The sequence below is a fragment of the Myripristis murdjan genome, chromosome 21 (assembly GCF_902150065.1).
Source record: "Myripristis murdjan chromosome 21, fMyrMur1.1, whole genome shotgun sequence".
In the NCBI taxonomy this organism is placed as follows: Eukaryota; Metazoa; Chordata; class Actinopteri; order Holocentriformes; family Holocentridae; genus Myripristis; species Myripristis murdjan.
Window position 1 is genome coordinate 14273076 of NC_044000.1, and position 101925 is coordinate 14375000.

Genomic DNA, 101925 nt, shown 5'->3' on the forward strand with positions numbered 1-101925 from the left:
GGCTGTGGGAGCTACATCTTGGTGATATAGCCAGAAATTAATGTGCAGCAAAGGGGCTGCAAGTGAGACTACTGCTTTTTAGCAGAATCTTATTTTGGACATGTTGGCCTGAGCAATTACCCAAACTGACTGATTTGTGAATATGACTGCATTTACAAACATTCAGCACATCAACATTTTGAAGTCTAGATGGTATTACTGAGAAAAGAAGAAAGAACTTTTTTCTGTAATCATCACATGGTGTTGGCAGAAATCTCCACAAAAAAAGCTTAATGATTCTGTATGTGTGCCGAGAAGAACTATTTTCCAACCAATTATGCAAATAAAACAGTTTCCACTTTTATTCAATCCATGTAAGGACATCAGAGATGCATTTGAAACAAACAAGAACATTGTATTAATCCAGTGCAGTTAGGGTACGACCTTTTTCAACTGTCAGCTAGTTTATAAATCGTCCACCCCCCACGCAAGATAAGGCCTCAACTGAATCCTCAGACTGTTGTGACTCTCATGACCAGCTCACGTGTGCTATTGCTGGGTTGGCTGCGGGCCTCCGGCTGCCTCAGGTGGCTGAGGAGGTGGAGGATGTTGTAGGGACAGTGTTGGTCTGGCACCGTGTTGCCGTTACTGGGGTCGTCGTGCGTTCCCAGTCCTCCTGTGGCCGCCACCATGGTTGTAGTGGTGGAGCCGGGGGTTGTGGAGGTTACCATCATCAGGGAGGAGGTGGAGGTCGATACTCCGACCCCAGTCTGATAGCCCTGGCCGGGCTGAGAGAGAGTCCTCTCCATGGTGGCGTCCTTCAGGTCGTCACTGTCCATTGTCTTATCATAGTTCAGGACCTTCCACTGCTGGTTAACGGCCTGCCAGCGGTGGAAGATGCGAAACACTGATGGTCCCTCGTGGACAATTAGTGCTGTGGAGATCAGAACATCAATTAGACAATGTCACTGTCTGGCAGCAGTCTTAATGATACCACAGAGTGATATATCTCTGCGGTGGTACATTCACTGTGCGCTCTGCAACTGTGCAAAGGCAGACGGTGAAGGTGAAGCCCATAGAAAGCATTTGCTGCAGGAGCAGCAGAACAAAACAACTAATCTTGAACGTATCCCGCCATAACCACAAAGAGAAGATCTCTATTTCATGAAAAAAAAAAAAAAAAAAAAAAACAGTAGACATGGTACAATGTATGACGGAGTAATACACACCAATTTTAGGTTTTGGGGTAGCAAAGATGATGTATTCGTTCTGTGGGTTTGTTCGATAATATCTTTTCACAGTTCAAAATTGCTTATTGATTCGTCCTCATTGAACTCAGCATGCTGGAAAATTGAAATCAATCTGTAACAAGAGATACTTGGACCCTCAGATATTACTACCTCTTTTTGTCAGAGTGAATTCATGTGAAGGGAAATAGTTGTGTGCTCTATTCTATTCTGCTTAAAAAATACATACCTAGTCTGTAATCCCTATAATTATCACAGCCACTATACAACATGGTGCGGTTGTACTCATCATACAGCTCAATAACTACACATTGTAATGGCTTATTGATACATTTCTTACAATCCTGCTACATTTCTTGGCATCTCACAGGTTAAGAAGTTACATAAGGTTTAAAAAGTGCAGCAACCACACTGCCAGGAGTTTGCCAAGTAGGGACAGTTAATAATTCCACCCTCTGCTATTTACTGAATTTAATGATAAGAAATCCTGTCTCTCCTCCTCAGGTTTGCTTCTCCCCCACTCTCTCTTTATGTGCTGATAAGAGAAAGTCAAGTCTTTTCTCTTTAATGTCTGCCAGGTGACAAGTTAATCTCTGTAAAGTGCAGAGTTAATGACTCCACAGTCAATCCCTGCTACCAAACCGGAGAAGACAATCAATCTCCTGTTCCTCTCATCCTGCTGTCTATTGCAGTGGCAGTTAGGGGTGTTCTCAATGTGAGATGCCATCACACAGTCATGCAAGCACGCAGGCGCCCAGGCTCAAGAGGAGTGATGCTACAAGATTTTCGGCGGTTTAAAGCTTCAATTAAGACAGTCATGCAAATTCGTGAAATGGTTGAAAATGCAAAACCACAGTTGTTGTTTTTTTCTTTGAGGTTATGTCAGTGTACCTCGATCTTCAGAGTTTGCCGCGGATGGCTACTGTAGTATTTAATGTTGTGCTGAAAGACTTTTAATGTGCACAGTAAAAAACACTTCATTTGCACAGAGACATTTAAACCTTCAACATCCCTGTTTAATTTATCAACCAGTGTTTTGACCCTGCATTTCATCATTGCTCCACTGTCACACACTGCAAACATAGTCATAAAGGTGGACCAACAAGCGTAATTCTTATCTGGGATAATGTGATAAGGCTCCACACACTCCAATTCAACTATACTCCACCTCTTTTGAGCAAAGCTATTCCAAAACAACCCCAACCACTGCTTAAATCTGAAGTGTAGTATCTCACCGATGCAGACTACATCCATGAAGCCGTACATGCCATAGCATATCTGGAAAAGCAGGTCTTGGCGCTGCCAGCGGGCTGACGGGCTGAAGGATGACCACACCAGCCACGAAATACTGGCCATCAGGAAGAGGGAGCCCAAGATAGCTGCTGCTATCTGCACCTTTTCTATCACTGTCAGGGAGATGGCCTGCCACTGTGTGGAGAGACAAGTATGATACGTTTACCTTCATCCATGGCATTTCTGTTTTAAACTTTTATTAAGTACTTAGAAAACACTTTTTAACTGTCCTCTTTTTCAAGAGTTCACACTGTATTTAAAGACAAGCAATCATCAGTTAAAACATTCACAAAACATGAATTAAAGCATTCACATTTAATCAGGCTCTTCATCACAAACTCAAGATATTCCATTGCATCCAAACCATGAAGCCTCAGGTATGCATCAGCTGGCTCCAGGTATATGAAACACAAAATCTAAAGACAGCGTTTCTCAGGTCAGTGCAAACTGGAGCAAACTGGAGCATCAACCGGTCCTGAGAGCATTTCTATTTCCATTCCAATTCCAACTCTCCTGTCAATAAGCAATGTCAGATATTACAGTAATTTTTGGAGAAACGTTTTTTTCAAAAAGACAATTCTGATCTCTTTTCATAGACGGCCAGCCCACTTTTTGCTATAAAAAGCAGTGATATGTACCATATTTCCAGGCATAAAAGAAAGAGCTGAATGGTAGGCAGCCTCTGCCTCTACCTCTGCCTAAGAGTGGAGACCACAGAATGTCTACAGATTATATCACCAAAGTCTAAAAAGGAAAGAAAGATTGCCTCCACATTCTGTTTACAGAAACACAGAGAAACAAACCTTGTTTCTGTGCAAAACACAAAGTTCCTCCCTCATCTTTTTTTTTTTTTTTTTTGCAATTTAAGATCAGAGCAAAACTAGAGTTGCCGGTAAAGATGGGATAATTACTGAAAATGATGTTTTAGGTGTTTCCTCATTCCAACCAAGAACAAATTATGATCTGAATAACAAAAATGTGTCTAAATGAGTCTCATGGGAGAAGGGCCTGGGGCTATCTACCCCCATCCCAGTATACTCAAATGAGACGGTTTGATATTGTTGGCATGAAGAGATTTTGGTACTCTGTGTTTTGGGTTTTTGACTGGATATTAACTTTTGCAATCAAGAGCCTAGAGGATCCTAATTATAAACTCTGTATCTGTGGATAGCTAAAATTTCCACTATTAAAAATTTGTCCATTAAATAATGCACCAGCACTGCCCTTTCCTCTAATAACTCACCTGCAGTGGGTTCTTGGTGCTGATGGCAATGACCTGATATTTGTAGTAGCATAGCTCACAGGCCCAAGAGCCTCTCTCGCTGATCCATTTGATGAGGCAGGGCTGGTGGGTGCAGCGCACTGACCCGCTGCACCGGCACGGACTCAGTAGCTCCCCCTGTAGGAAACAGACAGGGTCAGTCAGCACCAGCACACAGCAGCCAAGGACCGCAAAGTTCATTATAATTTAATTATACACAAGTATGTAATATTATAAGTTAATTTAAGTTGATAAACAACCTTCACAGCCGACTTGAAGATAATCTAGTTATCTTCAAGTTCTGCAGGCGATTTGTTTTTCAATAAATGTACATCAGCAATTCATCATTGCAGGCTTAATTATTTTAGGGTGTAATTACTTTGGGTGGATGTCACGTCTGAGCAAATTGTTCTGCAGGGCAAACAGAAATGTGGTGTAATACCTACATCAAACTGATATATAAATTAAGGGGAAATAATCCACATGCTGATACATTCCATTAATATGTCACATTTCTCAGGTGTAGCATGCAGAATGCAGTGCAATACTGGAAACTACAAGCGTTTTCTGCTTCAAAAGACTGGATTGGAGCCTCTGAGTATGTAATGCACATATTTCGTATTAAGAGGCAATATCAAGCATACGAGTCACTGACCAATTGATGCTTAGTTTCCTCACCCTATTTAACCTCTGCTGAAAATCCTCTTACAGGCAGTATAACTTACAGCATACAAACACATATGTTTGCAGTTCCTCGCAAAGTCTTATTGATTTTCTCAGAGGTCTGAGGATTACACACAAGCAGGCAGGTATGAAAGCCTGCACACACACACACACACACACACACACACACACACACACACACACACACAGCACTGCACAACCATACTGCAGTAGAGTACCTGCTCAGACATGACATGAAGGCCTTGTTTCCTCATAACTATTACATCGAGTTGACAGTCAAAATGCTTGATTGTAACATTTAGAAGTGGAGTCATAAGCCAAAGAACCATCTGTCATGGAGCAAAGCTCCAAGGAAGTGGCCAATAAATGAGCAACTGAGTTTGTTTCTTTAAAATATTTTTTTACTGCAGCCCCTCAAAGTGATATGATGGGAATTAGTCATATTCCTTTACAGTGGCAAATATGGTGAACTCATATTTACCATTCAAGAATATGGTGCCATACATTTACATATAGACAAAAAAAGACCCTAAAAAGAAGTAAGAAATTTCCTGTGCCCTCTCTTCCTCTCCTCTTTAACTCACATCCCACTCTTCTTGCATTTTCTCTCTACTTGCACCTGACCTTGATTCAGTCTCGTTAAAGTAAAAATGTAACAACTAACCTCTTCTGTCTGGTTCATACGTCTTTATTTAGATTTTCTGTGTCACATTTGAACAGGATCCAATAAATTTTACAGCTGTCTGGGCTGCTGCACTCTTCAGTTTTGAATGCCAGTTATGTCGGTCATCTAGGAGTGTAAGCTCATTCTAGTCCTGCACTCATTTGTCATTCACTGCACCAGCTAAATGCTCACAATATGAATGTTAATATAAATAAGGGTCTTTCAGCTCCCCTCAGTGTCTCCAGCTGAGTGCTGTGATTGATTTTTGCAACAAGCAGAATTAATGACAACTGTTGTTAGTGCTGTGTTTCTGCCTCTAGGCGGTGGTAGGCTAGATGTTGGAGAGGCAGGTTTGTGACCAGAGGGTAGCCGGCTAAAATCCTAACCCTGCTGGGGAGATCTGAGTGGGGAGGATGAATGACAGTCGTGCTTTACTCAAACACTTGCTGTTCAGATGCACTTCAGCGAGCCATTCACCCCTCACTCGCTTCAGGCCAGCTCCTGAGAGGTCAGCAGATGACTGTGGATGCACCGGGCAGCTCCCCAGTGTGAATTTGTGTAACTGCATGAGGCGTGACTGAAAAAGAGCACGTCGTCACTGTCAAGTGGAAACCTTGCATCTCTGAAATGTCAGCTTTTTTTAGAAGCTGAGAAAAAAGGCCTTGTTTTTTAGCCTGACCACCATGCATTTAGAGCTTATCAGATGGGGGTTGAAAGCATTTCTGTGAACCAAAGATTGGTAGAATTTTCTCAGTCCATAGTAGACTGTGTAATTTCAGAGAAAACACAAATATCACCAAAATAGGAGTTACAAGGTTCTCAGGTAATAGCAACCTGCTCAGTCAACCTCCTGTGAATACATAAAGGTAAAAAATAAACTAAAATAATAAATAATCAGTGGCATAGTACACAAAAGACTTTGCAATTAATTTCACCATCCTAGGCAGGGACCCTAACATACTGTACAAAAGAGAAATTTATTCTCTCACCCTGGGCTCCAAGCTCATTAAAATAGATTATTAGTCTTGTCATATGGTAATGGGGACCTAAAAATTGTAGGCCTGCCGCCCATTTTGGGTTCTGACCTATACACGCTTGGATCTATGAAATTCAAAGCAGGCCCTCCTTGTAAAAATGTCTCTTAGTCTAAATGGGACTGATCAAAAGCCTATACTGAATGAAAAAATAAAGTAGCCCTAGCCTTCTGTTGCCAGAAAGCACACTACCTCTCTCAGCCAAGCAATGTTTCTATTGTTGAATCAGTGTTCACTTTTCCTGTCCTTCAGCCTTTACTATAAAAACAGCATAGTAGAGACTGTGAAGAGAAACACAAAGAAGTGAGGCTCCAAATGATGTCTCCATGCCATCATTGTCCTGACATCTCTGACAGACGGAGCAGCACCCTGGTTGCAGAGCAGGGAGGGAAAAAGGGGGGCGATAGAGGAGAAAAGGCCCATCTACAGATGGCCATGGTGGGAGTGTATTGGCAGGAGCTGCAGAACAGTTCGGCTGTGTCCAGTGGGACTCGGACTACTCACTGTGAGAGGCCTGATCACAGCCAAGAGCTGAAACCTAGATCCACTCCCATGGAACAGAGGCCGGAGAGTGAGCAAAAGAGTCTGGTAACAAATGTGGCATAACAGCCCACACACACTGACTCGTACTACAGCTAAATGTCCTTTTGCTGATCAAACAACAACACATTTTCAAAAACAACAATCTAAAACAATGCACTGTATTAATAACACGAGTTTGGTAGATTGAGCCATATTATTACATTTCTCTGTGCCACATTATTTCTATCCCCAAAACAACTCAGTGCACTTAACATTCTCTCTATAAAACCTGAACCACATCTGGCTGGTACTGTATAATGACATGAAATTGAATTACCGACTGGGATTCACATTTTTTAAGGGTGTGAAATCAGGGCAAGTGAACTCTATTAAATGTAAGCGAGGGGACACTGTCAGATAATAAAGTAGCTCACCCAGAAACACAACAGGAGAGATTTTTATAGTGGCCAATAAAGACGTTCGAGCCAAAAACAATTCTTTTCTGAGAAACTGCTATACTGCACACTGAACTGCAGCCATCTAAAATTCTGATAAAATGCAGGTATTTTAACCATATCCAACAAACTAGAGAGAAAGATATACAATCTCTGAATAATGGAATTGAGGAGCCCGGGTCAGGGCATATAATCTCTGATTTATTTACCTATAATGACCCTTCATAAAACATATGCCAGGGGATGTTCCACTCATCGCTTATACTGTGCCAACCATTACAGCAGTAGTTAATGGCCCCAATAAAGAGTAATTGAATAGAAGAGCAATAACTAGGGTTTTTGATCTAATGTTTATGACTTCATAGTTCCTGCCAAAAGACTACAGCAAGGGCCAAATATTTCATTTGCTTATGTAACTTGTTTATATCCCACTCCCAAGAAATGGCTGAGGAGCCATCATACATGTGACGGAATACAGAAAGCATCCTGCCTCAGCACTGTGGGGCCTTATAGAAAGAATGATGTTAACTCGACCCCTTAAGGGTTCTCATTGTCCCGCCAAACCAATGAACTGTGCAAGTGCATTATCAGTGTTATGATTTAGGAGTGAAAGCCAGCATCTTTTCTAAGCAGCAGGGAGTCACACATTCTTAACATGCAGCTCAAGTGAGGACAGGATAGTACAAGCATCTGCCCCAGGGGGCACTTCAATGTAATAGTGCATGACACTTCAGGAAAGGATCCCTCAAACATGGAAATATTCCATGGATTTCCTTTGATATCATTTCACTCTAAGGGCATGCGACACAGTGTTCCTTCCCGCTGATCTGTGTGATCTGAAGAAGATGTGGCAGAGAAATTGTTCACAAGGTCTAGACCAGGTTTATGAGCACATGCTTCAGTAAAACAAATGCTCCATGCAAGTGATCCAAAGCATTTTTCCAAAGCTTCTTGCTCAGCTTTTGTTGACTAGAACTGAGGGAAAATGGAGATGGGTCTCAAGGTAGCTATAAAAGAAAACCAGATGAATAACCTCAAGTATTGTAGTAAAAGACATTTAAAATAGGCCTTACCTTGGAATGACAAAGTGCCGCTTTGTCTGATATTGGCTCAAACTTAAATCATTCATTGTGTGTCTGAGGCTATAATTTAACTCCACCAATAGTAGTTTGACATGAGACAACAGGGTGACTTAAGTTCTGAATTGCTCAAGATTACAGTGGCACCAAAAACACCAAGATCAATTTGACTCAGCTATCTAGACTACTTTGCAAAGATCAGACTGCTTAGTGGTGTTGGTATATTTAATCAGAACAGAGTTATTTTTTTTCAAAAATTCAGCTTGAGGCTCTTCTCTGGTGGGATACTTAAGGAAAACTGTCCCTCACTCCCGTCCTCACACTATCTTCAGTCTCACAGCCCCAGGGATGGAAGTGCTTTGGAGGTGGATTGTCAGATCAGATATGAGCTGCCTTGGTCTATGTGACATTCTGGAGGCTAAGGGAGAACAGAGGATAACTAATGTCCCCACTGCCTGTATCACACACCGACACACAGACAGTCCACTCATCTCTCCTTTCTAATGGAGCTGCTTGCTCCCGTACCCATTTACACCTCAGCAGATCTATATCTGGACTTCACCCAAGCCAACAGCGGAGACGAAAGGAGAGGGAAGGATGGTGATAGATAAGAACTTGCATAATGAAAAGATGGCACAAAATCAAGTGCTATTGAGTAGCTGCAATGTCTCAAGGAAGCATCGATAGGGTGAGATAGAGAAGGCCATGGGAAATACTGCAAATTCCTAAGGCTGTGTTTTGTATGCATTGCAGTGCCTGCTGCCTATCTGTGCAGCTTTTGAAATAACAAGGATCTGAGGCCTCGTCTTCCAATCTCATAACTAGATCCCATGGCAGTAATGATTTGAATATGTGAGTTCAGAGGTGGGATGATACACAAATTTGCTGTTGGTGTAATTAGTTGATGAAATACAAAGAGATTAGGCTATACAAAGTGTAATACTATGACCATGAAATAATAAACGTGAACAATTAGGCTATTAAAAACTTGCTGATGCAAAGGCAGCACAACTACAAGTACATCGTAGGCTGTTGAAAAAAATGAAAAAGTATGTTCATTGTGTTACACCTTAGTTGTCGTCCTTTATATTTTTCAGCACAACACACACACACACACACACACACACACACACACACACACCACACTTCCCCATTCCCAACTGGTGAGGTGTGACGTATTTGTCAATGTGGTCCTAAAGGCTCTGTCAAACAGTGCAACTAATGTGGCTGCAAATCACAAAGTGACTGCTCCTCTGTTATTATTTAATCTTATTTATTGCAGCCCACCTTAGCCATCTTCTTTCAGATTTTTCCTCTCCTGATTGATGAAGTGTGACTTATTCATCAATATAGCCTCAAAGGCAGAGACAAACAGTGTGACTAATGTGACTGCCGTTCTATTCTGTATCCACCACTCTGCTCACATTAATTTCTACTGTTTCAGATGGCGTATGAGCAACAGAGTGAAAAGGCATTATTTGATTTTTCATGCATATAATGTTTCAATATGAATTCACAGTAAGTATTGGGCTCTAATGAGTTGTTATGGCATGTCTGTGTTTCCTCCACACTCGTCAACCAGGGGGACAGGGTCTTTCATTATCCTCCCACTGGTAGCTGGCTTTTCATGCCTCACAAAGTGATAAGGCAAGGATGCAGTGGGAGCCGTGCAGAGAGAGCTCTCCAGCAGCGGTGTGATTATCCTAACAAGACACTGGGAGTGGGCTTTCTCAGAAGAAAAGAAACTTGACCAGTGAATCCTCGTGTAAAAGCACGCCCAACACGCGGGCTTGAAGAAGAACAGCTGATATATGGGCTTGAGTATGTAATGCACACAACAAACATAGTTAATCCTGCAGAGTATGCATGTTCATTCCAACCTAACACCATCACATTTCACTAATTTGAAAACCTTAGGGTTAGTATGTGTAGGGCAATTGCTGAAACGAGCTGTTGTAATGTTTAGATGGGATGAAAACCTGCATAGCCTACTCTTAGTCCTTGACAGAACATGATCACAGACTACTGACTGAGATGGTAACACATGCACCTCTCATTTCAGCAAATCTGCCTATCGAAAAGACCCCCTTGAAGCTCAGCAGCATCATGGGAAGTATTATTAACTTACATGCTCTGGTCCCTGGAAGCAGATCCTGCACACGGGCGTCCTGAAGCCACTTTCAGTGTAGCTGGTGAGGGAGAATCTCTCCTCCAGTTTGCCCTTAGAGCAGTCATCCGAGGAGCTGCTGCAGCCGCGGAGGGCCGCCGACAGCTCTGCCGCATCCACCCAGCCCGCCACTTGTCGGTCTCCCCCCGGTGGCCCGCTGGCTCCTCCTGCAGGTGGGGTAGTCCAGTCCCCTGCATGCTGGTGGCCCCGCACTAACGTGTTGTTGTTGTCGGGGACGGGGACGCCTGTCTCATGACTTTCCGTGGGTTGTCCGCTCATTGGGGTCAGGGGAGGCAGCGGTGTCGGCGGTGCCGGTGGCCCGAGCAGGAGCACCCTCAGGTCACCGAGCAAGACGCAACAGCGGCTCTTCAGCATGCCCTGGCTGCGCAACATCAGGCTGTCTCCGGCTAGAAATTCACAGTACCATACAATGATACTGAAAGCAAACAGCATGTGCCCCAGTCATGAGCAGGCACTTCTTCATATGTCGTGGGATGGAGTGGTGGGGGCAAGGGGGGCGTTATCCAGCGGTGTTTGTTAGGATTTTAATGTAGCTTTTACTTCCCTATGTAGATACAGGCTACGTGTGTTATCAGTTATTGTCTTTTGTTTTTTCCCCAAGAGAGTAAATCCAGAGAGAAAATAAATCCCATTGATGCAAACAAGTGTCTGAAGCCATTAAGTTCAATAAACAGAATAGCTAGAGGGGGAAAGTCAAACGCTAGATTGATAGGAATATGCATTCAAATAATTAGACAGTGCCCCCGTTCACTCAAATGTCCACGGTCATTTCATGGCATCAGTTATATTAGTCTGCATGGTCTGCACAGAATAAACTATCTGGACAGTCTTTTCCCTCCAGCCTCATGTCCAGTGCAGAAACCTGGAATCACTGCCTCAACGGCTCGCAATTTAAGCAGCAACCTAATAGAAAACACAATTGCAACGCTCAAGCTTTCTAAAAAAAAATGTGTTATTTCAATAATATGCAACGAGAGCTCAATTTTAAATCAGCAGACTTCAGGTTGCAGTCGACGTCTTGCCCCTTCAAAGCAAATCAAATCAATGGATGGCGTGCCATGTTAGGAAGCAAATCTGTCTTACCTGGCGAGCTACACCGATTTCCATATGACTCACAATTTCAAGCTTTCTTGATAGATTCCGAGCCAGTGTGCAGATCGTGGACAAGTCTTTCTGCGGCTTTCATCCCCAGATATCGCATTTCCATATTCAAGGAACGGGTCGATGCGTTTAAATCCAGCCATTAAATTCCAGCACGATTCTCGGACTGTCCTGCTAGGTGAATGCATCCGTAGCCCGGGAATCATCAGTGATCATTGGCTGCTGAATTGGTGCTGCAGCTTCAGCACCATGATTCCTGGGACAGCTCCCAGGCGCCGCACGTCACCGCCTCACAGTGATGCAAACAGCCAGCCCATCACTTGGAAACTATACATCGAGACAACTTCCACAGAAAATGCTAATGAAAAATATATATATACATATATATTTAGTTATAAGGCAATGATTTGGATACGGGCTGGGCAAGATATAGAGTTACTGAGTCGATGTGAGTGACAAATGTTTTCCCCCGTTTGAATATGGAGCTCAAGTGTCGCTTTCTCTATAAAACGACACAAACAGAAAGCTGATTACATCAACAGAACCCAGTAGTATCACTTCCTTAATAAATAATTCAACAGAAAACTCATACCAATCTAAATTAGTTGCTCAACACAAATCTCACGTGTGATCAGGCAAATAAATTAGACAAAAGAACCGACTTTACACAATTCACAAATAAAAAAAAAAAAAAAAACAGGTATTTCTCCAGATTAATTAATTTTGCGAAAGAACAATGACTCATAACAAGGATTAAACCAAGTGCTCACTTGATAAAAAGAACAAATGAAAGCTGTTAAAGACAACAAAAAAAAGTTGTCTGGAGAGAGAGAGAGAGAGAGAGAGAGAGAGAGAGAGAGAGAGAGAGAGAGAGAGAGAGAGAGAGAGAGAGAGAGAAAACAGAACAAAGGAGAACAATGACCATCAACTCGCTGGTCAGGGGGTCTGTGAAGCTTGATTGAGTGTCTGAACCTTTAGTTAGTGGAAGTGCCCTTGATTTCTTTGCCAGAGCTGAAACAGTGGTCACTGAGTGGGCACTTAATGGCCTGTCAACTACAGTGCTATGAGGAAAAGGGCAAAGTGGTTCTCAGCGCTGGCCCACTGGTTTACACTGGTTTTCTAAGTCAGCAGGTGGGAAATTGCATTAACCTTGCGTCTCAGGTGTAAAACAGTCTCATTAAGTGACTAGAGAGAGAAGACAGCTGAACGAAACAATGGTGAAAACAGCTGCCACATTTCAAAGAGTAACATCAAAAAGTAGATCTAATTCAGAATTAAGCTAAAGACTATAGGGAGGCTTTGACAGAGCTCAGACATTTAAAATAGCTATTTACAGAGCAACATATCAAATTCAAAATAAAAGGCCTACAATATTAAAGTTGTGGACAAGTGGGCCTGAGGTGTCATGATGTGAGGGTGAACTTTGTTTTACACAAGTCCTGCAGCTGTCAAGCCCTAGAATACCTGGGGATGATTTGGTTTGTTTGAAGAATTAAATTGTTTAGGTGCCAGATATATATTTGAACAAATTTCGATTCAAAGTGGTGAGAATAAACCACAGTGTTAAAAACAATAACTTATGCATAGGCTTATTTGTTTCACAATTTCTAGTGGATTAAAGCACAGTTAAATTAAACCTGGGGGAAATAAATCCAGGTAAACTGAAGAATACAAGGATAGGATAATACAACAGTTTAGTTAATTTCCCTCTTTCACGAGCAGCAGGGTGTCGGGACTGCAGCCTGATCAGCACCTCCACCAGTCCACGTGCCCTTTTTGTTTTGCTACGTCACTTCCTGCGCGGCAGAAAGGCGCTCACCAGCCTGCAGCTAAACTTACCAACTTCATGCGTCTTCGTCACTGACAAATTCATCCGCCCTGGGGTCAGATTGATTCGCTGATTCACGGATGCGCATTGCCTGTGTTTGGCTGACCCCACGCTGAGACAGTACACTTGACAGGGCAAGTTTTGATGAAGTAGTTTGCTTTCCTGGCTAATTTCGCTAGCCGCTATCGTTAGCAGGGGAGGTGCAGCACTAGAAGTGTACGCGTCCAAACTTATGCCACTTTTGTAACGTAAATGATCAGCTGCAAGCCTGCCTGAGTCAGGTGATTAGATGTTGCTGGCTGTCTGAATTAGTGGGTGACTGTGAAGTGGATTAGCCGTCATGTCCCAGCAGCTGACCGTGGAGCAGCAGCGCAAGATTGAGGAGAACAGGCAGAGGGCTTTAGAGAGGAGAGCCCAGAGGCTTGGCCAGACTGTCGCCAACAGTAAGCAAAACCCAGCAGGCAACCACTGCCAGTCAAAAAACTCTAACCAAAATGAGCCTGCTGGCCTCACTCATCACAGAGGGACGACCACCGGCTCAGCTGGTCCACCTGGACGTTTTGTACCACCCTTTAAAAAAGTCCTGGAGAACCATGCCAGTCAAAACCAAGACACAAAGCCTCAGCATTCACCTGGCTTTGGGAAACAAACCGGGCACGGCATTCAGAAACAGGTGAGATCTGAGGTTGAGGGATGTTACATTTCCTCTGTCACTTGTTTGGGAAAAGAAATGAGTGTTTCTCGATGCTTTGTGTTCATCCTCAGGTACAGCTTATAGACCCCCTCCCTCAGTCAAAGAGTCAACAGGTGAGCGGCTCTGGTTTGTCAGGTGGAGGCAGCTCCAGTGTGAAACCGCCTGAGCACAGGCCTGACTCTGCCGGTGCGCTTGGCTCATTCCACAAGCAGAGTACTAAACGTGCCCAAAGTCCTGTGGCACAGCCTTCCTCCAGCTCGTCAACGGTGAACAGCATACCTGCGAAAAAGCCTGCCATCTCTGTCAGAGGAAAATGTGTGCTTCACTCAGAGGATCGCTTCCGAGTAGAAGTGAGCTACCATGCAGAGCTAATTGCTGTTTTCAAAACCATCCCCTCCAAGAGCTACGGTAAGTTCCTGCCAGAGCGTCTATTGAGTTGTTGGGAAATTAGAATTAATTGCTGAATCAGAATGCCGTAGTATAAAAAATGTGCCTCACACCAGTGGTTCAAGTTGGAATCTGTTTTCACTTTTTGCAACTTTTTGTCCCTGTTTTCAACTTAGACCCTGCAACAAAGATGTGGATGTTCAGTCTTGAGGACTATCGACTGCTAAGTATGTAACATGTTCTGACATATTACCAGGATAGGATCAACTTTTGTGGATATCAAGCATGTGTTCACATACAGCGTAATATCAAAGCTATGAGGAAGGTTAGTCATCACGGTGCTGTTCCACTGCTGTGTGTGTCACCTCCCTTGACCTTGTGTTGCAGTGGAGGAAGCAGCTGCTATCCCCTCTGTGTCCTTGAAGCCTCTGGAGGGCATGGAGGCCGTGGATGTGTCAGCGGCCTCTAGTCGCGCTCGTGATAGTGCAGCATTGGGGCCATTGCTGAAGCTGTGCAGTGGCTGGCAGAAACCAGGAGCCACCGTCCAGGGCCAGTGCATTATGGTGTCTCCATCGAGATTTGAGGTAGACATCGGGTACCATGTGGACGTCATTGCCGCATTCAAGCAAATGCCAACAAAGAACTACGGTAGTGGTTGCTTAATTTGAATCATATGATTAAATTGCATTTTAGAATTTTGTCAATTGCTGCTGTTTTGTCAGATCTTATTCTTTTTTGTTTGTTTTCCGTGTGGCGGTGCCGGCGGCGCAGACATGAAAACAAGGAAGTGGAGTTTCTCACTGGAGGATTTCAAAAGACTCAGTGAGTAAATCTCCTTTCTGTTATGCAAATAGTTTATCTGCATGTTCCTGTTTGTCTCCGTTACATTTGCCATCTTGTCTGACTGCGCTGTGTTCCATACCCAGTGGATGGCCTCAGTGGGATAGCAGCAGTGGAGGTGGAGCCACTGCCCAGGGCAATAATCCAGGCCTTCGCTGCCAGGTTTGACGGGACTCAGGCCAGGTCTTTAGAGGTCCCTGAGGCAGACCTCTCCAGCATCGAGCCTTCGCTCACCCGCAGCCTCATGCCCTTCCAGAGGGAGGGAGTCAAGTAGGTGGTTTTGGACAGCCTATAGCACCGGTGTTCTGTCTGTGGTTTGGAGCCACAGCTGCTTATCTAAATTTTACTCATTATTGTGTGAAGTGATCTTGAGTGCACACAGAGACACAGACAGGTGACAAATCAAACTAACATGAGTTGTTTTAGGGAGGTGTTTGGCCACCATGAACTACCAGAACAGCTTCAGTGTGCCTTGGCTTAGATTCGACTCCAGTAAATAGAGAGGGATATTCTAGGCGTTGCAGTGCATAAACCCCTCATTACAAAGACAAATGCATATTTGAGAGTTGAGTGGCACTGGTCTACAGACATGTGGACAAATTATGAGTCATTCCTCACCGTATTCTGGACAAGTGGACAAGTGCATGTGTGGCGTCCACCAAGAGAACATTACAGGCCTGAATGCCGGACCCCCACAGTGAGGGGGTCTGCTGGATCTCTTAGGCTGTGGGGGAATTTTCCATTTGTCCCCTCACAGTGAGGCCTCACTGCAAATCAATACAAAGTTAATCTGAGTGATCACCTTTATCCTGTGATGAAGCATTTCTATCCTGATGGCAGTGGTCTCATCCAGGATGACGTCGCCCCCATCATAGCTCACTGAATGTAAATTATATGCTATGGTCTTTAGAGTCACCACATCTCAAAACCCTTGATCACCTGTGGGAAATTTATAGCACCTATGCTAAGGTGCACTGAAGCTGTTCTGGCAGCTCTTGGTTGCCCAACACCTGACTAAGACACTTGATGTTTGTTTGTTTGTTTTTACCTTTAATTTGTCATCTCTCTATTTCCTCTACATTTGCTCATCCTCATATAAAGGATGTGATCTTCCTCAGGCTACAGTTGTTATTCCTCTGTCATAAGAAAGTTGTGACTTATACTGTGCTGCTGTGCTTTAAAATAAGAATTTTCTGTGGCTGTCCCCCCCTAGCTTTGCGGTGTTTAAAGAAGGCCGTCTCCTCCTGGCTGATGACATGGGCCTGGGGAAGACGGTGCAGGCCATCTGTATAGCCGCCTACTACAGAAAGGAGTGGCCCTTGCTGGTGGTAGCTCCCTCCTCTGTACGATTCACCTGGGCCGAGGTAAAAACACTCAGCGGCTAATCACTGTTATGTGCCCAGAGGAATTAGGTAATTGTTATGTGGGTATTAGACTATCACTTTCCATTTAGGACAATCTGGCTGAATGTCATTATCGGTGTGCATCAGTAGACACCTTCGTAACTATATCCTTAAAATCCAGCTCTCTAGTCCTGTTTGACAAAAGCTATCCCCTGCTCATTATAATGCTGGTTTCTGCTTAAAAGTCTCTGCATTTGAGGAATGTTAATCTTGTCCCCCAAGGGCTGGTAGCACTCTGGTAGGTAATTTATCTTCAGGAGGGAAGATGGCAGTATTGAATTTCATGCATCTATTTCTTTGTCTCACGGGTACAGTTGTTAATTTGAACGATGAATCATTGTTTTGGCATGGAATGCTGACACTGTTTGTTTGTTTATTTATTTATTAGGCTACTTTGTTGATTCTGTCTTTCACCTAAGATTTGCTTTACCTGACATGAAAGCTTGAAAGTTTGGAATATATTGTTTGCATCATCAAAATATCCTGTGCCTCGGGCCTTTGGCCTTGTTTCTCCTCATACGGTTTCAATGCTGGCTAGTCTGAGAGTTCATCTCAGGTTTTCTTTCACTTTTCAGAGTGTATCCCTGGTGTTCTATTTATTCTCCGCTTAATTAGCAGCTGCACTAGGAGGATACAGTAGTGGTACATTTTCAAACAAGCGTTCTTGGCTTTCTGTCTATTGACAAGACAAGACAGTCTGCCTGTTGTCTAGGCAGATATCGTGCATCAAACACAATCCTTGCATCAGGAGTTTGAATCATGACTCCGAGAACAGTCTAGTCTGAGAATGTTCTCCCATGGAAGGACATTTACTTCTCTGGCTGTCCTCTTATCTGCACTATTAGTCTTCTCTGCATTCAGCCAGATCTGCTCTAACAGGAGCTGTAACTCTGTGAGTCAAAGCCAGGTTGACAGCAAATGGAAAGCAAGTAAGTGAATTGTCAGAAACATTTGGGCCACTGTGGATATTGTCCCACATGGCATGATTGGAAATGGAAACGCTGTGATATTAGTTTGGCTCAATTAATAGTGATTAGTAATGTTTGGATTAACTGGCACCTACACAATAATTTTTGTTATTATTTTTCTTCATTTGGATTCTATGATGTTCATTACGCTGGGAAGGGTAAGGCCTGAAAGCCATTGATTATAAAGTCAACTGGTGTGTTTTGGTTCTCTACACATTTCTGACTTGAATCAGTATCTCTGTCTTGTAGGCTTTCAGACGCTGGCTTCCATCAGTGAGTCCTGACAGCATCAATGTGGTGGTGAAAGCCAAAGACAACATGCGCTCTGGATTGGTCAACATCATCAGCTATGACCTCCTGGGCAGGATGGACAAGCAGCAGCTGGCCAGTCCCTTTAATGTTCTCATCATGGTTGGTTTCACAAATTTTTAATATTGTAGACATGCTTGAAGCTTTTATTCAAGCTTTAGCTCTCAGATTATTTGCAAAAAAGAAAAGGAAAATGGTGCATGTAATTCATTTGACCTATTACTTGTTCTTGGAAAACATTTTGTTTTTTAAAAGCCATGGTGTTACAGAAATGTTTCTTTCTATGCAAGGCTGATAGATGTTTCTGCCACTCTGTGCAGGATGAGTCTCACTTCCTGAAGAACATAAAGACTGCCCGCTGTAAAGCTGCTCTGCCCCTGCTGAAGGTACTTTTCTCTCTCTGATACATCATTTCAGTTTGTACTCAGCAGTTTTATTGCATGTGCCAAAGAAGTTATGTTTTCAACCCTGTCAGAAGTTTGTTTGTGTCTCAAAATCCCACTGAGGGATTTCCATAAAATTTGATGGATCAAGGAACAGTTGTTAAGATTTTGGAGACAATCTGGATCTAAAGTTTTTTTTTTTTTATTCATAACTATGAAATAAATAGAGATAAAGAGTAGATTCCAAATTCTAAGGGGATGTTTGAGGGAGAAATCAAGCAGCCAATTCAAAGAATGTGTTCAGAATGTGTTAAGAATGATTTCTTTGGGTATAACGCTAAGTTGGATATTTATTGAGCTTTTGCAGAGGTTTGCGCTTTCCAAGTACTTTGTGGTTTGTAGAGGGAAACCCCGGTGTGAAAAGAATTTCAATCCCTGGTCTCATACGGCCTAAATCTAAAAGTGCGTCGTAAGGCGGTTGTTGCACTTCACTTGATCTCACTTCTGTCAAGCTGTCAAATCGGGGACAAGGAGAAATCTCCTGTAATGTCTATTAATTTTGCACCCAGCAGGCCTTTTTTTTGCACACCTGCCACAGCGGCTGATGTTATCCCAGAATGTATTCACTGTTTTCATTGTCGGCGTGTAAGAGCGAAATGATTGTCTGTGTGAGAAGTGGCTGCTAAAATAGATAAAGGAGCCAGCCTCAGCCAAAATACACCAGCTTTTACCTCACGGATGGGTTTAATTTCTTGCCCCGTTACCTAGACTTGCCCTGTTCTGCTCTGATCAGAGTTGTTTTCGCCCTCAGGCGGCGAGGAGAGTGATCCTCCTGTCTGGGACCCCTGCCATGTCCAGACCCTCGGAGCTCTACACCCAGATTCTGGCTGTCAGACCTACCCTCTTCCCACGGTTCCACGAGTTTGGGCTGCGCTACTGCGATGCCAAACAGGTAGCTTAAGTCCTCAGAGCCCACGTGTATCTGAGTGTAATACTTAATGCCTGGGTCCCGCTGGCATTTGAGCGGTAATTGGCTCGAGTTCCAGGAGACCTGAAGCGTATGCAGAAGACATTAGATGTGGGATTATCTCGTATTTTGTATCTGTCTGACTTACATTGTGTTGTCTGCAGTGTCTTGAAGGAGGTGTATGTGCACCAGAGGGAAGGTTTTACAGGATTGCTGACACCGTAGGAATATCAAGGTTGTTATTGTTAGGTTTAATGCTGTATCAGACTGATGCTTATGGGTGAACAGTTCATACATTTAGTGTGCCCTGATTCGTTTTGCTTTTTTCTTCTTTTCTCATGTGTAAAATTGCATACAAAGGATATCTGTACAGTGGTTTTCTCTCCATTAATTTCACCTCCTTTGTTGTACTCCTCTTGTCATTTACATCTACACTTTGATTCTTAATCAGCTTAGTTGTACTTACACTTATCCAGGTTTTGGTGAGAGGGAACCTTGATGTTTTTATTGAGTCCTTTCTTTTCATATGAGCAAGTGCCCACTACCTAGCAGCCCACCCCATGTCTTTCTCTGTTTGTCACCTTTATCTGCCTTCTTCCTTTTCTCTAATCCTCCCTCCCACCATCCTCCAATCCTTTCAATTCCTCTCCTCTGCCTCCTCCATCTGTTCTTTTCTCCGTTCCCTCCTCCGTAGCTGACTTGGGGCTGGGACTACTCAGGCTCATCTAATCTTGGGGAGTTAAAGCTGTTGCTGGAGGAGTGTCTGATGCTGCGCCGCCTCAAGTCTGACGTCCTCTCCCAGCTGCCGTCTAAACAGCGCAAGGTCGTCACAGTGACCATAGATGGGGTCAACGCCCGCATCAAGGCCGCGCTCTCAGTTGCAGCCAAAGAGCTGGCCAAGGGACATAACAATGTAAGTTAAAAAGGGAATCCCTAAGAAAAAGCTTGAAAAGATATGGGATTTGAATATCATGTTTTCCAAGCCTGGAAACAGGACATAACATTATTGAATCAAGCTTTGCTGAAACTTTCTCATTAAATATAATCTAAAATGTAGCTGTAGCTAGCAGATACATTCAAATCAGATGTAGAGAAGGGAAAAAATAACAGTTGAACACAGTTCATGTTCATTGTTCATTGTACACTGTGAGAGGGTTCAGCCAGTGGTAATAGGCAGACCTCGGAAGATCTATGACACACACAGAGTGACCCGAATAATTTCAGAGAGCATCATTTTATAATTATCGTACATTCTAGATGGGAGCGAGTACTTGACCTTGACTGTGCATTATCACGCCGCTCCTCACAGTAATGGCAATCATACAAAATCACCAAATAAAATCTGCGCTGAGGTCTTATCTGATGTTGTTCTTTATCTCTCTTATAGAAGATGAGGGAGAAGGAAGTCCTGCTCATCTATTACAGCCACACGGCCGAGGCCAAGACACAAGCCATTATGTACGTACGCTCCCTCTAATGGGGGGAACAGTAAGTCATATCAGCTTAGATTTGATAAATACTTAAGATAAAATAAGCCATGTAATGATGGTGAGACGGAGGCTTTTATTTTGCCGGACCTCTTTGATTCCCCAGGCTTTGGAGATAATTGAAAGTCTAAAGCAATCTAAAATCTTAAAGAGACTATCTTGGCATACCTCAATCTGAAATCAATTCAGTGCCATGTTGTTTTTGTTGTTTTCCAGGGAATACATCACAGACATGTTGGAGTGTGGACGAGAAAAGTTTCTGGTTTTTGCCCATCATAAGTTAGTCCTGGATCACATCACCAACGAACTGGGGAACAAGGTCAATATGATTTTATTTGCAAAATCAAATTGCCACATCAGACAGAGTCAGGTTAATTATTAGGAGTACTGATTTGTCTGTTATAGTGTTGTAGGTCAGTCGTGCATGACTCTGGGATTCCTGGAAGCTACTCTGACATCTGTAAAGCAAGTCAAATAAATCACTTGTGTAAAAGCTAGATTTGCATGGAAATGTAATTGTAGCATCATAACATTTCAATAAATCATCTCCAGGTCAGACGCCAGTAATGCACTCCTGCTCTTGTGTGGGAATTAAAAATCAAACTCCTTGGTTTAACTTTGTTCACTAGCTGCAGAGGATAGGCACCTAGGAAGACTGACCTCACATTTGAGCTCAAACATCATACCAATAATGAGATACTTGATCCCTGTAGGGAAATTGTCTTTTCCTGCTCTTAACTGAAACTGATTCTTTGCAGTTTTTCATAGTCCACCTTTTAAGTCAGGTTGCTGGTTTGTCCGGTTCAGGCAGAGTGAGCACCAACTATGGCATCTGTGAAGAGCCTCTAGGACGTGCCACTTTCCGTACCATCCCTGTTCGTTTTGTTGTCGGTGGTTCTTGCTTGTTTTGTTATCAGTTCAGTTTTGTAGGAAATGGAATGGCAAGTAAAATGGCACCCCACTCTCTTCTCTACAGAACATCAGTTACATCCGTATTGATGGGGCCACCCCGTCAGCCGAGCGGCAGCAGCTGTGTGACAAGTTCCAGCATTCGACCAGGAGCTGCGTTGCCGTGCTGTCTATCACCGCGGCCAACATGGGCCTCACCCTGCACTCCGCTGACCTGGTGGTCTTCGCCGAGCTCTTCTGGAACCCCGGGGTAAGGCACCGGATGAGGATGAGATGTATGCAGAATACTTTCACTGTCATTTTTAGCCCGTACACCCCTTCCCCTCCAGAATAGCCTGGGTTCTCGTAGGCACAGGTTCAGCAAGGTGTTCGAAATCTCAGAGATCTCGGTGCATGCTGGCACAACAGCATCACAGTTCCTACAACGCTGCAAACGTCCTGTTTCTCCTCATCCCAAATTGGCTCTACTGGGTCGAGATATGTCGACTGCACAGGCCGCTGGACAAAACCAAAGTCGCTGTCTTATTCGTAGAACCATGTTGAGACAGTGGTGCATCATCCTGCTTAAAGTCTCCATTTGAGAATGGGTACACTGCTGTCATGAAGGGAGCCACCTGGCCGGCAACAACATTCAGGGATGCTGTGGCGTTCAAATGATGTTCAGTTTGGCCAGATGTGTGCCAGAAAAAAAAAAAAAGGGAAACCGGGACTTGTTGGACAACACGTTGTTCACCATTCAGTCAGCATGTTTCTTTGCTCTTCATGTGCCCGCTGTAGTCTTGTTGTCTTGTTCTCTGCTGACAGTCGATCCCAGCCTGGGTCCGCTGCTGCTATAAGCCATCGATTTCAAGGTTTGACAAGTCGTGTGTTCTCTTGTGCTGAGCTGTGATTTGCATACTTGTTGTCCACCTGTTGGTTTGAATGAGCCTCGCTGTTCTTCTCTGACACCTCTGCAGCGAGGTGTTTTCCCTCACAGGGCCGCCACTCACTTGTTTATGGCATCATTTCTCTGTGAACTCCAGTCACTGTAGTGCATTAAAATTCCAAGGGGGCGGCTGTTTCTGAAATGCTAACATCAGCATGTTTGAAGTCGGATCACACTGGCCTTGTTCATTCTAGCGTTTAGCTAAACAATAAGTGAACCTCTTGACTCTGTCTGCCTGCTTCATACACTGAGCCACAGCCATGTGACTCACTGTCTGGAGGAGAGAGCTGCAAATGGAAGATGTATCGAATAAAGTGGACACTGAGTGCATACTACATTATGTTCTACTGACTCTTGTACTCACCCCGAGTTCCTTCTGTGTCCGTATCGACTCTGTTGATCTTGGAAGAGGTAGTTTCATTTCATTTTGTTGTTGTTATATAGGAAAAGATCAAAAGTAACATAACAGATGTTAAACCGTGTTACACAAACTGGCCTGACTCTAAAAGACACAGTCACATTATAATGCAAAATAAAAGCAGAAACAATCACAGAAACACAAAAAAACAACATACATAAACAAGATGGTCCATGTGAGTTGAATCAGTGGTTTCAAGTGTGTCCTGCCATTAGGTAGTGTCGATATACCTGTTTGAAGTGTGTAATAGAGGTTATTGCTCTGATGTGATGTGGTACCTCATTCCAGGTTTTAGTGTAGGAGTGAAAAAATGAGGTCTGTCCAAAGTTTTTGTAAGCCTGTACCGGGATAAGTTCATGTGAAATTGATCTAGTGATGCAATTCCTGTCTTCGATGTAGAGCAGTAAATGTAAGAGGGGAGTAAATGTTTCACAGCCGTGTTCCTTGAGGGTTGTAGCTGTTTATTTTGTAGCTCTGGGAAACGGTTATGAGGTGAGGCCAGATGATGAATTTTAACCGAACAGTATTAACTTTTTTTTTTTTTTACATTTATTACAGCCAAATGAATGGAAGACGCATTGTGTTACATTAAGAAACCTCTTAGTGCATTCCTTGACACCGCTTACAGAAAACTTATGTTCCACTACAGGTCCTCATCCAAGCAGAGGACAGGGTGCACCGCATCGGCCAAACCAGCAATGTGGACATTCACTACCTGGTTGCCAAAGGAACTGCTGATGATTACCTGTGGTATGTGTCTGCTGGTGGGTGGTGTGGCTCCACTGTGCGTCCTGTGGCTGCCAGTGCTATTAAAAATAAAGATGTCTGTTTGTTTATTGAGAGAATATGTCTTCCAAAGTTTTTTTGTTTTGTTTTGTTTTTGCTGGTGGTACTAAACCAAAAAATATAATTCTTCACCAGTGTCCAAAAGGCAGAAGGTAGCGTGTATGCACATCTTCAGTGCACGATGAAATAGACAGATCTCACTAATTTTGTCTGTGTGAATCATGGTAACATTTTAGTCTAAGATCCTTGATCAAAGATTTTTTTTTTTTACCGTCTTCATTCACTGAGTTTGTGCACATGCTCATTATCAGCAAAGCCCGGCCTCACATTCATAAATGTATACATGTTGAGACCCGCAGCCTGCCAGTATAGCCAGTCTTGTTCAAGTTAACAGGGGAGGCTGGGGTTCAAATATGTATGTTATCTCAAATATTGAACTGAGTAGGCTGTAACATAACATATTTGTTGATCCAGGCCCATGATCCAGGATAAAATGAATGTGTTGGAGCAGGTGGGCCTGTCCGAGTCAAACCTCTCAGACAAAGCAGTGAACGCCAGTTTCCACTCTAAGGTGAACTCTGCAGTGCATAATTTGTGTATAACCATTTGAAAGGTGCACTCATGACACCTTCATGACTTCATTAAACACATAGTATTCATCTTTTCCAAATAAATTGAACTGATTCCTTGTTGAGCTTGACAGTCTGACGGGGCTGCTGTTTGAATTTGTCCAGGACCCTCAGCAGAGGACTATCACAGAGATGTTCCAGAGGTCTTTCACGGAGGACGATGACATGGATGAGGCCATCTTACTGGAGGCTGTGAACGACTGGGAGGACAGCCACACCGGCCGACAAGACGCCCCAGTCAAAGAAAGCCCCAGCAAACAGAGATGCATTAAAGACTATTTCACGAAATGAATCAGGAAATCGCTCTTCCCACACTGAACTTTGTTTTGCTCCTTTTAACAGGTTCAGGTTGTGTGGAGTCATCGCCCATGATCTGTTATTATGGCATGGACTTATTTTGTCTTGTATATGCTAACAGTTTCTTCATTTATTTTATGTAAATAATGCTATAATAAACCTGTATTTTTGTCAGCTGAGATAAATAAATGTATTGACTGAGAAGTGATTCAGTGGAACACATGAGAACTTGACCTTGGCTCCCTTTATGACAGAAGATTGATGCTTTTGCAAAACATTTTAGGGTCAATTCAGTTTTCTCTGACTGACTCACCTCTGCCCTAATTAATTTATACAACCTGATTGGTATGGGGGTAGCACATAAATAAGAATAAAGAATAAGATTAAAATAATAAAGAAAATAATTAAAATAATAAGAATTGTAAGTTTTGCAGCATAGATCACATTACTAACTTGTATTGTTGCTTTTATGCCTGTGAACAGCTTTGACAAGTATCAGCCAGTTCATACTATTTAAAAAGAAAGAAAGAAAGAAATTCATCCAGACATAATTCAAATACAGACAGCTGCTGTAGCTGCGGACTAATTGTTTACTTTCCGCTGTTTTTTCACCAATCGTCATCATTTAAAACATGTACAGGCTAATAAAAGTTTGACAAGCAGACAGATTTAACACTATTTTTATTTCGTGATTCATCCATTTCAAGATATTAATTTCTTGCACCGAGTGGAAGGGGCTTGGAGATGATGAGTTAATCTAGTCTCTCTCTGGATCTTCGTTCTCTGTCGTCTGTGGGCTGCAAGGATTTGATTCAAGCGTCGGATCACCTGTAATGTGGGGAGAAGGAGGAGTAACTCATCTTAATGTAGTCACTGACAGCTATGACCAATAATAAATACTTCACTCAAGCAATAGGATCATAGTACTAATAAAAAGAGGATTAGATGATTTTTTTTTCCTTTCTAAACTTGTTTTGTATCAGGGAAATAAAGATTAAGCCGATTTGAAACATATAGGCCTGGCTACACCCACAGGAAGACGATGGCAGCAATTTACTTTTGTCATTGTGGCTGCTGCTCACAATATGAAGATCAGTGGCATCAATTTTCTGTGAGTCAGGGGAGACCACCTCTTCCTGCCAGTGGTGGGTATCTGAATTGTCAGTGTTCAGAGAGGCAGTTATTGCAGTCTGCTCACATCGCTCAGGATATAGTAAAACAAACTGGTGAAATCTCTGCTTCTTATCCCCTGCATACCTTCATTTCCTGGGTGAACATTATCAGAAATGTCAGCTGGAGATCCTGACATCTCTGACTTTGTAGCATCCGCAAAACTGTCTTGCTCCTTCGCTGAAAGAAACGGATCTCGATTTAACCGAAGTAAGACGGTGCCGTATTTGATCTGACATAAGTGCACACGTCGTGTGGTTACCTAAGAGGGTTGTGCCAGTGGCCCCGTCACTAGTGAGCTCTGTGTCGGAGCAGATGTCGCCGAAGATGAAGTGGATCTTCTCCTCCGCGTGCTGCTGCGTGGAGGAGCCGTGGACTGAGTTGTGGAGAATGTCGGAGGCAAAGCGTGCCCTCAGGGAGCTCGGGGATGTCTCCTTAGCCTGGCTTGGGTCTGTGGGGCCCATCATGGCCCTCCACTCCTCCACTGCATTTTCCTTGGTCAGGACCAGCATCATACATGGTCCCCTGCAACAAAGAAAATGAAAAGATATCCATGTGTGCTTGAACAGCAAAAATACCCCTTCAAGATTTGTGTCTATAGAAGATTTTGATGAATTAAAGCAATGCTGTACCTAGGCCTGGCTGATATGTTGACATATCAGTATGAAACTGCATATTGTCTGAGATTTTAGATATCATTATGATATGATATAAGTATCTTTTCTTGGGTTTAAAGATTGCATTACAGTAAAGAGATGCGATTTTCCTAACTTAATAGACTGCTGTAGCTGTTCTTTTAATTGCCTCTACTTGATCGGTCATATCCACGTTACGAATGATTGTTTATCAGAAATTTGATACGTGTGTAAATATTTTATGATAGCACCAATAGACATCCCTCCCATTTCATCATGAAGAGGTGTCATTATCAGCTTAGGACTGTTTGTGAAATAAAAACTCTCCTCTCATTCAGTGATTTAGAAAAAGTTTTCCATGTGTTCATCTCCTCGTGGCTTGATTACTGTAATTCTCTGTATGCTGGGATCAGCCAGTCGTCCTTGTCCTGCCTGAAACTCGCCCAAAATGCTGTGGCCAGGCCTCTGGCTGGTTCCAGGAAGCGGATTCATATTAGTCCTATTCTAGCCTCCATTCACTGGCTTCTAGTATGCTTTAGGATTGACTGTAAGGTCCTACTGTTTGTTTTTAAAGCTCTGAATGGACTATTGTGTATGTGTTTTCCATTTTGTTTTGTTTTTTCATTAATACTTCTCCAGTACAAGGTGGATATAATCATCAGTGCAGAATAATGCAATCAGCTTGTGAACAGCCACTTATCACCTGCTATTATTATAATAACATCTTTAGCTAGACCTTATGTTTTATATACATTCTAAGAAGTAAACTATTATCTTGGCTATAAGAATATTTTTCTGACTAGTCCTAAGATGGTCTGAGCTATAATTAAGACTAAACCTGATCTGGACTAGAGGTTGTATGACAGCCAAGGTAGTTTCTCATGCTGAGGCGCCCGGCTGCACCCATCCCAGCCCATTGTGTCTGTATTGTTGTGTAACAACCCCAGTGAAGGGGCTAATCGGAGCGGAAGATACGTCTAAAATCTAGATGTGCAATGGAATAAGAATGAAATCGAGATGGACTTTCTAGCCACTTGCCTGAGGCTGCCTTGATTCTAAGCTGCGAAGATTACTGTTAAAAGGTCGGCTGCAACTCGCAGTGGCAACGGGAATTGGGGCAGCTTCTGCTATGGTCACTTTGCACAGCTCTTGTGACTGTGTCCTGGGACAAGACTAACCGACACATGAACTCCACCAGCTGGCCGAAGAAGGGTTTGTCCCTGTGCTCCTTGTAGAACTCCTCTGCCATCTCCCTGGACAGAACCAGCTCCTTCAGCCGCGTCACAGAGAAGCCGCCGCGATGGATTTCCTCCAAAATCTCCTCTGTCAGAATGAACACAGACGGGAGGTGGAATATAGTTCATCTGTCATGAAGCTGCAAGGCGCTTTATCTACACCAAGACAAGTCAGCGATGTTTCTACATTGTTTGAAATGACCTTAAACAACCTTTGTGTTCTTCCATGGCATCGGGTTTGATCAAAGCCAGTGTCTGCTGCTTGGGAAAGAAGAAGTCGATCTCTCGCTCTGCCTCTTCACTGCTTGCGCTGCCATGGAGCTGGTTGATGGGTTCGTTCTCCACAGCAAACTGGGCTCTCAGACTGAGTTGTGAGGGATGCAGAAGATGGCATCAAAGGAAAACATCTTTCTTTGAACATTTTTAGACCTTTCAGTATCACAAATATCGAGGTTCAGTGCATTCCAGGGGTTATTTGTGATTAAGTGTTGTGTATATGCACCTTCTGACCACCTGCCTTGTCTGCTCCTTTTTCAGTTTGTGATTTGCTACATTTCCCAGAATGACAACCTAGAGAACAGGCCTGAGTGTGTTGCATTCAGCTGTGGGTTACATGGTTATTCGTGTTGGTGCAGAGCATAACAGCAATTTCAGAACGAGAGTTTTTTCAGTCAAGAAAAAGTAAAAGTTGCACTCTTTACTCAAAAGTCAAAACACAGCATGTCTTGTGATTGCGTTGCATTATGATCTATAGAGGCTACTGTCAGTGGAGAATCTAGTATTTCTGTCTCTTGTACGTCGGATGCCTTCAGAATCAAAAAGTGTTTTAGGTGAATGTTTCACGCTGAACAATACATTTGCGTATAAAAGTCAGTGCAAGTATTACAACCTCTCAGCAGAGGTCACAGGAGGAGCCCTGTGTTCGCTCTAACAAGCTGATAAAAGTGCTGGCGCTGAGGAAAGGTGCAGAAAATGTATTAAAACTCCACTGCTTTTCAGACCACAATGGCTTCTTCTGACTGATTTCACTATTATCTGAATCATGCACTGACTCACCAAGCAGGCTGTTCCTCTTTGGCTTTATTGACGTCAGCGGGGCCGACAATGTTCTTCCAATGATCGACAGCTCCTGTCCTGGCTAGGGCCAGAGCTAGCACCGGACCACTGTGAACACACACTCTGATGACGAACGTCTGCTGCGTTATACCATTGTCATGATTGTTTAATGCATGATATGTAAGTCACCTGGTCATGTTTCGCAGGAGCGCAGGGAAGTAGTCCTCTTCAACATGTTGGACATAAAACTGTCTCACCTGCTTCTCTGTCAACATCACCTCTCTTTGAAGAGCTACTGTGAAGCCGGACTCATGGATTTTAGACAAGATCTCCTCTGCAAAGCCATACATATTAAATAGGTAATCAACATACTCAGTTGTGATAGTTGCCATGTTCTGATTTGACAATATGATCAACTGTTTTAGTTCATAAAGTGATCAGTTGAACAAAAAATATGTGTGTCTTTGTCGTTGAGGTAGCATGTTCACACAAGCAATCAGACCATGTCCACCAAATTAATATGAACCATCTTGTGTTTGTGTGAGTGTGTGTGTACTCGTGCTTGTGTATTTGGCACAGGCACTACCTCTGTTCTCTCTGGCAATGTCAGGCCGGATGAGAGCCAGTGTCCTCTCCACACGCTCTTCCTCCCCATCCTGCTCTGTTATCGAGGCGGTTCTAAAGTTGGGGAAGAAGAAGGCGAGCTCCCTGCTGGCCTGGTCGCTGTCCTCACTACCGTGCACGGCGTTGAGCAGTGTCTGTGTGCCGTATTGCGCCCGCAAGCTGCAGGAGGCCAGGGGGGAGAAAGGAGAGGAGAGCAGATGGTTGCTCGGCTGGTGCTCAACCAGAGAGGAGCATAATGTTTGGGCGTGTCTGATGGAGCAGGCCAGAATGCGCTGCTCATTTGCTTGTCCAGACTTTATCATGGTAAGGAATGTTCCATACTGTTGTCTAACAATTAATGAACTTAAAATGCACTGAAACCCTACGGTGTACAAATTAACATCTGTGCTGAAATGAATTAGAATAAACAAATGCTCATTTTCATAAATCAGACACACTGGTTGATAATTTCATTGTATCTAGTAACTGTTGAGTACTGATTTTTCAGCAGAGCTGGATTTATACTCTCTCTGTGTGAGCAGGCCACAAAGTGTAATTTGGACCTAACTGACCTTTCTGGCTTGTCCCTCTTGGCTTCTTCTGTGTCTGCTGGGCCAATAAACTCACGCCACGCTGGTACAACATTGGCTGAGCCTTCCACCCGAGACAGAACCAGAATGTGGGAGGGGCCACTGGACATAAACTGCACCAACTCCTCAAAACAGGCCTGCAAACCATCATCATATATGCACTTAAGCACACACATACATGCAGACACAGGTACACATAGGCACATAAGTGGATGTAAACAAACACATTGCAACACATTACATTAAAAAAGAGAGAAAACTGAACTGTCCATGAACCCCCTCTCCAAAAGGCAGATACAGTAAATATACTTGCATTCTTGTGCATTTTTTTCCTCAATTCATGAATTTTACCGCAGAAACTTTACCTTGCCACCTTTTCTCCCATATTTTGTATTTCTGAATCTCTAATCATTCGCTCTCATCACAAACAGCATGATAAGCAGAAAAGCTGCTTACACAGCAGCTCTATTTTGAGCCTCATGCAGAAGTGCATATGGATGCGTGATGTATTGCCGACTAATTGAAATGGTTTTGCACTGGCGTTGAGCGCGGTAGAGCTCTCCCACTAGGAGCTTTGACTGAGAATGCCAATTGCCAGGACTAACATTTACAAATATTCATTCCGTCTCAGCCATTTTTTCTTCAACTTGTGCGGCAGTTTGTGCAATAAACTGCACATATGATTGACTCATAACCCTTGTCTGTGTACGTCTGCTCTGTATAAGACACAGCTTCTAATGTATTGCATTCTATTGTTATTCTATTCTGTTTAATGCTTCACATCACGCCATACCTCTGCTGCTTTGTGCTGGTAAAAATCACGAGCTTCAAACTCTGTCAACACTCGTTCCTCATGGGCCAGGATCTCAAACCCAGCATCTTGTATCTAGCCAGAGGAATGAAGGAAGCACAATGTATTAAACCTCACATGAGCACTGAACAAGCAGTTGGAAAGGCACAGCGTGAACACTGTTCCTTTTTCTGTACCTTCATTATAATCTCATTTGCCTTGCCATGAGCGACAGCATCTGGTTTGATGATGGCTACAGTGTAGGATTTACTAGCAGGAACTGCAGGAGAAGGAGAATAAGAGAGAGAGAGAGAACGTCTCAAGTGATGATCAATAGCAATGACAGAACAAAATGCTAAATATCTCACAAAATGATGATGATAATGATGCTGCTGATGATGATAATAACTGTAATGAGAACAACAGCAACACCACCACCAGCAGCAACAAAAATGACTACAGGAAAAAACAAACAAACAAACAAACAGAGTTGACAGCCAATCAGAAGACAATAAGGACATAATTTCTACAGCACCAAGTACGCCTTCATCATTCTCGTGCTGCTCGGGCACCTGCTCTTCTTCCCTCTCATCATCTACCAGACCTTCATCTTTAACCTGCCGCACACAACACAACAACAAGCACTGAGTCCCATGCAAAAACACTGTGCCTGCATGCCTTCTTGTATGTCTGTGCATGTGTGTGCTGTGCTGCTCACCACTTTGCGCTCGCCTCCTTGTTCCACAATCAATTTCTCCTTGGTGAGTTCCTCTAAAATCAACTTCTGTAGGAGTGGAGCGTTGGCCCCTCGCAGCACAGCCACCAGCTCTCCCCCCTGTTCGCTCAAAACACAGAGGAATAGGTTATTAACTCGCGCTGCTGCAGAGTGAAAAAATGTCTTATTTTATACCAGGCACATAACACCAACTCACCCCATAAAACAGGAAGGTGGGCTCACATTTCCCTCGGTATCTCTCAAGAGCTTCAACACTGTCTGCCTCGGCCTGCATGGTCCACACACACACACACAAACACACACACAGGTTAAGGTTTGCTCCTTCACATACTGTTATTCCGCATTAAACTGATAGTATATCTTGGGCTTACTGTGGCAAAATGTAACAGGTCATCGCCCAGTTCGTTCTTTATTTTCCGCAGGAGGCCTACAACAGCTCGGCAGGGGCCGCACCACTGTTGGTAAACATCAACAACTAGAGGGAGAGGGGGGTGGAGGGGTTTGTGGTGGTGGGATGGGATGGGAGGGAGGGTGCACATCTATAAATGAATTCATGCTCATAGACTGGTGCAAGCATTCATCCTGCAGTTCCTCTAGTGAACACAGTGGGGCAGCAGCAGACAATATATTATGATCACAAAGGCACAGCTCACTCTGAGAGGCTGGGTTATTATTGCTGTGATGATGCTTAAGATAGCAGCTCTGGTGTTAATTAATTTCACAGTTATTTTCCTTTTGAAGTTCTTACCCGTTAAACCTTTTGTTGCGAGCATTTCATCCCATTGTTCCTGGCTTGTGACAGATGCCTGGACATAATGAATGAAGAGTTAAATTAATGTCCGGGCTAATTAAAACCAACACATGCTCTTGCTCAGCTGTTTCTAGAAATATAATCTGGAATCTGTGTTGTTTTTGACCAACCTGCAGGCTCACTTCCTTCTTCTTGCCTGCCATTTGCATATACAAAATAATAGGCAGATTTAAAAAAAAAAAAAAAAAAATCAATCTCCCAAGTGCTCAGCAGTGTTACCAAACAATGGCTGAATTAGATGAGATGGTAGTCAGTTTGTTGAAATATCAAACTCTTCACACTCTCTAGTGCCGCACGAGCTTGTTTTGCCACGCGGGTTGCCAAGCAACGGTGCTTACCCTTTCCGGGGTACAGTCTCCATTCTCTGGCTGAGCTCCATCAAAGATCGCATATTAAGAAGATTAATCACTCACTTGCGAAAAGCTGGGCCCCGTTTCAGGTTGAAAAAAAGTAAAAAAAAAAAAAAAAAAAAAAAAAAAAAACACAGACACACACTATTGTCATCACACACAGATGCACATTATATCCTAACCACAGCAACCCAGCTTGAAGGCCATTTTGTTTTTTTCTGAAAAACTAGTGATGGAAAAAAAACGACTTTCAGTGTCTGGATATTTGGCCCAAATGAACTTACATTTTAAATGTTTTTGATGGATGATATCTGCAACACAGGGCCTTATCTCGCCAAAGTGCAGGGATAGCAGAGCCACGGTTGCTAGATTTTTTCTATCGCCCATCACGGTGGCGAGAAATTAGGGCCAGAGTGAGAGCTCTGCACTTTGTGTGCTCTCTGTCTCCATCCGCCCCTGCGGGTCGCTGTTGAACAAGGCAGAGTCTAGAAAAGTCTACAAAAGTAAGTTCCTCTGTGTCACCTGTGTCCCTGTTCAACCCAACGGTATCTCTGCACGGCTTCCACTTTAGAAAGTTGGCTGGAGGTAATATAAGTTTTTCACCGCCATGAGCCACCGACAAATCTTAAAGCAATATATTCTCTGAAGATTATGCTACCCTCTGTGTGTGTGTATGTGTGTTATCAAAACAACAGATGGTGTAGAAAACACCTAGGTCTGATACTGAGTTTATTCAACAAGTAGCAGAGAGTGCCTAATCTTGACGAATCGATTGGATATGGAGACAAATGGGCCCGAGCAGCAGGGTTCAGTTTGTGAAACATGTGGTACAGTAATGGAATTTAGGCCTTGAATAATTAATATGATGTGTCATGGCTGTGCCAAAACCCCCTGCTGTGATGCAGAGAGGGACACAATCATAAGGAAGAGAGGGACTCCATGGCTAATGTGTCAGGCCTATCTAAGGCAGCAGGGTTAGGTGCCTTGCTCAAGGACACTTGAGCCAAAGACAGATCTTTAGAGGGGAGAGAAATTAACAAGCATCTGCATCTTCCATGTGGAGACAAATGCATATTCTATATCATCTTTTGTGACATTGGGTTTTGAATTCAGACACAAAGTAATTTGAGGTATTATAAAGACCTGCAAACAAGAGTCAGCTCTTTTGTGGCATTTATTGTGTGTTTTTGAACTCCTCAATATGGTGGTGATTTGTTACAAATATTCTGCCTCTTGTAAACCCTCGAGTCTTTGAAATCAAGTGTTTACAATCAAGGTTTTTTCTATATGCACATTGTCTCCTCGCTATATAGAGTGTCTGAAAGGGCTTTGTAGAGAATAAGCCAGCCTAGCTCTAACTAATCAGTCACAGAACAAATCATGCAGCACAGTATGCAAAGCAAAGCACATGGAAACAAAACAATGCACAAGACGCAGATCAGCACGTTGAAAAGATAAGAGGCCCACCTGACCTGGCAGCGCTAACCTCAGACCCTCAGTGAAGACAAGGAAAACCTCCCAGGAAAACATTATTAGGGAAAAGAAAAGGAGAAACCTTGGGTGGGACAGCTCAAGCGGAGACCCCCTCCAGGACGGCTGAGCAGGCAGTAGCTGCCCGAGACAAATTCAGTAAAATGAACAATAACAATGACAACGAAATGGGAGACATTCCCTCCGTGAAGCCACACCGTAGTTGCCCACATTTTCTCTTTAGTCTCGAAAATCCTCACGCACTCTTACTCAGTATTATCCTGACACCTCAGAGAGCGGCCCTTTCGACTGTAACATTTTATTTTAATAGTGAAATAGCTCCACTAAACAGATCAAGCTTCTCTTTATGCATGCTATTTCCACATGAATTTCAATGAGCTGCGGTTCAACTCCAGAACCTTGTCCCTGGCGGTGTGGGTCCCCGTAAAACAAATTGCACAATTAGAGTAATTTTGGAGAAGGACAAATGAAAATCAGTGTGCTGTGACAGTAAGAGAGATAGAGGGAGGGAGAGAGAAAGAGAGCGAGAATTATAAAACGAGGGAGGAGACTGGGTACTTAGAGGGATGGCAGGGTCCCTTGTGCCATCAGAGCAGCTGCACAATTTGTTTTGCAGCCCCTGTGTGACCTGCTGCTATGTCTGTCCGCCTTGTAGCTCATTATGCAGCCAGCTGGCAACAATGGTCACCTCCTCTCCATCATGGATGTTGTGACAAGGTCTTGACACAGTCTGCACAGTGTGCACATAAGACTCATAAAGCATGGAAAATATGTCTTGTGTGCCAATTATTATCAGTAGGACTGCGAGGAAATACTGATTGCACAGTAATTATTTTGGTTGTAACAAGTCAATGAGAAACGTCGGTTTGACACATGCTTGATTCAGATATTAGCCCTCTTGTCACCCAGTGCCACCGGTAATGATTCTTTGTCCTTGCCTCTAGTCGATTGTATGCTTAACAGCTGTGCTCTTGCAAATTATAGAGTGTAATTGTGCTGCCGGTGGGCAATGGACTGAGAGAGGAGTCTTAGAATGTAAAAATTCACTATTGCATTCAAATCTATGTGGCTGAACCGATCAATAAGTCAATTTGTAGTGCATGTTGAGACGAGAAATGGGTGTACTCATTTGAAATCGGTATGTTATACACTCTCTCTCACCAGCCGCGTGTCACATGGGTGGTTGCTTTTTTTTCCCCCTAGTGGGTGATGACACCGTCTGAGTTATTTTAAGAATGTTGTCAAACATCTGGATGGATCAACAAAATTGAGTCGAAAATGGCTTTTTTCCTCTTGATTTATACGTTCATAATTGTCTGAGTAATTTATTCTTTTCACATTAGGCTTGTCTTGCAGTAGCTAATGATTTTCCTTATATCTGTCCACTCAAATTATGTCTCAAAGCAAGGGCTAATTTATTGTGGCCTCAAAGCGTCATGTCTCCTACATATCAAAGGCATAACTTCAGTTAATGAGGTATCGACAAAAATAATCATGACAGAAATCTTGTAAATCATACTGCGGATCAGCACCGACCTTCCTTTGCAGAATTCAGAGGAACTCGTTCTGCAGGATGTCAAGAGTCTTAGTCATGGGCCATTTGTTTAACGGAGTTTGAAGGTCTTTGCTTAAGTTAGTTACCATGCTAATGCCAGAGGTTTCCATGGCAGCGTCCACCAGGCTCCCAGCAGGCCCCCGGTCCCCGTGGGGACTTGAGGAACCACTTATCATCTTCCCTGGTGGATTGCTGGTAATCTCTCACTTGTGCTGAGGACAGCCCTCAGACAGGGAGGATTTGCAATTATGGCAGTGCTGCAGATTAATTGCCATTAGCAAGTCTTAGCACTCATTAAAGAATAATTCCAATTGTTGTGTGTTTATTTGTAGCGCAAGAGGCTTCAGCCCAGCATGCTCAAAGCTGAGACCCCCAAAGACTTGAGTTTAAGTGTTACAGGCTTTCCCCTATGCTCTGTTTTACAAGGAATAGACCAAATTGCTTGCTGCAGTGGTGTTAAAGCAAGATGTAAAAGGAGAGGAAGAGGATGCAGAATAAACGTACGACAGAGGAACTTGTATGACAGATAAAACTGTAACTGTCAAAAATTTAAGTGTGCATTGTAGCTCTCTTTTAGGGCCCAATTGATACAAGATTTATGGAAGCAATATCAATAATTTAGGAGGGAAATTTTCACATTACCCATGCATTTGTCTGTACAGTTTTACACAGGAGTATTCCCTTGCGGTGGTGACTCCCGTTTGTGTTTGTGAGAGAAAATATGATGTCATAAAATTAAAATTGACACATTTGCATTCATGATTTGCAAACACAAGAAATATCCATGTGAATTTTCCAATGCTGATATTTTTATGCACAAACATCCAGACTGTGCTGCATCCAAAGAAAGAAAAAAAACACCATTATAATATTAATATTAACCGTAATAGTAATATTGATGCTTGATATTTTCTAGTGTTTTTTGGAATGAGTTCTAGGGAAGGTAGCAGTGGCTAGTTCTTTTTTCCAAGAGGGCACTGTTGCCTCAACATTGACAGACCCCACCACACACACACACACACACACACACACACACACACACACACACACACACACACACACACATAAACTGCTCTATGAGTTTCTGTAATAAGGCAAAAGCCCTGTGCTCTAAGGATGCAGGTTGCGTGCTTATCAGCTCTTGCAGACCTTAAACTTATCCCTGAAGCATTACAACATTTGAGTACAGAATAGCTTAATTTGCTGGGAGATTTGTCAAAAGTCACAGTGTGAAACGATGACAACTGTCTAACCAAAAACAATTAGAGACACTATTTCATGACATTGATTCAGTAGGCCTATGTGTTCTTCAGTGATATGATGCTATACATTGTGAAGTGGATGAAACTGCCATCATGACAACCATCTCCATGTGTTTTTTTTTTTTTTTGTTTGTTTTTTTGCCTCCATTAAACCTAGCGCTGTCATTCAAAGAGGAGCTGATTTGTTCACCTTTTGCAGCGTTAATGGAGAAGGGAATTCTGTAAAAGAGACGGGGGAAATAGGTTTAGACAAAAGGGGAGGAGGGGTAGGGGTAGCGAGAGAGGGTGAGAGACAGCGACGTAACATGAAGACAGCCAGTCAGTCAGTCGCACACACAGGCAGACAGTGATAGTGATTGACTGCTTGACTGTCTCTGGAAACAGGAGGGAGCTTTCTTTCCTTTACCCTGACAGGCAGTCGCACCAGTGACAGAGGAAGCCAGTATGGAGGAAGTCATCTGCATCTAAATAAAGACCGCCGCTGGCTTTGTCAGAGTCCATTAAGCAAATTGCCATATTTGATAAATGCATCTACCATCTCTTTTTTTTTTCCTCCCATTCAGTCGTACAAATAGGCCCGAAGCGAAAATGGCTTTTATTTGCTTTCCTAAACAAGAAGAACATGCAGCGAGACGTGACAAAAGATTCCACTCAGATATTATTTTGATGCAAATTATGATTGATTTGTGCATTGTGTGATGCAGTTAGATGGGTTGGTTCATATCAGGTAGATAATGAAAGAAAATAACTCCAGGGTGTATGGACCCATTTTGATTAAAATTTGGAAAATCATGATTACTTTAGCATGAATGGTACAGAAAAAAAAATGCTGATGAGTTAGCTGTTTTTTTTTTATTTGTATGCACAGTAAATGTTCAGTTGATTGCTCCACATTGTAATTTGCTAAGTGGTCTTCTCTAAACAAAAGAACCTTTTTTGTTGTTGTTGTTGTTGTCTCTCTGCTCCAGTAATGGACTGGCTTGTTGCTGTGACCCTGCTGCATCATTAGAGGTGGAGATCTGTTACCTGTCAAGGCCGAGGCAGCTCCCGGTGAATGGTAGGCTATGGTCAGTCAGTCTACTTATTCAGCTCTGGTGCTTCCAGAAATTCTCATTTCCCAGGTCTTCAACTCTCTGCCTGTCTCTCTCCTCCACACTATTTAGACCGGACTGAAAAGCTGACCTAACAAGGCTTCGCATGGTTATCTATCAGGGAAGGGCTATGTTTTCTGTGCTGTGACAGTTGACTACATGACATGAATTTTATCATGTGTCAATATCTGTGATACTATGAGAGACAATACATACTACAGCTGTGAATTCATGGTAAAACTTTAACTCGTTTAACAGTGTTCACTAAAATAAACACAGGAAATCCAGACATGTATGGAAGGTGTGATGCTGAGCTGTGAAGCCAGTGTTAGCACCTGAGGCAACTGATGAAACCTCGGCTTGCTGTTCTCACCTCTAAAGCTGTAATCAACACCCCTTACATAGACATAAAAAAAACACTATCAGGACCTCCAGGAGATTGGCCCTCGTGCTTTCTCAGATGTGCCTTCGCTCCTGATAATTCAAACTGATACCTGGTCCTGCATGGAGAACAGAAAAGCCCTGGGGCAGTGGTGGTCGAAGGAGCAAAGAAAAAAGGAGAAGTCAAATCAGACCTATTAAGTGGATTACGACTTATCTGCAACACAGCGTGTAATTGGTTTTTGTGTTATCGTTGTAACGTTGTCAGATAGGTGCTAATTGAAAAGCCAGTTTATTAGTGGGTAGACAGTCTTCAGAGGGTTGGGCTGTGGTTTAAAGGTCTTGTTTCGGATAGCCTCCCAAATGATTATAGATAATGGACTGCTTCTGCTCAAGCTTGCAGCTCTCTCAGATCTAATTCCCTTGCCAGTTTTCTGCTGATTTTGTTCTAGTTTTCCTGAAAGTCTAATGGGAGCAGAACTCTGTGTGGCAGTGATGTGCCTCGTTTTGAAGTTTGGTTTTTATATGCAGTATCATAGACTCGACTAAGTACTCCTTCTTCCTCTGCAGTACAACTCGGTGAGAGCTGTGTACTTGTGTACTTGACGAAACAATCTGTCTTTGTCTGGGGCCGGCATGAATCATGCAGCAAAACGGCCCTCAGACCCTCCAGTTTATTTTTTATAGTTTTTTTTTTTTTTTTTTTCAGAGGCTGATGATAAAGCTCTGTCACACAAAGACTACCTGTATATTGTCTTTCACGTATATTATCTGTTTTCAGAAATGTGTCTCAACTAAAGCTGTGCCATGTACTTAATGAAAGAGTGTTTCGGACATTTTGCCCAACACATCTGTAGTGTTTGAAACGTCTTAATAACCATAAGTAACTGTTCAGAGAGCCAGTTCTCCAGACACTGTTATTTCTCTGCCAAGTCCTATGAATTTTGGCATACAAGTTTGGCATAGTGACAGTGGATGAGTTAATTTGCTTGTGCCAAACACATTTTGCCATGACCAGCACAGCAGAATAAACGACGTAAAATGGGTTTGGCATTAAACTTAAAGCACATAATCTTGAAATCCCAGACAAAGCTGTAACACTTTGCTATTGTTGAAACAGACACTCCACAAAAACAGCTCTCTGGAGGTTGAAAGCCGTTCTTTAATATTTTGACGCCATATGGGACTGGGACTGCATCTCACATTGTCAAACCTTAGCAACAGCAGCTCTCTGATCCTTTTGATAAGGCCTGATAGCATACAGTCGGAGGCACGCAAAGAAAAACTGTAGGGATTTGGCAGAGGTCACATAACCTTGTGGCAAAGCTGTTATTGCTTCTCACATGAACTATAGGTCCTCCGAGACATGAAAGTGCTGCAGAATGACACGAATGAGCGATGAAAATGGAAAACTGAGCGGTGACGCTTGTCGTCCCATCACAGACAAGTGAGAGGTGAGCGGAGGCGAGTCCAACAATAGCCCAACTCTCAGCTCTGCCTCACCCTTCCATCACTTACATTTGCACATTTCTCTGTTCACTGTTCAGCCTTGAACGGTGAGGGAGTGGTTTGTAGTGGCACAGGGAATCTTTATACCAAATTCTGTCAAAACTTTCCTCGTAAAGGCATTGTTAACCCAGTTAAAAATGGAATTTTCTTTTTCAGTAATCATATCATATTGTCATACTCTGAGATTTAAGAGTTGCAGCTGAAGTCACTAACTGTTTTAGGGGCTGCGTTTTCTACAGTAACATATTCCAACACGGCTGGATGAGGTTCAGCGCCCTTTGTAGGGTAATAATGTTGTCTGGACCCTTGTTAACACTAACCAACTGTCCAACTAAGAGTAAACACCTTGCTTGTTGGAAATGAAATAGCTACGTGAGAAAGTCCACATTTGATGCCATCGCTAGCTAAAGCTTAGAATGAAATGCTTTGATAGCTCTTAATTCTTCTGTATAATAATAATCCTAGAAAGCCCTGGAGAGGCCTTGGGTTTTTTTTTTTTTCTTTTACATATGCACAATGTACTAAATTATGTCCACAAAATCCTACATCGAAATCACAAAAGAGAAATTCACACCCACAATTTACTTATTCCGAGCTCTCAATTTACTATCTCAAGCTCTCAAATCAATGAAACAGTGCCCACATTTTGTATAATTTGTGCTCTGGTCTAAAGAAAATGTGTCCTAAATGCCAGAGACTGGAGCCCTGCAGTAGTATGTGGAGGCTACTGCGTCCAGGCTACACAAAAATTCATAATAAATTATTTGAGTTTTAATAATGATGATAATTCATAATACAGTCAAAATTAAGATAACCTCCTGTGGAGTGTGCGTGCATCCATCTGTTACCATACAATCTGCCATTGTCTTAAAAAGCAGTTGTTCAGCAACTCATAGATCATCTTTCTCCCAATAATCTGTATGAATCATCAGTCCAACTTCAGAAAAACTGAAAGTGCTCTGACAAAAGTGGTAAATGATTTGCTGCTTGCTTTGGACTCTGGGTCAGTTTCAAGATTGGTGCTCCTATACCTTTGTCTGAAATCATTCGACAAAATTGATCACATTCTATTACATTGTATAGAAAGCCATGTTGGTTTCATTATCTCACTTTGTTTTACACAGCCGTTCATCAGATCACATTAAGGTTGGTTATGGTGTCCCACAGGGATCTGTGCTCGAACCTATCCTCAAAAATCCTCGCCTTTACATTTCCATTAAGCCTGCCGGTCTTCAAGCTGGTGAAGGTAAATGCTGAGAAGACTGAGATTCTTGTTTTAGGTCCAAAGCAGATTAGAAACAAATTCAGTGATCTCACAGCCTATTATGTACAAATTTTGTATTGTTGTACTTTACTTCACATTGTTTATATATTCAATTTTTTTTATAATGTTTTATGTTTATGTTTTATATGTAGTTCATCTCACTTTTGTACATTTATATTTTATTAATGTTTCTCATTATTATTTTATTATGTGTAGGCTACAGCCCTTTGAGACATACTTTGTGATATTAATGAACATCATAAAGTAAAATTAATCATCAATAAATATTATGATAATAGCAAATACATTTTGACTTGACTTGTCTTGCATTTGGTTTACACTGAATTCAATGACTTGATCCAAATAAGCGTATTCATGCACTTTGAGGATCCTCGTCCTGTCATGAGAGGCTTTTGGTATGTCTCTGTGACACATCCCCATGTCAAAATACTACTAAAACATGGGCACACTTTAATGAATTTCAGAGCTCAAAAGGTCAAACTGAGAGCACAAAAAAGTAAATCCTGCGCACAAATTAGGATTTTGTGACCTTGATTTAGTATTCGTGGACATGATTTAGGATTTTGTGCCCACAACAAAATAATAATAATAACAACAGAAAGAAAACTCCATGGCCTCTTGGGCTTCATATAATTCTCTGTAAAATGCTGGACTTATATTGAGGAACCGCACAAAGTCTGGGTGCTGTGCTAAAAGCTAACAGTTACTGTTCCTCACTGTTTGTTGAGGCTGGCAGAGGATGACAGGTGCAGCTGAAGAGTCAATCACACGAGGGCGGGAGGAATGAAAACTGAGGCTGTGCTGTGATTGGATCACTCCACTCTTAAGTATAACAGTCACTTTTAATCCTCAGCTGAACTGGATTGTTTGACTCAGGAGAAATCAGCTGATAGACCTCTCTCTGCCTGGAAAAAGACTTCAGATTCCCACAGTTTCACTATGTTTTCTACACAGAATGACAATGATAAAATCTTTTTAATGAAAAATTACATTTGAATTCACCACCCCTTTAAATAGTTCTTTGTGGTAGGTGGCACAATTGCAGTGTATACTTTTTGCAAGCGGGTTATTCCAGTGTCAGCTTCCTTCAGCACCACAGCACTCAGTGCCTTTGGCTGCTCTTTCAGTTTTGATGGGTGTGCATGAGGTGCCTGCAGTCTGGCTGTGAGAATAAGAGATGCCACAGAGGCTTGTGCATCTGCTGCTGATCCATGCGGCTAGCTAGCATGCATTATTCAAAGGCTGGATGCAGTAAAGATAATGTGCTTGACTCACACTCAAGGATTTACAGCTACCATGAGCTGACATAGTCCGCCGTTTCCCTCATAGTTCCTTAGATACCTTCCTTCATCAGTGAAAGAGGCTGCTGGCATTTAATGTATTAATGATAACAGCCTCTCTAAACCGCGCTTTCACCACCTGACACTTCATTCCCCTCAAAGCCACCCTGTGTATCGAAATTAAAGGGTGTTTTAAAAGCTTTTTTTTGTTTCATATATACACTGAAAAACTATGGGGAGAAATGCAACTTTAATCATTTCAGCTACAAAAACCTTTCATCTGGCTAAATGCACAGCACAACAATCTCCTTGATGCTGTTATTTCGGCTCATAGATATTGGAATGCTGTCACAGCTGGGTTTCTGTTTACCTCGGGACAGAAGAGATTATCTACTGAGACTCTCAGCAGTAGATGCCAGTTACTATTCGGTGGAGGCTATATGTGCAAGGAATAAAGGTTAATTGAATTAGCCTTGTCTGTAAAGTGAATTGGAACTGATTACCACATTCTTTTTCTTTTTTTTCCTGTTTGATATGCTTTCATCGCCAAATAGTGTTACCAGCACAATGAGCATCCGTAGGCTGGGCTAATCTTCTTTGCTTCAATGCTGAGAGGTATCCCCAGTCCCATAGCATTATAGTCACAATGCATGATTATTTAAAAGGTGACACTCTCAAATGGTGGAATCGGTTTGGTCTGTAGAACGTGGCTGAAGCTATTTGTTAAGCTGTCAGAGGATTCCTGGTTCGCTCTGCGATTCCCTTTTAAGGTGGCAAGCGACTCCAAACAGTTTCTAATGGAACCTGTCTCCCAACTGTGGACTCTGCTTGTACTGGATCATAGGCTATACACTTTGCCAAGCCATTTATGTTTTAGGTAAATATGCCAGGTTGGCTGACAGGCACCCCAGATATTCAAATACAGAAAATGTCAAGTGCCTGCCAGGCTGCCGCTGTGTGTTGTCTCACACTGTGTACTTATTGGTTTGGAGATGATACACCACAGCCTGACAAAGAGCCACTGGGAACGAACACACTGTTTGGCTTCAGATATCAAATGTCTGATGTCTCGGATTGCATAGATAAGGTGACACTGACACCGGGAACTGAAATATCACCGAAGTCACAACAAAATGAAAAATGACTTTTTCACTTTGTCAACTTACTTTTTATGTATTGCAGCTGCAGTAAGTGAGTTCTGATGACAAGAGGGTGCTGAGAGCTCCAACTCTGTTTGTAAACTAACTGAGTCAGTCCAGCTTCCAGCTTCAGGGTGCATTGTTTCCACAAAACCGAAAGTTGAGTCACAGAAAAAAATTGAGGGCTTCATTTCACTCTCACCGGGCTCTTGTTGGATCACTTGGGTTATTTTGTCTCTGACCTCCAATTTGAAAGTGTGGTGAAGCTGTAGACTTTCAGCTACATGGTAAGCTGCTTTGAGTGAACTTCTTCTGTCACTGCAGAGCTGATTGCAGCAACAGAGGCACTCACACGACAGAACTGAAATTTGGACGTTTATCTGCAGAATGAGCGGTTTCAGAGATGATTTGATTGAAGCTGAAGTGGTGAGGGGGTGAAGAGGAGGGCAGAGGAGGAGTCTGCTCACTGGCTGTAAATTTTATTATAGTAGAAAGAAGACCCACAGTGATGACTCTTGCAAGGGGGTATTTTACTGTAAAAAAAAAAAAAAAAAAAAAAAATTAAAAAATGCATGTAATATTGTTTAATTTGCAGGGGTTTCAAGCTGTCTTTTCTGGACCCCCAAAATGACCGTAGATTTGAAATGATTTTGCCCTCGAGACATTTTAGTTTGTCTTACCAATTGAATTATTTATATGTGATACTTATGTATCACATATTATTTATATATTATTATTATTTATATGTGATAACAGAATCAAAGTGTCATGATTAAAACATAATGTTTAAATAATCACTATATATTTTTTGGTAGTGGAACAAATTCTTGTGAGTTATATTGTAGTGAAATTAAATTCTTCTTCATTTTGCTGAGGGCCCTCTGGAAGCCGCTCTAGGCCTCATGAGGGTTCCCGGACCCCACTTTTGCATCCATTCATGTGTCCATATACCAAAAATGGCAAGAAATGTACAACTTTGATGTTTTATATCAGAATCCCAGTACATGGACTTCATGTAAAACAGTGTGAATCTGTAATGACCTGCCCTGCCCTGTTCATTAAATGAGACTGCCTTTCTCCTAATGGACGTCCCATTGGTTTACACCTTTACACCGTGATCCCTCCCTGAGTCATGGCCCACTGAGAGATCTTGTTTCAGTTGGAAATATGTCAAATTTTAGAAGCACGATGCTGTTTCACTGTACCTTTATTGTTATTTTACCTGCTTAATGCTCCTGTAGTCATACCAGTTTATTTTATTTTATTTATTTATTGTTTGTAGTGTTATGCCACCTTTGCTCACCCAACATTCATATGACACCTTTTAGAGAATATAACACAAATTCAGCATGTCATCTTCCTTCACTTAAACCTTTACCTAAAGTGTTTAGAGCAATGATGACAGGGAAAGAAATTTGAACTGAAAATTATAGACACAACAAACAAAACAACAACAACAAAAAAGGACTGGTATCATGCGCTCTTCCTCATTTACAAGTTTAAATGTTTCTTTGTCAAAGAGAGATTTCATCCATACTAATCATCCATATTAATCAAATCAGCTTTTATACTGTTAAGCAAGAGATAACAGTACTTCAATAAAAAAAAGTTAAATTTATTTTCTATGTCCCCAAGGAGGCAGATTTGACTTTCTTCTTCTGAATCAGTGTATTTCAAAATAAAGTGGCAATATGGCTGTGCACAATGATCTATTTTTTTCTTCCTTTGGTAAATACTCAATTTTAATCTTTTAATCTTAGTGAATAATCTGTTCTTTAATAAGTGAATATCAGCCTTCTTTACAAAACATAAGAAAATTCAAAGGCAGTTGCTTTGGCTAATGTATCATCGTCCATATCAAGCCGGCTCCTCCATGTAGTGGCAGCGCAAGCTTTCCACTGGACCCCCCAGGACCCCCAGCCCATATCCTGACACTGCCCAGGTTGATGCAAATTTATGCACACCTAAGAAAAACCAGAGGGCCCTATTATGCACAGATACACTTGTTTGGGTAATTGCCATGACCCTACATGGTCAAGGACAGGGCAGACACAGGCCTGAAAAGCTTTATCTTTAAATGTGTTAATTTTCCTGATAAACCCTCCCAGTGCTCCACCTGCTGATTCGATGAGAGCCGTTGAATCTTTCACAAAATAGTATCAAATCAACATAAAGCCCCCCAGATTTTTAGCAAAGTGGAAACTGGAAAATCAAGCCTTTTTAAATGGTACTGCACCTCTGGCTGATTGTCTTTTTGTCTTTGATTATGGGACTGACAGGAGAGCTCGTTCTCACTCAGTCCACTCTGCCTCCTGCCTGCCAAGCTCCCTCCTCCCCCCCCCCCATTCCACCTCACCCTCCATCCCCTCGCCTCCCTACCCCCCAGCTCTCTGAACTCCACAGCCCTGGAAGTTCAAGGGAAAATCATCCACCATCAATCAAAAATGCAGATGAGAGGAGCGAGCTCTCTGGAGCAGCTTAGCCTGTTGAACATCACACGGCACAATTAAAACCCTGAATGCTAATCATCTTCATGAGACCACTATATGAAAAGGGGCTTCCTTTCAAGAGCCGGCAGTGCTCAATAATGCTGGGCCCTTCAAAGGCTCTCGCCCATGTGCACAGTTTAATGATGAAAGTCGGGAAGGAGGCTGTGTTGGAGGCAGAGTGCACCCTAGCAAGGTTGTTACCGTGACATTTAGCAACAATGCGCCGCTCGTGTGGATGCTGTTGCGTGCTATCTCCTCGACTTTAACGTGCCCTGGAGGATTACACAGTGTCATTCTTCTTTTGATATTCATATTTACCCCTACTCTGCATCCGCCCTAACTGTTTCAAAGTGGAACATATTAGGCAGAAACTTTGCTAATTAATAGAAGTACCTGCAGGGACTATTTTATTTTTTTTAAAGTGTGTTTTAAGTCTGTTAATTTCCGTAAGTGTTTGACCTCGCGGCCTCTGCGGGGACGTGTGAGTTTTTGAGTGAGGTAAAGCGCTTCTCGTAGGACTCTGACCATGACTAAGTAATTAAAAAGTGCTCCACCAAGCCATAACCTTATTATTCCTGCCTTGGAGAAGAAACGTCAGATGTTCTTAAACACTCCTCAATGGGGCTGGGTAGGGAAGCTTATTTATTTTTGGAGACGGGGGTCGGAATAAATTTCACTTTAATCTGGGCTATGACGTACTGTGTGGGTTGAAAGTCGTTCTTATTGGTAGTAGCTTTGCTTGGCATTCTCTCGTAGCTGCTCTGTTCTCTTTCGCTCCAGGCGGAAGCAGGGTTTCAAACTTGTACTCATTGAACTTCATATGACGCTGGTATAGTTACTATGCCAAACATGTTGGCTGTTTTGTTCAGGCGCAAGGCTGCAATCAGTCCATGTGCTCGAGCTCTGGCTTGCTCCAGGGAGATAACAGCACAAGAGTGAAGTTACAGAGAATAACAACACCTGCGGCCCCGTGTTTCTCAAGGCTGTAAAACTAAGTGTTGTGATCTAGGAATATTAACCAAGGCCTGGCTTCCCAAAACGTCCCTCCGCACCAAAATAGTCTTTAATCATCTCTGTGTTAGCGATAAAATAATCGTTGTGAGATATAATCTTTGAATGTAATCCGATTTTTTTTTTATGTTTTTATTCATAGAACTGACACTCCCAAATGGACTGACAGTTTGATTGACATTTGATACAAAGATGGACAGTGTGTGTCAGCTCAACAATATCATGCATTTTGAAATTGAGAGACTTGTCACACTGGACACATTACCAAATATAATTAAAATTATATTTGCCATGTAGGATCAACAGTATTCCAAACAGAAATCATGTAAAATGTAGCTCATATCTAAATTGTCAATTTAATGTAACTTGGATGATTTCAGGCATGAATACTTTTGAGAAACCAGGCCCAGGTCTTAACAAGAAAAAAAAAATAAAATTATTTCCTAGAAACTGCGGTATGAAATTTAAAGTCCTCATGCACTCTGTGAGAGGTCAAGTAATGAGGCCACCCAGCTAATCAGGTTTTTAATGAGGGTGAAAGAGGAAGCCTCCTACGCAGAGTAAGATGGTTGGGAACACTGAGCACCTGTAGATTCAGTCACTCCACTGGAGAGGACTGCTGTGGCTCCTGGTGGGTGGTGTTTATCCATGGGGACCAGTGCTATGACTAATTGGTGTGTGTGCGTGTACGAGAGAGAGAGAGATGGAGAAAGAGAGAGGGAGAGAGATTGAGAGAGCATGTGTGTGCGTGTAGGTATCTGTCATGTATAATGAAACTAATTAAATTTGTTTCCAGATTTCCAGGCAATTGGTATTCTGAATTCATCAAGCTGTGGCAGCGTTTCAAGATGACCTTTGCACCTAAGGCTGCGGCTGGAAAAAAAAAAAAAAAAGTACTTTTCCTATCATTAACCATCTCAGCGGTGTCAAAGACACACTTGATTTATGTGCAATTCAGAAGTCGTACTCCAGATATTAATATTCTCGCCATGGCAAAATAAATGTGTGCTACCCCTCGTGTTCTTGTTTTCTCTGTAGAGCGCCATATGCCTCAGCCTGGCTGTTTCGAGTTCAATGCCACCTGTAATCAATACGTTTAGCGCCCCGGAGGCAGCTGTTGATGGGCAGACAGAGCCACAGATGAGAAGATAGCAGCCAGTCTAAAGGCACTGGTCCAACTCGCCATCTGCTCGCAGAGAGGAAGAGAAAGGCTGCATGGTAAATCAACCGGCCGCCTCGTCACCTTCACACTGTCCTTAGCCTCTTCCACTCCAGAGGGAATGAGGTTTTAACTGGTGGCATGACGGCTGTGGGTTAGTGTCGTCGTGCAGGTGCTTATCTGTAACTTTCATCTGAAACAGGGATGTGCAGTGTGACAGTTTTGGGCAATGACTATGAAATTGAAAGTTCTGGGACAGACGGGAGGAATTGAATTCTTTCTTTTTTTCCCAGACTGTAATGAATTCTGAGACTCAGACATATAGCGAGGTGAAATAACCTTACACCTGTGAACATAAAAGCTTGCACAGACATCGGCACACACTTCATGCACATACACACGCACATGCACACATGCACTTCATACACCATTCCAACCAGTAATGGAACTATATGGTTTTTTGAGGCCAAAAGTGATATTCGATATCTTCCCACCTGTAAGTGGGATAAACCCACAATGAGATGACTTCTCCTCTATTGAAAAGTAAAGACCCCCGACTCCCCCCCTCCGCTGCACATCAGGGGCTTCCTCAAAGAAGGGTGCTATTTTTCAGAAGAGAACCACCTCATCATGGATTATCCCGCTTATTAAATGACTTACAGAAAGTCAGTAAATTGACAGGAAATAATTGTTTATCCTTTGCAGTTGTTGTATTGGCCCACAGGCTTCTGCTAAGAAATAAATAGTCTGTTACATTAGTTTGTATAGCAATTTTGCATGGCAGCATCGGTTGTAAAAGCAAAGAAATTACCATAAAACATTTTTATTTAAGGGTTGGGCGTGCCATCATGTTTGGAGTTTCTAGAATAAGTTAGACCACCACAGTCTGGCAGCCAGATAGGAGAGGCACTCACCTGCCGCCGCCGCCTGGATATGAGGAAGGTATCTTTCTCTACTTTTCCGTGCCTGCAGTGGTTTGAGCCCAGTAATTTAGTTAATGGAGGTAAAAAAGTTACAACAGTCAGTCAGTTGTCTCCATTCAGCTCCTGACCTGACTTCTTCTGTATATCACAGATATTATATAGCTAGAGGAAGATGATTAATTCTCACTGGCACTGTTTTTTTCTGCCCACCAACGTCTCTACAGCAGGGAGGGCCGGCAGATAGTAGCAAGCTGAACCAAATGCCTCAAACAAACTCACTTTTCTCCTGATTTTTTTCATCAGAAAAGTCTGTTTAGTTTCAAACTGTTGGGCAGACCTGTGGCTTGTGAAAAATAGGTCCAATATTGACTTCTTTATCTGCCGAATGCCTTAATTGACAGGGTTGATCAGGAGCAAGTACTCAAGATAGTTATGTGATAACAGCTAACATTGATACTGATATATCTTATATTTAAAAAATTAGGCTATAATTCAAATGCAGGAGCAAAACCGGTTATGCTTTTCAGATGGGCTTATCTTGAAGAACCAAAATCTTTGTTTTGTTTGTTTTCTGCTTTTAACAAAAGACTATGATACTTTTACTCGTGCTAATTTTACATTTATATTAAGCAGTGCACTCCAAGAAGAAAAGGTCACACAAGTGTCAATTTCCTGATTAGGACATTGTAAGTGAAAATAAGATAGGATCGATTTTGATATTGCTTTTTACAGCTGATATTGGCTGATGCCAACAGTCTGCTGATACACTGATTCATTCTCTTAACTACTTTAAGCAAACCAGGTGTTCAATATGATATCCATGCTTCTGCATACATGTCAGATGCCTTAAAGAGCAACCAAGCAACCTTGTGTCTTCAGTTGTGGAAAAACTTTCTCTGCCGACACGCACTGCACAGAGCACGCTGTGGGTAACTGTGGAGCTCCAATCCCCTTTCTATTTGTCATGTTTCAAAGAATCTCTTTGCTGTGTGCTTCTTTTGGCTTTGTGGGCTGCCTTCCTGCAGTTCCTCATCTCAGATTGTCCCCTCAGGCTTTCATTCGGTTTCATGTGGCCAGTTACTCCCACCTGAGGCAGCAGCAACACCGGGCTTTGTGCGAGGTGTTGATGAAAGTGAGATGTGCTTCAAAGTCAAGAGACACAGTGTGATACAAACGAGCACAATAATATAGCCATCTTATCTCTGCCCCTGGGAGCAGCAACACACCCAAGTTTAGGGTTGTTGTGATGACATCATGATATGGCTTCATAACTGAAGTCTGTTTGGCTTTTTAGCATGCGGTAGTTTGCCAAATTTATAATCTAGGAAATGTTTTTTTTATTTTTTTTGTTCATAGATTCTTGGTAGATACTATTGTTTACACTTGGCACCGAAGACAATGGAAACTTCAGTGTAGCTTTACCAAATCCAAAAGCATTTAATCTCACACTGCTTTGACACATCTTAAATACAGTGTGTCAGAACAATTTACAAACCCACATGTAAAGAGACAGGGATAATCCCCGAGTTTTAAATAGACAAATGAAACTCATAGCAATTTAATGTGTACAAAGGTGCCCTAATGAGATTAAAATTTCACCGGAGCAGTAGTGACTCAAATTTTCCTCAATAAATGAAATTATTCTAACCTTAATTAAATCACTGACACTGCATTTTAAAAAAAATGCTTTGCTAAATTTTCCCTGGGAAAAAAAAGTTATAAAGAGCCAAATATAGCAAAAAATGTTGTCATTGGTGTATAACTGTTTGGATTTTTGCTGATACTTGCAAGTAAAGGCTTGTAGTCAAGTCAAGTTTATTTGTATCACACATTTCATACATGGCGTTAATACAAGGTCCAGGAAAATTAAACTGTATAAACCATTTTACAGTCGACAGATAATTACTTTTTTGCCCAGACTATTCATACATTTAATTTTATTTGACTCACCTGTACATTTCTTTATATTCCACTGCATTTAATATGCAAGTAATGGTGCAAATTTTAGACGGCACTAAAATGAAAATAATTGGCTGCATTGTCTAGGCTTTACCCATGTTATTGCCTTGAGACAGATAAATTGCTGATGGACTATAACTGAGAAGCCCCTCTATCTATTTCTCTGCATGCCTGGATGAGGCTTTGTTTCTTGTATACATATTCATCCATGGTTATTAGGTTTGTTTACGTTGCCTGCAAAAGGAATGCTTGTATTTACACATACGAGTCAGTTCGGTGGTGGCAAGACCTCTGTGACTAATTTCAATTTAGACAGGCATCCAGTGGAAATATGAGGCAGTGATCTTGTGCTGCCTCTAACAGCCATTACTCTCTGAGAGGAAGAAAATTAACTCTGGAAAATGACTCTCCCTCCCACCAGAGATCAGATATGTTGATTTTTTCTGAGGAAAATAAACACTCCGGCCGCTCCCTCTCATTCCCACATGGCCGAACTGGCGGTCACCAAGGACATTAAGTTGCCATCTTTTGAGGCTTCTCGCAAATATGTTTCCAGCGTGTAGATGCCCCCTGTGAATGTCCCTGCCCGTCTTACCCTTTTGGAAATGGTCGGATTAAAAGATCGGATGGTGCTGTAGATGATGTTACGTGATTTGCACAAGTAACCGGGAGTAATGTTTACAGCCCCATTGTCCCAAGGTAACCCTGGTAAAGTAACTCTGGAAAAACACCATCTGCCCTTACAGTGCAGCGGTACAGCACCACTACAGTACCAGTGTTTGAAGTTAATGCATGTGTGTGTGTGTGTGTGTGTGTGTGTGTGTGTTTGTGTGTGTGTTAAGATGAAGTGCACCTCATTGTGCATGCTAATGGCCCACATAAGCCTTTCAGAATGATAGAATGGCTCTGTTTAGGAGATGACAATTTAAAGCTAAAATTGGTTTCAGCTTATAGACACCTCTCCTCCATCACAGTGGTGATAATTATGTTGATGTATTAGAGCAAAACAGTAAACAAAACTAATTTGCTCTCCGGGCTTGGTTGGAGAATGATACTGATCTTATTGCACACAGCCTTGCAGAGCCAGGAGCGAGCGAACACCCAAGCTTTACTTTACTGAATGCCACATTGCTCTGAGAATGCTGCTGTTTTATTCCCCATAATCTTAGCCACAAAGTTGTGTTGGGATGGTTCTGTGCTGTACCGCTCTTACTCCGTCATGATCTGTTGTAACTTTGACCTGTCAAGCAAACGTTCAGCAGTGCATACAGAGCAATCACAACCGTTTTTCACACTTAGTTTGCGTCCCGTTTACGTTCGCTGGCTGTTTATAGCGACACTGTTTTTCTGTGATTTGTGTGAGGAGGAGGAGGAGGAGGAGGAGGAGGAGGGTATAGCGGCACGATAGGCTGGCGTGTTCTTTGCAGCTGGTGGCTAGCTTTGCTAATGACAACAATCAGTGGTGTGATGGAGCCACACACATACAAACACACCAATTATCCGTCACTATAGAGGTGTATCCAGGGCAATGCCTAAGTGCCTCTGCTCCTGATTGAAAGCATTCTTTTTTTTTTTTTTTTTTTGGTAACCCATGCAGACAACAACATTTTGCGTGTTGTTTCATCTCCTCACACACTTTGCCAAATTAGCACTTGTCAGCTAAAGCGAAACTTTTCTGAATTTACAAGTCTGACAAGGCTTCACTCATCACAGGCTGATGACTCTTAGATGAATTATGTGAGACAGTTTTGAATCTCTCAGTTTTTAGATTATTCTCTGTTGTATAGAGTGATTTCACAGCATTTAGAGGAACAGAGTAAGTCAGCTCAAAAAATGTGTTGTGCAAACAGTATAATCCGCATTTATTTGATGTTGAATTATGCAGAGACGTTTCATCGCATTAATCATATTTTTGCTGTGATAGTCCTATAATGTCCCATGCTTCCTGATAATAACATATAAAATCTGCTACACCCTCCTGTGAATACTGTGTGAGGCCGTGGTCCTTCATCTTGAGCGCAGGTGGAAAAGGTCGTATTGGTGGTGCCGGCGGCCAGGCTTGTGTCAGGTTGAAGACACATATCTGATAATGTCATCATTAGCTGGTCTTGCCCCAGTGGAAACCGTGTTTGGCGCAGGAGGTCCGCGCTGCCGGTGACAGCCGCCGCCTCGGGGCTGTCATGGGCCAGATGAGCCCTGGACAGCAGCACACACACCTCTGGGCTCCATCAGTCACAACATATCTATGGGAGAAAGAGTACGAGGTTAAGGGGCCGCTGGTGGTTGAGAATGTCACTGATTTTTTTTTTTTTTTTTCTTCTAATCAATGCTGTAGGGCATCCTGTGTCTTGGGAGATTCACATTACAGAATAACAATACACTGTATGTGCTCTACTATAAGGGCTATGTGTTGTGCTGTTTTCTATTGTGGTAATGTGTGACCTTCTTGTTCATCATGTCCTCCTGTTGTGTTACATGGACCTTGCACAGCCTTATGGAGCATCACCTGGTGTTGGAGCCCAAGAGGAAATCACACCAGCACATCTGGTGCTGCAGCGCCGAGCCCACACTGTGTGATATCCAAACAGAAAGTGCCACCATGGTAATAATTCTTCTGTATGCTGCAGCTGTAAGCAACGAATCTTGCAAAGTGACTTTATTCCTTCTCCGACAGAGCGCGTCTTTGGCTCAGTGTGAAGTAGTGGAGGAGGAGAGAACACTCCTGCCTCCGTGATTGATGGGCAGAGCTCTTTCTTTATGCTATCAGTGAAGTCAGCATGAGTAGGTGCCCCCTGGGCATGTATACAACATTACCTATGCTCCAGGATGCCACTGCATTGACTCCCATCTGAATATAAAGAGAAAATCCTGATAGGAGCAGAGCAGTGGCATTGCACAACATCTTGCACTTGATTAGCAACCAACTTATAATAATCTTATCAAGGTCTTTCCACTCTTTTTTCTTTAATCTGATCTTTAAATAGCTTCAAAGGCTGAAAAAAAAACATGTTTTTCCATATTGTACGACAAAGGTACACACATATTCTGTATCCTCTGGCTGCAACGCTTCACTGAAGCTGTACTTAAATTGAGTGAAATATTCAAACCCAAGATGCTGGTGTTTTATGGCTGCAGCATCACATCAAGTAGAAAATATCTAGACATCTTGTGCATCATTTTACACACCTTTCCCCTTTACTTTAACAGGACATATTTGATATCTTCGGAAACTCTGGGATCGCCAGTAGAATTTCAAATAAAATTCAGCGGGTTTGAACAAAGCTCGGCAGCACAGCATGCATTTGTAATCACAAACCCACCAGTGGGACCGGCAGGGTTGAAGAGGTTAAGAGGCTGAGGAATATGGGAACTTAGGTTCTTATTTATAAGCGATTCTTTGATGAACTTTATGTGATTATCTGTGTAGTATTCATGGCTGCAGCAGCTTGCTCCAGGGGAGGAAACTTTTCACAGGATTTCATCAGAAAGGAGGGACTGTAAAAAATGCAAAAGGCAGAGTGGGATTTCTACCTGCTTACCGCTGCGCACAGTTGAATGGTGAGGGGAATATTGATGAAGACAATAAACTAACCAGCAATTAGGAGACAAAATACCCTGTGTGATTTGCTAAAAGGCGATCAATAGAAGGAGACCTTTGTGCAAATGGAGTTTAAATGAATATTTTTGTCGACACAAATTATGTAGCAGGTAAATACTGTTGTTGAGGGCAGCGCTAAATTGCAGGCCAGCATTCCTCAGTCTTGTGATTTCTCACTTTTGCATTAAAAGAAGCGAAACGGGAGATTTAAAAAGGGGGTGACTTAAATGCCAGTTTTGTGTTGAACTTCAGTTGACTTTTTATCCTTTGGTTACCCGTGCGATTTCTCAGACGTTTTTCCTGTGTTGCTTCACATCTGGTTTCAGTGACTGTCGCTCACTGTCATGTCTTTGTTGTCCCTCTTTTGGGAGATAAGCATATGGATCAGATTAACAGCAGTGAGCCTGTGCGTCTGCTGATCAGCGCTCCTGATTGTTTTTCAATCTCTTGCCCCTAAACACCCCTTGCAGGCCTTCCCTTAACAGTAAAGCTCCGCAGGAAGGCAGATCGTCTTTCTTGATCGTCCATCTGTCACTTGTAGCTGTCATCCGCACTGACTCTCGCAGCTACTGTAAAATATTGCAAGTTATTTCACATAAATTTCAATGCTGCTGACTGTCACAATCTTTTCAGACAAGCATTAGGTAAGGTGAAACATTCTTTGTGGTGTGTTTTCTGTGCTCCTGTCCTCTGTCGACTATTTTTCCGGTGAAGACAGAGCTGTGGCGAGGCTGAGAGGAAAACCATGTAGTGAATCATGCAGTAGCCAATTAAGCTCCTGGTGGGATTTGCGTGGCCAGCTGGTTTCAGAGGCAGGTGTTTCTCAGCCAACACATCTCCAGGCATTTCATGTCTGCTATATTTACTTTATCTTTTTGTTTTGTTTTCAAGCCAGCAGCAGGGAAATGTGACAAAATTCACACGTTATATCATGGTCATTTTCAATATTAGAACAAGTGAGAATAATCGAAATGAAAAAAAAAAAAAAAAAAAAAGAGCCTGTCGTGACCCTGATTTTGAATTATTTCATAACCTTCTCTCAGTGCAAGAATGGAGATAACCGCTATTGTGTGTTGGCCTGCCCACGCAGATAGTGCTCGTCTGACACCTCCTTGTTTTCATTACCCTTTGGCGTAAGCTTAAACGGTCACAGAAATGTCACATCCAGTATCCCATTTTGCATCTGCTGACTTTTTGCAACAGCGAACAAGGTGACTGCCATCGTCACCATCTGCGAGTTACTTCTAACACCCTTCTGTGCGACGTCTCATTCAAATTTCTCTTTTGTTCTCCTCAGCGCTCTTATGCCGGCTCTTTCATGAATATAATATGACAGAACAAAAACAGCTGAGGGAGTACAGTGAGCCGATTTCTCAGATAACTAAATAAGCTAATGAGCTCTTCCATATTTGATCAATCCGAGGCGCACTCTCTTCTCAGCCAAACAGCTTTTACAGTGTGGTAGACATGCCTGTACGTGCATTGTAAACAGACCCATCTGAGTGTAGAGGCTTCCCGAAGACGCCTTAGTGCCATGCACCCCCTCCCACCCCCGGGTTATTCAGCATAACGTTGACATGGGTCGTTTTTACTAGTTATTCCTGCTCATTCATGCAAGTTCTCTCTGCCGCCCTCTCTCTCTCTTTCTCTCTCTCCTGTGTCTTGCTTTCTCTCTCTGCCAATTTTTCTGTCTGCCTTGCTTTCACTCTCTCCTCTCCTTGCTCCCTCCAAACCCTCCATCCGTAGCTGATACAATGGCGGCTGTCCTGTGCACATTCTCACACAGGAGGCTGCTTTTAGATGCTCCTGTCTCTCTCCCCTAAGCAACAGCACAGATTAAATACTTAACTTTATTCATTTTTTCTCTCCCACCCTGGCATTAAAAATTCATCCACTCTGTGTTGTGTTAAAAGCACATTACGCAAGACTCTAAATATACCCCCTCCCCCCGGAGCCGGGAACCGCTTGTCCCTTGCTGCTGTGTTTGTGTTTATGTAGCCTATGCATTGTGTGTGTGTGTGTTTGTGTGCATGAGTGTCTTTGTCCGTGCCGCCACCGAGGGCTTTTCAGCTGCTCCGGCGCTGTTATATCGCTCAAATCCCAGGAAGTGGCCGGCTGCCGCGCTCGGGACAGCCACTCAGGTGGAAATAGGATGATATCGCAGAGTGACAAACCGGTGGGGTCAAGTGAAGCGACCCCGCAAATCAACAAACGCTCATGCTTTTGTACGTCGCGTGCCATTTTTGACGCTTTGATAATCATGAAGCTGACATTCCAGAAAAGGAGAAAAACGGTCTGCCCGGTTGGAAAGGAGCGCCTGTGTCTTATTTAGCTTAGTATCCCGGCCTCTTTCACTGTTAAGGGGTCATTATTGCAGCCATGTCCCATTGATCTCTATAGAGGCCATTTATCAAGTAGAGACGGGCGGTCAGAGAAGAGAGGAAAGTGCTGCTGTGTGATTCAGTCTCTCCCCGAGCTGGTCTGCCTGTCTGCCTCCGGCTACAATAGCTGACAGTCGAGCCGTTTGATGCTGCCTGCTGGATGAAAAGCCTCTGTAATTGGCTGCCATTACAAACTGTACCCTGTCCTTGACAACGGCAGTAAAAAATTAAATAAATATATAAATAAATAAATAAAAAAAAGAGCTCCCCCCACCGACTTTTGGAATCCAATTTCTGCCAGAGACCAAGACAACAAGTTCATTGTTATGTATGATTTTCATTAGATCTCTTTGTTTGGCTTTCGTGTGAGATGATGTAGACTATCTCTTTAATACCAGCCGGTCTCTATCTCTTGTTAGTTTCTAAATACCTACTCTTATCTATCTCTGCTCTGCCCCAGTCCAGAGGATGGTTGTTTATAGATTTTAATTTGCACTTTTTATTGTGCGCTTTAAACGGCCTCCTATTGGATTGGAATTTTAAAAGACCTTTCTTTGTCCCTTTGCAAGAAGCTTATTTCTGATGTTCCAGATTCATGTTTTTTTTCATTTCCCTTCATAATATCGGGCATTATCGCCGAAATACTATGCTTAATTCCCTCTATTGGATAAAATATAATGTGTTGCTAATAAGTGTGGAAAATCCGGTTTAGGCGGTGACATACTGAGGCGCTGCACGGCGCAGCTACACACACAAGCAGAGGCACACACATATTCTGGTGTATTTTGCAATATTTTCTGTATATTTTTTTTTCTTGCAGCAGCAGCTCAACAGATCTAACCATCATGAATATCACAAGGAGCGCTGTGACAGAATAAGGGTTTGTTCTGTTTCTCCAATCCACTCCAGATATGACACCTCCTGCTTGCCAGTGCTCTCTCCATAGACAACACCTGCCAGCTCTTCCTGCCAGCGTGCACTGATGTCTGGCATTCTTAACACAGTCATGATCATGAACACAACACCTGCGATCTATAAGGTTGAAAAAGCTGCCAAGTTCTTCCCATGCTAAAATCCCCCACACCACCACACTCACACACACACACACACACACACACACACACTCTATCTCTCTTTCACTTTCTCTGTTTCTGTCCCTCTCTTCTCTTCTTTCATCCCAGTTTGAGTGTTGCAGGGTTTTGCACGGCGGCGCTGGCATGGGTAGCAGGTGCAGAAACATGGCATTATGTCTCTGGTTTTCTATGCGCACCACAAACTGAACTGCATGCAGAGTTGTCGACGTGTGGTCATAAATACTTCCCTCTATTTCCATTTTTAAATAGCTCACACCACCACCAATATAAATGAAGATACCAGCAAAGACAAGGGAGTGAATGCGCTACACTGAATTGCCAAGCGCGTTTATTAGCGAGAGGAGACTACACAGTGGAGGAACATCTGGTCCCTCATGCCCAATTCGTCTGTTCGAACACTTTGCTTATCCAGCGTCCCTTTCCTTCCTCCCTTCCTCTCTTGCCTCACCAGAAGGCTTTGTGAGTGACAGTAGTTTGCTGCATGTTGGTCTGTTCTCTCCCCCCATGGGTCTAATTTGTGCAAGCTGCTTTTGAAATGTTGCAAAGAAGATGCAGGAACAAAGCCAGCTGAAGGGGCTGGGGCATGTGGGACCTGCTGTTCCTCTGCGCCTCAGTTCTGCTGCCAATTCATCTACATTCTTCTGTTCTTCTCCGCACTCCTTCCTCCCTCACCCCCAAGTGTCAACCTTGTATTTGTACTATTTTGTGCTATAATGAAGTGATAGGTGTGAGGGTGAAGAGGTTAGTAGGGTAAACTTGGGTGTGCAACTTTTCGAAGTTTAATTAAAGCGAGCGAAATGCCCCAAAAATTCTAAACACATGTAAGACAGATGGTCCTGCAACGAGAAGAGGAACGAGAGACACATGGTGCAGGATTTGCTATTTGCACTTGTATCATGTCATTTTGTAACATATCATTTGTCTTTGAGCAACTCAGACTTGGCATAAGTCTGTGTAAAACATTGGTCGAAGTCACTTCCCTGTCCTTACTTACAATGACAGGTTTCACCTTGCCGCTGCAGTGATAACTAATGATATTCTTCAAAGGGTTTACTGTCGTCGAGCCATGACTCAGGGACTCTGTACCTTAAGCCAGAGCCCTACTTTGCAAGTAAAAGTATCATACTGTGGTTATTTTCTCTACAGGGGAGAGGATGAAACAGCGGCATCTAAACTCTGGAGGGAAAAAGTCGGGAAGATGAGATGAGACCTTCAAAGTGACACTTTCAAAGAAGACAACCTGTCTATTTGACGCATGAAGATCTGTCACGTGTAATTTTTTTTAAGGAATGGCGCCGAGTTTCAGCATTAAAATGTGTCAGTCCTTTGCCCAAGGACAGCTCAGTTTGCCTTTGCCACCTTTTACAGCTGTAGCCCTTAGCGAGAAAAGAGGGGGAAAGCGTTTGTCTTGACATACCAATGTACAACTCCATAGAGAAGAAATTAAAAGTTAGAGCATGAATGGCTGTGACAATGTTTATTATTTATTTATTTATTTATTTATTTATTTATTTATTTATTTATTTGCTATATATGGCTTCATGGAAGGTTGAGAACTAATAGTGGAAGCATAATTTGGAGCTGTTTTTCAGTTCCTTGCCAACTTCTTGTTCTTGTTCACTGTCAAAGCAAAAACAGGCTATACATACTGATAACATTACAGCCGGAGTTAAAGCTTTTTGGAAATTTGCCATCACGAATATTGAGTGGGCGTCCACTGGATGTAGAGGTAGCTAATGCGTAGATGTCATACTCTTGTGGTGTAAATACCAAATAAAATAAGTTTATTTTGATAGTCAGCTTGTAAGCAAGGAATTCAACATTGTTACAAACAAAGAGATTTGCTGATGTCTGTGGCCCCCTGGTACTAGAAAAGAAGAGACCCCTAGAATGGGCCCTTACTAGTTTATACCTAAACAAAGTGGACTTTTCTTTGCAGGAGAGAGTTCTCACTGAGTGGATACAGAAAAGATGAAACCCGTGTGGGTTCCTGGAGGGAAATTCAAATGATAACGATGGAAGGTGGTAGTGGGGGAAGATAGGTAGAGATGGAAGAGGGTTGAGGAATGCTTTCTTCCTCAACAGTACCTATTCAACCTCATCAACTCTTCCTGTCCCAGTGGTGGCTTTGCCATAACAAATGCACGTTGCACAGCCGAGCTTTGTTCAAACCTACAAATACATCCTGCTGAATTCCAGAGAAAAGTGTACAAAATGATGCACATCTCGATATTGTTGATTTGATGTAATGGTGCATCCAGAAAACAATGGCGTCTTTTGTTTGAAAATTTTAGCCAACATAAGTGTGTAGATAGAATGAAGCACTGCAGCCAGCAGATACAGAATATGCATTTAATATTGTATAAAATGGAAATAAAATGGTTTGTTTGTTTTTTTCAAGTTTGAAGCTACGTAAATGAAAATGTAAAGGGAAAAAAAGGACTTTAAGGGGTTAAAATGGCATACAAGCATCTTGAAAATGGCAGCGCCAGAGGCAATATGTCGTATGTCATTTACTGTTCATTTAACACAGCTATTGTAATGCTCTCATTACTAAGTAACAGTGCAGAATACAGAAACACGCTGTAGGATTATGCATTCAAAGTCATGGCAGAAGAGCAACACAATCATTATCCCGTATATGCACAAACACACACACACACACATGCACACACACACACACACGCACAGGCTGCTTTATTGTACAGTTGTTACGCTTATAAAAGCTGGATTGTAAGGTAGCCTGACCCAGACTTTGTCACTCTGGGAATCTCTGCTCATTGACTCACTTCTCCATTTCTCTTTCATTAGCATGCTTCTAAAACAATTGTGGGTGGCTGAGGAGAGTAGGAAAGAATCCAGCTGGAGTCTAATTAAACTTTTAAAAAAGTTATGCGCCTGATGTTTTCCAAAATGTCAGCAGCACAACATCAGAACAGACCTCTTTTTGAGAGCCAGGGGTGAGAAAGTAAATGAATGCTGGAAAGACACCAGGAGGTCTATTGCAACATCTTTAATGATCCATGATGGTGCAGAACGGGACATAAATCAAAGCAACACCCAGCTACAGACAATGGGAAATTAAATTGTGTAATGGAGTGTGGGAATAAACTGTGGAAAAGCTCACATCAAGTTCCACCATGTGGGGGAAACTATTGACAATTACGACAGAAGTCCTGCTGCGACACTGAGTATCCGTGTTGCAGTTTGATTCTCCAGTCCTTCCTTTTGATTTCAAGTCTGGCACTTCATGTTAATGGATGCATTACATTATACTACTTGGGTTATAGTTTTGAATTTCATTCATTTTGTATGACAAGATTTATCTTGTAAGTTTCTTAAACGGCCTCAAAATGGATGCCTCTCTTGCAAAATAAGATCAAGTGCATCTCATCTCATTTTTAGTTTTTCCTAAGCATTCAAAATGCATTCAGTGTTCCAGCATTTACACATTTAATGTTATGTGTCGCAGTCCTTGTTCTTTTTTTATTTACTTGGTAGATTTGCAGCTCCCAGCCTTACTTTATGGATTGCGAGGAAATCAAATGAGACAGCGTCTAACAGAGGTCTCAAGTGTCTGTTCTCCACAACGAGGGGAGACAATATCTGATGTCATACACATAACAAAATGAGCTTGACATCCCAGTGGAAAACAGACAGAAAGCCCCTTCACTGTCATCCCTTGTGAATATGATGAGATTTGCGAGACAAAGGGGTAAAACATATTAATTACAGCAAATCCTCAGGCCCTGTTTGGCAAATTAATACAGCAGAATGTACAAACTAATTTACTGTGGTTTTAATTAAAGGGTGAAGTGGTTGCGAAGGAATTATAGAGACAGGGAAAAACAAGAGGAAGATGGCTTTTCTTCTGTCTGAAAGGTTTCCTTTCCTGTGTGGCTGTGCCGTGGGCCAGGGGAGGGAAGAGAAAACACTCTGCATTCTGGAGACAACCGGGAGACACCCAATGAAACAGTTTTGTCTTCATTAAGTGCATTTTCTTGAGCCAGAGGCAATTCTGAGTCAATATGTGCTGCTTAGCGTTATTGCTCCACAGCAGTACCCTTCACCGTGATTAGGTATACATGCAAACAGCCTGAGTCAGTGTGCCTGTGAAAATGGGAAGTGCAGATGAATGGAATGACAGAAAGGAGTGACCTGAAGATGGAGATGATGTGTTGTGATTATTCTGGAGTGAGAGGGATGACAGCTGGCCCCAGACTGCCACCAGACACATTTCAATGCTGTTTTTTTTGGTTATGAAAAGACACATTGCTGACACGGATGCATTTGTGTTTGTGTAGGCTGCTGTTGGTGTAGGCTGCTGTTGTGGAGGTGCCATGATGTCTATGTCTGCATGCCACATCATTTTGCACCTCAATCTAACGGCGCCATATGAATTCAAGTCACTTGCTGGCTTGTCTGCCTTTGCCACACACACATGCACACACACACTTATGTATACAACTGCAGACACACCTCTGAAGGCAGTTTTTTTTTCCCCCTTTTGACAAACCGTGAAATAGTGTCAGACTTGCTGATAAATACAGAGCACCATGCAGTGTTTGTACCAAGGAGGGTTTTGGCTGGGGGCTAAAGAAGTTAGAAATAAGAGCTCGCTCCCTAGCCCATTTTTTTCCATTGAAGCTAGAAACTGGTACATCCGCTGGTTACAGCATGAATGGAAATTAGTTAAGCAAGGTGCTCAGAGTGAAATATCAATATGAACTAAGCACAAGAGAAAATCCGCTACTCTGTTCCTCACTTCTGTAAACACAACCGGTCCAATCTGCTTTCTGTGTGCCTGTATCTCACGCAATTTGAAATACAGACGTGTGCTGCGGTATTCCCTCAAGTGAATGCGAAAAGGGCAGACAAAAAAAAACAAACAAACAAGAAAAACAGACTATATAGTTGTGTGCAAATGGATGTAGCCAGAAAGATAGGTGGGTAGCAAAAGACTGAAAGGGTGATGGGGCCGGGAGCAGGGGGAGAGCGTACCCGGTGATCATCCATCACTCTTCTCAGGGTTGATTAGTCATGCCTATGGACGAGGCAGGGTGAACTGTCACTGTCCAAAGAGTGGGAGGTGTGTGTGTGTATGCATGTTGGGGGTTAGAGGGAAACAGGAGGAGCAGGAGGGGAAGAGGGGGCGGGAGGTGGGTGAGGGGGGCAGATGAGGAATGAGCCCCTTTTGTTCATAACTGGCTCTGTCCACGGTCCTGAAAATACTCTTTAGATACCCAGCCATCTCCTCCACTGTGATCCTGGACCATCTGAGAGAGGCAGGCCTTTGTTCGAGCTTGGCACCAACACATCTGCTCCTAAACCTTGATTCTACTGGGGTGCTATCTCAGGCTTGATTCGCAGCAGGAAGTCTCTGAACCAGATAGCAGCCATGCACCACACCGAAGCCAGCACCACTCTCACTGCCATGTTATATCTGGCAGCGATGCCCCAGCTAACCAAGCTGCCTGTCTGCCTTTTACAGGGCTCACGGGACAGAGAAGAAAGTCTGTTGGGTTTTCTCAGAGATGACTGCTGTCTCCTCAATAATTCAATACAGCCACAGAGAGGCTCCGAGCAGTGAAGGACAGGGGCACTTACTGAGTAGAAGCAGCGGTACCTACCAGCTATATAAACCCGCTGACCTTCTATTTCTCTCTGGAGCTCTGTGACGCAAATATAACAAGAAAAACCCAGTGTTGTTATACCTGCGTGTGTGTGTGTGTGAGTGAGTGCCTGTGTGTCGCACATGTGCAGCGTCGGAGAGGCAGCTTTGAAAGTATAGTTTTACAGGGTACCAGCTAATTCACACTGGAGGAAGTTAAACTACCCTCGAGCAACATGAGGTTCTGTTAAATAAAGTTACTCAGAAAAAGTAGTTCAAGCTACTGTGTAAAAAATGATCACGTCTACATCTACAGTGTCATATACAATAACATAAAACCCCATAACTGCAAAATACCACCGACCAGGCTGCATTTTGTTTGAAATAAAGTTCAAAGATTGGTGTCTGTGTTTATAATGGCTGTAATCTGACAGCTGCCTGCTATAAATTAGAGCCTGGATGTAAACATAAACCAAATTACCCAAAATGGGTTCATCGCAGGAAGCCATATGAGGGATTTTAACGTTCTGGTGCATGCAAGCTTAAAGTGAAGACACAAAAGTGCCTTTTCACAAGCTTTTGGCTTCCAGTGTTTACAGCCATGAAGATTTAGCACTGTTAGTAACGCCCAAAAGCACACGCAGAACATCAAGCTCTCGGTGACGGGAGGCAGCAGGGTGGACACAGTGGGAGGGCGTCGTCTGGACCTCTGCAGCATGTCAAAACGAGACAGGAAAAGAGGGGGCGGGGGGGTCACATGAGGTTGAATCAAGGCATGAGAGGCAGTGATAAAAACTAAAAAATATCAAATAGATAAAAAAAAAAAAACACTGGAAATAAATAATGCAAATACATAATAGGGTGAATATAATGCAATTCCCTTTTGTTAGACAAAAATAGTTGGTCATTGGAATTCATAGTTAGCTACAGCTCAAAATGATTAAAAAAGTAACTACCAAAAGCACTGTCTAAATTTGAATTTAGTTGACCATAAGTCATTGCAAAATACAGCTAAAGCACTGCTTTAAGTGCAAGGATTGTGTGTGTGTGTGTGTGTGTGTGTGTGTGTGTGTGTGTGTGTGTGTGTGTGTGTTTGTGTGTGTGTGTGTGTGTGGTTGGGGGGTGGGCACTGGACATGATATTTCATTAAGTTTGTGTATGCCAGGCATTTGCATATGCCTCAGTGTTCCCTTTTATTTTGGTAAAGAGACCATGGAAGCCTTTGGCTAAAAATGCAAGCCAAACAGTCAGCAATTAATTGAATTTATTTTAATTGTGCTTGCAAGGCTCAGTCTGCTGTGCAAAAATGAGGAGCGAATATAGAGAAACAAAGCTGGGAAATGAAGTGGCAAATAAAGACAAACTAGGAGCGTTTGAGGCACTGGAATCAACAATCGTCGCATGCAGAACAACATGCTATTATTGTAGATGAAGATGCACAGCTGGAGACTTGAAGAGGACTGTGGTTCATGTGCAGCTTGGTTTGATTCTTGCATGTCATGTTTATGTAAGACAAACAGAGGCTCAGTGGCTCTGTGCTTTGCACTTTCACCTCCCTGAAAGACCCTGGCCCTTTCTGTGCTTCTTGATGCGGCTTGCTTCCCATAGTCTATAAACTCAGATGGATGTGAGACTTAAATCTGCGATAGATATGAATCTGAGTATGACTGTCTGTGTGTGCTGCTTAATGTATACTGAAATAGGCTGCATCCCCCGAGACCCCGAGAAGAAATTGGATATTTTATGATAGCAAATGTCACAATATCTCTCATCTTTGTGGGATTTTGTGACGGAAATGGGCTTCACAACACAGGAATGTTTCATTATCAACTAGAAAGCGGCTTCTACTTTGGTCTTTGGTCCTTTCCTGTCAACAGGATGTGATGTGAATCTCATATAATACTCTACACAAACAACCTTTGAAATTCAGACCGAAAATCGAGCCAAACTGACCTCTCCATCGCCTCCATACCTACCCATCACCCACCCACCCTATAATCCCACAACAATAGAAGAGCTGATATTAATGCAGTCAGAAGCGGGAGGCTTGACGCAGCCTATCGGTGCCCACAGGCGAGGGGCTCAGCCCTCATTCACATGCTAATGGTAAAAGGGAGGCGATGAGAGCAGTGCCGGGGCAGGGGCCGCACTGTTTGGCTAGATGAGAGAGGTTCGGGGCCACGGCACAGCACAGCACCGCACATAGAGCCCTGCGGTGCGGATAACCATCTGCTGGTCCTCATCTGGCACAGCCAGCAGGTCCATTTACACAGTGCTTAATCAGACGTGTCTGTTTGTCGCCCCGCCTCCTTTCTCCTCTCTGGCACAGAGACTGCCAGGCCCCTTTCAAACACAAATTAGTGTGTCATATTTGCTTCTGCTGAGCTGGTGATGTTAGGCACAGTTTTTTGGGTGCCATTAAACGTCTCGCCGTTTGGACCTTGCCAGTTCTGTCTGGGTTAGAGCTTTGGTTGTCTGTGGGCTGCCACTAGATATCTATGTGCATATTGTGGTAATGATTCAGATACTTGGTGTATTATGCAGACAGATTACAGTGTATTTAAGGCTTTGTGAAGATGCTGTGTTACTCAGGACAGAATCCAAGGCTAGAAAATAAGCAGGCTTTATTTTTCTCCCACACTCTTCCTCTCACTGTGCAGTGTAGGTGTAATGTCCCCTATTTAGATGCATTTCAAAGGTTGGTGTGGGTGTAACTTTCGCCATCAAGAGAAAACAAGCAAGCCTAAGAATAGTCTCATCGAGCCATTTTTGAGGGACACCAGCAACAATGCCAATCACAAGTGAATAAGGCACTTATATTTAGGTGGGAAATAATTAGGCATATACCTAATCTCCCAGCATTTAATTCAGTGTAAGCAACACAGAAAAAGACAACTGGGGGATGATGCTGAAAAGCTCATAAAACTTTGAATATTGTTTTTCATACTTGAGCTAATTGATGATGATACTTGAGGACAGCGACATTTTCCTTAAAGATCTCCACACAAAATAATGGAATCACAAAGCTAGTCCTAGGGGCCGTAACGGCTAAGATCCCATAATGCTATAATTCCCTCCAAACCAATGTTTTCATGGTTGACAGGCAGCAGGCATTTGGATTTAGAAAGCTTTTGTCCCATATTTTTCAGTCATATCTGCTGGAAGCAATCTGGGTCTAGCTCTGGCCTAGTTATGTCCCTCTATTTTTGGGCAACCCTTTAGAAAGTATTAAACAGGAGAGAACAATGCAATTGTGAGTGGCAGCATTATGAATTGCTCCAGCAGATGAGAGCCACATCTGTCCAAAGTGTTGCGGGAGAAGATTGGTACGACGTCAATCAGGTGGATGTCAACTTCGGATCAACCGGCGGGCGGAAGTTCCTGAGAGCGTAACCGGCTCTTGATTGGTTCGGGCAGAGATCAAAGTGATTGGTTTTGCTTTGTTTGTTGTTTCGAATGATGACATCTGTAACTTTCTGGAATTCCATCATTTCCTGAATGGGTTTGTGTTGTTGCTGGCGGTGGCGGGGGGTTACCTTTAAGTCACACCCAGCGCATAGCCGCTGCTTTTGATTAATTCCTCTGTTGCTTTTAAATGCATTGAACTTTGAATTGGGGACACGGTCTCCCAAATGAAATCCATCTCACAGGTATTCCCATAATCCTATATATTTGGCTTAGCAAAGAGGGTTTTCTGCACCAGATGAATCTGTCAAGAAACAGAAAAATGCCCTTTTCATCAGGTTTTAGACTCTTCTGTGTCTAAAGTTGCAATGGAAAAAAAAAAGAAGTTCTGACATCCCCAACAGCACCAAATTCTGTTTCAACAAATCACTGCTTTCAAAATAAATCATGTCTTTGTTTTGTGGCTCCGACAAAAGGTTTAGATAAGAGAGAGGTAGAACAAGTACACACATTAATCTTGTTTTCCCGCAACCCTTAGAGAGTAGATAGATCTGCCCACTCCTAACGTTAGCAGAAGGTAACGTTCCCTTTGTTCCGATTCACAAAGTCACAAGAGAGAAAGAGGGGGAAAAAGTTGTGGAAGAGGAGATTGAGCAAACTGAGAAACAGACACGAACTACATTGACTTCTCGCTTTCAAGTTGAAAGCCAGCGTAGGCATCACTGACATCCTCCGTCTCTTTGATGTGATTAGAATGGATTCAGATGTTCCCTGAGAGCATAATAAACACACAACTGCTGGGCCACTATCAAAACATTAAAAGCAGCATTGAAGTAAGACAATAGCTTTGTTTCATTCGAGAAATATGGCTCGATAGTATCATATTTTAACAAGAGACGCCATTTGATTGGCGTCTTTGGCTGAAAATAATATTGTGAAGGACGTGAATGATTGTGATGTGTGACTTTTTCATTTCGTTCTCTGTTACGTGTCTTTGCGCATGTTTCACAAACCTACAGGATGGCATATGAAGGATTTTCTTGTATGGATCGCCCACCTTGTGCTTTCTGCAGCCACAGAATAATCAGCGGATACAGAGTAATCCACTCGCGCCAACTAATCACATCAAGATATACCACTGTGAGTCATTCTGGCATTGCAAATCTACTCGCAGGCAATTCACCAGACATTTCAGCGGTCATGAAGCAGATGAATCACCAAGTGGCCTTAAGCAACAAAAAAAGAGGATACTTTCAAACACAGCAGTCCCATCTATCTAAACTGAAGCCCCAACCTGTTGTCTAGAAATTGTGGAGAGCGAGTCATGTTCCATGTTTAAAAGGAAAAACTGCTCCAAATCCATTTCAGAGGAGAGAGGAGACAGTGTCAAAAAAAAGAAAAAAAAAAAGAAAAAAAAAAAGCAATGAATATTTTACAGGCCTGGGAGTGCTGAGCAGCACCCCAGGTGACACTCAGGCGTTTATGGAGCTTATCTGAAACCCATCACCCATCGTGGCCTGCCAAGGCCAGCGGCGTGGCTGATTGTTTATCAGCTGCCTATTGGTGAGTTCCCCTGTTACCTGCATGCTGGCTGAATCAGGCCAATCACAGGGACATTATTCTGGAAATTGAACAGATAAATGGCCCTTTTGAAATGGAGCAGTGCTGTAGAAGTTGGGCTCTGCATACCACAGATTAGAGAGAAGTTGTATTGTAAGGCGGTATGGCGGCAGAGTGCTGCTGACTCACTGGCAGGGAGCAGATATGGATTTGTATGGCCGCACCGTGAGGCCACTACTTTTATTCAGTTTGGGAAATCTTAGCATACAGTGGTTAAGGGGATGTAATTAGGAGACTGAGTTTGGAATAACACCTATCTCAACCTCGCACGCACACACACACACACACACACACACAAGGATCAGCATGTGTATGAGGATTGTAATAATGAGTGCATGACTGTTCTCGCTTCCTCCCTGCAACACATTTTGACCAAACTCTTGGCGATTCCCTATCAGAGCAAATCTAATTAGCTGAGAGTCCTCCTGATGCACGTTGAAAGCTGTTCACCCCCTCTTTTCATCCCGTCACATAATATTTGTTCAGCATCCTTTTCAGGTCTTGCTACTCTATTAACTTGCCTCTGCAGGGAAAACGCAATTATAACAAATTTAAAGGGAATATCTCGGAGAGAGCTAAAGGTAACGCGGTCGCTCCAGGTGACTGCAGCGAACCGAAGGACTCCCGAGCAAAAGGGGGAAACTCGCTCACAGACAAAACCTCGGCAAGAGAGTGACGCTGTGGCTGCTCGTGAGGGAGTCCTTGTACAAGGGCGTTTTTTATTTGGATGCACGTGTGTGTTTGTGCGTGTTTGTGTGTGTTCAGTGGCTCACGGTGCCCGCCAATCAAATGACTTTGCTGAGAGGGATTAACAATAAGAGCACCTGTATCTCGCCACCAGATCTGCTGGTACCTTTTTATAACAGACATTATGGGAATTCAAATGTTCATGCATGTCTGTGCGCACACACACACACACATACACACACACACACACCATAAAATCCATCTGAACTCTTTACATGTTCTTGCATCACCATGCTTCTAATTGAGCTTCCTCTCATCTCTTACACTGTTTTCCACGTGAGCTCTTGTAAATTTTTTTCTTCTCCTCTCTCCTCCTCTCCTCCCCTCTCCTTCGCCCACTTTATGTCATCATCCAGGGACTCTACCAGACTGATGCGCAGTCCTCCCCATCATCACACCGCAGAATGGAGAATGTATATTTATATAATCTGATTAGCATTTCACTCTGGCCTTGGTTCTCGCCGCGCACTGGTGGAGAACGGAGGATCGATAGACACCATGCAAGCGAAAAGAGAAGCATGGAGAAATCAATCTGGGCTTGTTGAAGTCAAGGTGAGGAAGGCGCTCTCATGGTCTCTCATAAAATCAGCCGCTAGACGAAGTGTGGAAGACTGTCTGGGACAGGAGCCCAGAGGAGAGAACAGGTGTCTGTCTCGATCACCCTCTCTGCTGCCACTGCTATGGATCAATAAGAGGAAGCCTGTCAGTGTGGCGGGGTGTCTCCAAGCTGCATTGTGTTTCTTATACCGGCATCGTTTGCTCTGCTAGGATCCAGGTGCTTTTAATCTTTTCATGGCCTTAAAGGAACAGTTAACCCAGTATACAAAAAGAAAGATATTTTCCCACTTGTGTGATTTATCCATCCAGGGAGCTTCTGAATTAGCGAGGTTTCCAGTCTCCCTTGCAACCCAATACAGTGAGGCTGGTGTTAAAAACCATCAAACATGTACATGTGAAAAATTCAGCCGCAACAGCTCTTCCCAAAAACAGTAACAAGGATACTCGACATAATCTACAGCCATCAGGAGCGAAGAAACTGTACCTATCTGCCTCAAATTCATACTCACTGTAGGCAGATAAAATACACTTTTCTGATGTTCTTGGGTGTTTTTGGGTGAACTGTTCCTTTAAGTTCAAACTCCAATACTGTAAACTGCTCGCTTTCCTTTTTTTTTGTGTGTGTGTGTTGCTATAATTATTCTGTACATGATGCCGAGTGCCGAGGCCGTCCAGTGTAAGTGCACATCACAAAAGAGGAATGTTCAAAAAAAAAAAAAAAAAAAAAAAGTCGGAGAGCATTCCTCAAGACCTTTCAGCAGAGACACACAACCCGAGCTGAAACAGTGACTCAATTTAATCTCTTTACTTTGCTATTCCTCTCTATCTCAGGGGAGGATTAGTCATTTGTGTGTCAGGTGGAGGAGGTTTGCATTTCAAGGAAGATTTCATTTCAGCGTGCTCCATCTTCCAGATATTGTTCTCACATCTTAACCACCACAGGCTGCAGGAAACAAACGAGGGGGAAAATGTGCAGTAAGATTAAGGTAAGATTTATTCATATGAAAATAATATAACAATTACAGGAACATAAGAAATGTCTTGGACTGCGTTTAGAGGTGATTGTGATCAGTGGATCTAATTTCTAGAGGCTGTCCCTGGCTAAACAAACGAAACAAACAAACAAACAAACAAAATTCTCTTTGACTCATGGACGTTTGATCTGGGCGACTGAATTCACAAATTGCTGTTTTTTTGACATTAGGGAGCTCCTGCAAATAAATGCTGTCATGCAAAATGACATCTGGTGTTGATTATGTAGAAATACATATCTGTGAGTATTTTTGTGATAGTAGCTCATATATCTCAGGAAAAAAAAATCCAACATTCAAATAAAAAAAAAAAAAAAAAAAAAAAAAAAGGAGTAAAAATATTTGAGCTCAACTGAGTTTCTCACTTCGACTGTTGACTATTAGGGGGCTGCCCTACTAATTTCATATCTGAGTGCTTTGTCTTTATGTCCATCACAACATCACAATTTGCACTTGTCAACATCGTCCTTACAGGAGGATTTCTTCTCTTTAAAGGTGCACTGAGTAAGATATCTACTGCAAAAGAGCATAAAATGACCAGAATATATCGTGGAGGTTTCGATAGAGTTGTTGATCAATACCAGTGAGTGACTCAGCCGTTACTTCACCTAACGCTGAGGTTTCTGGCTTTTAAAAACTCCCTTTCTGGCCTGTGCTCTGTTTTGCATGAAATCCTCCTCACCCATCCGTGTCCTCTTCCCCACCTCCTCGCATTTTTAACCGGCATCACAAGACATTTCACTCTCAAGAAAAAGAAAAGGCGGTGTCATTATTACTACAGTATTTTGCTTGGGGATATATGATATTACCTCCTCACTGGATGTTCCTGTTGAATCTCGAATTAGCTCTCTTTCTCATCTCTGTCGTGAAAATTAGCGGCGCTCGCAGGCTGTGGCAGGGGCCTGTCGATGTTGTTACGAGTCCTCGGTGGCACATAGGGCTCCGTAAAAAGACATATTTCACTTAATGCCCCTTTAACCCAGCTCTACTAATGAAGCCTCGACAGGAACGCGCCGAAACAGCAAATCTGGGGTTTCCTGGTGAGCTTGACCATAAAAGGCGGTCGATAATAGGCGCTTCCAGCCGGCAAAAGCAACACACGTTTCGGGGGAAATCGATAAATCTCCACAGCCACTTTACTGCACTGCTATACGAGGCTATCAATTCAATAATGTCTGATCAAGTGCATTTTTTTTACAAGGTAGAGGATCCTTGGCTGATGCATGTGTCTTCACTGGCAGGTACAGTAGAGGAATGTGCTTATGTGTTACAATAATCCGTGATTGTCAAACACTGACCCACCGCTCTTGTTGGTGTCAGTAAAGTGCAGACAACTGTGGACCAGCGGATCTCGCCACACGCTAAACGCAGGTGTGTTTTCGCAGTTCAAGGCTGAGTAATTAATGGGTTAAAAGGCTGATGTGCTTTAGGCCCGTGAGAGGTAGATGGCCCTCTGGTTATTATGTTTGAAGTGCTGGAGTGACTAATATGTGTGGGTGGAGCCACTGACCAGAGAGCACCGAAATGGCATGCTTCTCCCCTACTTGAATCAGAACATGACCGACTGCCTGGTCGATGACTGGAGAACACAAGGATTACCTAACCGCTCATTCTCATCAAGAAATCTATTTAATGCCACCTCCATTCATACATAATGTAGCAAAAGTCACGTCTAACTAAAGAGAAGATAGTGAAAGCTCCTTTCTCCTATCCTCTTCTAACCGAGGTGCACCTACATTCTTTTTTTTTTTTTATTTTTAAATTTCTTTTTTCTCAATACATGAATGTATAGGAGGATAATGAAAACGTCGATTTGGTCCACTGTGCAGGTGTTCAATGGGTGTGTTTTTCTCTTTCTATTTTGTGAAAGAGTATAAATTCATACCATGCAGGGGGTGTGGACAGAGGGGAGGCAGTGTGCGGGAAAAGATGTACAGTCCGAAAGGTGGTGTTCCCTTTTCCACCTGTAGGAAAACACACTCCATTTCAAAACCAAGCAAAGCACCCCGTGGGCTTTAGAGAGGGGTTTAAATTATATAGGTCCATCTAAAATAAATCCTAAGGTTGTTTTTTTTTTCAGTAATATGAGACTGTTATGTGCTCTCACATGTCTCTGAGCCCAGGTAAAAGGCATGTCCGAGTTACACAGTTGTTTCAATCTTTTCAATGATCTCTATCATGGACTTGGAGGGAGACAGCAGAGAGCACTCGTCCTGATCCCACAGGCTTCCGGGGCTCGAGTTTCCATCTGTGCTCAGCTCGTCATCCTCCTCCTCTTCACTCTCCTCCTCGCAGGACTCCAGGTAGTGCAGACCCAGCGCGTTGATGCCAGAGTCCTCGGAGCTGGACGGGGAGGAGCAGTGGTCCATTTTGGGGCCCTTCACCTTGTCCACGGGGCCGGGGTGCTTGTGTTCAGTGTGCGCCGGCTGGGCTGGCTGTGCAGGTGCGGGCGTGTGCTGGGTTTGCTGTGCGGGCTGAGCCGGCTGCCGGGGTTGACTGGGATTCTGGGGCGTCTGCGGGGCAGGAGGTGCGGATGGGGGAGGCGTGGGTGGATGAGGCGGTTCCGGTAAGGGAGGCGGGGGGCGCTGCACGTAGCACATCTTTCCGTTGATGCGCTTGACAATATAGTCGTCCACAAACAGGTCTGCGATGACGCAGTACTTGGGTGACTCAAGGTGAGGCGGTGATTGGAAGCAGGGGGCGATCTTGAGGAAGCGCTCAGCCAGAGAGACGGACAGGTTGATGGTGTTACTGTACTCTGTCGCAACAGGAGGCACGGCCGTGCTGGGGAGCTGGCACACACTGGTCATGGGCTGGTACACATACTTACCTAAAGGAGAAAAAAAACAACACAAAAACAAAAGAAAGGTCAATATTTCCACCTATACTGTGGTAGCTCTGTTTCAGATGGAAAAGCTGTGGGTCATTTTCAGAGATTGTTCATACTTATATAACAGGCCACAGAGCATCTATGTAATTAACTGTAATTATTATTGTAAATGCTGAAGGTCATGCAAAACAACAGCATCATTATCAACAACAGCATTAACAGGTATACTTAATGTAAGTATATACTAATTCAGTACAAACCTATTTTGATTATTATTTCTCAAATAAATAAATAAATAAATAAAAGCAGAGGATAAGAAACCCATCAGGATTTTTTTTTTTTTTTTTCAATTGTAATTCATGTTGGCGAGCTTGGATTTTAAAGACTACCTGCATGTGTCCAATGTACACGTACATTTATATAATCACAGTCTAGTACACAGTTTTAAAAGCTGCACAATAAAGTATATGGACATGTGACTGTGAGAATGGATCAAAAATTTCCACTTGGGATTTTAATATTTTTGGGACTGCAAAGCATTAGATGCTGCCAGAAGGTGAAATACATGCCTTGACATCGGTGGTCAGACAATACAACAACAGACAAAATACAGATTTTTCTATCCAGAAGCCATATAATCAGGTTTATAGCTGAAAAACAAATTATTTACAACCATTGATTAAATCTTGTTGTGTTATTTATGTTAGGAGGATAAAAAAAAATGGACCGATACAGTGTAATACATAGCATCGTATACAGTATGTGATTTAAAACTTTATGAGAACAACACTATAATTCATGTAAAGTACATTCTGGAAAGTGACTAAATTCCTGTCAAAAGCTCTTCTGCGTGAGTTATGAATTCCCTCTACAGCAAAACCTCACGTACACATACACATGGTGATTGTAGAAAATGACTGCCTCCAAATGTCACTCACTGTTTGCAGGCCACTGCCTCCGACTCAAAGCTGCGCTGCCTGCACAGTGCAGCTCAGATGTGTGTTTAACTGGCTCCCCGGAGAGAGAGGAACTATAGAAGATGACAGGACTACGCATCACTTCCTCTCGCTCTGTGTCCTTGTCTTTTGTTTTACAGGCTGGGGGACCCATTCAATCAAAATCTTTTCCCAGGTTACACCGAACACAGTCAAAGCACTACAAAGTAAGCGAGTAGCTTTGTTTTGCACTGCCGAATGGCCAAAGTGACTTTGCTGATGCTGAACGGCAATTTTTTTTTTTTCCTGCACACAAAAGAAGACACAAGCTAAGACACATAAATTGGCTACAAAATCATTTTACCATTTATTTTGTGGCTTTAGAAATATTTCCTTCCTTCTGGGTTCTTATGGGGTAACGTGGAGGGTGGTGAAGGCAGCGATCACATGCATACACCCATAAAATGTATACTTCACATGTCTTGTCATGCTCTGGATATTCCTCCTGCCTCCCCTATGTTTTGTTTTGTCCATATCATCCATCTATCTTTCTGCTGTTTGCTTTCTATTATGATTTCTATTTTTGATGTTTCTCCCTCTCTCTGTAAAGAATTTAAAATGAAATAAAAACATGGTAAAAAAAAAAAAAAAAAAAAAAAAAAAAAAAAGACTTTGAAATGTGTGGAACCGCTTCATTATTACCCCAAAGGGCACGTAACCGAGTTATCCATGTGTGAGAAACTATTAACAACAGGGTTTGATTGAAGCGAGCGCTCGCACACTTTGTAAACATTGTTAAAGCACGGTGCAGACGAGCTAATGCCGATACAGATAGAGGGAGTAACTTTGTTGTGTTTAATGAGAGACTCAGCGGTCCGTGGTCTGCATGACACGAGTCAGCTCAGGCAGATAAGATGGCAGGGACAAATAAGAGCTCAAGCTGCAGAAGGCGGTGACATTTCGTTTTTAACATATTGCATCTAATTGCTTTCATCCATCTGGGGCTTCAATTACCAACAGCGATACTGAGGGACTGACAGATGTATAGTCAGACAGAGAGACAGACAAATGTTGCTAACACTAGACAGACAAAAAGCCAACAGCCTTTTATAGTGAGTGCAGGCTGTCTAGCTGCAGTACAATTAGATTTGGGCTACAGGGTGTCTGCAGAATGTGGAATTACTTTGCAGTAACTCAGGGATATCACTGTTTCTGTCAGCCAAAGAGGACATTAAGTAATATGTGAGTTTAATCTGTCTTAGTCTGGCAAAGAGGAGAGCAGAATCTTCAAATGTTAAGGGAAAGATTTTTTTTTTTTCGTTCTAATAGTTTGAGTTAGACTATATGCTTTCCAAATCTAATTTGCTTCCGCATACTCTGTGCAAGACTATTTGCCAAGAAATGTATTCAGGAGGAACTAGTTGCTTTCAAATGGGCGGTGTGGGACTATTTACTGTCAGGAATATTTGCTTCCCATTTCTGTGACCAAAACTGTTTCCTTTCAAATACACTGAGTGGGATTATTTGATTTCAAGCTCTCCAAGTAGAGCTGCCGCGTGCTCATATGTTGACATTTGGCTAATATGGTATTGCATATGCACCAAGCTTGATGGTGTGAACTATAGACATGACAAAAATCTCAAGGAATTGAGACAGATGAGCAAATGTTGAGTTGGCATTTCCGTCTCCCTCTCCTCCGCAGACTGTACACGGAGTAAAACCTAACGCAAACAGTAACTGACAGCCAGTGGACACTGTGTATGCAGTTCAGGCAATATTGATATTCATGTGTACCCGACCCGTCTGTGGCGCCCAGTGCTGGAGCCCTTGCATTACAATGTCAGCTGTTTGGAGCTCTGCGCTCCCTGTCCCCAGTGTGTGTGTGTGTGTGTGTGTGTGTGTGTGTGTGTGTGTTCTTGTATTTTCACACTTATGAGGACCAAATGTCCTCACACTAACAGGCAAATGAGCCAGCGCCTCCAAACTGAGGACATTTTGCTGGTCCTCACTTCTTTAGGAGGTTAGTTAGGGGTTAGAAGTGGACTTGGGATTAGGGTTGAAGCATAGAAATTTAATGAAATCATATCAATTTCTATGGGTTAAAGCTACGATATGGGAACTTTTACGTATAAGTAAACGTTTGTTACATTCAACCCCAATGACTTCACACAGATGATTAAGCCTGTCACCCACAGATAAAACTCCCTCCCAAAACTGCAAAGTCTGATGTGACATTCCCACACTGATGCACAGTTGACCTTTAGTGACATTTTTTTTTTTTTTTCCTCAACCACACTTCACAGTTCCTGCTAGAATTGCATAATTCAAATTATAGCATGTCTAATTTGCTTCAAGAAAGTGCTGGCGCAGATACCCTTCATTTTAGTGGGCCATGATTTTCAAGGGAAGTAGGTGATACTGTAATTAGCAAGTAACATATTTGAAATTTCTTTGAAATGATTGAAATTATTATTACAACATTTACCTCAGGATTTATTGAAAACCCAAACTTTTTAATTTTACTGTGTCAATAAAATTCATTCTGAATGTGAATTTGATGCTGCAAACCAAACGTATGATTTTTTATTAGATGGTTTTCTTGTAGAGCTGCACAGAAGTGAAGCTGCATTCAAGTTTTCATGATATTCCAGAAACTCCATGACCAGTGGCCACCCTGGCTTCATTTTATGATCTAATGGATTTCAAATATTCATCTAGAATGAGTTTGGCAGTACAATCACAGTAAATGTTTCAGTTATCAATGAATTGTGAGGTAAATGGTGATGTCATTTTGGGTTTAATTTCAAAGATATTTCAAATATGTGACTTGCTAATCATTGCCTGCTAACCATGAAATCTGCGGCTCACTAAAAGTGTTAGTGCTGGCACTACGGTTTAAAAATTACATTGAGGATTAGGATTAGATTTGAGGCTTGTATTTAGGCATGTAGTGATGTGGGTCCAAATAGAAGTCCAATCAAAATACTTAAAAAAAAAAAAAAGTTTTGGCAATGCACTGTACATTTTATTGCTTGGTGGTGTATTTTTCTTATTCCCAAGGACAATCAAACATAGACAAGATGATGTCATGTTCAGGCAGCTCCGGTGCAGCTACAATGGAGTTTTGATAGAATAAAATAAATCTCAGCTGTCAAAAATGGCAACGATAAATGTGAAGTTTTGGCGTCAGTCCTGGGAAGCAAAGAGAAGGGACACCCAATCTGAAGAAGCTGTCCTTGGAAACAGGTGGTAGTGGTTTATAAATTTGACAATTACAACAGCATTTCAAATTGATAGCAGTTGCACGGTAGTGCCATTAAAAAAGGAGGAGTTCTACTGGCCTTTCTGACATATGTAGTCTGTGATTTGTTGTACCTGCACATGAGCATGGGTGATCAGGGGCACTGTTAAATATGCAACATTTCATTTACATTTTGATTGTCATTGGTTGCCTGGGCTACCACAGATAATGAAGTCCTGGTAAAGCGGCTGCACAGTGGTAACAACCGCCACCACAACTTTATGAATCAACTCAATTGCTGCACCACAGTCTTCATGCTGCACAAAGCTGCTACCGCTGGGTTTTATGAATATGGGCCGCTGTCTGTTTGGAGGAAGGGAGTGCAACGCTCACGTTTTCCTAACTGGAAAAATTCCCATTCCACTATTGCTGTTGCTATCGCTCTCTTTACCTCAATGTATAACCCGAAGGTGAATGCCACAAGTCGACACTCATCCCTCTGGGGGTTTTCAAAGGTCATTGTCGGAAATGTAGGAAATCTCTAGCTTGGGTAGATAATGATGAGGCAGGTGAAGTCGGGTCACCACAAAAAATAAATTTTAACACTTTATCACCAAGGAGCCCCTCAAATGCATTAAACATCATCCAGTGGTGACATCGAACATCATAAAAGGTTAGAGATTAGGGAATGGATGTTGTCAGAAGAGATGTTCACGTGTGTAATAAATATGTATGTATGTACTGTTTGTGTGTGTGTGTGTGTGTGAGTGTGTGAGCCCATTCCTCTGTGCTGTCCTCTTTTCTCCCTCCCTGCCCTCCTCTCTGCCTCCTCCGTGGCAGCCTGGGCCGCGGCTGCCCACTAACCACAGAGCCTGGGTTAATGCAGGAGCTAGTCGCCTTGAATAATGCAGCATGCAGCCCATCTCTCCCCCTCTTTCGCAGACTACAGCATCACTCCGTTTAAATTCCAACTCCTCTGTCACCCTGCTGAATGTTTCTGGAAGGAAATGCTGAGAGACTAAAGCGTTTTATTGTGGACAAGCTACTGGAGGATGACTCTCAACACTTGAAAATGCAGTCAAGATGAATGACTGCCGATCAATGACTGCTCATCCATCCATCTATTTTCTAGACCTACTTATTCCTGTTCAGGGTCACGGGTGGCTGCAGCCTGTCCCAGCATGCATTTGGACAGTCCGATGCAGCAGCGGACACACAGAGAGATTAACACACACACACAGTTTAGCACAATTCAAATGGAGTGCATGTCATGCAAACTCCACAAAGAAAGAAAGAAAGAAAAAAAAAAGGCGGAGATTTAAACCCACTACCTCCACGTTGTGTGGTGACAGTGCTAACCACCGAGCCACCGTCTGACTCAGCTCCTAGCATTTTAGCATCTGTTTATCAAGGCTGCTGTACTTAAGTGTGATGTGAGACTGAGTCATGAACAACCTCTTCACTTTCCATGTCTCATTTTTGTATGGATGAGGCAAAGCCAGTGAATTTCATTTGCATATAGTCGACTGTGCCGTAGATGCATGCTAAATGCGGTACATTGATTCTAAACAGCAGAAACAATTGTTTTACCAGATTCTTATCATGCCTCATGAAAGCTACAGTGTACACCCGTCTGGCTGGTGCCCATTGTCCACGCAAACGGGGGCTGATACTGTGGCCAGAACATGCAGTGGGAAGCAAGTTTCAGATCCCGCATCGAGAGAAACGCCTTTCCTGTTTCCTGTTTTATACATTCACACACAAAGGCTGTCCCCCGAGGCACTGATTTAGGGCAAGTTTTCCATCTGCTATTGAGTCTATCCAAAATTAAAATAAAAAATGTAATCTCTAATGAGTTTGTTTTTTTTTATCAAACAAACAAACCAAAAAAAAAAATAATCTTCTCCCTTTGCATAGTGAACTTGAAGCCTCAGCTCCAGGTTTTTCTCTCTGCACTGCAACTGTCAAGGCTTTTCAACATGAGAGCTGACTTGCTGAACTTCTGAGTGGGCTGCCCCCCCGCTCTGCCTTCAATTTTGTAAGACCAATGGAGTGGTAAAAGCGACGTGGTTCCCAAACATAAAGAATCAATCTGAACGCCACGCTCCAGGGCTGTGTGACAAACATGATATTGACCTCTGAATAATAAGGGAAGCCTTCCATGATTCAGCAGCTGATCAATCAATACAGCGCTGCATCTAAAACCTTTGAGCCGCCTTAGTAGCCCCCGCACGTTCCTCTCGAGGTAATGATGTTTGAAGACGTGACATAAAAAATCTCAGTTTCAATATGTCAGTGACAGAGAACAAAGTTCCACTTTAGGAAATCAAGCGATAACAGCGTATCATTCGACTGACAGGATTGTTCAGGATTCATTAGTGTATGTTCTTGTTGAGCTGTTCATCGCTATACTTGGTAATTTTAATCAGCGAGTCAAGGATGAAAAGAAAGAAAGAAAGAAAGAAAAGAGAAAAAACATCCATACCAGGTGGTTTCAGTGCTGCTGTGAGTGAAAGCTCTCATCAGACATGACATATTGGCAGTGACACTAAACACAGCTAATTACTGCTAATGAGAGAGGCTTGGACTGATGCTGTCACCAGCTGGGAGCACAGCCTCCACCTACACTAAATTATAGTTTTCTCTTTTCCTTAACCAAAGGGTTCAACAAAGCTGAAGCTAAATAGAAAATGCTAGAAAGATGTCATCGCGCATTTTCCCTGCTGTTAGTTGTCAGTCTGATGCTACAGAATCACTGTGAGAAAAGTACGCGCAAGATCTTGAATGTGCAGAGGTTCAAAGGACACAGGAGAGAAGCACCGGCAGTCCCTTCAAATTCCTCCGGTTATGGCAAACACCTTTCCAGTATGATCATTTGTACTTGAAGGTGGCAACGATATAGAAAAGGATGCTTAACCCAACCTTAGTTACAGCTCAACCTTCTGTATTTGTTTGGCAGAAATCCTATTAAAACTGTAATTAAAAAAGGCAGTCTACCACAGTTCCCGGTGGGGTACGCTAAATTATCAGAACAAGTTTATATTCCACATGACATGTTCAAAAAAAAAGGGAATTGTGAGGACAGAAGGCTTGACAGCGTTTCACTGTTTTGCATCCAGCATCCTCATGCATCAGAGGAATGAAGGATGAGAGAGAGAGAGAGAGAGAGGAAGAGAGAGAGAGAGAGAGAGGGAGGCTGGCATTACATACACAAGCACACGGCTTTGTGCTTCTCACTGGGCGCCTTGCTTCTGCCTGATTCAGCAGTCTAAGCTGGTATATTCTCATCGTGGCGTATGACTGTTCTGCGAGGTGAAACTGTGAATTACAGTAGAAAGGGAAGTGGAGGTGAGAAGCTCTGCTACGACGTGACGGGCGCTTGCTTTCAAAGCAGAGCGAGGCTTACTCAAACAGGGGGGAGAGAGAAACTCCTTCATGTCCGCTACATAGCACATTTTCAACCGGAGTAGTAAATATTTCAAAGGAGAATGGAGGAGCAAGTACAAATGTATAAATGGAAACAAATGATGTAACAGTGAGCAGGCTTTGCAGAGAAAAATAAACCCTGGGTGTGGTTTATAATAAACGTTGGATAGGCTTCATGTTTTTTTTTTTTTTTTTTTTTTTTTTCAGCCACATCAGATATTTCAAATCGCTTGGCTCATTCTGGATAGAGGCAGACATCTAAATCCAAAGATTACATGGCAAAGATTACAATGTGACTTCTGCAGTTGTACATCATAAGCTCCTTCTACTGACTGGTGACAAGGGAGGGAAGCGGCACATTGGTTGTGTTTTACACCCTGAGATGTGAGGATTTCAGGGCAGCTAGAGATGAGGATAAATAAGGACAGCAGATCGAGATGGACGTGCAGAAAAGTTGGGCCGCGGCTTCTGTGCCTCCACCTCACACACACGGTGTCAGCGTGTCAGGTTGAAACCGGCTCAGATGGAGAACCGTGTCGTAGAGATGCATGGGTGGCAAAAAAAAAAGAAGAAGAAGAAGAAGAAGAAGAAGAAGAAGAAGAAGAAGAAACAAAAGAAAACGGCACTGACATTTTTCCAAATCCAAGTCCAAAATGGACACATTTGAAAGGAGCTGTAGCCATACATTCTCCTTTTAATAGTTTGATATACAATACTGGGTTCAGTTAAAATTAATAAAAATATTCCTATTATTGACTGCTTGTCTGTATATTATGGTGAGGAACTCAATGGATAAGGTCAATGTTTTGTTACAACGTTATTAAAATGTCTTGATTATTTGTGAATATTACCTCCTGCTTGTCATTAGCCAGATTCAATTTATGACCACATGTTACAAAATCTACCCTAATACACAAACAACAGAGGAGCCTTATGAGCATCAGTGCCATCATGTGATATTTTCTCAAGTTTTACACTGACAAACAATGGAGAGTTGATTGTGGATTTTTTTTTTTTTTTTCTTAAACAAATTATTTATTAAAAACTATTTCAATCCAAATTCTGGTTTTGGCCTACACTGAACTGGCCCCTAGTCTCCCTCCTCCAAGAAATGTCTCTGCTTCATAAACCATACTGCTATGTATTTATTTCACAATATCTTCAGTGACTATATAAATCTATGCGCTCTCGCTCTCTCTCTTACACACACACACACACACACACACACACACACACACACACACACACACCACACACACACACACACAGTATAGATACAGTATATAGAGATAGATATGTGTAGGACTGCTTGGGATTCAGCACAAACTATATTGGAAGGGGATTAGGGATGCTACAAATTATTATAAGTATAAGTATATAAGTATATTATAAGTATTTTAGTCAGGATTAAAAATCAGCTGGATGCACTTCCACATAAGACTATTATAACGACTATCCTGATCATAATAATCGATCACTTCAATAAGCTGGTATACACAGTGACGACAGATCTTTCACACCATACACTAGGTCTATATTACTGTCTGATGGGAGCCCTTCCAGCTACTAAATTTGTTACGGCCTGGTTTCTACCATCAAGGTAAGCCATACTGAGAGTCTGGCCTGCCATGGATATCAAAATCCCCCCCTCCTGTCCACAAACCACAGTAAAGTACAGAGGAAACAAAGGCCTCACTGACACTGGAACATATTCCCCTGGCCCTGGATTTCCAGCCTGCGTTGTTCACTGTATGAACCAAGTGTTCACACAAGGGCGTCAACTGCTTATGGAAGGGAATGACACTGAGGCCACGAGCGAGTCCAAATGAGATCTAAGTGCAGGGCTCAAGTGAAAATCGATTTGAAAGTGATATCTGAAAAGAGATCACATTATTCCCACCAAGCTGTGCGCTCCTGTGCAAGATAGTTTAATGGCCAACGTCTGATCATTTATTATAGCATTCCTAATCTTATCCTATCAAGCAATTGCTCCACTTAGTTCCCAGAATGTTAGTCCAGAGAAGTCATCTAAGATGGAGCAGACGCCTGGTCATTCTCTGGGTTTTTTTTTTGTGAATTGACTCCTGGATTGAGACTAGCCAGACAACAACATCCGAGGTTGAGTCGATCATAGTCGAATACGTGATAAGAATGTTTTAATAAAACATAGCTGTTAGGGTGGATGGGAAAACAACTTACAGTGACACCAGCCCAAGTGACAGCACCAGTGCAGCTTGAAGCACTTCCCGTGGCTGTGTGTAGCGCAGATGGACAATCCATCACAAGGCAAGAAGTCGGGTCTCCCTGCGCAGCTCCTGGCCAAAGCCTGCGCTTCGTCCAACTTCTCACTCTTCGGACACTTATGTGCTCCCGAGGTGGCCATGCCAACATTCCTGGATCAAATCGCACACGGCCTCCTCTGTGTGAACTACCACATAACCGCGAGTAACCAAGACGTGGCTTTCACAGTTTATGCAACCCAGAAGGCGTTTCAACCAGGAAACGGTGCGTAGAGCGGTGTTGGACCTCCGAGCCCAGAGTAGTTCGGTTAATGCGCATAAAAACGACCATAACACATCATATAAAAGTAGAAAATTGTGAATCGGCGAGGTATGTCACAATAAAAGCCTCCCATGTCTGCGATCCGTGGATCTATTCATCCTCCCTTGGCGTCGGGGAGCTCCTCTGCGCGCTGCTGAAGCGCGTTGGAAACGTTCGCGCATCTCAACTTCATCACATAACGGGAGGAGTCCACAAACACAAAGCCAGCTGCTCTGCGCACTTCAAACACGGCGTGTATTCTTTCATCAGCCCCTCTGGAAACTCAAAAATCACGGGGTTGGGGCTTTCCTCATGCAAAATTAAGGAATTCTCGATTCCTCTGACTGCAATGACACACATTTTTTTCAAAAATATTTGGTAGTATTATCAAATATTTTCAAGATTATCTATTTATATAAATAATCATGAAATCTGATCACACAGCACCTGATGTAAAATGCCGAGGCAAAAGCATAAAAAAATAATATTGTGCTCCTACTCAAAATGGAGTATAATGTATTCCAGTCGTGCAGTCAGAAGCCTCAAGCCACTAGATGGCAATCCCAACATCTGCTCATTGCTGGGCAGGAGTTTCTTCTTGCGAATGAGCCATTGATTTATGTAAAAAGGAGTTTAGCTACGTGTCTCTCTCCTCTCTCATCATCACCTGACTCAGCAACAAAGAGAAACTTAGGTAGGCCTACACACAAAAGGATTTTCCTCCCTGGACAAGAGAGAAAGTCACATGAAATGTCACTCAGCGGCTGCCAAGAGGATGAGATGTCCCGCAACCTCAACAGTGTGAACTAGAGGAAACTACAAAGTACATGAGAGAATATAACATCTTTATTAAGGCAACAGAATAGATATGTGATACATGTTGTGCACACATAACAGAGCTCTTCCTGAGTTTTAGACATGTGAGTTGATTGGTAATCAAACAGGCCTAACAACAGAAATTGCGAGGTTTCGGTTTGATTGATTACATTTTAAGCCATTTTAACAGCAAGGCAGACTATAACAGGGTGTTGTGGGTTGGTGCCATTTTACATGCAAATTTAATATTTTAGACCAGACTTGGACTGTTTTTATTATTAAGCTGTTTCAATGGATTATACCACCATGCATAATTACCTTAACTCCCTGAGGGGTTGATTTAGATTCTGCTATAGACTCACATGGCTAATGGCTATTCTGAGATATTAGGTATGTTAATCACAGAAATAGCAATAGCCTCCAGTACTGTCAACAATAACTGCATATTGAAGAAAATAATCATCCATATTACAGTACAATACTCATCATTATGATAGGGAGTTAGATTAAAGCTGATATGTTTGAAATTTAAAGCTGGCTGTGGAGCCTCTTGATGACCTCCCTCCACCTCTGGACAGGGGGGCTGCCGCTGGCCACCAGCCTCCTGAGCAGGCGGCAGGGCTGCAGGTGGGGCACATCAGGGTGAGCCTGGTGGTAGTGCTCCAGCCTCTCCAGCACTCTGGCCAGCCCCACCATGCTTGCGTAGAACATGGGACCCCCACGGTGCCTGGGCCAGCCGTAACCAAACACGTAGATGGCATCGATGTCCTCGGGCCCCGCAGCTATGCCGTCATCCAGGATGCGGAAGCCCTCATTGATCAGGACGTACAGGCAGCGCTCCAGCACCTCTTGGTGGTCTATGTGCCGTGCCACCAGGCCGTGCCGGGCTCGGTACTCCTCCAGGAAGCTGTGTAGCCACGGGTCGGACCTGGCTACCCGGCCACCAGGCTTGTCATAGTGGTACCAGCCCTGGCCTGTTTTCTGGCCGAACCGCCCCTGCTCACAGATCAGGTCTGCCAGGGGGCTGTATCTGCGCCCCTGTCGCACTCTCACTGGCTGCCCTGCTGGTACGCTAGGATCTGTCAGCTTATCTGCCTTCCTAATCCTCCAGCCCACATCCAGCCCAGAGAGGTCGGACATTCTGAACACACCCATGGCAAACCCAAAGTCCTCCAGCACCTGATCCACCAGTTCAGGGGTGGCTCCCTCCTCTAGCAGGAAGTTGGCTTGTTCCACGTATGGCTTCAGCATGCGATTGCCAACAAAGCCCGGGCAGTTGCCAACAGCCACACTGACTTTACCCATTTTCTTTCCCAGCTGCATGGCAGTGGCCACGGCTTCAGGGGAGGACCGAGGTCCGCACACCACCTCCAGCAGCTTCATGACATGGGCTGGGGCAAAGAAGTGCATCCCCACCACCAGCTCTGGCCTGCGGGTGTGAGAGGCCAGGCGGTCCACGTCGAGCCCAGAGGTGTTGGTGCACAGAAAGGTGCCTGGTTTACAAATAGCAGACAGCTGCTGGAACACACTTTCCTTCAGCGCCATGTCCTCAAACACGGCTTCGATGACTAGGTCGGCGTCTGCCGCAGCCTGCAAGTTGTTGCTGTAATGGACCAGACCAAGAGGAGGGGCCGAGCCTCGTTTCTGAGCCATGCGCTCCAACATGCCCGACACTGCCTGCTTTGCCTCTGCCAGCTGCCGCTCCTGGGTGTCCACAGCCACCACAGACACCCCCGTCTGAGCCAGGGCCACTGTGATGCCTCTTCCCATAGTGCCCAGACCTAATGGGACAAAAAGCACACCAATTACTTCAGAATCTCCTCCATACGAGGAGTTAGACAAAAGAAATTACATTATTGACTTTTCTGACCAACCAGAAAAATTTGTTAATAGTACTCATATTAAAAATATCTATGACAGAAATTGCTTTTTGGTGCAATATACACTCTGCCACAGTGTAAATGCTTTCAGCATGACTGCATACACTAAAAACCTGATTCAAACACTAGCATTTTTTTAATGCACAGGCTGCTGAGCTCCATAAATTCAGACTGTCATACATCCACTCCTCCCTGCTTGAGAAGAGAGAGTTCAACCACTTAAACTCAGCTGGACTGTAAATGAGGGCTTACTCTCCATAGGCAACAAATATATGCACCAATACACCAATTTGCTTGTGTTTATTGATAGTTAGGGGAAAAGAAATTAAATTGGCCTGCAGCCCTTACCAATCACAGCTGCTTTAGATATGGGCATGGCCTTGCTCGTGTCCCAGCGAGCTCCACTGGGTAAGCTCCACTTGCCCACAGCTCTCTGAGCAAAGAAGCAGTACTGCAGGGCACGGGCCTGGCCTGACGTGAAGAGCGTGCCCATCAGCTCCTTCTCCCGCTCCATACCCTGAGGGTAGGGCAGGGTAGCAGCGGCCCTCACTGCCTGGACACATGCAACTGGTGCTATTGCTCCGCGGGCGCTCTGACGCACCCTCTGCATCACCCCCTCAAACACGGCATCCAAGTTTGGGAGGGATGGGCACGGACGGGTGCTTAGACGGCGGGAATCCATAGACTGTCCTGAGACACAAACAGAAACACAGACAAAGACTGACTCCAGGAAAAAAAGTGTCATGGAATGTTTATGTCAGTTGAAACTAAAATTTAATGTGGGGTCAAAGTTACTATCCATGCACGCCTGCACATGTCTATTCTTTTGAACAGAAGAGTCTGCTTCCCACTTCTCATCAGTACCATTTTACCAATTTTTTAGATAGCACTCACTAAAGTGTGAGTCTGGGTGTAATTGGTTTTTCAGGCACACTCATCCACTCAACCACTAGATATCCCAGTAGCTTCTCAGAGCACAGTGATTTGACAGACCGTTTCCAAGATAATCGAAGTCCCTCTCCACTAGCCCACGGTCACAGTTCACCTTGAATAACACAGATCTCAAATAAAGTGAAGAGCAGCAAATTGGCTCTGGGCAAAATAGTTGGTAAATTCCTCAGTCTGAGAGAAAAGGTGGAAATTAAACTTATGTGATCCCATGGCCTGTGAGTGATGGTAGGCCTAGAACGTGGAAACTTTGTAGGTGAAAATACATGAATACATGTGCTAGTGGAGCCTGAAACACTTTTTGTGTCTGCAGTGATTTAAACCCGGGAACAATAGGAGTGAAGAGGATGACTGCTCTGCTAAAACCTTGTTAAAAGCATCTTAATTCCCTTTCCTGTCTCCTCTGACATGATTACATATGACAGTAGTCAGATCCCTTTGCAGCTCCATTGAGTTACAGTCAGCCATGGGTCTGGGCCAGAAACTGGGTCAGCATGGCAAAGCTTAAAGGGACAGGAGCAGCATCTGATCTGATCACCACTTACTCCAATGACAGTTTCATCTAATGAGATTAAAACAACACTGACACATCGGAGAGAGAGTGGAGAAAGGAACAGTGTGAGAAAGTCCAATTACAAATACATTCTGTATACACTGAAATGTCATTGGGATACTGTATGACACTGCACTGTAATTCCAATGTACCTTAGGCCGGCATTATTTCAGTGCTTAATCTGTAAATGGTTGAGCTGTGCCGATGGATTTGTTGTGCGGCAAGTGGGAAGGCTGGTTGTCCTGACAGATGTAGCGGGCAGATGTTGCAGCTACTGGGGTAAAAGTTAATCTCTCGAACAGGAAGAGAGTCTGTGTGTGTTTGGGGTTGTGAGCGCATGAGCACACACGTGCACCAGCATGCGTGCACGGATCATCTTGCGCCTAAGCGTGTGCCCATGTGCCGGCCTCGGCGCTGTGTTGTTTAATGTTTGCGCCTGTGTACGTGAAAGAATTAATCTACTCTGTCCTGGCTGCCTCGCCAGCTGTGCGTCTCAATGACATTAATAAGAACATTGAATTGGTTTGTAAATCTGGCCACACTTTTTTCCAGCCCACATGTTAACACCCCTGCTAATCACACTGAGAGTCTGAGGCATCAGTCAAAATCTCCAAACATTTCGGTGCTGGCTCTTCAAATCTGCGGCTCGTATGCTGTTGACTCACTGTAAGCCTCGGCTTTTCTAACAACATGCGAGTTCGCTCCCACTCAAAAGTGAACTTGGCAGTGCTGTGTTGAAAATAAATAAATAAATAAATACATAAATACATAAATACATAAATAAATAAATAAATCATATGTGAAGAACATTTAATAAACACAGCGCAGTCATCTTTGCATTCTCAATGTGTTCCTACAAAGCTATTTTTGGATCAGTATTAATTTACATAGCGGTAGTATCATTATTCCTTCAAGGCAAAAGGCGCAATGCCTGAAATGCCTTAGTAAAAGCATTTCACAGAACAACAGCGTTCACACTAACACAAATGCCTTAGATATGGGCTGTTAGTGCCAAGTACGATAGTGGAAGCCAGCTGAGGATGGCTGGTCTTGAAACCAAGCATCCAGTGACCTACAGTAATGCAGAGGACACATCCTGTTCATTTCATGCTGAGGAATCAAAGGCTTTTCAAGTTCAGTTTTTCTGAGTGCTCTGCTCAGGCAAAGCTGAACAAAATACATGCTTCCCTGATGTACTCTTGCAATGTTAGCGCACAAACCCACACACCAGAGAGGGTGGTATGTGTATCAGCTCACGATACCAGAGGGGATACAAAAATAAGCTTGTTGCTAAATGGTTTTGAACAATAGCTTCATCCTCTGCACAAAAAGAGCAGTGGAAAAAGAACATGAAGGACGCAAAGCCAGTCAAAAAGGATAACATGGCTTATTCCCCCCTTGAAAGCACAATAAATCCACCTTCAATGGTTTTATTTTTGCTTAAAAAAAAATTAATAAAACTGAGTTCAGCCTAGCAGCATTATTCTAAACTGTGATCACCGTATACTTAATCTGAGTGTCTTATCCTATATCCAGACTGAGATATTATTCCTCTTAAACAGCTGGGACATGGCATACTTTCGTAATCCATACACTTGTTAAATCAGTCTGAGCCAAAAATGCAGGGCTATCCTCAACTAAGTGAGCGCGGGGCACAGGCCCGTGATTAATATGCTAAGAATGTTTGTCCCTTTTCGCCCTTCTGAATAATACAGCAAAAGCAGTGAAGACATCAGAGCACATTTGGCAGAGCCATGAAACATTTATCACTTCTGTGGTGGAGGATCTGCCTAGCTTGTTTTCTGCTTCCTCTGACTTCCACAACCTTCATGCTCAAAATTTCTGATGATGGGCTTTACTAAATGACCGCTCCAGGGCCGATCTCTTGGCCCTCCGCCCACATGCAAGTTCGAGTTTAAACCAAACTATCCGAGACGACCGGGCCCCAAACAACTCTCTGCTTTAGCCTCTCACCTGCAACACTCTGGACAAACTTCACAGCTACGTCCACGGTGTTGTGATCAGTGACCTGATCCACTATTCCCAGTTTCAGAGCCTCGGCAGCAGTGACATGGCGGCCTATGGGAGACATAGAGAGCATCACAGTGAACCATGTGACATTTTAAATGCTTGTATGCAGCTCCTCTATATGCCAGAGTGTGAATGATGGGCACCCTGGGGTAAAGCTTTTGGTGAGATTCAAATTGTCTGGACAGGGCATTGAATGGATGGCAAGAGAGGCTTCACTGGTGGTAAACACGACAAAACTGAATGCATGCTGACCCCTGCTGGTCATCAGGACAAACTACCAATTTGTTGCTGTGGTGGCCGCTGAATTCAAGCATACAGTGTAAAAGTACAGACAACTGTTTTGCACAGCCAACGCATGCGTCATAATTGATTCTCATTAAAATAATAACATGCATGCACTGTAAGGATGTCCTGACACATGACAAAAAAAAAAAAAACACTAAAAATTTGAGTGTACAAATAGAAGCTGCACTCTGTAAGAGAGGCAGTTTAAGCAACAAGGAAACTTTTTTCAATATTCATCAGTGCTGTAGCTGCAGCGCTGTTGGGTGGACACGCAGCTGTTTGCTTACTCTAGAGAGTTGTGTTTTAATGTGTGCTTTGTATCATCAACTCTAAATCTGTCGGTGCTACCTGTGGTGATGAGGTCCAGAGCAGCTGGGACCCCTATGAGCCTGGGCAGACGCTGGCTTCCCCCTGCAGCTGGCAGCAAGCCCAGACTCACCTCTGGAAGCCCCAGCCGTGCCTGAAAGGACACAGAGACACACACACACACACACACACACAAAAAAAAAAAACATTAGCCTGGATATGAATGTCATCCACAGGAAAACAGCTTTCTCTGCTGTGACTCAAATGTTGGTGATTTTCATTTTTTCACTTCAAATGATGGATTACACGGCCCGCTGCGGGTCACCAAGTTCCACAACCCTTGGGTCTTTGAAACCCTTTGAAACCCAGTGAATGAGCTGAAAATGCATGCTAAAAGCAAAGCAGTCCTGATCTCCTGATAAGGTGACATTTAAAGACACTTTGACATTTCCGAGATAATTAGGTTTTCACCCAACAAAAGCAATAATCTTCTGTTGCAATAAGCTTTTGTTGTCCTTCGCGGTATATTTACTGTGAAGAAGATGAACTGATTGTATTTTCACGACTGCCATTGATGTCGGATGCATACATAATTCAGGTATAAACAAGGACAAGTCAAAGAGCAGTTACTCTGTTACATGTCAAACAACGCCGTTGATTAGACTTTGACCGCTGGGAGTAAATGAAAGACAGAGAGAGCAAGAGATTTAAAAATTAACCGTACTTTGGAGTGAGCAATACGATAGTGACAGCCTAGAGCCAACTCCAGCCCTCCTCCTAAAGCAACTCCTTCTATTGCTGCCACCATTGGCTTGTGTCCAGCCTCTATGGCGTGGATCATCGGCACCAAAGGAGGCCCAGACATTTGACGCCCAAACTCCTTGATATCTGCCCCTGTTATGAAAACAGAACTCAATGATGTTAATCAACAACTTCCAAAAAAAAAAAAGAAAGAAAGAAAGAAAGAAAGAAAGAAATACATTATCTCCCATCAAAAGTGACAGACTTGGAGCTGAGACACCAGCAATGAAAAGTCAATTACCGCCGCAGAACTTTCCATTCTGGCCACAGATCACCACAGAATTCACCTCTGGGTCACGGAGCGCTCTCTCCACCGTGTCAACAATGCCTTGCCTCACCGCAGCGCTGCATGACAAACAGACTCTCATGTTTATGTTTGTATGAGACTGGGTTCACATTAGGTTCCAAAATCAGAATAGTTTTCTTTTGTAAATCAAAGAAACTGAGCAGTAAATGTGCAACGTGCAATGTGTTCAGACCAGGAGTGGGCAACAGGTTCATACTGTGGCAAAACAGCACACAACATGCCTCTTCTATTTTTAAGGCATACTCCACTGCTGGCCTAGTTTCTCATCACCAATCACGTTCATGCTTGTTTAGATTTTTGAGTGGCAGTTTCCCCCGTCCACATCCTTCTGTTTTCATTCACTTTGTTACTGGACAAAAATTAACTTGAACAAATCTGAAACTTGCTTGAGATAGTTAATGCATCTCAGCCAACATCATGCCCTAATTAATTTTTGTCAAAGTTGTTGTTGCAAGTCTGCAGGTCTGATGATGCATTGATGTGCTCCTCAGGTACTCAGGCTGGAGAAAAAAAAAAAAAAAAAAAAAAAAAAAAAAAAACAGGCTACACACAATCATAACTTTTTAAACAAGAAAACAGCAGCCACATCCACATCAAAGCTTCCATGACCTCCACTCCACCTTTGCCTGTGTTGGTTTTGATTTTTCAGACAACACAGCACATGAATACAATACTGCCTCAAAACTAACACTGAACTTGATTTCCATACTTTTATGAAAAGAGGCAGGAAGACACATTCAGAAGCACATTCAGAATACCAATACAACATGTGCCTGCAGTGTAAACGGGGGAAAAAAAACATACACAAAACTGTAACAGTCCTGAATCTTTATTGTTCTCACTTCAACCACTTGAAAGCTTTGAAGTTTGGGTGGGCGAGTTTCCCAGCTCCTTTGAACGCCCCTTACCCCCACAGAGGCTCTGATGCATACTTTAAAAAAAAATACATTTCAAGTATATTATAAATCAGTGGGGAGAACGTCAGAACTCAGTCATAAATATTTATAAAGATAATGAAGTGATGATAAAAAATATTTCAAACAGATAAGCCTGAATCATGTGCACTCATGGTTCACCTGTACCTAATGAGCAGTTCAGGTGTTTGAGCTGAGTCCTGCTAGGACTAAATAAATAACACCTGACTAGGTAGAGTCCCTGCAGCTGTGTGACTGTCGCTCACCTGAGTGCGTTGACGGGCGGGTTTTGCAGAGTGATCAACGCAACAGATCCCGCAACCCGACTGTACTGTGCCATGGCATCGACCAAACACAACTCCCGACACTCACAAACTTTTCCTTCGTTTTCCTCTTCTTCGGTGCAGACGACACCCCCAGCGATATGGCTCCACAAGCTGCACTTTGTACCTTTTTTCAGCCCGTCGCCATCACCTTTCCCACACTTCACGCCTCTCAGCCGTGCGTGTTGAACTCGGAGTCCGACCCCGCCGTGACCCGAGCGCGTCCACGCCGGATGTGACGTTCACGGAACCGCTCGGTGCGCCACCTCGACCGCGCCCCCCCCAGCTTCAGCCGACACTTTGTTCCGCCGCTCTCCCTGCGAGCTAGCCGTGGAATATGCGCTCACTTGTCGGACTAATCGCTGTCGTCGTCGTAGCCACGTTATATTTGTACCTGCTGTCCACCTACCTCCCTGCGGGGCCGCGACATCTTCGTCCCAATGGCGAAACACAGAGAGCGGACGCGGCGGAGTCCGAGCAGCCCGCCGAGAGTTACGGAGAGCCGAGCAGGTGGCTAACCCTCACCGCTAGCAGAGACACCCTCCTCTGTAGTTGTTTACTAAACCTCAGTGTAGCTGTCTGTGTATGTAGTGTTTACTAAAGAGGAGAGAGCTAACAAACTAGTCTCTCTCTCTCTCTCTCTCTCTCTCTCTCTCTCTCTCTCTCTCTCTCTCTCTCTCTCTCTCTCTCTCTCTCTCTCTCTCTCGTGTTTTATTGGGTTTTATTGGCATGGCAGGCAGACGTTTACATAAGTGTGTTCATTAAACAGAAGAAAATTGCTGTTACTATAGATAAGTAATAAATAACTAAAAGGAAAAAAAATTAGACTTGCAATTAAAAATGTGTATAAAATCAAATAAGTGGGGACTATACAAACACTGCAGCCCTTTCTAAACGAATGTATTTTAAGATACTTGTTGTGTATGCATGTCCAGTAACCACACACACACACACACACACACACACACACACACACACAAGTAACTGAACAACTAACCTTACAAGAGTAGGTTATGTTATGATAATGTTCTGTAACGATAGTGATAATAGACAGTGTCCTAAATATGAAATATTATACAGCCCTAATAGGGCTGGGCACTGTAGACACTTATCTGGTATACATTGTGTTATATTGTTTTTCATTATAATCATATTGTGTGGAAATTATGTCGGATCTGTTGGCTAAAGTAATGAAAAAAAATAATTCTAATATTTATAAAATAAGAAGTGAAAATAATAACAGGCATCAGTAGCATGCAGTTCAGTGCAGTGAACATCGGCTTGATTATGTGACTTGACATTTTGTTATGTTGATAGATCTTTATATATCTATATCAAAATACTTTTTTTGGCTCGATGCAAGGACAGAATATTAACTGGGTGTTGCTGCCCTCACAGGCTGAAGTTCCCATCAGATCTGGAGGAGCTGCGGGAGCTGGCCGAGCTGCTGCAGTTTTACAAAACCGAGCACACTGGATATGTCCTGCTGCTCTTCTGCAGCGCGTATCTCTACAAGCAGTCCTTCGCCATCCCCGGATCCTCATTCCTGGTAAGGAGAGGTGTCTCATCTAGCGCTGCAGATGTTTGATATTTGAGTCTTTTTGCTGTGATGTAAAGTTGCCACACACACACTGACGCTAGATGACACATCAAACAGAAACGGTGAATGTGTAAACACAGTCCTTTCAGGTGACACTTCTCAGAGCCATGCTTTAGTAATCCATTTGATCATTATAAAAATAAAGCAGTGGCAGTGTTTTTTTGCTCAAATATTTTTGGATACTTACTCGTGCACAGGAGAATAAGGCCACACCAAAAACGATTGTGCTCAGTGTGTGTACAAGTAAGGTTTGCATTGCAAGGTAGAAGAGAGAACCACTTAACGGTCTCTATTTTTAAGGCATACTTGTGTAAAGGGTAGAAAATATTAGACATTTCAGCCATATTGCCTTTTGTCAGAGAAAAGTGATTGGCGTGTTTGTACTACTTGGCCTTTGCCACCACATTGAGGTGAAGTGGCTCTCACAGACTGTCATTGAACTTGTCCTTTGAGATTTGAGTGTCAACAGCGATCACCACCAAAACATCTGATGAAACTGCATGTAAAAACCCGTTTTTATGGACATGGCACAGATCAGACGGTCTCCTCTTGTCGTATCGCTGTGCAGAACATTCTAGCAGGGGCTATATTTGGACCGTATGAAGGACTGCTTCTCGCCTGCGTGCTCACCACTGTGGGCTCCACCATGTGCTACCTCCTGTCCCAAGCCTTTGGAAAACAGCACATCGTCAGCCACTTCCCAGATAAGGTCTCCATGCTGCAGAGGAAGGTATGTCACACCAAGTACAGAGGATTCAAGGGGCAGAGTGTAGACACAGGGCTCCTACACTGTCTAGAAAAGTGTGAAAAAGTATGGAATATGATTTGGATCATTCCCAGGTCTGGATGAGTATGGGAAAGTATTTGCATTTCCAGCCTGTTGCTTGTATTTACAGTTTTCAGAAGTTCCACCAATAAATGAGTCATCCGAGCAGCATATTTAGATTTTGGTCTCATTTGGAGCTGCCAGCTAAATGTGTTTTCTACTGAGTGGGTGGGGCCAAGCCATTCTAACACCTGTCCATATTACGGTGCGCTACGCTGGCATTTGCTGCGCCAACCCACCCAAGGCCACAAGATGGGAAAATGGCTTATCTGTAGGGCTGAACGATTTGGGAAAATAATCTAATTGCGATTTTTTTCCCCCCAATATTGCGATTGCGATTTAATATGTCGGCGATTTAATATTAAATTTTTTATTTTGTTAGAATTAAATTAAAAGATGTATGATTTGAAATAAATGACATTTTTATTTCACTGCTCATTACAGAATACAGAAACATAAGAACAACAAATCTGTGGTTTTGCCACTGTGCATTTAAGTAATTTAAACAAAGTCACTGTAAGAAAAAGGTAGTGTAAAAAGTAAAAACACAAGGCATGCACTTTTTAAACACTGTGTGCAAAATTTACAGTTTACAGTGCAAACTGTATGAAATCATACGATGTCTCTAAGTGAGGCAGCCTTCACTAGTCGGACAAAAAGCAGCATCGCTAGCACCTCGTGTCATTTTTAGCTCGACCCTCCGATGTGAGGCCGACAAGCGACGAGGCTGCCAGCACTTGTAACAGTTAGAATATTTACAGTCATGATAAACGCGTAGCCATCAGTAATCTGAGATGTTAAAGTCTGGAAAAAAAATACACTGAGATGTCTGGAAAAGTCTGGAAAATTTTGAAATGGGAATTGTGTGTGAAGCCTGTTGAAATAGTCAATTAATTGTTTAGGTAAAGGTTTATTTCACAGCTTATTCAAGATCCTAACCACTAGATGATAGCAGATTTCATGTTGAATTCTTATTCACCAAAGCTGCTTTACAGTGATAACGGATCTGCTTTTTGTCCGTCTGTAATGAGGTCAAAAGATAAACCTCGGCCACAAGGAACTGATTCATCTTCTGTTTGTTTTGATGAGATACACACCACATGGTTGTCATGGCACAGCAGATTTTTCCATCATTAGAGATCTGGCATTACTCTGGACAGTCAGAAGAGCAGTTACATCATGCGCCTTTTGTTGCCCCTCTCAAATCGATACGCAGGATCTGTAATACCACGTTTGTTTTTTCGAAGGTGGAGGAGAACCAGGACTGTTTGTTCTTCTTCCTGCTCTTCCTGAGATTCTTCCCCATGTCTCCAAACTGGTTTCTAAACATGTCAGCGCCCATCGTCAACATCCCCGTCACCTTCTTTTTCTGCTCAGTCTTCATCGGTAAGCACAGAGGGAGATGGGCCGCTCGGTCGCCCGCAAACCAAAAAGGCATTTTCAGGTGTAAAGCCTTATTGTTACTCATCCCTGTTACTCATCCCTATAAAAGGCATAATTAAGGCCAGCTGTTGAATATTTTGGTTTCACAATCACTAACAATACTACCATAGAAGGAAAAAAGTGAGATGATGTGCTCGCTAGCTATTTCTGTCATCAGCTCCAGAAAAATTCAGTAGACAGAAATGTATATATGATCTTGGGATCTTGCCCTTTTTAATTTTTAATGTCAGTGTGTAAATCTTGTAATATGTTCTGGGTGTGTATTTGGTAATGTATGGTGTTTAAAAAGTCGCTAAAACCAGACTAGTTGTGACTGAAAAGTTTTGACATGTACAGAAAGGGTGTAAAATAAAGTTGGTTGCAAGAGCCAAACCATCTCTCTTCAAGCCTTTCGGCGTTTGCTTTCGATGCTAACAAAGCCTATTATGTTTGTAACGCTGTCTGTTGAATTTGTCTGGCCTTTTTGAATTTATGCAAGAAAAAAGAGAATTATGCCTACTGTATGTCCACGTTCCAGCTCTTGCCTCCCTATAACCCTCTTTCTTACTACTTCTACATCTTTTGATAATAATAACAGGGAGGATGCAAATGCAGAAGATCAAACAGTAGGTCAAGCACTTTTTCAGGGCATGATGTCTCACATTAGTGTCTTTCTCATTCTCCTGTTGGCTCTCGCAGGCCTTCTCCCGTACAACTTCATCTGCGTCCAGACGGGCGTCATGCTGTCCGAGGTGTCCTCCCTGGACGATTTGTTCTCGTGGGAGCGGCTGCTGCAGCTGCTGGCCATCGCCTGCGTGGCTCTGCTGCCCGGGGCCCTCATCCGCCGCTACAGTCAGAGCCGCCTCAAACTGGACGACCCGCAGCGGAACGGGCTCGCCACAGACAAGAAGGCCCAGTAAGTCCGCCTGGGAATGAACGCCGCATCGTCTGGGACCACGCCGCCATCTGTACGCCTGTCACTATCAGTGTATTTATCAGTGTTGGCACAAGAGGGAAGGTTTATAAGTGGTGATTACCCAGAAAGATTTCTTGCACTTGCTTGTGTGAAGACCGATTAGGAAGAATCTGTGGCAGAGGGACATTTTTAACTCATAATGGTGTACTTTTCTGGAGCCACCCACACACAGGAAGGGATTGCAGTTTGTAGAGAATGTTTGTGGCTCAGTTGGACTGGAAGGTGAATATTTTTTGTCACCAAACACTCGTGTGTGTTTTTATTACAGCGTCGAAGACCACAGTATGTATGTACGTGCAAAAGACAAACTGAAGGGAAAACTGCTCCTGCACTTGTTCAGTCCAGTTACAGTGTTGCTGTAATGTAAATGGCCATGTATTTTTGATACATCTCGCTGTACTTGTTGTTGCTGGGTTTTAAGTGCCTGTGGAGGAGCGGCGAAAATCCAGACTCTTTGTTTCAAACCACTACCTCGGAAAATGGCAAAGGGAGAGCTCAGAGTAAATGTTTTAGGCTTGCCCGTGGTTGTGGAGACAGTCCAGATAACGCACCAGTTATTTTCTACGGGAGCTTCATGTAAATGATTTGACCTGTAACTAACTTGCATATGGTGTGGCATATCTTTTACAACTCGGAGGTTGCAGCTTCATTGAGAGTCCGCTATTGGGCTGTGCGTTATTTACAGATAATCATATGTTTCATTATTTTTCTTGTTGGATATTGCAAGTGGCATATAAATTGAAATGCAATATACAGTCAGATATTAGATTTTAAGAGTTAATAAGCAAAAAAGACAATTTGCTGCTTACAATTTGCTGTTTGAATGCAGAGAAAGGCTTTTTTTTGTACAGTTTAATTTATAAGCTAGGGATTTGCCTCGGCACAAGAACTCAGTGTTCAGGAGTCCATTTTGACCAACCACCGCTCTCACGCTCTAATGAAATAATTGCAGCTTCATACGATTTGGAGCTTTATGTAATTCATATCGCAATTTTCTTTTCTTTCTTTTCTTAATTAATTGTGCAGCCCCTTTCCACGGTGTCACAGTGATAACACATCCAGCTGCGTTGTGATTGTTTGTAACTGAATGTCCAATTAATTCGGACAGTGTGAGGCCTGTTTAATCATGCCTTAATGTTGCTATAAATTACTTGAAGCTCTTTTCTGCCTCTTTCCACGCCCACGTCTACTTTAATCCCGCAGTGTCCGCACAGCACTTTTAAGTTTATCTATGCATTATTTGCAGTCTTTTTCAGAGCTTTTGGTCTGTTTTTTTGCCATTCAGGTTCAGTGTAATGTTATTGTCACACCAGTATTCAGTTTCACCACAGATGTCCGTTCTTTTTAGTGTAACACTATCCATAATTTGGCTTGGACAATGTGTTATGTCAATAAAGAAAAGTGTGTTGCCTGTATGTGAGAAAAAAGGGAGAAGAAAACAACAATGTTGAAATAAAAAAGTAAACATTTAAAAACTGTATTTCAAATATTCTTTATTGCTCAGATCCAGGTTGGTCAGCAATACAGTTCACTCACAACTCAACACAACAGCATGGCTGTTACCAGAAAGGCATGGATCCATTCAGATGTATTGTACATGGATCATATCTCTGTCCAGCACACAGTCACCAATCACATTGAGGTGTTTCATACCTGTTGGCTCGTGGGAAATGTAGGACTAAAGGGTTCAGACCCACTGAAGGAACAAAGAAATCTCCCATTGGTGAAATCCAATTAAGAAATGGATCCATTAAGAACACTACTGCAAGTCTAGGACTATATGAAATGTAGTACATACTGGATAACCTATGACAAGTTGCCATGCAATGCTTTGCATTTTTTCATTCAGTAATATGGTAGGACAAATACACTGCTGTGGTTCTGCACAATCGTTCCTCAGCTAATCCATACTAATATTTATATATATTTTTCAGATGGTGTTGAATGTCCTCTGTTCTGTTCGCTCCCAAAGGCAGAAAAAGTTTTATTGGCTTTTTTTCAGACCTGGATACTCGGACAACTCTCCCCCTGTCGAACAGGCATCATCTACTTTTCCTGTCACTCGTTCATTATCTGCCATACTGCTTCCCCAATCTGTTCAGAATGCAAGCTATGATTTTTTTTTTTTTTACCACAATTTAAACAACTAGTACTGGTGATCTGAAAGGAATGAATACAAAAGCAAAAGAATCCCAGCTACGTCTCCAGACAATATTATATCAGTGTAAATGACAAGAAAACTAGATCACTGGAAAACACAAAATCAAACTAACAACCATCATGTGATATGACAAACAACACTAAACTCTCCCTGTGATGTGTGTAATGTTTATCTGGTACTGATTATTATTAATGTCTAGCACACCTCATAAAACTTGGAAACACCAATCCTTAGGAAGAAGAAGAAGAAGAAGAAGAAGAAAAAAAGAAAAAAGTTCACAATCCATGTTTTAAAGTTTCACCTCAAATAATGCTGTTGGTTACACGTGTCGACAACGCGATTTGCCGCAGACAACCGTGGTTCAGACTGGATGCTCTGCTCACCACACTGCAATGAAACTAAACATCTTGTCTCATCCTAGTCGACTGATGCTAAACCTAGACTCAAGCTGACAAAAACAAAAACAAAAGTCAGACAGAGATTTGGAAGAGAAGAAGATTCAACCCCTCTGCACAAAAAAAAAAAGAGCTTAAAAGTCAAAACTGCTCTACTTGGTAAAAACTAGTCCTGATGTCCTACTGTCAAACAAACCGTTACAAAGTGTGAGTGACAAAGTACAATTTCCACTGCTATTGTGAAAGCCGAAAATCTCCAACACATGGCCTTACTACCGGTGGAGCCGACCTCTACAGGAGTCATGCATTTGAGTAGTGGCACCGCGCTGCATTCAGGGTATTATTCAGGTCTGGTGAGCGATCAGTATGAGGTACTGTACTGGCTGTGGGGAGGCTTGTTGAAAAGGCCTCAGGCATTGTGTGAGTTTGATAGACCCTTTTTTTTTTTTTAGCACTGTTAGTCTGTGTTCACTGGGACAAACAATTCATGTCATCCGGTGACAGCGGAAAGTCTGCTCTCAATTAAAAAAAAAAAAAAAAAAAAAAATCAACTCCTTAACAGTTAAAGAAACTCCAAAGACAAACACTAACTTTCACTATTGTTCATTTATTAAATTCTTTTCTTTTCTTTCTTTTTTTTTTTTTTGCCCTACATCGGTTTTAGTTTTAGTAACTAAAGTCAGCCTTGGATTCTGAGAGGTAATTTTGAAATTTACAGCACAACAAAAATAAAATGGTAGATTGATGAGAAAACCATTTAGAGGTCATTTTTCTTGTCTTTTTTTTTTTTTTTTGAATGAAGCTGAGACACTCTAAATTTCTCCCACCATCTCTCACAAACACAGGTGCAGATTGGTAAGTGTTAGGTTATAGAGAGACAGAAAACGATGCATTTATGCGTGACTCTATTGTACATGTTTACAGATATACAGTTATCTTGTCGTACACAGTGACATTTTAACGACTAGTCTAGAGTTGTTTCTACATTCTACACAGAAGACTAGGGTATCACACCATGTTCAAGAGTCCTGTCAGTGTACTTTTGCAGCTTCTTGTTTTCTTCAAATCAACCCCAGAGTAATGTCGTTATCAAACAGAGCTGGTAAGGTCGGGTTG

General features: G+C 42.9%; 6 protein-coding genes and 1 long non-coding RNA gene across 7 annotated transcripts; 3 read left to right on the plus strand and 4 right to left on the minus strand.

The window, feature by feature from the left end:
- Positions 1–343: 343 nt before the first annotated feature.
- Positions 344–10963, minus strand: marchf4b (membrane associated ring-CH-type finger 4b). The gene is made up of 4 exons (XM_030080965.1): positions 10347–10963; positions 3763–3918; positions 2462–2654; positions 344–913 (listed from the first exon to the last, which is right to left on the minus strand). Exons 1-4 carry the CDS (start codon positions 10836–10838, stop codon positions 492–494), a joined length of 1263 nt encoding a protein of 420 aa, XP_029936825.1. The 5' UTR covers positions 10839–10963; the 3' UTR covers positions 344–491.
- Positions 10964–13292: 2329 nt separating this feature from the next.
- smarcal1 (SWI/SNF related, matrix associated, actin dependent regulator of chromatin, subfamily a-like 1) lies at positions 13293–24959 on the plus strand. The gene is made up of 17 exons (XM_030081240.1): positions 13293–14008; positions 14101–14437; positions 14593–14643; positions 14804–15064; positions 15188–15238; positions 15343–15526; positions 16470–16620; positions 17877–18038; positions 18257–18322; positions 19131–19271; positions 19981–20199; positions 20674–20744; positions 20990–21092; positions 21750–21932; positions 23675–23775; positions 24286–24382; positions 24546–24959. Exons 1-17 carry the CDS (start codon positions 13676–13678, stop codon positions 24729–24731), a joined length of 2697 nt encoding a protein of 898 aa, XP_029937100.1. The 5' UTR covers positions 13293–13675; the 3' UTR covers positions 24732–24959.
- A 930-nt stretch (positions 24960–25889) lies between these two features.
- nme9 (NME/NM23 family member 9) lies at positions 25890–32506 on the minus strand. The gene is made up of 16 exons (XM_030081022.1): positions 32474–32506; positions 32301–32358; positions 31924–32027; positions 31749–31820; positions 31535–31651; positions 31352–31433; positions 31014–31096; positions 30820–30912; positions 30009–30163; positions 29420–29616; positions 29023–29167; positions 28834–28941; positions 27990–28141; positions 27721–27865; positions 26170–26432; positions 25890–26087 (listed from the first exon to the last, which is right to left on the minus strand). Exons 1-16 carry the CDS (start codon positions 32504–32506, stop codon positions 25918–25920), a joined length of 1977 nt encoding a protein of 658 aa, XP_029936882.1. The 3' UTR covers positions 25890–25917.
- A 704-nt stretch (positions 32507–33210) lies between these two features.
- LOC115380124 (uncharacterized) lies at positions 33211–60221 on the plus strand. Its single transcript, XR_003930297.1, has 3 exons — positions 33211–33298; positions 37990–38088; positions 59467–60221. It is a non-coding gene; the product is annotated as an uncharacterized LOC115380124 (long non-coding RNA).
- Positions 60222–71237: 11016 nt separating this feature from the next.
- zgc:162707 (UPF0524 protein C3orf70 homolog B) lies at positions 71238–84438 on the minus strand. The gene is made up of 2 exons (XM_030081186.1): positions 83924–84438; positions 71238–74122 (listed from the first exon to the last, which is right to left on the minus strand). Exons 1-2 carry the CDS (start codon positions 84105–84107, stop codon positions 73434–73436), a joined length of 873 nt encoding a protein of 290 aa, XP_029937046.1. The 5' UTR covers positions 84108–84438; the 3' UTR covers positions 71238–73433.
- A 657-nt stretch (positions 84439–85095) lies between these two features.
- ehhadh (enoyl-CoA, hydratase/3-hydroxyacyl CoA dehydrogenase) lies at positions 85096–93768 on the minus strand. Its single transcript, XM_030081489.1, has 7 exons — positions 93373–93768; positions 92127–92230; positions 91809–91978; positions 91127–91238; positions 90437–90541; positions 87310–87651; positions 85096–86862 (listed from the first exon to the last, which is right to left on the minus strand). The coding sequence occupies exons 1-7, from the start codon at positions 93444–93446 to the stop codon at positions 85610–85612; spliced, it is 2160 nt and encodes a 719-aa protein (XP_029937349.1). The 5' UTR covers positions 93447–93768; the 3' UTR covers positions 85096–85609.
- tmem41aa (transmembrane protein 41aa) lies at positions 93767–99680 on the plus strand. The gene is made up of 5 exons (XM_030081494.1): positions 93767–93939; positions 94828–94978; positions 95598–95759; positions 97103–97241; positions 97977–99680. Exons 1-5 carry the CDS (start codon positions 93767–93769, stop codon positions 98195–98197), a joined length of 846 nt encoding a protein of 281 aa, XP_029937354.1. The 3' UTR covers positions 98198–99680.
- The last annotated feature ends 2245 nt before the right edge of the window (positions 99681–101925 follow it).

What these genes read in the sequence shown, in the direction of transcription:
- nme9 (XM_030081022.1), bottom strand. Translation starts at nt 32,506, where the DNA reads ATGGCAGGCAAGAAGAAGGAAGTGAGCCTGCAG. An exon ending in ACCAGCACAAAGCAGCAGAG is followed by an intron (nt 30,164 to 30,819) that starts GTATGGCGTGAT and finishes GATGGTTTGCAG; the next exon opens with GCCTGTTTTGAGGAGTTGGT. An exon ending in CTGGTGGAGTTCATGTGTCG is followed by an intron (nt 26,433 to 27,720) that starts GTTAGTCTTGTC and finishes TCTTTGTTGCAG; the next exon opens with GGGACCATGTATGATGCTGG.
- zgc:162707 (XM_030081186.1), bottom strand. Translation starts at nt 84,107, where the DNA reads ATGGCCACCTCGGGAGCACATAAGTGTCCGAAGAGTGAGAAGTTGGAC. An exon ending in TCACTTGGGCTGGTGTCACT is followed by an intron (nt 74,123 to 83,923) that starts GTAAGTTGTTTT and finishes TTTCTCCTTTAG; the next exon opens with GTAAGTATGTGTACCAGCCC.
- marchf4b (XM_030080965.1), bottom strand. Translation starts at nt 10,838, where the DNA reads ATGCTGTTTGCTTTCAGTATCATTGTATGGTACTGTGAATTTCTAGCC. An exon ending in GCACCAAGAACCCACTGCAG is followed by an intron (nt 2,655 to 3,762) that starts GTGAGTTATTAG and finishes CTCTCCACACAG; the next exon opens with TGGCAGGCCATCTCCCTGAC. An exon ending in CATGGATGTAGTCTGCATCG is followed by an intron (nt 914 to 2,461) that starts GTGAGATACTAC and finishes TGATCTCCACAG; the next exon opens with CACTAATTGTCCACGAGGGA.
- smarcal1 (XM_030081240.1), top strand. Translation starts at nt 13,676, where the DNA reads ATGTCCCAGCAGCTGACCGTGGAGCAGCAGCGCAAGATTGAGGAGAAC. An exon ending in GGAGGATTTCAAAAGACTCA is followed by an intron (nt 15,239 to 15,342) that starts GTGAGTAAATCT and finishes TTCCATACCCAG; the next exon opens with TGGATGGCCTCAGTGGGATA. An exon ending in CCAACGAACTGGGGAACAAG is followed by an intron (nt 21,093 to 21,749) that starts GTCAATATGATT and finishes TCTTCTCTACAG; the next exon opens with AACATCAGTTACATCCGTAT.
- ehhadh (XM_030081489.1), bottom strand. Translation starts at nt 93,446, where the DNA reads ATGGCACAGTACAGTCGGGTTGCGGGATCTGTTGCGTTGATCACTCTG. An exon ending in ATCGTATTGCTCACTCCAAA is followed by an intron (nt 91,239 to 91,808) that starts GTACGGTTAATT and finishes GTGTCCTTTCAG; the next exon opens with GCACGGCTGGGGCTTCCAGA. An exon ending in GTTTGTCCAGAGTGTTGCAG is followed by an intron (nt 87,652 to 90,436) that starts GTGAGAGGCTAA and finishes TTTGTGTCTCAG; the next exon opens with GACAGTCTATGGATTCCCGC.
- tmem41aa (XM_030081494.1), top strand. Translation starts at nt 93,767, where the DNA reads ATGCGCTCACTTGTCGGACTAATCGCTGTCGTCGTCGTAGCCACGTTA. An exon ending in AGTTACGGAGAGCCGAGCAG is followed by an intron (nt 93,940 to 94,827) that starts GTGGCTAACCCT and finishes CTGCCCTCACAG; the next exon opens with GCTGAAGTTCCCATCAGATC. An exon ending in TTTCTGCTCAGTCTTCATCG is followed by an intron (nt 97,242 to 97,976) that starts GTAAGCACAGAG and finishes TGGCTCTCGCAG; the next exon opens with GCCTTCTCCCGTACAACTTC.